Raw genomic sequence first — 144,179 nt, forward strand, 5'->3', positions numbered from 1 at the left:
CCTTGACATTTTGGCACCTCTGTTTTGAATTCCAGCATGCGGTTTGACATGTTTGTATTAATAACATTGTGATCTCGGAGGGCCATAGCCCCGGGCTGCTTCAACAAGACTACTAAAGGAAGGCATTTCAAAAGGAATTCTAGAGCAGCCTAGGGACTCGTCAAAATCAGCCCTGATACTTTTGCCCTGATAAAAATCCATTCCACACAAACGCGTGAACAGAGGGGGGATGGTGGTTAGTGATCTGTGCCTGTGTGTGTGCGTGTGTCCGTGCATGTGTGTGGGGTTTTTCCGCAGAATCCCTGATGTTTCCCAGATTGATCAGTCATTCTGTATGCATGTCGAAGACAGCTTGGTGGTGCAGATGATTCCTAGATACACTGTTCACTGTTGGTGTCACTGTTTGCCACTAAATGTTCCGGAACAATAACATTGTAATATCCCTTCTAACTATGTAGAACATCTTGTGCCTGCCCCTTCATTTAAATACAACATCTCATAAAACCCAAACCATTATTCTAAACCAAGTTCTTGTAGTCATTCTTTTTTTTTAGTGGATGCCTTAGCTTTTACTGGCAGAAAATACAGTTTGGGTGAGAAGTTGGTGCTCTGAAATAATTGGATCTGAAAAAATGGAACAGTTCAATTAATAACATCTAATTAGTATTAGACAAAATGAAACAACACATGCAGAGAGAGAGAGAGATGGAGAGAAAGAGAGACAGAGAGAGAGAGAGAGAGAGGGGGCAGAAAGAGAGAGAGGGGGCAGAAAGAGAGATAGAGAGAGAGAGAGAGAGAAAGAGAGAGGGGGGGGCAGAAAGAGAGACAGAGAGAGAGAGTGGGGCAGAAATAAAGACAGAGAGAGAGAGAGGGGGGGGGCAGAAAGAAAGACAGAGAGAGAGAGAGAGAGAGAGAGTGGGGCAGAAAAAAAGACAGAGAGAGAGAGAGAGAGAGAGAGAGAGAGAGAGAGAGAGAGAGGGGCAGAAAGAAAGACAGAGAGAGAGAGAGAGAGAGAGAGTGGGGCAGAAAGAAAGACAGAGAGAGAGAGAGGGAGAGAGAGAGGGGCAGAAAGAAAGACAGAGAGAGAGAGAGAGGGGGGCAGAAAGAAAGACAGAGAGAGAGAGGGGTGGGCAGAGAGAGAGAGAGAGAGAGAGAGAGGGGCAGAGAGAGAGAGAGACAGAGAGAAAGAGAGACAGAGAGACAGAGAGAGGGAGAGAGAGAGACAGAAAGAGAAACAGAGAGAGGGAGAGAGAGAGAGTGGGACAGAAAGAGAGACAGAGAGGGGGAGAAATGGAGAGAGAGAGAGTGGGCAGAAAGAGAGACAGAGAGAGGGAGAAAGGGAGACAGAGAGAAGTGCAATCAAACACTATCTTATTATCACCGCCCTGCAGTGGAGTCATGTATGTATTGATGTCATGTAATCAATCAGATCTAGTCAGTGTTCCAGCAGACACTATTGGTGTGAGGTTTAAAGCATCAGCACTAGATGGAATATGACTCTTCCGTTGTCTGTTGACAGGACACAGCACGTCAAGTAATACAAATGATTAAAACAATTAACTAACAAATACAGGCTGACACAGCCAAGCGCAGACACGTACAAAAGCCTTGCTTGACTGGACAATAACTTCACAGCTCCTAAAGGTCAAACAGGCTCCAATAATGTTGGAGTTTTCTGACAGGTGTGGAAGGGATCCACAGTGAAAATGCTCTTCTCAGACTGAACCCTATTTATCCTATCATTTATTTTCTCTTTTTATTTCCTCTCCTTCAAATTTCCTTGACTTCCTTGAAGTTACTTTTTTCAAATAACAACAAGTGCTGCACATTAAAAATAATTCAGTTCAATTCAAAGATTCCGCAATGAAGTTCAGGTCTTTCTTTCTTCATCTCATGCTGCTCTCTGCCTGACCGCTCTCTCAAAGCCGACAACTCTGGGAAATTCAGAGATGGTCATGAATGTTTCCACTGCTCGCTCTTCTGTGTGCTCTCCAGTGTTGCACAAAGCAGCGCCCCCCCCCCCCCCCCCCCCCACCTGATTGTCTCGTGGTTAACTTGTCTGTACTCTGCAGTATCACTGAGGTCACCGTGCCTCTGCCCAGGGAGGAGTTGTTAATGTGTGTGTGTGTGTGTTAATGACTGCTATTTCTATGAAGGCTTCCCTCATGTGATAAAATCCAGACAGTGTTATTGCACAATAATATTTCAAAAACATCCATCCATGATACAGTGGGTATAAAATCAGGGGATTGATTGTCATTTCACTTCCACAACAACAACAACAGAAAATATAGGAGGAAAAAATTCTAGAAAAATCCCAATATAAAAATACATTTTGGCAATGTATTACTTAATTACCTCCACAACAATAAGAGTTTGTACTGTATACCGATAAATATTTCCACTTCACCTCCTTGTCTTTGAATCGACACACTGCACGTCTCAACCTTTAACCTGCGCTGGATACATTTGTGTCAGATCTGCCCACTACAGTCAGTCACACAGTCTTGTATATTGAGAACATAGATTGGATTAATTGAATATCCAGTGTCCTCCAGTCAGAGCCACCAGAGTGTAGATAATTCCCTTATCCACATCAATGCGGGGCCCTCTGCTGGGCTCAGTCAAGGGCCCCAGACCTGCTGTTCGCTGGCAGGGATCTGCCACAATCAATTACACCAGGCCTGGTTAATGGGCCTCCCTGATTTCCTGCCCCCTCTCTCACTCTGGACTATTAGGAGGAGAAGTACAAACTGGAAGAGGGGTAGACAATGACCCTTCAAAGAGAAACATTATATATATATGTGGATGTTTCTTGTGTTGATGTGCTGAAGTCATACAGTATGCTGTGGCTTTGTGTTGGTCCAAGTTGTTTATGTGGGTTATATGAGCCTGTGAGTGAGTGAGTGTGTGTGTGTGTGTGTGTGTGTGTGTGTGTGTGTGTGTGTGTGTGTGTGTGTGTGTGTGTGTGTGCGTGTGTGTGTGTGTGTGTGTGTGTGTGTGTGTGTGTATCAGGGGGCTAGGGTTGATTCGGCTGATTAGGGGTATGTGTATAATGCCTGAGTGCGTTCCTTCACAGTAACCACATAGCTGTGCTGCCGACTCAGTAGGATGCTTCCTTTCATCCTGTCCGCTCCCTCGCTCTCTCTCTGCCTAGGGACCAGGCAGGTCCAGCCTGACGCCATTTCAGACACACACACACACGCACACACACACACACACACACACACACACATTCATGCGCAAACACAAACAGACACAAACAGACACACACGCATACATACACATTCACAAATGAACACAAACAGACACACACACACACACACACACACACACGCACACACACACACGCACACACACACACACATTCATGCACAAACACAAACAGTCACAAACAGACACACACGCATACATACACATTCACAAACGAACACACACACACACGCACACACACACACACACATTCATGCACAAACACAAACAGTCACAAACACACACACACGCATACATACACATTCACAAACGAACACAAACAGACACATACACACACACACACACGTTTTAAAAATGATATTGAAATAATGTATGAATCAGTTAATTTTGTACCATATTTGAAACAGAAAATGCCAGTGGTTAATGTATTACTAATGCCACAACACTCACATGTGTATTTTTATTAAGAGGATATTTATATTGTCATTATGAAATGAGTGAAATGTACTTTTTCTAATATTTCTCTCTTTGTCAATTGGGTGTTATATATTTTTATGATCTATTTCCTAGACTTGAAGCATGGACTGGTTTTATTATTATCCTGCTGACAAGACTCAAGAGGAAATGAAATAGGAAAGTTAGATCATTGTGAAACTAAATAAAGGTTATTTAAATAAAGGTTAAATAAAATACAACTATTAAAATACATTTTTATTATCAGATAAGTAAATATTAAATGTGTATACTAAAAGAGTTACCTATAGCCGATGTACAGGTACATGACCAACACAACGTCTCTGGATGAATTCCATCCTCATCAATTAAATGTTATCGGTTACATTAAATATTGATTACATTAAATATTCCTTCAGGAAATCACAGCTAATAGAAACAACTGTAGGATTACATGTTTGATATGATAAATAAAATGTTAATAAAAGCTGATTTCCTTTTTAAGAGCTCAATGGAGGCTAAACAATGTAGTTCTATTATTCACATCTGTGTCACAATGGATTGAGTCAAACATGTTGTACCATGCCAAGCTGAGTGAGGGAGAAAACACAATCATCTGACATCAACCAAACAGTAGTTTAACTGTTGTCTCCTCAGACCGCTAACCTCTGAAACACAATCATCTGACATCAACCAAACAGTAGTTTAACTGTTGTCTCCTCAGACCACTAACCTCTGAAACACAATCATCTGACATCAACCAAACAGTAGTTTAACTGTTGTCTCCTCAGACCGCTAACCTCTGAAACACAATCATCTGACATCAACCAAACAGTAGTTTAACTGTTGTCTCCTCAGACCACTAACCTCTGAAACACAATCATCTGACATCAACCAAGCAGTAGTTTAACTGTTGTCTCCTCAGACCGCTAACCTCTGAAACACAATCATCTGACATCAACCAAACAGTAGTTTAACTGTTGTCTCCTCAGACCACTAACCTCTGAAACACAATCATCTGACATCAACCAAGCAGTAGTTTAACTGTTGTCTCCTCAGACCGCTAACCTCTGAAACACAATCATCTGACATCAACCAAACAGTAGTTTAACTGTTGTCTCCTCAGACCACTAACCTCTGAAACACAATCATCTGACATCAACCAAACAGTAGTTTAACTGTTGTCTCCTCAGACCGCTAACCTCTGAAACACAATCATCTGACATCAACCAAACAGTAGTTTAACTGTTGTCTCCTCAGACCGCTAACCTCTGAAACACAATCATCTGACATCAACCAAACAGTAGTTTAACTGTTGTCTCCTCAGACCGCTAACCTCTGAAACACAATCATCTGACATCAACCAAACAGTAGTTTAACTGTTGTCTCCTCAGACCGCTAACCTCTGAAACACAATCATCTGACATCAACCAAACAGTAGTTTAACTGTTGTCTCCTCAGACCGCTAACCTCTGAAACACAACCATCTGACATCAACCAAACAGTAGTTTAACTGTTGTCTCCTCAGACCGCTAACCTCTGAAACACAATCATCTGACATCAACCAAACAGTAGTTTAACTGTTGTCTCCTCAGACCACTAACCTCTGAAACACAATCATCTGACATCAACCAAACAGTAGTTTAACTGTTGTCTCCTCAGACCACTAACCTCTGAAACACAATCATCTGACATCAACCAAACAGTAGTTTAACTGTTGTCTCCTCAGACCGCTAACCTCTGAAACACAATCATCTGACATCAACCAAACAGTAGTTTAACTGTTGTCTCCTCAGACCACTAACCTCTGAAACACAATCATCTGACATCAACCAAATAGTAGTTTAACTGTTGTCTCCTCAGACCGCTAACCTCTGAAACACAATCATCTGACATCAACCAAACAGTAGTTTAACTGTTGTCTCCTCAGACCGCTAACCTCTGAAACACAATCATCTGACATCAACCAAACAGTAGTTTAACTGTTGTCTCCTCAGACCGCTAACCTCTGAAACACAATCATCTGACATCAACCAAACAGTAGTTTAACTGTTGTCTCCTCAGACCACTAACCTCTGAAACACAATCATCTGACATCAACCAAGCAGTAGTTTAACTGTTGTCTCCTCAGACCGCTAACCTCTGAAACACAATCATCTGACATCAACCAAACAGTAGTTTAACTGTTGTCTCCTCAGACCGCTAACCTCTGAAACACAACCATCTGACATCAACCAAACAGTAGTTTAACTGTTGTCTCCTCAGACCGCTAACCTCTGAAACACAACCATCTGACATCAACCAAACAGTAGTTTAACTGTTGTCTCCTCAGACCACTAACCTCTGAAACACAATCATCTGACATCAACCAAACAGTAGTTTAACTGTTGTCTCCTCAGACCGCTAACCTCTGAAACACAGTTTATTGTCGTTGTATTTTAGATGCTTTAACACTTTATTCACACAATAAGGAAATCGGAGAGGGAGTCAGGCAAGAGGGAGAAACAGTTGGAAGGAGAGACACGGGGATGAACCCTGGTCTCCAGTGGGGAGTTGTATTTGTGACATGTGCAGGGGAGTGGTACCACTGCAGCAGGGCTCTGGTCTATCTGAAACACTACTACAGTAGATATCATGAGTAGTGTTCACTCTCTCCATCATCTTCTACTTTCTCCAGTCTTCTTCCTTCATTGATACAGAAAATTGCATCTTTCGATCTTTCATATTCTTTCTCAATACAACAACACATCAGTCACTTTAAAGTTCTGAAGAGCGACATCTCTAGCCGACATGTTACCATCTTCTGGTATAAGATGATGCTGTGTTTTGTTGTGTGTTGTAAAAGCCAGGATTTAAGTGCCTTTGCAGAGGCTCCAATTCAACTGGGTGTTTGACACTCTACCATGGCCTCTCCTGCTTCTCCGTCTCTCAGATTTAAAAACATGTCGCTGCGACCCCTGATCTCCACTTCCACTCTCCACCAGGAAGCCCCATACATGCCTGAACAATTAACTCCCCCACAGCCATCAATTCAGCCCAAAGGAAAGAAAAGACAGAAAGGAACAAGTCACCTGGGTTCAGGAGAAAGAGAAGAAGAAGGGGGGGAAATGAGGAGAAAGGTTTTTGTGGAGAAAAACAGCTTTTTATCAGTCCACCCGTGTAACTGTCACAGCGACTGACAGCGAGACACTTAGGAAGGCCTCCTTTCATTCAGTCAGCCGGTCGGCCCCGCCGAATGGTTCAACAAACAATCCCAAGGTGCCTTGGGGTTGTGTTTACCTTTCAAAATCAGGGTCGCAAAAGGTTTGTTCACATAAAAGCGATGATGAACTGAAGTGGCATGTCTGTTTGGTTTCCCTGACTCCCCTGCAGTAGCACAGTGTATATTGATCTCCGTCACGCATCACTAAGTGGTCAGTAGGACTCTGTCGGCTGAACGAAGGACTCTCGCTCACTGTTAGAAGCTGCCCTGCAGGTGTCCAAAGCACTGCCTCAGATCCCCATGGAGACACAATTAGCTGCTTGGCCGACCTTTATTTGTGATGCTGCTAAACTTTTCCCAAACACCAAACCATTCCTTCAAGTGACTCCAACTATACCTGTTGTTGCCTGGGGACTGGACTATACTGTAGTGTTGAACCTGTGGTGTAAAAAGCAATATGAAATAAACTTTTTCATAGGAAAAAAGATTGTAGATCAGCAGCTTCCTGTGTTCCAGGAAAAACTACTGCCGCTAGCATAGAGTCATTATGGTGGATGGGTAGAGTATTACAATACATGACATTACATCAGAACACTGTCAAGTCGGCCAGCACCAACTCACTGAGAAACACGCACAAACACAGACACACACTTCATTGAAGGCCTTATCGACAGGAGAGAGAGAGAGAGAGAGAGAGAGAGAGAGAGAGAGAGAGAGAGAGAGCTATTGTCCATTGTATGGTCATTTTTACCCTTGATTATTGTTGTTACTGATTGTCCCATTGACAATCTTGATTTTTATCATTTTAATTATGTTAATATTGTAAATGAATCCCTTAATCTCCAAAGTACGCTTTGGCAATGTGTACATTGTTACGAATTAGTTATTAAATAGAGAGAGAGAGGCGGCGTGTGAGAGATTTCTCAGTTGTTTTCCTCTCCTTTGATCTGAGGACAGTGATATTGTAGGAAATCCCCAAGGTCAGTTATCGCACTGGAGAGACTCACTGATAGCCAGCACTGAGGACTCCTCCTATCTCTCTTTTTCCTCTCCTCCTCTCAGCCCTCCACCCCCTTCTCCTGTCCTTCTCTCATCCCTCCATCCTCCTCTCCTGTCCTTCTCTCAGCCCTCCACCCCCTTCTCCTGTCCTCTTCTCATCCCTCCACCCCTTCTCCTGTCCTTCTCTCATCTCTTCATCCTCCTCTCCTGTCCTTCTCTCAGCCCTCCACCCCCTTCTCCTGTCCTTCTCTCAGCCCTCAATCCCCCACTCCTCTTCTATCCTCGCATCCTTCCATCCCCTTCTCCTGTCTTTCTCTCAGCCCTCCATCCCCCACTCCTCTTCTATCCTCTCAGCCCTCCACCCCCTCTCCTCTCCTCTACCTCTCATCCCTCCACTTTCTTTTCTCTCCTCCTCTCATCCCTCCACCCCCTACTCCTGTCCTCCTCTCATCCCTCCACCCCCTCTCCTCTCCTCCTCTCATTCCTTAACTCCCTCTCTTCTTCTCTCTTTCTCAGCCCTCCATCCCCCACTCCTCTTCTATCCTCTCATCCCTCCACCCCTCTCCTCTCCTCCTCCTCTTATCTCTCCACTCCCTCTCCTCTCCTCCTCCTCTCACCCCTGCACTCCCTCTTCTTTTCTCCTCCTCTTATCTCTCCACTCCCTCTTCTCTCCTCCTCTCATCCGTCCATCCCCCTGTCCTCCTCCTCTCTTTGAGTCTGAGGTTGAGTGGTGAGCCCTGCCTGCCAATTAGTGCCAATCAGGCCAGCGGTGTGATGAGGTGTGCAGGCAGGCAGGCAGGAAGGTTCTGGGACTGGGACCACCTGGCCACAGCCCACATCTGGCCTCTCCTTCACACACCTGTCAGGGCCAGGCCCACGGTGCTGCTGTACAGGCAGGGCAAGTGTGTGGAGCCTATACTCAGCTGGCATGGGTTATTAAAGGTGTGTGTCTAAAAGGAGTGTGTGTGTAAGTGTGTGTGCGTGTCTGTGAGTGTGTGCATGTGAGTGTGAAGCTTCCGGCACTACCACAGCAGCGTCTCTCCGCAGCCCCTCTCTCACACCCTGAGACTCTCTGCTGCTCAAACCAGCGTTTTAGGACTCAAGATCTCGCCAGAAATTGTGGCTGATCTGCCTCGCTAAATAATGCATCAATGCAGGGTTTTTTGTTATGTAAAAAAATGGCTTTTAGCTGCGCTTGCGGGACAGTAATGCCACCTGACAATCGCTCCCCGCAGTCTTGGCAGTGGCCCGGAGTGAAGCAGCCCCGGCTCCTTGTGATTGACAAGGACAAAAAAGAAGACAAATCCCATTCATGTTGTTGAATTGTCAACCGCAGCCGTGGGATTTGAAAAAGACACCGCATGAAACCGTGACTTTGACTAGAAGAGGTAAAGAACTTAAACATGACAAGTGTGATTAAAATATCCCCAGAAAGTCACATAGGGCGTCGAGGTAAGAGAGAGACGATCTCCATAAGACATTCCATTATTGATGAGGACTGGGACAGAGGAGCTGGGAGTTTTTCAAGGCCAAACGTATTTGTGTAGCAGCAGCAGCTTACACAGCTTGTTAAAGATGGGTGTTTAGTCACAGGTATTTTGGCATGGTCGACATCACTACTCAGAAAAAGACCAGGTTCTGTTTGACTGAGGGAAAAAAAGGCCATAAGACACTGTTCTGGACTGGTTACACACCACCATAGTTGCTGGAATCGTGCTGGAAAGGACAGTGTCCGGGCCAATACAGTATGGTATAGTGTGAAAAGGGTATACATTTACTCAATCCAGTCTTCTGTCCATTTGTCATCAGTATACAACAGTAGCATGACCCTCTATGACTGGAGAAAAGTGTCTCTACCACACTGTTAGTTTACAATGCACATTAATTGGATATATTTGATCTAGTTCTGGTGGTTGACACCAGTGGTTTCTGGAGAACTGGATATGCTAAATGAATCCTGAAGCAAGTCCATCTCATTCTTGCATATAACTCATTCATTCCAGCCAATCACTGAATCTGAAACCTGAAATGTCACTACTTTAATTTATCTGTCTCCTGTCCTCATATTTAGCCTCACATTGAACATGACCATCAAATCCCCAAACTGATCCACCAGAAATAACTGGTTCTGTACAATATCTGCATGGGTGGATGGTTCCGTACTTGACCCTGTATGAGGGCAACCGTTAAGTGGAGGATGTGTGCATCAAACCCACAGATACCTGCTCCCACACACACCCTCTAACGGTGCTAGTATCTGGGTCATGTTCTGGGGCCATATCAGATGAAATCGAATTATCCAAGCTATGATTCAGGTTCAACCTGAGTAGTTGAAAAGTAACAGTGACACACTGTTCCATGATGCTTTGCAAAGCCACCTTTTTACATGAGGAGCCAGAACACAAAACCCATACAGCTTTTTGACCTGTAGACGTTGTCATATCCTGTACTGTATGACACATTGATTCAGCAGCAATGTTGTTTTTCTGTGGACCCATCACAGCCTCCAACACACCAGGCCTCCACTGAGCGTGTCACTCATCACAGCCTCCAACACACCAGGCCTCCACTGAGCGTGTCACTCATCACACAGGTCAGACTCTCCAGGCCTTCACTGAGCGTGTCACTCATCACACAGGTCAGACTCTCCAGGCCTCCACTGAGTGTCACTCATCACACGGGTCAGACTCTCCAGGCCTCCACTGAGCGTGACACTCATCACACAGGTCAGACTCTCCAGGCCTCCACTGAGCGTGTCACTCATCACACAGGTCAGACTCTCCAGGCCTCCACTGAGCGTGTCACTCATCACACAGGTCAGACTCTCCAGGCCTCCACTGAGCGTGTCACTCATCACACGGGTCAGACTCTCCAGGCCTTCACTGAGCGTGTCACTCATCACACAGGTCAGACTCTCCAGGCCTCCACTGAGCGTGTCACTCATCACACGGGTCAGACTCTCCAGGCCTCCACTGAGCGTGTCACTCATCACACGGGTCAGACTCTCCAGGCCTCCACTGAGCGTGTCACTCATCACACAGGTCAGACTCTCCAGGCCTTCACTGAGCGTGCCACTCATCACACAGGTCAGACTCTCCAGGCCTCCACTGAGCGTGTCACTCATCACACAGGTCAGACTCTCCAGGCCTCCACTGAGCGTGTCACTCATCACACAGGTCAGACTCTCCAGGCCTCCACTGAGCATGTCACTCATCACACAGGTCAGACTCTCCAGGCCTCCACTGAGCGTGTCACTCATCACACGGGTCAGACTCTCCAGGCCTCCACTGAGCGTGTCACTCATCACACAGGTCAGACTCTCCAGGCCTCTACTGAGCGTGTCACTCATCACACAGGTCAGACTCTCCAGGCCTCCACTGAGCGTGTCACTCATCACACGGGTCAGACTCTCCAGGCCTCCACTGAGCGTGTCACTCATCACACAGGTCAGACTCTCCAGGCCTTACTCTTCCATATGGGTCCAATTTACCCCGGCTCGTCTGTTCTAGAAAGTTCCATGGCGTTCCTGAGGTCTGAGCCAGGGAGGCCAAGGGACAAGGAAACGTTCAAGGCTCTTTCCGATAAGTCTGTAGAGAAACGACAGCCATGCTCTCTCTGTGAGTCTGGTTCTATCTGTTTCTCTCTCTCTCTATCTCTCTCTCTCTCTCTCTCTCTCTCTCTCTCTCTCTCTCTCACGGTCAGTATTGTGCAGAGAAAAGCTCACTCGGACAGCGCATTCTTTCTTTCCACCAATCCCCACGCTGTGTTTCTCCCAGGTTCACAAAGTAATCAGAAACACATTTAACATCTGTGTGGCTTTACAGGTTGAAGTAGCATAGAATCCATATCCCTTCACAGTACCTGCTCCTTACTTTAGCGGTCTGAGATTCCAGCTGAGGAGGCCGACATTGAAATGGGAGAAATTCTTCTTCTCTTTCTGCCAATTTCTTTCAGCCAATACAGTATAACAGATGTCAATTACAAAACTAGATTAAGAGAGGTCTCTGTGATTTTATACATTTGTAACTTTTCATTGGTTTTAACGGAGGCCAGATGAGGTCTCCCTGGCGAAAGTAGACTCCAAAGCCATGACATTATTCAATAAGAATATAGACAGTAAAAGGCTAAAAGGTAAACAGGTTCACAATTAAATTGTTGGGACCACATGTAGAATGTGTGACTTTCTTTCACTGTATATAAAAATATAGACAGAAATAAACATTTATTTATAAGTCAATTGTTCGGATTTGTCACGTTCTGACCTTAGTTATTTTATTATGTCTTTGTTTTAGTATGGTCAGGGCATGAGTTGGGTGGGTTGTCTATGTTCCTTTTTCTATGTTTTGGGATTTCTGTGTTTGGCCTGGTATGGTTCTCAATCAGAGGCAGCTGTTTATCGTTGTCCCTGATTGAGAACCATATTTAGGTAGCCTGGTTTCATATTTAGGTAGCCTGGTTTCATATTTAGGCAGCCTGGTTTCATATTTAGGCAGCCTGGTTTCATATTTAGGTAGCCTGGTTTCATATTTAGGTAGCCTGGTTTCATATTTAGGCAGCCTGGTTTCATATTTAGGTAGCCTGGTTTCATATTTAGGCAGCCTGGTTTCATATTTAGGCAGCCTGGTTTCATATTTAGGCAGCCTGGTTTCATATTTAGGTAGCCTCGTTTCATATTTAGGCAGCCTGGTTTCATATTTAGGCAGCCTGGTTTCATATTTAGGTAGCCTCGTTTCATATTTAGGCAGCCTGGTTTCATATTTAGGCAGCCTGGTTTCATATTTAGGCAGCCTGGTTTCATATTTAGGCAGCCTGGTTTCATATTTAGGTAGCCTGGTTTAGGTAGCCTGGTTTCATATTTAGGCAGCCTGGTTTCATATTTAGGCAGCCTGGTTTCATATTTAGGCAGCCTGGTTTCATATTTAGGCAGCCTGGTTTCATATTTAGGCAGCCTGGTTTCATATTTAGGCAGCCTGGTTTCATATTTAGGTAGCCTCGTTTCATATTTAGGTAGCCTGGTTTCATATTTAGGCAGCCTGGTTTCATATTTAGGCAGCCTGGTTTCATATTTAGGCAGCCTGGTTTCATATTTAGGCAGCCTGGTTTCACTTTGAGTGGTGGGTGATTATTTTCCGTGTTTCCGTTTCATTTGTTTCACTTTGTTATTTAGTATTTGTATAGTGTTCAGTTTGTCTTATTAAAATGGACACTTACCACGCTGAAAATTGCTCCTCATCAGAGGAAGACGACGAACATTACAGAAACACCCACCACCAAAGGACCAAGCAGCGTGGTAAAGGGCAGCAGCAGCAGCAGCGATCTCAGGACTCCTGGACATGGGAGAAGATCCTGGACGGTAAAGGACCCTGGGCACAGGCTGGGGAGTATCGCCGCCCAAAGGAGAGCTGGAGGCAGCGAAAGCTGAGAGGCGGCGGTATGAGGAGGCAGCACGCCAGCGCGGCTGGAAGCCCGAGAGGCAGCCCCAAAAATGTCTTGGGGGGAGGGCACACGGGGAGTGTGCCTAAGGCAGGTAGGAGACCTGCGCCAACTTCCCATGCTTACCGTGGAGCGAGAGGGACCGGGCAGGCACCGTGTTATGCCGTGAGGCGCACGGTGTCCCCAGTGCGCAGGCATAGCCCGGTGCGATACATAGCAGCGCCTCGTATCGGCCGGGCTAGAGTGGGCATCGAGCCAGGTGCCATGAAGCCGGCTCAGCGCATCTGGTCTCCAGTGCGTCTCCTCGGGCCGGGGTACATGGCACCAGCCTTACACATGGTGTCCCCGGTTCGCCAGCACAGCCCAGTGCGGGCTATTCCACCTCGCCGCACTGGCCTGGCTACGGGGAGCATTCAACCAGGTAAGGTTGGGCAGGCTCGGTGCTCAAGAGCTCCAGTGCGCCTGCACGGTCCGGTCTATCAGGTGCCCCCTCCACGCACCAGCCCTCCGGTGGCAGCCCCCCGCACCAGGCTGTCTCTCTGTCTCCTTCCTACAGGTGTTCCCGCTTGCTCAGCGCTGTCAGAGTCTCCCGTCTGTCCTGAGCTGCCAGAGTCTCCCGCCTGTCCTGAGCTGCCAGAGTCTCCCGTCTGTCCTGAGCTGCCAGAGTCTCCCGTCTGTCCTGAGCTGCCAGAGTCTCCCGTCTGTCCTGAGCTGCCAGAGTCTCCCGTCTGTCCTGAGCTGCCAGAGTCTGTGTGTTTGTTACCGTGTGTGTTTGTTACCGTTTCGTTTGTTTCACTTTGTTATTTTGTATTTGTTGTAGTGTTCAGTTTGTCTTATTAAAATGGGCGAATACCACGCTGCAAATTGGTCCGACCTCTCCTACTCCTCATCAGAGGAAGACGACGAACGTTCCAGGATTAAAGAAAGAGTTAACAGCAATAATTCCTAATGTGTGGCACTGGCACAATCCTTTATTCTAATGTAGCTTAAAGTCACAGTCTGTAAGAATTCCAGTCATTACAGTTAATGAAATATACCATATTCTTTATATTTTTTAAGAATATGGTGAATAATACATAACGTTGTTTATATGTTTGTTGGTAACGGAGATTGTTTTGATGTCTATGATGTCATCCTGTGTTTATTTGTATGTGACTGTCCTTCGGATATTCTACTGTCTTCGTGAAGCAAAACAAATTGCCCAGTGGAACGATAAAGATCTACTCTGCCAGGCGTTAGAGAACGTCTAAATCCCTGTCCACAAAATGAGATGTTCCCATTCTCCCTCTGCGCTGTGAGAACATGACACCTCCCCTGTCCACACACACAAACACACAAACACAAACACACACACACAGACACACACATAGAGAAACACACCATGTCTGCTGCAGCCGTGCTCAGTGGACTGCGAACGCAGGGTGAGCGGATGTGAAACGTATCACTGACCCAGTCACACACACTGCGGGCCGGGGCACGGAGGACAGACACCACACCAGATGCCGAGTGGTGCCCAGGGCATCAGAGGCATCCCTATGAGGGGAAAAGGCCCATCGAGCCAGCACAGGGAAATAAGCACCTGTCATGTGCCAAGTGGAGTGTTAAGTGCACAAATTGTGGAGGCGTGGGGGATGTTTCCGCGGGGGTGACAGCTCGGGGTTCTGGGTGCCATGTCAGGGTCTGGCAGATCATGTGGAGCCTTTTCCACCGTTCCTCCCCCATCCTCTCCACCATCTCTCCCCCATCCTCTCCACCATCTCTCCCCCATCCACTCCACCATCTCTCCCCCATCCACTCCACCATCTCTCCCCCATCCTCTCCATCATCTCTCCCCCATCCTCTCCACCATCTCTCCCCCATCCTCTCCACCATCTCTCCCCCATCCTCTCCATCATCTCTCCCCCATCCTCTCCACCATCTCTCCCCCATCCTCTCCATCATCTCTCCCCCATCCTCTCCATCATCTCTCCCCCATCCTCTCCATCATCTCTCCCCCATCCTCTCCACCATCTCTCCCCCATCCACTCCACCATCTCTCCCCCATCCTCTCCACCATCTCTCCCCCATCCTCTCCATCATCTCTCCCCCATCCGCTCCATCATCTCTCCCCCATCCTCTCCATCATCTCTCCCCCATCCTCTCCACCATCTCTCCCCGATCCACTCCACCATCTCTCCCCCATCCTCTCCATCATCTCTCCCCCATCCTCTCCACCATCTCTCCCCCATCCTCTCCACCATCTCTCCCCGATCCACTCCACCATCTCTCCCCCATCCTCTCCATCATCTCTCCCCCATCCTCTCCACCATCTCTCCCCGATCCACTCCACCATCTCTCCCCCATCCACTCCACCATCTCTCCCCCATCCTCTCCACCATCTCTCCCCCATCCTCTCCACCATCTCTCCCCGATCCACTCCACCATCTCTCCCCCATCCTCTCCACCATCTCTCCCCCATCCTCTCCACCATCTCTCCCCGATCCACTCCACCATCTCTCCCCCATCCTCTCCACCATCTCTCCCCCATCCTCTCCACCATCTCTCCCCCAGCCCTGCCGCTGCTGAGGGGCACAACGGCAACAGTTATTAACTGGCTGTCTGCCTCAGTTATCTACATTAATCCTGGCTGGGCATCATTGGAGTGGCGATGTGGGGGGTGTCATCGCTGAGGGGCGTGGCAAAACAATCTCCGCTGAGCGTTTAGATCGTTTATTCCCGAGAGCCGGGTGTCAGCCACAAGCCAAATTGCCAGCCACGTTTGTGTCGCCGCCACGGTCATCCTCTCACCTCACCCGGACTCGCCTCAACCTCTCCCCTCAGGTTGGCGAGGGACGCAGGCCATTGTAGGTGCTCAACCCGTGTGTCACATGGCCTTTTCACAGAGTAACATTAATGCCACATGAAGGGCTGACGCCGAGCGGTGTGAAACTGTGAAATGTATTATAAATTGACCGAGCCGGCGGTGGTTGTACAGTACGGATGTGAAGAACTGTGAGCGCTGGTCACAGGCATTGTTATGACTCTGGCTGTTTAGTATCATGGGAGTTGACAGGGCAGTACTGGTGGCCATGGAGGGGCAGAGTTGTTTGTGTTTTGTGAACAACAGCCACAGAGCTGCCAGAGAGAAAAACCATGAACTAAAACAGACCCAGTATGAAAGATGGTGTCTAACTATGTCCCAATGTTACATGTTTAAATGATATCTATTCTCTGCTCTTCCAATATAAGGGTTTACCATTGACATGTGACACTTACTTTGTCTTTGTTGTATTTTACTCATGTGCTTTTATTGTGTTGAAATTCATCTCCAATTGGAATTACAAATTGGTGTGTACTTACCGTAACCTAAGATGTTGTTTCCCAATTTCTATTTCTATCTTCCAATATAAGGGTTTACCATTGACATGTGACACTTACTTTGTCTTTGTTGTATTTTACTCATGTGCTTTTATTGTGTTGAAATTCATCTCCAATTGGAATTACAAATTGGTGTGTACTTACCGTAACCTAAGATGTTGTTTCCCAACAGTTCAACTCAGAGCAGTGAATAGCTGCTTCTTGTTGTTTTCTTTCAGGGACGATCTTAAACAGCGCCTCTGTAACATTCCTCCCTATTGGCCGGTGCTCTTTAGGGTTCTACAGTGTTGTTATCAGCAGCAGAGGTAGCACTTGAGATGAAACATCTGTAGGAGGGAGATGTGAACCAGGCGCCAGAGTGTCCCTGTGACGAGGGTGGAATCATCCCTCTAGGATTCTACTGCCACCCTCAGGATACAGGCCCACCAGGCACATACCAGTACACACTGACAGCATGAACTGCTTATCCACTTGGTTCTTGCATTGTTACTTTGCATTGAGTTTTTTTTCTCCCCTAGTTTTATTGAAAGGGATAAACAGAAATGAGGTGGGACTGGGGGACAGATAGAAGGAACATAGTGTGAATTTTCTCATTGCTTTTTTACACCATAATTCTACACCATAAACTGATTAGTTATTTAATCACTGAAGTTCACAGTATGTATGAGATCAGCCCTCAGCCCTTTCTGCTGGAACACCTGCTGACATCTGGTGTAGGGTGAAGTTGCCCCTTACATTTTCCCCACTTATGGTTAGGGTAAGGGCTGGGGGAGGGGAAGCTGATCCTAGATCTGTACCTAGGGGAAACTTCACCCCAGAGCCAGACATCTTAAAACACTTGATAGCTGAATGATTTGGAGTCACATAGTGAATTTGTAAGATGGAGTAATGAACACACTCATTCTAAAATAATATTAGTAATGATAAAATAATAATAATAAAATAGTAATGATTTTTATAGCCTACAATACAGCATATATAACACATCAACAAGCACTTATATTTGAATAAATAGGGTATACCATCTACATAGAGTGTTATCTGTCATACAGTATCTTTATCATATAGCATCATAAATGAAATACAAACTCCCAAAAAATCACAAGAACCATTTTTAAAAAGACTAAAGCCACACACTAAAAAGTAAGCTTATTCTGAATGCTTTATTAGACTCTGTTTGAAAAAATAATCAAATGTGATGAGAATATATTATAAAGCTAACAGTTAATGTAGCTCCCATACCATAATTATAGCAGTATCATGGTCATAAACACAGTACCAGTCAAAAGTTTGGACACACCTACTCATTCAAGGGTTTTTCTTTATTTGTACTATTTTCTGCATTGTGCTCTAGAATAATAGTGAGGACATCAAAACTATGAAATAACGTATATGGAATCATGTAGAATCCAACAAAGTGTTAAATAAATCAAAATATAGTTGAGATTCTTCAAAGTAGGCACCCTTTGCCTTGATGACAGCTTTGCACACTCTTGGCATTCTCTTAACCAGCTTCACCTGGAATGCTTTTTCAACATTCTTGAAGGAGTTCCCACACACGCTGAATACTTGTTGGCTGCTTTTCCTTCACTCTGCGGTCCAACTCATCCCAAACATTCACATTGTGGAGGCCAGGTCATCTGATGCAGCACTACATCACTCTCCGTCTTGGTCAAATAGCCCTTACACAGCCTGGAGGTGTGTTGGGTCATTGCCAACCAGATGGGATGGCGATCGCTGCAGAATGCTGTGGTAGCCATGCTGGAAATGTGTGCCTTGAATTCTAAATAAATCACTGACAGTGCCACCAGCAAAACACCCCCACACCATCACACCTCCATGCTTCACAGTGGGAACCACACATGTGGAGATCATCCGTTCACCTACTCTGCGTCTCACAAAGACACGGCGGTTGGAACCAAAAATTGCAAATATGGACTCATCAGACCAAAGGACAGATTTCCACCGGTCTAATGTCCATTGCTCATGTTTCTTGGCCAAAGCAGGTCTCTTCTTATTGGTGTCCTTTAGTAGTGGTTTCTTTGCAGCAATTTGACCATGAAGGCCTGATTCACGCAGTCTCCTCTGAACAGTCAATGTTGAGATGTGTCTGTTACTTGAACTATGTGAAGCATTTATTTGGGCTGCAATCTGAGGCTGGTAGCTCTAATTAACTTATCCTCTGCAGCAGAGGTAACTCTGGGTCTTCCTTTCATGTGGGGTCCTCATGAGAGCCAGTTTCATCATGTAGCTTGATGGTTTTTGTGACTGCACTTGAAGAAACTTAAAATGTTCCGTATCTTGCCATTTTCCAGATTGACTGACCTTCATGTCTTAAAGTAATGATGGACTGTCATTTCTCTTTGCTTATTTGAGCTGTTCTTCCCATAATATGGAATTGGTCTTTTACCAAATAGGGCTATCTTCTGTATTCACCCCTACCTTGTCACAGCACAACTGATTGGCTCAAATGCACCTGTTCATTGAAATGCATTCCAGGTAACTATCTCATGAAGCCGGTTGAGAGAATGCCAAGAGTGTGTAAAGCTGTCATCAAGGCAAAGGGTGGCTACTTTGAAGAATATCAAATATATTTTGATTTGTTTAACACTTTTTTGGTTACTACATGATTCCATATATGTTATTTCATAGTTTTGATGTCCACTATTGTTCTACAATGTAGAAAATAGTCAAATAAAAAAAACTTGATTGAGTAGGTGTCTCCAAACTTTTGACTGGTACTGTAGTTCGCAACCAGCATTACTTCTATGTTTGCAGGTATACTGTAACCTTAAACATCAGGGGATCTCGGCTTTAGAGAGACAGAGAAGTCATCGTGTGTGCGAAAATCCTTTTCTCAGCCTCATCTATCGACCACCTCTGCTCTTCTGGGTATACCTGCAGACCAATTTCTATTCCAATTCCTAATACAAAACATGATGAACAACTTAATGTGTATGTTCGCTTCATATGAAATGAATGGGAGTGTAAAAACTGCTCTTAGTCTGTCCCCCTTGTGGTGAATAGGAGCTGTGTCTGTGAGGCTTGAGATCTCTTGTTCTAAGACTATGGCGCCTCCTTGTGGTACATATTGTGTACAATGAACACAGTTTATAACAGTTTATAATTTAGAACTCAACAGAAGCAAATCAATCAATCACAATTGAATTATACCAAGTATCAGGTTTGTTTTTCTTGAGACAACTGTTGCCCTAGAGGACCAATGTTGGAGGAAACAACATCAAACACTTGTAAAAGTGACTTCCTAATCACATATTATATATTGTATATTTTATATAAGTATAAAGCTTGATTCCTTAGTTGCTACATACATTTTGTAGCATAAATTTTGTACATACATTTTGTACATACATTTTGTACATAAATTTTGACTTGTAAATGAATTATATAAATCCATTGATTCTTGAAGAATATAATTTCTAAATGCCTCATGAGCTTAGTTCATCTGTTGTGCCACATCAGGACCCAAAATATAAGTTATACGTTTTATTCCAATGTTTGTTAACAATATAAATGTAAACAAACACTGTACAGCCTCAAAACATGGTACAAATATAATTTTGATATACTGGATGGTCAGTCCTTGTATACACAGCTCAGTCTATGAAATTGAGAGTGGTTACATTTCTCCAGGCCCATGCCTCAGCTTTTTACCAAAACAGAGGTGGGACAGCACTAAGTTATTGTTTCAACTGCGGATTCTAGCTGTAGCACTTTCCTGCATTCAAATGACCTAGTGGTCTCATGGGTGGAATGGCATCAATATTTCTCATAATGTCATCATTAACAATTTATTTTTTTTTAAACACAGAAAATCTGGTGTTTCTATGTCAAACGGTTTTGTTATATTTCAGTATTCTGTGATGTATTTAAAGTGTAATATTGGGATGCAAACTCCAAATTCAATAAATTTCAAATCTATATCTGACATGGTACAGGTGTCTTCTTTTTTTGATCCCATAACCATGTGTGTGAGGTATATACTTTGTTTCAAAGTAGATTTAGATTTTTTAAGACTACCAATAAACACTCTCTGTGACCCTGATTTAGCCCACTGCAGTAAAAGGTTAAGTAATTATGCCAGAGAGGCTATAGAACAAATCTGGGCATAACACATACATTGAGATTTTTCCCCAGTATAGTATATTATAGTATAGTAGTATAATAAACTATTGTATAGACAGTATAGTATAGTATAGACTGTATAGTATAGTATATACCGTTATAGTATAGTAGAATAGTAAAGTACAGTATAGACTGTATAGTTTAGTAGTATAGTCAAGTATAGCATAGACTGTATATTATAGTACTATAGTTTAATTTAGTATAGTATAGTATAGACCCCTCAAACTCAACTCTGCACCTGGAAGCCAGTCCCACTGCGGTTTTATTTCATTGTTCCCCTCTAATCAGGGACTGATTTAGACCTGGGACACCAGGTGGGTGATTCCCCTCTAATCAGGGACTGATTTAGACCTGGGACACCAGGTGGGTGATTCCCCTCTAATCAGGGACTGATTTAGACCTGGGACACCAGGTGGGTGCAATTAATTATCAGGTAGAACAGAACCAGCAGGCTCTAGACCTCGTAGGGTCAGAGTTGAGTACCTCTGGTATGGACGGTATAGTATAGTATAGACAGTATAGTTTAGTATAAGTATAGACTGTATAGTATAGTAGTATAGTATAGTAGTATAATATAGACAATATAGTATAGTATAGTATAGTAGTAAAGTATAGGCAGTATAGTAGTATATTATAGTAGTGTAGTAGTATAGTAAAGTGTAGTACAATCATTAGGGTTGTTGTACTGGCAGTTATGTTGCTAGCCACACATTCTGGCTTGAGTTTTTTTCTGAAAGTTAATATTAAGTACAGTGTAGATCCACTGTCATCCCCATTCAAATACATTATTTGTACTTTCTGCATGCTCTGGTTTGGTGAACACACTCTTGACAGTCCTTGGATGTATGTGTCAGGACCCATGTGAATCAGCAAACAGCATGTAGACATTAGGCACCAAACAGAAGAAAACAGACTAAAACAGGGAGGGACTACCTAAACTTGTCCAATAACAAAAACTTGTTTTTGTTTACTGTTGCAAAATGTTTTGCTATGGTACACCCTAATGAATACAGCCCAGGGTATGCCGCTAGGAGAGCTAATAGAAGACAATGCATTTTTTAATGAGTGTAAATACTCTGTGGGCTTCCAGGAAGCACTGCTGGGTAACTCATAACCTAACTGCCTACAATCTGCTATGTCATTATTCTGTACAGATATAGGCCTTGTAGAAGGTTCCTGGGTAAAGTGTTGCCAATGTAGCATAGTTTGAATGAATGTAGAACATGTATAATGAAAGGCTTTATACCCTGAAGCAGAACCATGTATTTATCTAAATTCACGGCTCTGGCCTGATGTAGCTATAGAATGGACACAACAAACCAGCTGACCAGTGACCGTAACTTGCTGCACATTCTGTTCCATTACAGCAGGGGGCAGCAAAGTCTTTCAGAACATATTTCATAATTAGGCCTAGACATTGTAATGGGGCCCGAATAAAACAACATAAATAACAAACATAAGTATGGCCAAAATACAATGTTTTTGTTGCACCTGCAGTTTGAGTTGGTGATATAGGCCTTTTCCTTCTGTAGCCTTACCAATAGCATGGAATTCCTTGGCAGAAAGTATGTAGTGAATCATGAAACTATACAATACCAGATAAATTATTTGTCAATCAATACTTATGAAAATCAACGACATCACGACTCACAAATAGGGTACTCTCGCTTTCTCTTTCCGTCGTATGCTGTTTTTAAGCGTGGGCTTCCACCGCTCGATCAAATTTACATAAACTTAGCGCTTTCCACCAATCAGGATTGAGAACGCACGACATGTCTGCGATACAGAAACCCGCTCCTCCAACGCAAGCAGCGGCAACATTGTAGCGGAGAAACGCCAGCGGACGGGAAGCAACGAGGGGAGCGCCACGGAATAGACCCCGTTATATTGTTGTGATTGCCCCATCTAGATCGTATTCTGCCAGATCTCTCTGAAAAGTGAATCGGTACACCATTGAGGATGTCGGTGGCAGGGCTGAAGAAGCAATTTCACAAAGCCAGTCAGGTGAGCAGGATACGCCCCGTTATATCACAATAAGTGGTAATGTTTCATCATAACGTTATGATTTTAATGAACCTATCTAAACATGACATTGATCTATCTGTTATACAAACAACGACAATATAATAAAGCAATATTTCTGGCTTGACGTCATGGTCTATTAGTTCCAATCCACTCTCGCTTTCATAATCAAGCTCACAAGTAGCGAGTCGACATCATTGTTGTGTTGTGTATTTTCTGGCCCCGTGCCTCCAGTGTTGTCAGGAATGTGCACGTATGGTCGGGAGCGAGCGATCTACTTGAGCCTAGAGAGAGAGAAACATGTAGGCGACCTGCAACTAGTAGCAAGTGCAGCAGGTCCTTTTTCCAAATTTGGGATTGTTTTGCTTGCCAGCGCGATTTTATCATTCATTTGCCAGATGGTGCTTTTCTCTGAATAGGGTTCCTGACTGATATGCATTTGCTCGCAGGCTTAACAAAGACTCCAACATACAATGGAGAACATAGCAGTACCACAAGCTGTCCACCTCCTTTTGGTCAAGTTATCAACGGGCTCTCAGCTAGCCTGTCAGCCACCTGCTTTTGGTCAAGTTATCAACGGGCTCCCAGCTAGCCTGTCAGCCACCTGCTTTTGGTCAAGTTCTCAACGGTCTCCCAGCTACCCTGTCAGCCACCTGTCAGCCACCTTTCATGGTAGCACCCAATGTGCATGTAGCCTCAGTTGTGTGTGAATGAGGATATCTTGCTATCTTGTTTCAGAAGTGTTGCTCCCTTCCCTATTTATATTATACAATTGGTCTGTCTGTCCATCTGTCTGCCTGTAAAGTCTGTCTGCCTGCCTGTAAAGTACAGTTGAAGTCAGAAGTTTACATACACTTAGGTTGGAGTCATTAAAACTCGTTTTTCAACCACTCCATACATTTCTTGTTAACAAACTATAGTTTTAGCAAGTCGTTTAGGACATCTACTTTGTGCATGACACAAGTAATTTTTCCAACAATTGTTTACAGACAGATTATTTCACTTACAATTCACTGTATCACAATTCCAGTGGGTCAGAAATTTACATACACTAAGTTGTCTGTGCCTTTAAACAGCTTGGAAAATTCCAGAAAATGATGGCATGGCTTAGAAGCTTCTGATAGGCTAACTGACATCATTTGAGTCAATTGGAGGTGTACCTGTGGATGTATTTCAAGGCCTACCTTCAAACTCAGTGCATCTTTGCTTGACATCATGGGAAAATCAAAAGAAATCAGCCAAGACCTCAGAAAAAACATTGTAGACCTTCACAAGTGTGGTTCATCCTTGGGAGCAATTTCCAAATGCCTGAAGGTACCACGTTCATCTGTACAAACAATAGCACGCAAGTATAAACACCATGGGACCAGGCAGCCGCCATACCGCTCAGGAAGGAGACGCGTCTCCTAGAGATAAAAGTACTTTGTTGCGAAAAGTGCAAATCAATCCCAGAACAACAGTAAAGGACCTTGTGAAGATGCTGGAGGAAACAGGTACAACATTATCTATATCCACAGTAAAACAAGTCCTATATCGACATAACCTGAAAGGTCGCTCAGGAAGGAAGAAGCCACTGCTCCAAAACTGCAATAAGAAACCCAGACTATGGTTTGCAACTGCACATGGGGACGAAGATCGTACTTTTTGGAGAAATGTCCTCTGGTCTGATGAAACAAAAATAGAACTGTTTGGCCATAATGACCATTATTATGTTTGGTGGAAAAAGGCGGACGCTTGCAAGCCGAAGAACATCATCCCAACCGTGAAGCACGGGGGTGGCAGCATCATGTTGTTGGGGTGCTTTGCTGCAGGAGGGACTGGTGCACTTCACAAACTAGATGGCATCTTGAGGAAGGAAAGTTATGTGGATATATTGAAGCAACATCTGAAGATATCAGTCAGGAAGTTAAAGCTTGGGTCATCCAACTGGACAATGACCCCAAGCATACTTTCAAAGTTGTGGCAAAATGGTTTAAGGACAACAAGGTATTGGCCATCACAAAGCCCTGACCTCAATCCTATAGAAAATTTGTGAGCAGAACTGAAAAAGCGTGTGCGAGCAAGGAGGCCTGACTCAGTTACACCAGCTCTGTCTGGAGGAATGGGCCAAAATTCACCCAACTTATTGTGGGAAGCTTGTGGAAGGTTACCCGAAACGTTTTAACTATTTAAAGGCAATGCTACCAAATACTAATTGATTGTATGTAAACTTCTGACCCACTGGAAATGTGATGAAAGAAATAAAAGCTGAAATAAATAATTCTCTACTATTATTCTGACATTTCACATTCTTAAAATAAAGTGGTGATCCTAACTGACCTAAAACAGGGCATTTTTACTCTGATTAAATGTCAGGAATTGTGAAAAACTGAGTTTAAATGTATTTGGCTAAGGTGTATGTAAACTTCCGGCTTCAACTGTATGTCTGCCTGTCTGTCTGTCAGAATCTTTTCCCACTTGTGTTCAGGAAACCCCTTGTTGTGTTCGAAGTCACGTTCTGATGCCATGCTGTGTAGGCTAAAATATATATTTTCGCATTTGGAGATAGTTAACTTGTTACCAGACAACCTAGATAGCGTGCACACTGAATAGACAGCACACATCGCAAAGAAAATGGGTCAGTCTCTAGGCACACAACCTATTTATTCCCATATAGTAGACCAACTAGTGTAGTTTTGGTCCAAGCAAGTACAAACATGTCACACTGGTTGTATAATCAGTCTATTAACATTCTCATTAAGAATTCAATTACCTTTTCTAATACGTACATTGTTTCCCATCTTCCACCACAATTACTCAGCACGAAAAGACAGCATGACGCTGGAATGTGCCATATCAGAACAATGGCTCATGAATAGACCGTGTGTGTGTGTACGTGTGTGTGGATTCACATTACCATGCTCTGAGAATGGATCGTGTTCATCACGGAAGAACATTGTCATTCAGTTGTTGCTTGGGACCATCAGGTTGAATATATGCATTATTATCTGATTATGCAGCTGGGTAAAAGTTATTAATAATGATTCATTCAGTGGTAAATGTCAACATATTTCCAATAATCTGAACATTGTAACTGTATTTTCTGTCTGTCTGTCCGTCCGTCTGTCTGGTTGTCTGGTTTTACTGCCTCAGCAGATCATGTTTTTATCTGGTTCCTGTCTGGTAATGTACCACCAAAGATATTAAACTCATTCCTGTTATTCGGTTCAATCGGCGTGATTTCCACTGTTATTCACCTAAAGGGAAGTGGAATGGAATATTGGCCTTAGATGAACAAACAGGCGTGTGTGTGTGTGTGTGTTCCCAGTCACACCCAGTAGTGTTTATGAAGCTACCTCTACTTGATCACATCAAAGTGTGATCCATTCTGACACTGTGACAACAGTGTGGTTGTGTCCCAGTGGCACCATATTCCCTATATAGTGCAATACTTTTGACAAGGGCCCATAGGGGTCAATATCAGTATACTATATAGGGAGTAGGGTGCCTTTTGGGATGCAACCTGTGACTGACAGCAAACACAATACTGTAGTCTTCTCTCCTCTCCCCTCCCTATATCTCCCCGGTGATAATTGGATCTGTTATGTGCGGTGGTGGTCACTTAACCTTCCACTACTCTGTTTACGGTGTGAAGTCCTCTCATTACTCCTTCAGAGTGAAAGATGAAGCCATTGTCTGAGAGAAGGTTTATGGGCCCCGTTCTTTATCTTGTACATTTTTGATGTATCTGGGTGGAGTAAACTTACTGACCTGAGTCAGGCTCTAACAGGCTGTAAAATAAGGTAGTCATTTAAAAATAAATACATGTATTCTTATCCCAAACAATTATAGTTAAGTACATTGCTCAAGGGCACATCAACAGATTTTTCACCTAGTCAGCTCGGGAATTGAACCAGCAACCTTTCAGTTACTGGGCCAACCCTCTTAACCGCTAGGCTACCTTCCACCCAACATCACACACCAACCATTATATACAGTATGTAACACAGTAGCGTGTCCCCTCCAATGGTGGATGCCAAGGCCTCTTGGCCAGGTCAGTTTACCTAGGTAGGAAGAAACCTTGAGAGGAACCAGAGTCATAAGTAGAAGGCCTTCCTCCTCTAGTTAGACACAATGGTCTGCATGGGTAGAAGTTCAAAGTACATATGCAGTATTAAACCATCAACGCCAGACGGTTCTCTTTCAAGGTAAAAGACAATACCTGTTCCACTCTGTACATACAGTAGTCCCTGTCAGTCAGAAATACTGTGTGTTATCAGGGGACCGTGTTTAGCCTGTCTGCGTGTGTGTTTATCAATGGAGGTCAAGGTGCATGCTGCTTCATCTTGGTGTGTGTGTGAGTGCAGTTGTGTGTGGTGTATACAAGGTGTGTGTGTGTGTGTGAGTGCGATGTTATCACTGGGTTTAAATGTGTTTTTTTAATGCTGTGTTTCAGCACGTTAGCTGGTGAACATGAAATCCATTACAGTAGCTAAAGGAAGCTATTGTGTAATGACGGTATTGGATGCGGCTAACACCCCCGTAAAAAACATATGAATCATTCATTTTAAAAAGGACTCAGCCAAACTGTGTGGCAGGTTTTCAGCTCATTAACATGTTGGCAGTTTATCAGCTGTCTATTGTGAGTTCCATTGGGAAATCCAGCAGCCATTCTTTTTGTGTAAATAGGGCTCTGGGGTTAAGTTTCCTCTAGGTACAGATCTAGGATCAGTTTACCCTCCCCAATCCTAACCTTAACCATTAGTGGGGAAAATGATAAACTGACCCACGATCGTCACTACGTGTGGCTGTTATAACTGTTATAAGGAGCCATGAGCTGAATTTAGCAAGTCATGTAATCCACTGTGGTGTGACAGGTGACATTCTAAAGTCTAAGGTCACAATGTTTCATATCCTATGTTGTGTAGCTGAAATTGGCTTGTGTGTGTGTGCGTGTGTGTGCATGCGTGTGTGTGTGTGTAAGGGTCTTTTGGAAACCAGACTGCTTCCTTCTTCCATTGAGTGTCTCTATCAAACAATGTCCATTTCCACTGTTTTTGACAACATTATCTAGCCCAACATTCTACACACAATAGTGTCATTATGTGTCATCCTGCCTGCACACCAATATCCTTATGGGACAATAAAGATTGACTGAAGATATATGAACACACACAAAAAAAAACATTTTTGTTGTTGTATTCTGAGTTCCGACACACAGGCCGTAAAAGCTTCTGTTCAATGCCAAGCCCAGCACAGTGACAGGGCTGTCCTGTCTTCTGTCAGAAATCTCATTAAGGCCTAAGGAATGGAATTCATTTCCCCACTGACATGTAGGAGTGCTTGTGTAATCTAGCTGTCCCAGGAGATGTCTCTGAATGTCCTAACGAAGCTCCTACCACTCTCTCTCTCCAGTCTCCACTATCACTTATTATGCTGCACTCCCTCTTCACGGTCATCCTCAGAGACAGACAGGCAGGCAGGACAGATTGAAAGAGAGACAGACAGACAGGCAGGCAGGACAGATTGAAAGAGAGACAGACAGACAGGCCGGCAGGACAGATTGAAAGAGAGACAGACAGACAGGCAGGCAGGACAGATTGAAAGAGAGACAGACAGACAGGCAGAAGCAGGACAGATTGAAAGAGAGACAGACAGACAGGCAGGCAGGACAGATTGAAAGAGAGACAAACAGACAGGCAGGCAGGACAGATTGAAAGAGAGACAGACAGACAGGCAGAAGCAGGACAGATTGAAAGAGAGACAGACAGACAGGCAGAAGCAGGACAGATTGAAAGAGAGACAGACAGACAGGCAGGCAGGACATATTGAAAGAGAGACAGACAGACAGGCAGGCAGGACATATTGAAAGACAGACAGAGAGACAGGCAGGCAGAAGCAGGACAGATTGAAAGAGAGACAGACAGACAGGCAGAAGCAGGATGTCCATTGAGCTTTGACCAGCCATCTCCAGTGGACCCTGACCAGTTGTTCCGTCACTTTATCTTGTTGTGTTGTGAGGCCTTGTACAGAGGAGCCAGCAAAGTGCACAGCACACACACACTTCCTGCAAACCAGTGGATTGGATTTAGGCATTCATTAAATATCTGCCTAAGAACATTTGCTAATCAGCTGTAGCTTAATAAAATAATAATAATACAAGTAATAATGTTTGGTCTCCACACCTTGTTCCTGGATTTTCAACCTGCAGAATCCATTTTATTTGAGTAAACTAAACACGTCGATCCAGAGCATCACAAACCTGCTCAGTGGGTGACATGTCTGGTGTGTATGCAGGCCATGGAAGAACTGGGAAAAGGGAAGGGGTCTGAATACTTTCCGAATGCACTATATACAGTGCCTTAGGAAAATATTCAGACCCCTTGACGTTTTCCTCATTTTGTTACGTTACAGCCTTATTCTAAAATAGATTAAATAAAACAAATGTCCTCAGCAATCTACACACAATATCCCAAAATGACAAAACAAAAACAAGTTTTTAGAAATGTTTGCATCTCTGCAGCACTCCACCAATCAGGCCTTTATGGTAGAGTGGCAAGACAGAAGGCTGTAACGGCTGTTGGAAGGAGTGGAGGATCAAGGTGCAGCGTGGTATGTGTTCATCTTTATTATTGGAACTGAACACTGATTAACAAAAAAAACAACGAAGAGAACGAACGAAACCGAAACAGTTCTGTCTGGTGCAGAAAGACACAAAACAGAAAACAACTACCCACAAAAGACAGGTAGGAAAAGGCTACCTAAGTATGGTTCTCAATCAGAGACAACGATAGACAGCTGCCTCTGATTGAGAACCACACCCGGCCAAACACACAGAAATAGAAAACATAGAACACAAAACATAGAATGCCCACCCCAACTCACTCCCTGACCAAACCATAATAGAGACATAAAAAGGATCTCTAAGGTCAGGGCGTAACAAAGGCACATGACAGCCCGCTTGAAATTTGCCAAAAGGCACCTAAAGGACTCTCAGACCATGAGAAACAAGATTCTCTGGCCTGATGAAACCAAGATTGAACACTTTGGTCTGAATGCCAAGTGTCACGTCTGGAGGAAACCTGGCACCATCCCTAAGGTGAATCATGGTGGTGGCATCATCATGCTGTGGGGATGTTTTTCAGCGGCAGGGACTGGGAGACTAGTCAGGATCGAGGGAAAGATTAATGGAGCAAAGTGCAGAGAGATCCTTGATGAAAATCTGCTCCAGAGCGCTCAGGACCTCAAACTGGGACGAAGGTTCACCTTCCAACAGGGCAATGACCCTAAGCACATTCTGACAAGTCTCTGAATGTCCTTGAGTGGCTCAGCAAGAGCCCGGACATGAACTTGATCGAACATCTTTGGAGAGACCTGAAAATAGCTGTGCAGCTACGCACCCCCTCCAACATGACAGAGCTTGAGAGGATCTGCTGAGGAGAACGGGAGAAAATTCAGTTGTGCAAAGCTTGTAGCGTCGTAACCAAGAAGTCTCTGATGTAATCGCTGCCTAAGGTGCTTCAACAAAGTACTGAGTGAAGGGTCTGAATACTTATGTAAATGTCATATTTCAGTTTTGAATTATTTTTTATAAATTAGCAAACATATCTAAACTTGTTTTTGCTCTGTCATTATGGGGTATTGTGTGTAATCAATTTCAGAATAAGGCTGTAACGTAACAAAATGTGGAAAACGTCAAGGGGTCTGAATACTCTCTGAAGGCACTGTATATAATATATATTATGATTCTAATTCTATTTTTAATTCACACCTGCACTGTTGGAGCTCAGAACTGAAGTGTTTTACAGTAACTACATCTGAGACCCTGTGCATGTGACTAGATAAACATCTGATCTGCTGAATGTGTGTCAGTGTGTCAGCTACATAATGTACTCAGACCTACTGGGTCTGCAATGTAATTCATGATTATTGATAAGCTTGGTGTTGGTGCTTATCATCGGTCAAGAGGGGCTTTAGATTTTCAACCAGGTCATCAGTAAGGGTGTGTGTGTGTGTGTGTGTGTGTGTGTGTGTGTGTGTGTGTGTGTGTGTGTGTGTGTGTGTGTGTGTGTGTGAGTGTGTGTGAGTGTGTGTGAGTGTGTGTGTGTGTGTGTGTGTGTGTGTTCCCAGGGCAGTGGTTGACCTTTTCAGGACCTTGTGGCACGACACCAATTCTATTTTTTAAGATAGAATTGTAAGATTTTTCCATATATGCTGCGTTTTCCTTCCTGATTTTGTAACCCTGAATCTGATTCACTCGTAGTTTAAACCCATCACACTTCACCCTGGTCCTAGTCAACTCACTTTCAAAGCACTAACAAGTTGGTTACAGCCAGCTGCTGTAGTATTCATTTTTCAATGTTCGTATTCATACCTTATTTCTCTCTCTCTCCCCCTACAGAACGGTAGCTCTCTCTCTCTTTCTCTCTACAGAACGGTAGCTCTCTCTCTCTCTCTCTCTCTCTCTCTCCCCCTACAGAACAGTAGCTCTCTCTCTCTCTCTCTCTCCCCCTACAGAACGGTAGCTCTCTCTCTCTCCCTCCAACAATAATATTAGCTATTTCTGTCAAAAGAACATTCTCTCTCTCTCTCTCTCTCTCTCTCTCTACAGAACGGTAGCTCTCTCTCTCTCTCTCTCTCTCTCTCTCTCTCTCTACAGAACGGTAGCTCTCTCTCTCTCTCTCTCTCTCTCTCTCCCTCCAACAATAATATTAGCTATTTCTCTCAAAAGAACATTCTCTCTCTCTCTCTCTCTCTCTGCAAAATAATTCTCTCTGTTAAATAAGCACCATCATTCCTCTTGACAGGCCCTTAAAATATTCATGCCTGAGATGTTTTGTTTATAATGGGTTCTGACCTTTCGCTGGTGTGGAGTGTGTCTATGGTGATCTATGATGTTCACCATGTCCTGGCCTTAGTGATACAGTGGCAAATGAAAGTCTATACACCCCTTACACAATCTTCACATTTTCCTGCCTTAAAATGAAATAAAACATGTATTACATTTGATTTATTTCCTACAGATGTACACAACTTACTCCACATATTCAGAGATAAGGCTTGAATATTGCAGTCCAGCGATGGTTTCCCCAAAAATGTACTGAGCTTGTGTAATTTTGACAAAAACAATGGATAACTGTTGCCCTAAGAGTTGTGCAAAGTTGATAGAATCTTATTTAAAATGATCAAAGGCTGTAATGGCTGCCAAAGTTGCTTCCATCAAGTATTAACTCTGGGGTGTGAAGACATCTTAGTTTATTTTATTCATTTGGAACATTTTCTATAATTTGTCTTTCACTATGACAATGTGGAGGAGGATGTGTAGATAGGTAGGGGAAAAAAATCCCTGAAATGTATTCCCTTCTCATTTTAAGGCAGCAAAATGTGAAGACTGTGCAAGGGGTGTGTAAACTTTCAATAGCAGCCGTATATCATAGTGTTCTGGCCAGTTGTTGCTGTTCCATCTCTCCCCTTCCAAAGTCCTGCTGAATTCCCACTGTAATCTCTCCTGGGGGAGATTCAGGAAACAGGGGAAATACTGAAAGCAGCTGTTTTTTTCAAAGGAAATGTAGTAGCTTATCAGTGTTCAGTTGTCTCAGTAAGTATCAGTAGCAGTATCAATGGGAAATGACAGGGTGAACTCTCGGAACTGATGAGTGTGATTGTTTTGAAAACAGTGCTGTAGGCCTATACTGTTACTGCACTGTACTGTTGGGTATCGATTCTTACATTGGTATCGATGTAGACTTGTTTGGTCAACACAAACACTCCAACATAATCCAACATAATCAATGAAACTCTCCCAAGGAAAAACATACATCTTCTTCTCCAGATGAAACAGGAACACAAAAGGATTATCTTTAAACTACAACAAAAGTCACAGGATTGTCACCGTCTTAGTGGTTCTTCCTGGATAGCTCCTCTCTCTCGGTGGCCATCTTCCAGAGATAGTTTTCCCCTTCCCCCTCTACTGGTTACATTCTCTCTCTTATAGGGGAAGGAGAATATGTCATTAGTACCGTCAGCTGTGCTTAATTGCCTCTGGTTACCTTGTCTCCCATGCCTTGTTGGGCTACTATCCGTGAGCCCAGCCTGCCCTCTGGTGGTCCTTCCACACTAACTAATCCAATAACAACATGCTAGAAACTTTAGCAAGGCTTATTTCGGCCTGTATTCCTCATGCTATTGAAGATTGTTACCTACAATAAGCTACAGACGGAATTCGATCCAACGCAGATTAAAGGCCTGCGCACAACGATACGCAAAGGGCCTTTCCCTGACGTCTGAGGAGATCACATTCGCTGTAAAAGCCACGATTGCTGAGTCAGGGAGAAATGGCCTTTATAAAGGGAACAGCATAGCACAGGTTGTTAATGTGTGATTGTTTGAATCCCGACCTAAATATCTCTCTTTAGTTTCTCAACTGTTGTCATGATAGCAGGGAGCAGTTTCAGTATGGTTTCCTGCACACTTGTTTAACTGTTGTTGATTCATTGTCGGTTAGTTGTTTGTTTACACAAATCAATGTAAAGGTGTGTTGGCTGTGTGTTATCACAGCCCAGGGAATTGTCCTGTTATATCCCTGTGGAAGGGATATTGTTGCCACAGCATTCTTTTCAAAGAACAGGAAACTGCAGAGTAACACTCGCAGAGTAACACTCGGTCGGTCTCCCATTGTCACTCGGTCTCCCATTGTCAAGATATTAAAGAAAAGCACAATAGGAAAAAAGACGTTATTGGCCGTACCTTCTAAAACATTTGACGTTTTTCCTCAGTTTCCCTTCACGAGCAATATTGGGTCCATATTCATGATTCTTCTCAGAGTAAGAGTGCTGATCTAGGATCAGGTCCCCCGTCCATATAAATCTTATTCATTATGATTTAAAAGGCACATCAGTTCCTAGACCAGCACTCTTTCTTGAGAAGCTGCATTATTACGTGCCCAGAACTTTCCCAAATGCTCAAAGAAGAGCCAACTGTGTCTAACTGAATTCACTTTTGAGTAGAATGGAATAGAACAAAATAGAAGTGGTTGCACCGTCCAAAACCTTTGAAGAACTTCGTCATCAGTTTCACTTCACGCAGTTCAGAATGTTCCCAAATGTTCAACGTAGAGCCCAACAGCAACTAACTAACTTCACTCCCGAAGTCTCCGAAGTCACTCTTCCTTGATTAGATTTGGAAGTCCAAGGCTCTGGCCCCCAGTGGTAATTTTAGCTAATTGCTGGGGGATAATTACACCTCCAATGTACATCAGGTTACGTCAATCTGGATTAAGAGCTGCCATGGTTTTGACCTGTAATCTGGTGCGGTGACTCAATGGTGAATTAGGAGCACTGCTCTTTATCTCAACATTTTTCTCTCTCTCTCTTTCTCTCTCTGTCTCTCTCTCTCTCTCTCTTTCTCTCTCTGTCTCTCTCTCTCTCTCTCTCTGTGTCTCTCTCTCTCTCTGTCTCTCTCTCTCTCTTTGTCTCTCTGTCTCTCTCTCTCTCTGTCTCTCTCTCTCTCTCTCTCTCTCTGTCTGTCTCTCTCTCTCTCTCTCTCTTTCTCTCTCTGTCTCTATCTCTCTCTGTCTCTCTCTCTGTCTCTCTCTCTCTCTCTCTCTCTTTCTCTCTCTGTCTCTCTCTCTCTCTCTCTCTCTCTCTGTCTCTCTCTCTGTCTCTCTCTCAATTCAATTCAATTCAATTCAAGGGCTTTATTGGCATGGGAAACGTGTTAACATTGCCAAAGCAAGTGAGGTAGATAATATATAAAGTGAATATATAAAATGAAATAAACAATACAAATTAACAGTAAACATTACACATACAGAAGTTTCAAAACAATAAAGACATTACAAATGTCATATTATATATATATACAGTGTTTTAACAATGTACAAATGGTTAAAGGACACAAGATAAAATAAATAAGCATAAATATGGGTTGTATTTACAATGGTGTTTGTTCTTCACAGGTTGCCCTTTTATCGTGGCAACAGGTCACAAATCTTGCTGCTGTGATGACACACTGTGGAATTTCACCCAGTAGATATGGGAGTTTATCAAAATTGGATTTGTTTTCGAATTCTTTGTGGATCTGTGTAATCTGAGGGAAATATGTCTCTCTAATATGGTCATACATTGGGCAGGAGGTTAGGAAGTGCAGCTCAGTTTCCACCTCATTTTGTGGGTTCTCTCTCCCTCTCTGTCTCGCTCTCTCTCTGTCTCGCTCTCTCTCTGTCTCCCCCTCCCCCCCCCCACACACACAGCTAATCTCTTTATCTCAGCATTTTTTTCTCTCTTTCTCTCTTATAGCAGCAGGCCAATGGCCCCCAACACTGGCTATGCTAAGATATCTTAATTTAGTTTGATTCTATGTTGTTTCAAAAGGTCCATCCAATTGGGAATGGACATCAATTCAACATCTATTCCATGTTGGTTTAAAGTAATTTTGTTGAAATGACGTGGGAACAATGTTGAATCAACCAGTGTGTGCCCAGTGGGATGTCAATATTCATGCAGGTGAAACTCTAGTCATTGAAGTGGTTGCAATTTCCTATTTGACACATTGCTCTGTGGCCTAGCTGTGTTACATTTCTCCACAGTACATTTCATTCACATCTCTCTGTGATTCACCTCCTCCGTTGTCCTAGAAATGTTTGGCAACCGTATTGGGCTAATATCCTCCGTCAGAGATGGCTAATTTTACCCGGTGGCCTAGATGGGGTGTTGAGCGTTCCGTGGCAGACTGGTTGTAGTAGAGGCACAGTGTTGAAGGGAAAGAAAAGGGACAGATTTGAGGCAGCCAGCCCAGGGGACAGACCAACTAATGGGGGAAAGCCATGTGGGCTCCCCCCTGGAGTGATATGACTGGCTGGTATTAGGTAAGTAGGTGGGTAGGTGGTGTGCTGGTGTAATGGAAATGGTTTGGAACCATGCTTGCATGATATGTATCCTTGTCTGAGACCTGTAGATTTGCGTTGGACCGAATGTCCAATTTTGTGGAGTGTTTCATTCCTCTGCACCTGTGATGCTTTGTCAGGTGTGTCGATGGCTATCCTACTCTCATTTGACTATCACTATTTATTTATTTGTATTTTTTATTTATTTAACCTTTATTTAACTAGGCAAGTCAGTTAAGAACAAATTCTTATTTACAATGACGGCCTACCAAAAGGCAAAAGGCCTCCTGCGGGGACAGGGGCTGGGAATAAAAATATAAATATAGAACAAAACACACATCACGACAAGAGAGACACCACAACACTCATAAAGAGACCTAAGACAACAACATAGCATGGCAGTAACACCTGACAACACAGCATGGCAGCAACACCACATGACAACAACATAGTAGCAGCACAACAGGCAGCAGCACAGCATGGTAGCAGCACAAAACATGGTACAGACATTGGGCACAGACAACAGCACAAAGGCAAGAAGGTAGAGACAATAATACATCACACGAAGCAGCCACAACTGTCGGTAAGTGTCCATGATGGAGTCTTTGAATGAAGAGATGGAGATAACTGTCCGGTTTGAGTGTTTTTTGCAGATCGTTCCAGCCACTGGCTGCAGCGAACTGAAAAGAGGAGCGACAAAGGGATGTGTGTGCTTTGGGGACCTTGAACAGAATGTGACGGGGGAGAATAGGTGTTGTATGTGGAGGATGAGGGCTGCAGTAGTTATCTCAGATAAGGGGGAGTCAGGCGTAAGTTTTTTTTTATAAATAAGCATCAACCAGTGGGTCTTGCAACAGGTACATAGAGATGACCAGTTTACAGAGGAGTATAGAGTGCAGTGATGTGTCCTATAAGGAGCATTGATGTCAAATCTGATTGCCGAATGGTAAAGAACATCTAGCCGCTCGAGAGCACCCTTACCTGCCGATCTCCGTAGTCTAGCATGGGTAGGATGGTCATCTGAATCAGGGTTAGTTTGGCATCTGGGGAGAAAGAGGAGTGATTACGATAGAGGAAACCAAGTCTAGATTTAACTTTAGCCTGCAGCTTTGAAATGTGCTGACAGAAAGACAATGTGCCGTCTAGCCATACTCCCAAGTACTTGTATGAGGTGCCTACCTCAAGCTCTAAACCCTCAGAGGTAGTAATCACACCTGTGGGGAGAGGGGCATTCTTCTTAACAAACCACATTACCTTTGTTTTGGAGGTGTTCAGAACAAGGTTAAGGGCAGAGAAAGCTTGTTGGATACTAAGAAAGCTTTGTTGTAGAGCGTTTAACACAAAATCCGGGGAGGGGCCAGCTGAGTAAAAGACTGTATCATCTACATATAAATGGATGAGAGCTTCCTACTACCGGAGCTATATTGTTGATGTAAATTGAGAAGACTGTGGGACCTAGGATCGAGCCTTGGTGTACTCCCTTGGTGACAGGCAGTGGCTGAAACAGCAGATGTTCTGACTTTATACACTGCGCTCTTTGAGAGAGGTAGTTAGTAAACCAGGCCAAAGACCCCTCAGAGACACCAATACCCCTTAGCTGGTCCACAAGAATGGAATGATCTACCGTATCAAAGCTTTGGCCAAGTCAATAAAAATAGCAGCACAACATTACTTAGTGTCACGATCGTCGTATGGAGTAGACCAAAGCGCAGCGTGGTTAGAATACATTCTTCTTTATTGCAGGAAGAACACGTAAACAAAACGATAAGACGAACGTGACTGCTAACGTGCAACATAACATAGACAATAACCCATGAAATACCCAAAGAAGATGGCTGCCTAAATATGGTTCCCAATCAGAGACAACGATAAACACCTGCCTCTAATTGAGAACCAATCTAGGCAACCATAGACCTACATAAACACCTAGATGGTAAACAACCCCATAAATCTACAAAACCCCTAGACAGTACAAAAAAAAACCTAGATGAGACAAAAACACACATACCACCCTCGTCACACCCTGACCTAACCAAAATATATAAAGAAAACAAAGAATAGTCAGGTCAGGGCGTGACACTTAGAATCATTTAACACCTTTAAGGTTGCAGTGACACATCCATAATCTGAGCAGAAACCAGATTGCATACCAGAGAGAATACTATAGACATCAAGAAAGCCAGTCAGTTGATTATTGACACGTTTTTCCAACACTTTTTATAAACAGGATAAAATAGAAATTGGCCTATAACAGTTAGGATCAGCTTGATCTCCCCCTTTAAATAAAGGGTGCACTGTGGCTGCCCTCCAAGCAATGGGAACCTCCCCCGAGAGGAGAGACAGGTTAAAAGGTCAGAGATAGGCTTGGCGAAGATAGGGGCTGCAACCTTAAAGAAGAAAGGATCTAAACCATCTGACCCAGATGTTTTTTTGGGGTCAAGTTTAAGGAGCTCCTTTAGCACCTCAGACTCAGTGACCGACTGCAGGGAGAAACTTTGTAGTGCGGGAACGAGCTTCTAAACTAATAATGGATCACAGTCATAGAGCTTTTATTTACACATTGTACTATATGTCAAAGGATGTGAGATACTCTATGGCAAGGTAACATTCTGTACCCTGTCCACCACCAATACTGTAGCGGGCCTAACTGAAAGCATGTTTGAAAAGTAGGCTAGCTAACCCTACTTCGACAGCACTGTTGATCTAGCAGTTTTGCTGACTGCAGCGCTGTGTGTTTTGTGTCCCAAATATCTACACAGTGCACTATATAGGGAATAGGGTGCCATTTGGTTCGAACTATGGTGTCTCCACTAAGCACACAGAGTCACTTCTGTTTCCTGTCTACCCCCCTGCTACTGTACATTGTTGTGTTGATTTGCTGGCCCATTGGTTTCATAAGGTTAGTGGGTGGTACTGTGTGAATACTGGCCCATTGGTTGCATAAGGTTAGTGGGTGGTACTGTGTGAATACAGACTACGGCACTGTCATTGACGGTGTTGTCATAATGGTTAGTGATGACAAATACACCCTGCCAGTGTATTGTGACTAATATGTGTGGAAATTGGAACAGTATTCAAAATGTCAGGGTTGATGTGAAGTCCATTCGTTTGATGACGGGAATCTTCCTCCTCAAAATGTCAGGGTTGATGTGAAGTCCATTCGTTTGATGACGGGAATCTTCCTCCTCAAAATGTCAGGGTTGATGTGAAGTCCATTCGTTTGATGACGGGAATCTTCCTCCTCAAAATGTCAGGGTTGATGTGAAGTCCATTCGTTTGATGACGGGAATCTTCCTCCTCAAAATGTCAGGGTTGATGTGAAGTCCATTCGTTTGATGACGGGAATCTTCCTCCTCAAAATGTCAGGGTTGATGTGAAGTCCATTCGTTTGATGACGGGAATCTTCCTCCTCAAAATGTCAGGGTTGATGTGAAGTCCATTCGTTTGATGACGGGAATCTTCCTCCTCAAAATGTCAGGGTTGATGTGAAGTCCATTCGTTTGATGACGGGAATCTTCCTCCTCAAAATGTCAGGGTTGATGTGAAGTCCATTCGTTTGATGACGAGAATCTTCCTCCTCAAAATGTCAGGGTTGATGTGAAGTCCATTCGTTTGATGACGGGAATCTTCCTCCTCAAAATGTCAGGGTTGATGTGAAGTCCATTCGTTTGATGACGGGAATCTTCCTCCTCAAAATGTCAGGGTTGATGTGAAGTCCATTCGTTTGATGACGGGAATCTTCCTCCTCAAAATGTCAGGGTTGATGTGAAGTCCATTCGTTTGATGACGGGAATCTTCCTCCTCAAAATGTCAGGGTTGATGTGAAGTCCATTCGTTTGATGACGGGAATCTTCCTCCTCAAAATGTCAGGGTTGATGTGAAGTCCATTCGTTTGATGACGGGAATCTTCCTCCTCAAAATGTCAGGGTTGATGTGAAGTCCATTCGTTTGATGACGGGAATCTTCCTCCTCAAAATGTCAGGGTTGATGTGAAGTCCATTCGTTTGATGACGGGAATCTTCCTCCTCAAAATGTCAGGGTTGATGTGAAGTCCATTCGTTTGATGACGGGAATCTTCCTCCTCAAAATGTCAGGGTTGATGTGAAGTCCATTCGTTTGATGACGGGAATCTTCCTCCTCAAAATGTCAGGGTTGATGTGAAGTCCATTTGTTTGATGACGGGAATCTTCCTCCTCAAAATGTCAGGGTTGATGTGAAGTCCATTCGTTTGATGACGGGAATCTTCCTCCTCAAAATGTCAGGGTTGATGTGAAGTCCATTCGTTTGATGACGGGAATCTTCCTCCTCAAAATGTCAGGGTTGATGTGAAGTCCATTCGTTTGATGACGGGAATCTTCCTCCTCAAAATGTCAGGGTTGATGTGAAGTCCATTCGTTTGATGACGGGAATCTTCCTCCTCAAAATGTCAGGGTTGATGTGAAGTCCATTCGTTTGATGACGGGAATCTTCCTCCTCAAAATGTCAGGGTTGATGTGAAGTCCATTCGTTTGATGACGGGAATCTTCCTCCTCAAAATGTCAGGGTTGATGTGAAGTCCATTCGTTTGATGACGGGAATCTTCCTCCTCAAAATGTCAGGGTTGATGTGAAGTCCATTCGTTTGATGACGAGAATCTTCCTCCTCAAAATGTCAGGGTTGATGTGAAGTCCATTCGTTTGATGACGGGAATCTTCCTCCTCAAAATGTCAGGGTTGATGTGAAGTCCATTCGTTTGATGACGGGAATCTTCCTCCTCAAAATGTCAGGGTTGATGTGAAGTCCATTCGTTTGATGACGGGAATCTTCCTCCTCAAAATGTCAGGGTTGATGTGAAGTCCATTCGTTTGATGACGGGAATCTTCCTCCTCAAAATGTCAGGGTTGATGTGAAGTCCATTCGTTTGATGACGGGAATCTTCCTCCTCAAAATGTCAGGGTTGATGTGAAGTCCATTCGTTTGATGACGGGAATCTTCCTCCTCAAAATGTCAGGGTTGATGTGAAGTCCATTCGTTTGATGACGGGAATCTTCCTCCTCAAAATGTCAAGGTTGATGTGAAGTCCATTCGTTTGATGACGGGAATCTTCCTCCTCAAAATGTCAGGGTTGATGTGAAGTCCATTCGTTTGATGACGGGAATCTTCCTCCTCAAAATGTCAGGGTTGATGTGAAGTCCATTCGTTTGATGACGGGAATCTTCCTCCTCAAAATGTCAGGGTTGATGTGAAGTCCATTCGTTTGATGACGGGAATCTTCCTCCTCAAAATGTCAGGGTTGATGTGAAGTCCATTCGTTTGATGACGGGAATCTTCCTCCTCAAATTGAATCATCAGTAGAGAACTAACTTTAATAGCCAGCTAGTAAATGCGATTGTTCTGCACTACATCACTAGATGTGTTCAGTGAGATTTAAGAGGAATGATATCAGTGATGATTGACCTCTGTATGACCTGCTTCCACAGAGACCTGATCCAGGATGACTGGAACTAACAAACCAACAAAGGCACACACAACTTGGGTCAGCATGATAACTTAACATGGTGGTGATACAATGAAAGTTTCTTGGTGTTACAGACTAATTGTGGAGGGATTCTCTGTCTGAAAGGAGTCTAGAACTGAATCTCCAGATTCCTAAAGAAGAAGCCTATCTCAGATTTCTAACATTGTATAGGTGAGGAGGGAGTCCCCGCCTAGCTCTGTTGACCGATGCCTAAAAGAGTTTGGCTTCTATCAGTTTCAGTGGATCGTTTTTGTGCCAAAGGGCTTGGATGTTGCTTTGGGGGCCTATTCACCCTGTTCTATGCTGCTGCTGTGGTTGGCCCTACTGTACAGTAGCTTCTGCTATTCTGGGAGCTTAGCAGCAGCTGGTGTGTCTATGGCCATGCTTCCTCTGTCTCCGTCTCCGCTGATGTTACGCTGTCATCAACCCCCAGTGCTCGAGGGTGAAGTTTCCCCTAGCTACTGATCTAGGATCAGCTTCCCCTCCCCCAATCCTCACATTAACCATTAGTGGGGGAAATGCAAAACTGACCCAAGCTCAGCGTCTAGGGGTAACTTCTCCCTACACCCATCGACCCCCAGCTGACACAGCTATGACACAGTATTCATTTTGCCTAGGGGATAACACACTACCCAAGCCTGAGCGTGAACTGTGAGACAAATAGATTTTTTGCAGTTGATTGCTGAGTGGGCTGATTGCACAATGTTTCGGTTGGTTTCACTTAACAAGGAAACTGTGACTAAGTTTGCACTACAGCCGTGATAGGCCTACGGTGTTTCATCATCAACCAATCTGGGTGAGTTTCCTGAAAACCTTGTTTGGTGGGCAATGTATATGTGTGAATGAACAAAATGTGTGAAATGAAGCACTTTGTTGTTCTACAGGAGATGTGGGTAGTCTGGGTCGTCAAAGTAAATTGAGAACCATATTAGCTACAAGGCTTTCAGGAAACTGTCAACTGAATGATAAACACACAGCTGTCTGTTGACCTTTAGGCCAAGACTCCACTTTGACAACTTTGACTTAGCTTGTGAGCTGTTCTTGAAAGAAAAGCCTTTCTCCCACAGATTTCTTCTGCAGTGTGGTAGATAAACTCATTCAGATGACTCGGTCAAGGCTTGCATGCACACAAACACTTGTACACACACGAACACTTGTACACACTTGTACACACAAACACATATACACACACATTCGCTTTCAAGAACTGAACCAGTCAGTGGTTGTTATTGTTCCTGTAATGAATGGCCGTAGTCATTTCAGCTGACAACCCCCAGGCTTGTAGAACACAGAGTGTTTCCTGAGTGGAAACCTGGTAAAATCACAGTTCAGCCATGTACTGCATAAATACTACAGCCACAGTGTCACAGTTCAGCCCTGTACTGCATAAATACTACAGCCAGTACCACAGTTCAGCCCTGTACTGCATAAATACTACAGCCAGAGTGTCACAGTTCAGCCCTGTACTGCATAAATACTACAGCCACAGTGTCACAGTTCAGCCCTGTACTGCATAAATGCTACAGCCACAGTGCCACAGTTCAGCCCTGTACTGCATAAATACTACAGCCACAGTGTCACAGTTCAGCCCTGTACTGCATAAATACTACAGCCAGTACCACAGTTCAGCCCTGTACTGCATAAATACTACAGCCAGAGTGTCACAGTTCAGCCCTGTACTGCATAAATACTACAGCCACAGTGTCACAGTTCAGCCCTGTACTGCATAAATACTACAGCCAGTACCACAGTTCAGCCCTGTACTGCATAAATACTACAGCCAGAGTGTCACAGTTCAGCCCTGTACTGCATAAATACTACAGCCACAGTGTCACAGTTCAGCCCTGTACTGCATAAATACTACAGCCAGTATCACAGTCCAGCCCTGTACTGCATAAATACTACAGCCACAGTGTCACAGTTCAGCCCTGTACTGCATAAATACTACAGCCAGTATCACAGTTCAGCCCTGTACTGCATAAATACTACAGCCACAGTGTCACAGTTCAGCCCTGTACTGCATAAATACTACAGCCAGTATCACAGTTCAGCCCTGTACTGCATAAATACTACAGCCACAGTGTCACAGTTCAGCCCTGTACTGCATAAATACTACAGCCACAGTGTCACAGTTCAGCCCTGTACTGCATAAAGACTACAGCCAGTACCACAGTTCAGCCCTGTACTGCATAAATACTACAGCCACAGTGTCACAGTTCAGCCCTGTACTGCATAAATACTACAGCCACAGTGTCACAGTTCAGCCCTGTACTGCATAAATACTACAGCCAGTACCACAGTTCAGCCCTGTACTGCATAAATACTACAGCCAGAGTGTCACAGTTCAGCCCTGTACTGCATAAATACTACAGCCAGAGTGTCACAGTTCAGCCCTGTACTGCATAAATACTACAGCCACAGTGCCACAGTTCAGCCCTGTACTGCATAAATACTACAGCCACAGTGTCACAGTTCAGCCCTGTACTGCATAAATACTACAGCCAGTACCACAGTTCAGCCCTGTACTGCATAAATACTACAGCCAGAGTGTCACAGTTCAGCCCTGTACTGCATAAATACTACAGCCACAGTGTCACAGTTCAGCCCTGTACTGCATAAATACTACAGCCAGTATCACAGTCCAGCCCTGTACTGCATAAATACTACAGCCACAGTGTCACAGTTCAGCCCTGTACTGCATAAATACTACAGCCAGTATCACAGTTCAGCCCTGTACTGCATAAATACTACAGCCACAGTGTCACAGTTCAGCCCTGTACTGCATAAATACTACAGCCAGTATCACAGTTCAGCCCTGTACTGCATAAATACTACAGCCACAGTGTCACAGTTCAGCCCTGTACTGCATAAATACTACAGCCACAGTGTCACAGTTCAGCCCTGTACTGCATAAAGACTACAGCCAGTACCACAGTTCAGCCCTGTACTGCATAAATACTACAGCCACAGTGTCACAGTTCAGCCCTGTACTGCATAAATACTACAGCCACAGTGTCACAGTTCAGCCCTGTACTGCATAAATACTACAGCCAGTACCACAGTTCAGCCCTGTACTGCATAAATACTACAGCCAGAGTGTCACAGTTCAGCCCTGTACTGCATAAATACTACAGCCACAGTGTCACAGTTCAGCCCTGTACTGCATAAATACTACAGCCACAGTGCCACAGTTCAGCCCTGTACTGCATAAATACTACAGCCACAGTGTCACAGTTCAGCCCTGTACTGCATAAATACTACAGCCACAGTGTCACAGTTCAGCCCTGTACTGCATAAATACTACAGCCAGAGTGTCACAGTTCAGCCCTGTACTGCATAAATACTACAGCCAGCATCACAGTTCAGCCCTGTACTGCATAAATACTACAGCCACAGTGTCACAGTTCAGCCCTGTACTGCATAAATACTACAGCCAGTATCACAGTTCAGCCCTGTACTGCATAAATACTACAGCCACAGTGTCATAGGTCAGCCCTGTACTGCATAAATACTACAGCCACAGTGTCACAGTTTAGCCCTGTACTGCATAAATACTACAGCCACAGTGTCACAGTTCAGCCCTGTACTGCATAAATACTACAGCCAGTATCACAGTTCAGCCCTGTACTGCATAAATACTACAGCCACAGTGTGACAGTTCAGCCCTGTACTGCATAAATACTACAGCCACAGTGTCACAGTTTAGCCCTGTACTGCATAAATACTACAGCCACAGTGTCACAGTTCAGCCCTGTACTGCATAAATACTACAGCCAGTATCACAGTTCAGCCCTGTACTGCATAAATACTACAGCCACAGTGTCACAGGTCAGCCCTGTACTGCATAAATACTACAGCCACAGTGTCACAGTTCAGCCCTGTACTGCATAAATACTACAGCCACAGTGTCACAGTTCAGCCCTGTACTGCATAAATACTACAGCCAGTATCACAGTTCAGCCCTGTACTGCATAAATACTACAGCCACAGTGTCATAGGTCAGCCCTGTACTGCATAAATACTACAGCCACAGTGTCACAGTTTAGCCCTGTACTGCATAAATACTACAGCCACAGTGTCACAGTTCAGCCATGTACTGCATAAATACTACAGCCAGTATCACAGTTCAGCCCTGTACTGCATAAATACTACAGCCACAGTGTGACAGTTCAGCCCTGTACTGCATAAATACTACAGCCACAGTGTCACAGTTTAGCCCTGTACTGCATAAATACTACAGCCACAGTGTCACAGTTCAGCCCTGTACTGCATAAATACTACAGCCAGTATCACAGTTCAGCCCTGTACTGCATAAATACTACAGCCACAGTGTCACAGGTCAGCCCTGTACTGCATAAATACTACAGCCACAGTGTCACAGTTTAGCCCTGTACTGCATAAATACTACAGCCACAGTGTCACAGTTCAGCCCTGTACTGCATAAATACTACAGCCAGTATCACAGTTCAGCCCGGTACTGCATAAATACTACAGCCACAGTGTCACAGTTCAGCACTGTACTGCATAAATACTACAGCCACAGTGTCACAGTTCAGCCCTGTACTGCATAAATACTACAGCCACAGTGTCACAGTTCAGCCCTGTACTGCATAAAGACTACAGCCACAGTGTCACAGTTCAGCCCTGTACTGCATAAATACTACAGCCACAGTGTCACAGTTCAGCCCTGTACTGCATAAATACTACAGCCACAGTGTGACAGTTCAGCCCTGTACTGCATAAATACTACAGCCACAGTGTCACAGTTCAGCCCTGTACTGCATAAATACTACAGCCAGCATCACAGTTCAGCCCTGTACTGCATAAATACTACAGCCACAGTGTCACAGTTCAGCCCTGTACTGCATAAATACTACAGCCACAGTATCACAGTTCAGCCCTGTACTGCATAAATACTACAGCCAGCATCACAGTTCAGCCCTGTACTGCATAAATACTACAGCCACAGTGTCACAGTTCAGCACTGTACTGCATAAATACTACAGCCACAGTGTCACAGTTCAGCCCTGTACTGCATAAATACTACAGCCACAGTAGCACAGTTCAGCCCTGTACTGCATAAATACTACAGCCACAGTGTGACAGTTCAGCCCTGTACTGCATAAATACTACAGCCACAGTGTCACAGTTTAGCCCTGTACTGCATAAATACTACAGCCACAGTGTCACAGTTCAGCCCTGTACTGCATAAATACTACAGCCAGTATCACAGTTCAGCCCTGTACTGCATAAATACTACAGCCACAGTGTCACAGGTCAGCCCTGTACTGCATAAATACTACAGCCACAGTGTCACAGTTCAGCCCTGTACTGCATAAATACTACAGCCACAGTGTCACAGTTCAGCCCTGTACTGCATAAATACTACAGCCAGTATCACAGTTCAGCCCTGTACTGCATAAATACTACAGCCACAGTGTGACAGTTCAGCCCTGTACTGCATAAATACTACAGCCACAGTGTCACAGTTTAGCCCTGTACTGCATAAATACTACAGCCACAGTGTCACAGTTCAGCCCTGTACTGCATAAATACTACAGCCAGTATCACAGTTCAGCCCTGTACTGCATAAATACTACAGCCACAGTGTCACAGGTCAGCCCTGTACTGCATAAATACTACAGCCACAGTGTCACAGTTTAGCCCTGTACTGCATAAATACTACAGCCACAGTGTCACAGTTCAGCCCTGTACTGCATAAATACTACAGCCAGTATCACAGTTCAGCCCGGTACTGCATAAATACTACAGCCACAGTGTCACAGTTCAGCACTGTACTGCATAAATACTACAGCCACAGTGTCACAGTTCAGCCCTGTACTGCATAAATACTACAGCCACAGTGTCACAGTTCAGCCCTGTACTGCATAAATACTACAGCCACAGTGTGACAGTTCAGCCCTGTACTGCATAAATACTACAGCCACAGTGTCACAGTTTAGCCCTGTACTGCATAAATACTACAGCCACAGTGTCACAGTTCAGCCCTGTACTGCATAAATACTACAGCCAGTATCACAGTTCAGCCCTGTACTGCATAAATACTACAGCCACAGTGTCACAGGTCAGCCCTGTACTGCATAAATACTACAGCCACAGTGTCACAGTTTAGCCCTGTACTGCATAAATACTACAGCCACAGTGTCACAGTTCAGCCCTGTACTGCATAAATACTACAGCCAGTATCACAGTTCAGCCCGGTACTGCATAAATACTACAGCCACAGTGTCACAGTTCAGCACTGTACTGCATAAATACTACAGCCACAGTGTCACAGTTCAGCCCTGTACTGCATAAATACTACAGCCACAGTGTCACAGTTCAGCCCTGTACTGCATAAAGACTACAGCCACAGTGTCACAGTTCAGCCCTGTACTGCATAAATACTACAGCCACAGTGTCACAGTTCAGCCCTGTACTGCATAAATACTACAGCCACAGTGTGACAGTTCAGCCCTGTACTGCATAAATACTACAGCCACAGTGTCACAGTTCAGCCCTGTACTGCATAAATACTACAGCCAGCATCACAGTTCAGCCCTGTACTGCATAAATACTACAGCCACAGTGTCACAGTTCAGCCCTGTACTGCATAAATACTACAGCCACAGTATCACAGTTCAGCCCTGTACTGCATAAATACTACAGCCAGCATCACAGTTCAGCCCTGTACTGCATAAATACTACAGCCAGTATCACAGTTCAGCCCTGTACTGCATAAATACTACAGCCACAGTGTCACAGTTCAGCCCTGTACTGCATAAATACTACAGCCACAGTATCACAGTTCAGCCCTGTACTGCATAAATACTACAGCCAGTATCACAGTCCAGCCCTGTACTGCATAAATACTACAGCCACGGTGTCACAGTTCAGCCCTGTACTGCATAAATGCTACAGCCACAGTGTCACAGTTCAGCCCTGTACTGCATAAATGCTACAGCCAGTATCACAGTCCAGCCCTGTACTGCATAAATACTACAGCCACGGTGTCACAGTTCAGCCCTGTACTGCATAAATGCTACAGCCACGGTGTCACAGTTCAGCCCTGTACTGCATAAATGCTACAGCCACGGTGTCACAGTTCAGCCCTGTACTGCATAAATGCTACAGCCACAGTGTCACAGTTCAGCCCTGTACTGCATAAATACTACAGCCACGGTGTCACAGTTCAGCCCTGTACTGCATAAATGCTACAGCCACAGTGTCACAGTTCAGCCCTGAATACTGACTCACAGCCACCAACTTCTGCACCCAAGAAAAGGACACAAGCTGGTGTGAATCAGTGGTTACCTTCCAAATGTCACCCTATTCCCTATTTAGTGCTCTACATTTGACCAGGGCCCAATAGGGTCTGGTTAAAAGCAGTGCGTCCTATATAGGGAATAGGTTGCCATTCGGGATACACACAGTCTCTGATGTCCAGAGCCTGACAAATTCAACTGGGATATTGTCAGGTGTTATCGATGGCAGATAGTTTTGTGAACTCTGAGGATCAGTTCAGTAACTCTGGCCATGAAGAGCTACGATTGTGCTGGCTTTTGTTCCAGCCATGCATTAACACACCTGATTCAACAAATCAAGACATTGATTTGGAGGCCAGTTCTGCCATATGTCTCTGGTTAGTGTCAAATCACTGAATCAGGAGGAGCCTGTCTGTCTGTCTGTCCATCTGTCTTATCTGTTATTAGCCAGTGCTGTGGCGTCGTGCCTGTGCCTTGTAGGACACATTAGCACCATTATATTTAGCCACCTGATAACAGAGTGGCATGCTGCTTTTTGTCCTCGCTAATTTGTGTGACATCACTCGTCATTCGCAGTGTTAGTGTGAAACCAGTCTACTTTTAGGAAAAAGAAACACCAAGTTCAAGGTTTATTTCCCTGTATTTGTTTCAGATAATGTTAGTGCTCTGAAGTGAAACTCAAAAAATGGTATGTGAGGATGAGGAGAGTGCACTTCTCTGGTAAAAGAGCATTTCACTGCTGGTTGATGTTCACACTTTTAGCTAGCGTACAGTCCTACACTGGAGCAGTTAGCTAGTGGAGGTTCTTCTGTAGCACTTGTTATAGTGAGACCTGGGTTCAAATAATATTTGAAATCATTCCAAATACTTTAGCTGTTCTTTATTGAGCTTGCCTGGTGCGATGGAACCAATTGAAAAGTCCCAAAAGTGCAAACCTCTCCCACCTGGCTTCACTAAAAGTTTTACTATTTCAAATAGCATTTGAACCCAGGTCTGCAGAAATAGGATGTCTGAGAAGCAAGGCTACACGCCAGACAGTACCTCTTAGCACCTTTTTTTCTATCTAGAATATTATAGGGTTCTTCGGCTGTTCCATAGGAGAACCCATTGAAGAACCCTTTTTGTTCCAGGTAGAACCCTTTTGGGTTCCATGTAGAACCCATTCTACAGAGGGAACCAAAAAGGGAGAAAGACATAAAGAGAAGAGTAGGGGTTCTCCTATGGGGACAGCCGAAGAACCCTTTTTTCTAAGAGTGTGACGATGTAGTAATTTCCTTCCCATTGTGTGGTGAGGAGTAAAGGCTATCACAATTTCCTCAGTCATGTAGATGTACAGAGAAAGGCATCTAGTGGTCTGTGTCGTCCAGCAGCTAGAGCCTCTGATCCCGGCACACATACTGTATGTCAGAGTCGGCATGGGTTAGAATCTTAAGACAAAATACATTCTACACTTCTAGGTTCCCCAGCATCACCCCACATGTTATGACATGCTGGTTTTGGAATTGAAACAGGGTCCCCCATCAGTGTGGTGTACATAGTATTTGTTTATATTTTACTGTGTAAGGTACAGAGCAGTGGAGGCTGCTGAGTGGAGGACTGCTCAAAATAATGTCTGGGATGGAGTGAATGGAATGGTATCCAAAAAGTGTGTTTGATACCATTCCATTAACTCAATTCCAACCATTATTTTGAGCCGTCCTCCCCTCAGAAACCTCCACTTTTACTGAGTGCTTTATGTGTATGGTGTTATCTTCGGTACAGACATTTGTAGGCTGCTTAACTTACCCTGTCCCATGGCTTAACTTACCCTGTCCCATGGCTTAACTTACCCTGTCCCATGGCTTAACTTACCCTGTCCCATGGCTTAACTCACCCTGTCCCATGGCTTAACTTACCCTGTCCCATGGCTTAACTTACCCTGTCCCATGGCTTAACTTACCCTGTCCCATGGCTTAACCTACCCTGTCCCATGGCTTAACCTACCCTGTCCCATGGCTTAACTTACCCTGTCCGATGGCTTAACTTACCCTGTCCCATGGCTTAACTTACCCTGTCTCATGGCTTAACTTACCCTGTCCCATGGCTTAACCTACCCTGTCCCATGGCTTAACTTACCCTGTCTCATGGCTTAACCTACCCTGTCCCATGGCTTAACCTACCCTGTCCCATGGCTTAACTTACCCTGTCCCATGGCTTAACTTACCCTGTCTCATGGCTTAACTTACCATGTCCCATGGCTTAACTTACCCTGTCCCATGGCTTAACCTACCCTGTCCCGTGGCTTAACTTACCCTGTCCCATGGCTTAACTTACCCTGTCCCATGGCTTAACTTACCCTGTCCCATGGCTTAACTTACCCTGTCCCATGGCTTAACTTACCCTGTCCCATGGCTTAACTTACCCTGTCCCATGGCTTAACTTACCCTGTCCCATGGCTTAACTTACCCTGTCCCATGGCTTAATTTACCCCATACCCGGGGTCATTTTTGTGAAGTGACCCGTTTTTTTGGACAAGCTATGTTTTCAAAACTAATGTTTACATGAATTCTGATTATATCCAGAAATACAGTATGTGTATATATCTTAGTTATATCTTAGTTATATATCTTGACGGAGTGATGCTGAATGTAATTTTTTTTTACTTACCCCACTCTCCCCTAAATGTCTGTGTCTTTTCCATAAAACCTCCATTACACAGTTCTTCTCCATAAAACCCATGTTACATCGAAGTTCCATTATCTGCTGTTCTAGGTGCTGTGTTCCACCTCCAGAGGTCAGGGGTCAGGTATATAGTGTCCTGGGTGGAAGTTGTCCTCAGGCTACAGTACTTACCCTCCTCACATCTATATCAGAGTCTGGTCTTCCTAAAAAGGAGAGATGTAGAGCGAGTGTGGGAAGGTTTTTCCAGCTCTGTTGCCTCTCAACCTAAAATAATTTGGCATGGTAGTACATTCACATGCTCCAACACATATCACCTCTATTGGATAGTGGCAAACGTAGAATTATTGGTTAGTGGCAAACGTAGAATTATTGGTTAGTGGCAAAAGTAGAATTATTGGTTAGTGGCAAACGTAGAATTATTGGTTAGTGGCAACCGTAGAATTATTAGTTAGTGGCAAACGTAGAATTATTGGTTAGTGGCAAACTTAGACGTTGTCCTTTCCTCAGCCTACTAACCCTCCCTCCCTGCATGGCTGAGTTACAATTACACCTAAGTGTTAGGATTCACCCATTAGTGTCTTAGCAGAACAGAGTCAGGGGGATATTTCTGCAGGGATGCATACTGGTGTCCTTTAGCAGCGCCTGGGTTTTTAGCTCTCTGACTGGTCTTCAAGGAGCTCAAAGTTCTGTACTTCTCTCTGACTGGTCTTCAAGGAGCTCAATGTTCTGGACTTCTCTCTGACTGGTCTTCAAGGAGCTCAATGTTCTGGACTTCTCTCTGACTGGTCTTCAAGGAGCTCAAAGTTCTGGGCTTCTCTTTGACCGGTCTTCAAGGAGCTCAAAGTTCTGGACTTCTCTCTGACTGGTCTTCAAGGAGCTCAAATTTCTGGACTTCTCTCTGACCGGTCTTCAAGGAGCTCAAAGTTCTGGACTTCTCTCTGACCGATCTTCAAGGAGCTCAAAGTTCTGGACTTCTCTCTGACTGGTCTTCAAGGAGCTCAAAGTTCTGGACTTCTCTCTGACGGGTCTTCAAGGAGCTCAAAGTTCTGTACTTCTCTCTGACTGGTCTTCAAGGAGCTCAAAGTTCTGGACTTCTCTCTCACTGGTCTTCAAGGAGCTCAATGTTCTGGACTTCTCTCTGACCGGTCTTCAAGGAGCTCAAAGTTCTGGACTTCTCTCTGACCTTCGTGGCTCAGCTGTTAGCCTACTTTTTAAGGAATTAGCCTACTGTACTGTACTAAATTTTAATATTCTTATCACTGCCAAAAGAATGGTCTCTGCTTCAGAACTTAACTCCTTAGATTGACACTCAAGCTAACACATTTTGATTCCCACAACGTTACAGGGAAGTTGTTTTTCAAATAACCAAAGGAGAACCTTTAGGCAATGCTATGGGAACGTTTAGTGTTAGCTGGGACAGTCTTTGAAAACAAATGAGCCTGCCTGGTAGTGTCCCTGTCTGTTTGTGCTTTATTCCTCTCAGTGTGTTGTCATTCCCTGATTAATGACGTTTAATATGGGACCTATTTAGTAGGTTGTCATGCCAAAGGTGTGCTGTATGACTGGACGATGATTAAAGAGTTGGCTAAATTATGTACAGTAGGAGACTACGCTAAAACCAAATGGTGAAACAGTTTCCTCTGGAGTTTGTAATCGGCTATCTCATTACAGTATTATTGTGTTGTTTGTGCTTCCATAGCATGTATCTGCTACCAACCAACACATCTTTCTTTATAGAGTCATAAATGGCACCACTTGAGCATGTTTTATGTAAATGGTTTCAGTAAAACACAGCCCATTAAGAATGACCATCTCCCGATTCAATTTGTGAGCCATCAGACAAGGTAGATGTAGATCACAGGAGGTTGGTGGCACCTTAATTTGGGAGGACGGGCTCGTGGTAATGGCTGGAGCAGAATAAGTGGAATGGTATCAACTACTATGTGTTTGATGCCATTCCTTTTGTTCAGTTCTAGACATTATTATGAGCCTCCTCCCCTCAGCAGCCTCTTGTGATGTAGATTCAGACTGATACACTCTGACCTGCTGCAGGGGGGGAGTAAGAAAGAGAAGTTGTGATTGCCTCTGTAGATGTCATCTCTCCGAAGGGCCCACTATCACACTGTTGACATGAATGAGGGAGGTAATGAATGGAGAGGAGGGAGGGAAAGATACAAGGTAAAAGAGAGAAAGAGGGAGTGAAGAGGAGAGGTAGTGGATACAATGAAGAGGCAGAGAGAGAGATAGATATCGAAGAGAGCAAAGGAGAGAGAGGGAGAAAGACATAAAGAGAAGAGGAGAGGTAGAGGATACATGAAATGGAGAAAGAGCCAGAGAGAGAGATGAAACCTAATAGCCTGGTGATTATTACCTCTCTCTCTCCCAGACCTCTGAGCGTCACCAGAGTGCCACTGTGCTGTGCAATTCCATGAGGAGTTTACCAGTGTCATCACACACACACACACACACACACACACACACACACACACACACACACACACACACACACACACACACACACACACACACACTGCCATTACTCCCCCAGTATCCCTGATCTGATTTCTTTCTCACACACTAATCAATCTAATGAGTGTTACTGCATGATAAATGTGTCTGTCTGTGTCAGTGAGAGCACATCAACAACAAGAAAAGTGATGACACTAATACTATCTCTCTGTCTTTCCTCTTGCTTCCCCTCCCTACCCCTCCATCCCCTCCCTACCCCTACCTCCATCCCCCCTCTCTCTCTCTCTCTCTCTCTCTCTCTCTCTCTCTCTCTTTCCATTCCCTCTCTCTCTTTATCCCCACCCCTCTCTCTCTCTCTCTCTCTCTCTCTCTCTCTCTCTCTCTCTCTCTCTCTCTTTCTCTCCCCACCTCTTTCTCTCCATCCCCTCTCCCTCTCTTTCCCTCTCTCTCTCTCCCCACCTATCTTTCTCTCTCTCCATCCCCTTTACCTCTTTTATCTCTCTTTCTCTCCCACTCTCTCTCTCCCTCCATCCTCCCCCTCTCTCTCTCTCCCTCCATCCTCTCTCTCTCTCCCCCCTCTCTCTCTCTCTTTCCCTACCACTCTCTCTCTCTCTCTCTCTCCCCCCCCCCTCTCTCTCTCTCTCTGTCTTTCCCCACCACTCTCTCTCCCTCCCCTCCATCTCTATAGTTGCTGAGTGAAAAGATAAGTGGTGCTGAAGGGACAAAGCTGGATGAAGACTTCATGGAGATGGAGAGGGTAAGGATGACAGAGACGGCGCTATTAGCAACGCAAAACATCCTTGTAGTATACACAATGGCTGGCTCTGGGCTGTAGTGTCCCCTAGGTATCTAGGATCAGATTCCCCTCCACCTATCCTGAACTTAACCATTAGTAGGGAAAATGCTAAACTGAACTAAGATCAGTGTCTAAGAGAAACTTCACTCTACTCCCAATGGTTGCGTCCCAAATAGCAACCTATTCCCTATGTAGTTCACTTTTGTTGACCTGAGCCCTATTGGCCTTTTTTCAAAGGTAATGCACTTTATAGGAAATAGGGTGCCATTTATGACAGAGACAGTAACTCCCAGACCTCAGGATGAATGCACTACTGCTCTTTTACTGTCCACAATGGTGTTCTTCTGTGGTCCCGGGTATTCACAGGGGTTCAGGCTTTTGTTCAAGCCCAGCACTGGGGACAGACTTCAGTTCAACGTCTAGTGTTGATTTACATTTGGTTAAGTTGTCAGCTGACGTGAAATCAACGTAATTTTATTTTTTTTTATATACAGTGGATGTCGGAAGTTTACATACACTTAGGTTGGAGTCATTAAAACTCGTTTTTCAACCACTCCATAAATGTCTTGTTAACAAACTATAGTTTTGGCAAGTCAGTTAAGACATCTACTTTGTGCATGACAGAAGTCATTTTTCCAACAATTGTTTACAGACAGATTATTTCACTTATAATTCACTGTATCACAATTCCAGTAGGTCAGAAGTTTACATACACTAAGTTGACTGTGCCTTTAAACAGCTTTGAAAATTCCAGAAAATGATGTCATGGCTTTAGAAGCTTCTGATAGGCTAATTGACATAATTTGAGTCAATTGGAGGTGTACCTGTGGATGTATTTCAAGGCCTACCTTCAAACTCAGTGCATCTTTGCTTGACATCATGGGAAAATCAAAAGAAATCAGCCAAGACCTCAGAAAAAACATTGTAGACCTCCACAAGTCTGGTTTATCCTTGGGAGCAATTTCCAAATGCAATAGTACGCAAGTATAAACACCATGGGACCAGGCAGCCGCCATACCGCTCAGGAAGGAGATGCGTTCTGTCTCCTAGAGATGAACGTACTTTGTTGTGAAAAGTGCAAATCAATCCCAGAACAACAGTAAAGGACCTTGTGAAGATGCTGGAGGAAACAGGTACAAAAGTATCTATATCCACAGTAAAACAAGTCCTATATCGACATAACCTGAAAGGCCGCTCAGCAAGGAGACTGCTGAGCCACTGCTCCAAAACTGCCATAAAAAAAGCCAGACTACGGTTTGCAACTGCACTTGAGGCCAAAGATCGTACTTTTTGGAAAAATGTCCTCTGGTCTGATAAAACAACAATAGAACTGTTTGGCCAAAATGACCATCATTATGTTTGGAGGAAAAAGGGGGAGACTTGTAAGCTGAAGAACACCATCCCAACAGTGAAGCATGGTGGTGGCAGCATCATGATGTTGGGGTGCTTTGCTGCAGGAGGGACTGGTGCACTTCACAAACTAGATGGCATCACGAGAAAGGAAAGTTATGTGGATATATTGAAGCAACATCTCAAGATATCAGTCAGGAAGTTAAAGTTTTGTCACAAATGGATCTTCCAAATGGACAATGACCCGAAGCATACTTCCAAAATTGTGGCAAAATGGCTTAAGGACAACAAAGTCATGGTATTGGAGTGGCCATCACAAAGCTCTGAGCTTAATCCTATAGAACATTTGTGGGCAGAACTGAAAAAGCGTGTGCGAGCAAGGAGGCCTACAAACCTGACACAGTTACTAATTGGCTGTATGTAAACTTCTGACCCACTGGGAATGTGATGAAATAAATTAAAGCTGAAATAAATCATTCTCTCTACTATTATTCTGACATTCCACATTCTTAAAATAAAGTGGGGATCCTAACTGACATAAAACAGGGAATTTCTACTAGGATTAAATGTCAGGAATTGTGAAAAACTGAGTTTAAATGTACTTGGCTAAGGTGTATGTACATTTCCGACTTCAACTGTACATTCACCATGTCATTGGATTTGGGATAAAAGGTGGGTGAAAAAAAGGCAAAATGCCCTTACGTTGATGATTTGGGGTAAAATGACGTGGAAACAACCTTGATTCAACCAGTAATTGCCCAGTGGAAACACACCTGAATGAACCTATCATTGAGTGTTTAAGTGGTTGAGTCAGGTTCCTGCAGGGGGTGCAGGCTTTTGTTCCAGCTCAATACAAAAAAACCTGATTCAACTTCTCAACTCACCATCAAGTGTTTGAGTTGTTGGATCGGCTGTGTTGGTACTGGGCTGAAACACAGACCTACAATAGGCTGGAAGGGTCTCCAGTAGAGGTCGACCTCTAGTCTCCAGGACCAAGGTGGAAGAACAGTTGTCTTCTTGTAACCAATACGTGCTGAAATAAAGACCCTCTCTATTGAGCTAACATGATCATCTTGTTTCTAGAAAATCGATGTCACCAACAAATCAGTGTTGGACCTCTTGACCAAAACAACAGAATACCTACAACCTAACCCAGGTGAGACAACACTTTACAGAATATTGACTAATGTTCAGAGTTGGTGAAGATGATATCTTTGAAGTTGGTGAAATAATGCAGAAGTTAAAGAACTTTACTATGTAGGTGAATGGTTATGATGGATGGAAGGGGTGGATGGATGGATGGATGGAAGTGATGAATGAATGGATGGATGGATGAAGGGGTGGATGGATGGATGGATCAGGTGGATGGATGGATGGAAGGATGGAAGGAAGGGGTGGATGGATGGATGGATGGAAGGGTTGGATGGATGGAATGGGTGGATGGATGGATGGATGGATGGAAGGGGTGGATGGATGGATGGAGGGAAGGGGTGGTTGGATGGATGGAAGGGGTGGATGGATGGATGGATGGAAGGGGTGGCTGGATGGATGGATGGATGGATGGGGTGGACAGATGGATGGATGGATGAAGGGATGATGGATGGATGGATAGATGGATGGATGGGGTGGATGGATGGATGGATAAAGGGATGGATGGATGGATGGATGGAGGGGGTGAATGGATGGATGGAAGAGGTGGATGGATGGATGGATGGATGGATGGATGGAAGGAAGGGGTGGATGGATGGATGGATGGAAGAGGTGGATGGATGGATGGATGGAAGGGGTGGATAGATGGATGGAAGGGTTGGATGGATGGAAGCGGTGGATGGATGGAAGGGGTGGATGGATGGATGGATGGGTAGATGGATGGGTGGATGGGTAGATGGATGGATGGATGGATGGGTGGATGGATGGATGGATGGAAGAGGTGGTTGGATGGATGGAAGGGGTGATGGATGGATGGATGGGTAGATGGATGGATGGATGGGTAGATGGATGGGTGGATGGAAGGGGTGGATGGATGGATGGATAGATGGATGAAAGCAAGTCAGCAGTGTGATGCAGGGTGGTATGCTGCTGGTGACAAATAAAACAAACACAAATAAAAAGTGATCCCTCCATGTGTTTTGCTGTAGCTTCCAGAGCCAAGTTGGGGATGTTAAACACAGTGTCGAAGATGAGAGGCCAGGTGAAGACCACAGGATACCCACAGACCGAGGGCCTACTGGGGGACTGTATGATGCGCTATGGACATGATCTGGGAGACCAGTCCTCCTTCGGTATGAATCACACACACACACGTTCAGCACACATACATGCACACACACACACACGCTGTGCTATGTGAGGGCTGTGAGGAGCACGAGAGGAAGCCTTTGAAAAGCTTTTCATCCTAACCTGACCTGTGCACACGCCCACCAACCCACCCACGCTCGCTCGCTCGCCACACACACACACACACACACACACACACACACACACACACACACACACACACACACACACACACATACACCCTGTGTGCAGCCAGCTAGTCTGTACTGTGTTTCCGCCTGTGAAAACCTGTGGCTTTGTTGAGCTGCTTCCCGTCTCAACTCTGACACCTGGTGGCTACAAAACGTACTTACTGTGAACATGGGTTTTGATAATATCATTAGTATAGGCCCAGTTTCCCAGACACAAATGAAGGGTAGTTCTAGACTAAAGCCCATGTTCCCATCTTAGTGAAAGATGAAGGCCAGGACTCAATGGAAGGTGTGCTATAGAGCAGTACACTTGGCAGCAGACAATGCGCCTTTTAAAATACATTCGGTGATCACATTCATAATAAATGCTGCGAATGTTGGTTCAAGCATGAATAACCTTCAACAGTGTGCTGCTCTGTGAATGAATCCCAGCCTAGACTTCATCTGTGTCTTGAAAACCAGACCTTAATATTCAATATAAACTTCAAACAGGTGTTACATTATCCAGTTATCAACTATCTAGAAACCAAATCATTATTTCTCAGGGATCTCGATTTTAACTTTGCAATTCCATTGAATAATGCACACTGATATGGAATTCTATATATAATTACTATCTAGTTAATTAATTGATCCTGCATCACCTTCTTGCTGTAAGTTGTTAGCGACACATGAATTCAGTGAAAGTGGCCCATGCGGGAATCAAACCCTCAACCCTGGTGTTTGCTAGCACCTTACTCTCAAACCCACTCACTGTCACAACCACCATGTTTCTGTTTCACATGTTTCGCTTGTATCTGACAGCAGGGTCGTATTATGTTAAACCGTAGAAAAAGGTTTTGCAACAGAAAATGAAAACAAGTGTTTCTTATTGGACAAGTTCGGGTAGGTCCCTCCCAGTTTTGGCCTGTTTTCTTCTGTTTGGTACCTTGTGAATACGAGCCAGGTGTTTTTTGTCTGCAGGCGGTGCGTTGGTGGACATCGGTGAGGCCATGAGGCAGATGGCCGACGTGAAAGACTCTCTGGACATCAGTGTCAAACAAAACTTTATTGACCCACTCCAGAACTTACAGGACAAAGACCTCAAGGAGATCACGGTCAGTGGTATATTACATCTCAGTGTCTATTAGCTTTCAGAACTCCATGTGTGCATCACAAATGGCACCCTATTCCCTTTATAGTGCACTACTTTTGACCAGGGCCCATATGGGATGTGCATAAAAGTTGTATACTTGCAATTTTGTGAAGTTGTATTTTGCAATGTTTAATTTGTATTAGTTATTTTAAATGTTTCATGAAGGTTTTGAGGAGGGCCGTTGTCAATTCCTCCTGGGAAGAGCCTCTGTACTGCCCCATATTTACCCTTGTCAATCATCTCTCCTGATTGTCTTGTGTGCAGCATCACCTGAAGAAGCTGGAGGGGAGGCGGTTGGACTTTGACTATAAGAAGAAGCGTCAGGGGAAGGTGCCTGACGAGGAGATCCGTCAGGCGGTTGAGAAGTTTGAGGAGAGCAAAGAGCTGGCCGAGAGGAGCATGTTCAACTTCCTGGAGAACGATGTGAGTGAATAGTAGAGGCATACGCTACCTGTTGTAACGGTTCTCGCTCTCTCGTTCTCTCTCTCTGAAAAAGAGTGCCACCATGTGGTGGTCTGCAATAGAGGTGCCAGTTTCCATTATAGGTGAACTGTCCAAGCGCCCCGGTTAGAGGATGGAGATGACCAGTAGGAGGCAGGGATACAATTCACACATTTCCATACACCAGACAGACACACACACACACACACACACACACACACCCACACACACACACACACACACACACACACACACACACACACACACACACACACACACACACACACACACACACAGCAAAGAGGAAGAGGAATAGAATCTCTGAAAGTGGTTTTGTGGTCAGTGACGCACAAACACACAATTGGGAAGTCCAGGGTTGTAGGAAGGGTCCAGGGTGAGTTGTATTGAGGTGGCAGGTAGCCTAGTGGTTTGAGCGTTGGGCCAGTAACCAAAAGGTTGCAGTATCGAATCCCTGAGCTGACAAGGTAAAAATCTGTTGTTCTGCCCCTGAACAAGGCTGTTAACCCATTGTTCCCTAGTAGGCCGTTCTTAACTGACTTGCCTAGTTAAATAAAGGTAAATATATATATATATATATATATATATATATAAACATTAAGGTGGTGCAGAGTTCTTGTCCTTGTAGGAAGGGGTGAGTTGTGTTGAGGTGGTGCAGAGTTCTTGTCCTTGTAGGAAGGGCCCAGTGGTGAGTTGTGTTGAGGTGGTGTAGAGTTCTTGTCCTTGTAGGAAGGGCCGAGTGTTGAGTTGTGTTGAGGTGGTGCAGAGTTCTTGTCCTTGTAGGAAGGGGTGAGTTGAGGTGGTGCAGAGTTCTTGTCCTTGTAGGAAGGGCCCAGTGGTGAGGTGGTGCAGAGTTCTTGTCCTTGTAGGAAGGGGTGAGTTGTGTTGAGGTGGTGCAGAGTTCTTGTCCTTGTAGGAAGGGCCCAGTGGTCAGTTGTGTTGAGGTGGTACAGAGTTCTTGTCCTTGTAGGAAGGGATGAGTTGTGTTGAGGTGGTGCAGAGTTCTTGTCCTTGTAGGAAGGGCCCAGTGGTCAGTTGTGTTGAGGTGGTACAGAGTTCTTGTCCTTGTAGGAAGGGGTGAGTTGTGTTGAGGTGGTGCAGAGTTCTTGTCCTTGTAGGAAGGGCCAAGTGGTGAGTTGTGTTGAGGTGGTGCAGAGTTCTTGTCCTTGTAGGAAGGGCCCAGTGGTCAGTTGTGTTGGGGTGGTACAGAGTTCTTGTCCTTGTAGGAAGGGGTGAGTTGTGTTGAGGTGGTGCAGAGTTCTTGTCCTTGTAGGAAGGGGTGAGTTGTGTTGAGGTGGTGCAGAGTTCTTGTCCTTTTATGAAGGGCCCAGTGGTCAGTTGTGTTGAGGTGGTACAGAGTTCTTGTCCTTGTAGGAAGGGGTAAGTTGTGTTGAGGTGGTGCAGAGTTCTTGTCCTTGTAGGAAGGGGTGAGTTGTGTTGAGGTGGTGCAGAGTTCTTGTCCTTTTATGAAGGGCCCAGTGGTCAGTTGTGTTGAGGTGGTACAGAGTTCTTGTCCTTGTAGGAAGGGGTGAGTTGTGTTGAGGTGGTGCAGAGTTCTTGTCCTTGTAGGAAGGGGTGAGTTGTGTTGAGGTGGTGCAGAGTTCTTGTCCTTGTAGGAAGGGCCCAGTGGTCAGTTGTGTTGAGGTGGTACAGAGTTCTTGTCCTTGTAGGAAGGGGTGAGTTGTGTTGAGGTGGTGCAGAGTTCTTGTCCTTGTAGGAAGGGCCAAGTGGTGAGTTGTGTTGAGGTGGTGCAGAGTTCTTGTCCTTGTAGGAAGGGCCCAGTGGTCAGTTGTGTTGAGGTGGTACAGAGTTCTTGTCCTTGTAGGAAGGGGTGAGTTGTGTTGAGGTGGTGCAGAGTTCTTGTCCTTGTAGGAAGGGGTGAGTTGTGTTGAGGTGGTGCAGAGTTCTTGTCCTTTTAGGAAGGGCCCAGTGGTGAGTTGTGTTGAGGTGGTGCAGAGTTCTTGTCCTTGTAGGAAGGGCCCAGTGGTCAGTTGTGTTGAGGTGGTACAGAGTTCTTGTCCTTGTAGGAAGGGGTGAGTTGTGTTGAGGTGGTGCAGAGTTCTTGTCCTTTTAGGAAGGGCCCAGTGGTGAGTTGTGTTGAGGTGGTGCAGAGTTCTTGTCCTTGTAGGAAGGGGTGAGTTGTGTTGAGGTGGTGCAGAGTTCTTGTCCTTTTAGGAAGGGCCCAGTGGTGAGTTGTGTTGAGGTGGTGCAGAGTTCTTCTGACCTGTTGTCTCTCTGCACCCCCTGTGTCCAACTAAAGAACAGGCTTGAATAGGTCTGTTACCTCACCAGATAGGACCTGTGATTGGCTGACCAGGTCAGCTGACTGTGTTCCCTGGCAACCTGGTCCCTAACAGGCCTGAGGCTGAGATGGGGGATGGTAGCCTCTGCTGCAGCTGAAAAGTCACAGAGTTTATCTCTATGTCCTAACCAGAGAGAGGGTTCAGTGAGGGTTTCATGATTAAAGTTATAGGGTTTTGTAAACACGTTCTCTCTGTTTGTGACACTCGCTGGAGCTCTGAGGCCTAAACACCCTGCTAGAAGAATCAATCAAGCAGTGTGGTGCCAAGACAGCTTCTCCCTCAATGTCAGCAAGACAAATGAGCTGGTCATGGACTACAGGAAACAGAGAGCCGAGCAAGCCCCCATTCACATCGACGGTGCTGTAGTGGAGCAGGTTGAGAGATTCAAGTTCCTCGGTGTCCTCATCACTAAGTATCTATCATGGTCCAAACACACCTCCTCAGGAGGCTGAAAATATTAGGCGTGGGCCCTCAGATCCTCCAAACGTTTTACAGCTGCACCATTGAGAGTACCTTGACTGGCTGCATCACCACTTGGTATGGCAACAGCTTCGCATCCAACCGCAAGGTACCACAGAGGATAGTGCGGACGGCCCAGTACATCACTGGCGCCGTGGTCCCTGCCATCCAGGACCTCTATACCAGGCGGTGTCAGAGGAAGGCCCAACATTTTTTCAAAGACTCCAGCCACCCAAGTCATATGCTGTTCTCTCTGTTACTGCATGTCAAGTGGTACCGATGCACCAAGTCTGGAACCAACAGGACTCTGAACAGCGTCTACCCTCAAGCCGTAAGACTGATAAATAGTTAGTTAAATAGTTACCAGGACTCTAAACAGCTTCTACCCCCAAGCCGTAAGACTGATAAATAGTTAGTTAAATAGTTCACCAAATTGCGTTGACCCTTTTGGCACTAACTTTTTTGACTCATCACATACGCTGCTGCTACTGTTTATTATCTGTCCCTTTATCCTAGTTATATGTACCTATCTACCTCAATACCTATTACCCCTGCACATTAACTCAGTACTGGTACCTCTTGTATATAGCCAAGTTATTACCTCATACCCCTGTACATCAACCTAGTACTGGTACCTTTTGTACATAGCCAAGTTATTACCTCATACCCCTGCACATCAACTCAGCACTGGTACCTTTTGTATATAGCCAAGTTATTACCTCATACCCCTGCACATCAACTCAGTACTGGTACCTTTTGTATATAGCCAAGTTATTACCTCATACCCCTGCACATCAACTCAGCACTGGTACCTTTTGTATATAGCCAAGTTATTACCTCATACCCCTGCACATCAACCTAGTACTGGTACCCCTTGTATATGGCAAAGTTATTACCTCATACCCCTGCACATCAACTCAGTACTGGTACCTCTTGTATATAGCCAAGTTATTACCTCATACCCCTGCACATCAACTCAGTACTGGTATATTTTGTATATAGCCAAGTTATTACCTCATACCCCTGCACATCAACTCAGTACTGGTACCTCTTGTATATAGCCAAGTTATTACCTCATACCCCTGCACATCAACTCAGTACTGGTACCTCTTGTATATAGCCAAGTTATTACCTCATACCCCTGCACATCAACTCAGTACTGGTACCTCTTGTATATAGCCAAGTTATTACCTCATACCCCTGCACATCAACTCAGTACTGGTATATTTTGTATATAGCCAAGTTATTACCTCATACCCCTGCACAACAACTCAGCACTGGTACCCCTTGTATATGGCCAAGTTATTACCTCATACCCCTGCACATCAACTCAGTACTGGTACCTCTTGTATATAGCCAAGTTATTACCTCATACCCCTGCACATCAACTCAGTACTGGTACCTCTTGTATATAGCCAAGTTATTACCTCATACCCCTGCACAACAACTCAGTACTGGTATATTTTGTATATAGCCAAGTTATTACCTCATACCCCTGCACATCAACTCAGTACTGGTACCTCTTGTACGTAGCCAAGTTATTACCTCATATCCCTGCACATCAACTCAGTACTGGTACCTCTTGTATATAGCCAAGTTATTACCTCATACCCCTGCACAACAACTCAGTACTGGTATATTTTGTATATAGCCAAGTTATTACCTCATACCCCTGCACATCAACTCAGTACTGGTACCTCTTGTATATAGCCAAGTTATTACCTCATACCCCTGCACATCAACTCAGTACTGGTACCTTTTGTACATAGCCAAGTTATTACCTCATATCCCTGCACATCAACTCAGTACTGGTACCTCTTGTATATAGCCAAGTTATTACCTCATACCCCTGCACAACAACTCAGTACTGGTATATTTTGTATATAGCCAAGTTATTACCTCATACCCCTGCACATCAACTCAGTACTGGTACCTCTTGTATATAGCCAAGTTATTACCTCATACCCCTGCACATCAACCTAGTACTGGTACCTTTTGTACATAGCCAAGTTATTACCTCATACCCCTGCACATCAACTCAGCACTGGTACCTTTTGTATATAGCCAAGTTATTACCTCATACCCCTGCACATCAACTCAGTACTGGTACCTTTTGTATATAGCCAAGTTATTACCTCATACCCCTGCACATCAACTCAGCACTGGTACCTTTTGTATATAGCCAAGTTATTACCTCATACCCCTGCACATCAACCTAGTACTGGTACCCCTTGTATATGGCCAAGTTATTACCTCATACCCCTGCACATCAACTCAGTACTGGTATATTTTGTATATAGCCAAGTTATTACCTCATACCCCTGCACATCAACTCAGTACTGGTACCTCTTGTATATAGCCAAGTTATTACCTCATACCCCTGCACATCAACTCAGTACTGGTATATTTTGTATATAGCCAAGTTATTACCTCATACCCCTGCACAACAACTCAGCACTGGTACCCCTTGTATATGGCCAAGTTATTACCTCATACCCCTGCACATCAACTCAGTACTGGTACCTCTTGTATATAGCCAAGTTATTACCTCATACCCCTGCACATCAACTCAGTACTGGTACCTCTTGTATATAGCCAAGTTATTACCTCATACCCCTGCACAACAACTCAGTACTGGTATATTTTGTATATAGCCAAGTTATTACCTCATACCCCTGCACATCAACTCAGTACTGGTACCTCTTGTACGTAGCCAAGTTATTACCTCATATCCCTGCACATCAACTCAGTACTGGTACCTCTTGTATATAGCCAAGTTATTACCTCATACCCCTGCACAACAACTCAGTACTGGTATATTTTGTATATAGCCAAGTTATTACCTCATACCCCTGCACATCAACTCAGTACTGGTACCTCTTGTATATAGCCAAGTTATTACCTCATACCCCTGCACATCAACTCAGTACTGGTACCTCTTGTACGTAGCCAAGTTATTACCTCATATCCCTGCACATCAACTCAGTACTGGTACCTCTTGTATATAGCCAAGTTATTACCTCATACCCCTGCACAACAACTCAGTACTGGTATATTTTGTATATAGCCAAGTTATTACCTCATACCCCTGCACATCAACTCAGTACTGGTACCTCTTGTATATAGCCAAGTTATTACCTCATACCCCTGCACATCAACTCAGTACTGGTACCTCTTGTATATAGCCAAGTTATTACCTCATACCCCTGCACATCAACTCAGTACTGGTACCTCTTGTATATAGCCAAGTTATTACCTCATACCCCTGCACAACAACTCAGTACTGGTATATTTTGTATATAGCCAAGTTATTACCTCATACCCCTGCACATCAACTCAGTACTGGTACCTCTTGTATATAGCCAAGTTATTACCTCATACCCCTGCACATCAACTCAGCACTGGTACCTTTTGTATATAGCCAAGTTATTACCTCATACCCCTGCACATCAACTCAGTACTGGTACCTCTTGTATATAGCCAAGTTATTACCTCATACCCCTGCACATCAACTCAGCACTGGTACCTTTTGTATATAGCCAAGTTATTACCTCATACCCCTGCACATCAACTCAGTACTGGTACCTTTTGTATATAGCCAAGTTATTACCTCATACCCCTGCACATCAACTCAGTACTGGTACCTCTTGTATATAGCCAAGTTATTACCTCATACCCCTGCACATCAACTCAGTACTGGTACCTCTTGTATATAGCCAAGTTATTACCTCATACCCCTGCACATCAACTCAGTACTGGTACCTCTTGTATATAAGTAAGTTATCATCAACTCAGTACTGGTAGCTTTTGTATATAAGTTACAAGTTATAGTTACTCATTATGTATCTATTATTACTTTTATTATTACGTGTTTTACTTTTCTATTATTTCTCTATTTTCTTTCCCATCAGAAAGCATTTCACTGTTAGTCCACACCTTTTGGTTACGAAGCATGAACAAATACAACAGGATTTGAATCAGTCAATCAGTTGTATATCCCGTATTGACAACAACAGTTGTCACAAAGTGCAGCACTTTACAGTACAATCGCAATGTCAATCTTACCAAGAAATAGTTCACTACATGTTCTTCATACAAGATAAAGTGCTTGATAAGATGGATGATATTCTTGTGTTGTGTGTTTGGTAGGTGGAGCAGGTGAGTCAGCTGTCAGCGTTGGTTGAAGCTGCGTTAGACTACCACCGTCAGTCCTTGGAGATCCTAGAAGACCTCAACACCCAACTACAAAACAGGCAACTAACTAACTACAGCTACCACACTCCACAGTCCCTAAACAGCCTGCCTCCTCGTCTCCTTCCCTTATTCTGCACTGATGTGAAAGAGCTGGACACGTGAAAGCAACTCCCTAGTGAGCATCCGCCATTTTGCTTTCACCTTTTCAGTTTTCAATTCAGTAATTCTGATTCAAGTTGAAATTCACTGCCTGAATTAAAAAAATCATCCTCAGTTCACATTCTAATTGCACTAAATTGAAAACCAAATTGAAGGAAAACCAACCAATTGAAGGAAAACCAACCAGTTGAAGGAAACAGGACAAGGACAGGAGGAAACCACTTTAGACTATGCAGCCAGTAATGTACATATGTTGTTGGGCCACAGTGGATAACATCATAATGCCTCTCACAGGGTATCCTCAGCCAGTAATGTACACATGTTGTTGGGCCACAGTGGATAACATCATAATGCCTCTCACAGGGTATCCTCAGCCAGTAATGTACACATGTTGTTGGGCCACAGTGGATAACATCATAATGCCTCTCACAGGGTATCCTCAGCCAGTAATGTACACATGTTGTTGGGCCACAGTGGATAACATCATAATGCCTCTCAAAGGGTATCCTCAGCCAGTAATGTACACATGTTGTTGGGCCACAGTGGATAACATCATAATGCCTCTCACAGGGTATCCTCAGCCAGTAATGTACACATGTTGTTGGGCCACAGTGGATAACATCATAATGCCTCTCACAGGGTATCCTCAGCCAGTAATGTACACATGTTGTTGGGCCACAGTGGATAACATCATAATGCCTCTCACAGGGTATCCTCAGCCAGTAATGTACACATGTTGTTGGGCCACAGTGGATAACATCATAATGCCTCCCACAGGATATCCTCAGCCAGTAATGTACACATGTTGTTGGGCCACAGTGGATAACATCATAATGCCTCTCACAGGATATCCTCAGCCAGTAATGTACACATGTTGTTGGGCCACAGTGGATAACATCATAATGCCTCCCACAGGATATCCTCAGCCAGCAGTCGACCGAAGAGAGAATTTAAACCAAAGTCCATCATGAGCAGCATTGAGACCATAGACAACACTCAACACAATGGATCATATAGCTCCTCACTCAAGTCCTCAGGTACTGTACTGTACTGTGTGTGTGTGTGTGTCTGTGTGTGTCTGTGTGTGTGTGTGTGTGTGTGTGTGTGTGTGTGTGTGTGTGTGTGTGTGTGTGTGTGTGTGTGTGTGTGTGTGTGTGTGTGTGTGTGTGTATCAATTCTGCTCATATTTGTTTTGATCAGCCCCATCAGTTTGTCCATGTTATCCTTTCACCCATTGTTATTTTTCCCAAGTCATAAGTCATGTTATATGTGTCTGTGGTTCTTTGCAGACATCCAGATCAACCACACAGTAAATGGAAATGGGAAAAGTAGGTATACTTGGAATGATCACATCAAACAGGTGTCGCACCCATACATAGTCTTAAAAATGACTTATTCTGCCTCTCTGGAGATAATCTGAGACAAATCAAAACTCCTGTGAAGTCATGATCATTTTTAGCCAAATAATAACTTGCAAGTTCTCTGGCTCCATCAATGTGACTTTAAAAAAGCAGTTTTCTGCCCTCATGTGGTTAGAGGGTGTAACAACCTCCATGAAAATTACTCCGGGTTAAACCATTAGTGGGAGAAATGCAAAACTGCCTCAGGATCAGCGTCTAAGGTCAACTTCACCCTACACCGCTAAGAGCAGTTACAAATAGCACACTGAAAAGATCACATCTGTAATAGGTTTAACATATTAAGATAAAAGCTGTTATCCCCTCAGATTAAAGTTTGGCAGTCAGTTTATTTTTGTGATGTCCAATTGGTAGTTACAGTCTTGTCTTATCGCTGCAACTCCTGTACGGACTCGGGAGAGGTGAAGGTCGAGAGCCATGCGTCCTCCGAAACACGACCCCGCCAAGCCTCACTGCTTCTTGACACACTGCTCGCTTAACCCGGAAGCCAGCCGCACCAACGTGTCGGAGGAAACACTGTACAGCTGGCGACCGAAGTCAGCGTGCATACACCTGGCCCGCCACGAGCCGCTAGAGCGCGATGGGACAATTACATCCCGTCCGGCCAAACCCTCCCCTGACCCGGACGACGCTGGGCCAATTGTGCGCCGCCTCATGGGTCTCCCGGTCATGGCCAGCTGCAACACAGCCTAGGATCAAACCCGGGTCTGTAGTGACGCCTCTAGCACTGAGATGCAGTGCGCCACTCGGGAGGCATCAGTCAATGTATTATTCATTCATCAGATATTGGTTGCTGTTTCAACCATGGCAGGAGTCATCATGTCATGAGTAGGGTAGGGTCGCAAAAGTCACGTATATTTCAACAACAAAAACATAGTGTTGGAAGATTCCTGGAATCAGGATTGAAAAAGCAGTACAACCGGGGGTCATCCTTTGAGGATTGCTGGAAAACCTGGGAATTTTAGGAAAGTTACAGGCATTGTGTTTGTTGGTGCTTGTCTCATCTTCCATCTCCATGTTTCTCCATCCATCTCCCACCCAGCTGATCCCTTCACCACCTTTCCTCTGTCCTGGCCAGAGAGTCCCACTTTCAACGGCCACCGTGAGTAACACACACACACACACACACACACACACACACACACACACACACACACACACACACACACACACACACACACACACACACACATGCGCACCCTCATACCCTCATACCTTGGTCCAACAACAACCCAGTCTACTGAAACTGTCCTCTACTCCTCCATACTGTCATGCACATACTCCATACACATGGTTAGCAGATGTTAATGCGAGTGTAGCGAAATGCTTGTGCTTCTAGTTCCGACAATGCAGTAATAACCAACAAGTAATCTAACTAACAATTCCAAAACTACTGTCTTATACACAGTGTAAGGGGATAAAGAATATGTACATAAAGATATATGGATGAGTGATGGTACAGAGCAGCATAGGCAAGATACAGTAGATGGTATCGAGTACAGTATATACATATGAGATGAGTATGTAAACAAAGTGGCATAGTTAAAGTGGCTAGTGATACATGTATTACATAAGGATGCAGTAGATGATATAGAGTACAGTATATACGTATACATATGAGATGAATAATGTAGGGTATGTAAACATTATATTAGGTAGCATTGTTTAAAGTGGCTAGTGATATATTTTACATCATTTCCCATCAATTCCCATTATTAAAGTGGCTGGAGTTGAGTCAGTGTGTTGGCAGCAGCCACTCAATGTTAGTGGTGGCTGTTTAACAGTCTGATGGCCTTGAGATAGAAGCTGTTTTTCAGTCTCTCGGTCCCAGCTTTGATGCACCTGTACTGACCTCGCCTTCTGGATGATAGCGGGGTGAACAGGCAGTGGCTCGGGTGGTTGTTGTCCTTGATGATCTTTATGGCCTTCCTGTAACATCAGGTGGTGTAGGTGTCCTGGAGGGCAGGTAGTTTGCCCCCGGTGATGCGTTGTGCAGACCTCACTACCCTCTGGAGAGCCTTACGGTTGTGGGTGGAGCAGTTGCCGTACCAGGCGGTGATACAGCCCGCCAGGATGCTCTCGATTGTGCATCTGTAGAAGTTTGTGAGTGCTTTTGGTGACAAGCCAAATTTCTTCAGCCTCCTGAGGTTGAAGAGGCGCTGCTGCGCCTTCTTCACGATGCTGTCTGTGTGAGTGGACCAATTCAGTTCGTCTGTGATGTGTATGCCGAGGAACTTAAAACTTACTACCCTCTCCACTACTGTTCCATCGATGTGGATAGGGGGGTGTTCCACTATCACACCACTGTCTGTTTGTCTTAATGTGTTGGATTTGTTTTGCTGCACCAACCCACATCAGATCCTTATCAGAGGAAGTGGGAACAGGGAACAGAAGACGATACATGCTGATGTTTGACAGTTCTCTATTTTTACCCCCTCTCCTCTTACCCCATCCCCCTCTCATTCCCTCTCCCCCTTCACCTCTTCTCCTCCCTCCCTCACCCCTTATCCTCCCTCTCCCCCCACCCCTTCTCCTCCCTCCCTCCAGAATCGGAGGTGCTGGACCAGCCATGTGCCAGGTCCCTGTATGACTTTGAGCCAGAGAACGATGGTGAGCTGGGCTTTAAGGAGGGTGACATCATCATCCTCACCAACCAGATAGATGACAACTGGTACGAAGGCATGATAAACGGAGACTCTGGCTTTTTCCCAATCAACTATGTGGAGGTTATCGTACCCCTGCCCCAGTGAGACAGGAACGGACAGGACACCACCCAATCAGGGACTAATCTCCAGAGCCCAACCTCCTCACAGCCTCCCCTGGTCCCTACACCCTATGCACCTGTGGAGATCTGAGAGGATGTTGTTATTTTGATCTGAGAGGTATTTCCATATAGATTGCACCGGTTGAATCCACTCAGATCTCCACAGGGGCATAGGGCTCAGGGTCTTGGTGTCGATTTGGGATTATACACAGTGTCCATTTCATCAGACTTCAATCCCCACCCTCAAGCCTCCTGTCATCAACCCCCAGCCTCCAGTCCCTACCCTTACATCCTCAGCCTTAGAAACACAGTACTCAATCCCAAATCGACCCTATACCCTAGACACTTTTGTAGATCTGAAAAGATTGGACAGGTATAAGGAAGGAAGTGGACATTCTAAGCAGTCTATCAGAAGGCAGAGTGAAGCTAATCTGATCTTGTTAATACCAATCCTTTAAGATCAATAGGAGTGTGTAGGGGTTAGAGGGGATATGGGTTTATTTGGGATTTCAGCACAACTCTCAGCACAACAACTCCTAGCACAACAACTCCTAGCACAAACCTATGTCTAATTTATTGTCAAAACTACATGTAATCCCTAGTCTCAGACAACAACACTCCAATACCCCAGCACCCACACAGCCCCTAACCCAAACCACAAACTCCATGAAATCGTCATATGAAATTGATCACAACACACTTCATCAAAGTCCTCCTCAGATGACCACGCCTTGCTTTTCGCCACAGACATTCAATAAGTGTACTACTTTTCTCTTTGTCTTTTACAATATTTATTTTCTACATTGTTCTTTTCATGGTTTGTGGAATGTGAAAATCAGGGTTCCTCCCCCAAACTGTGTTCCATTTGGAGCAGCTACAGTTGATGCCATCAGACAAGACAACTAAAATAATCACCTGAAAATCGCTGTGTAACAGGTGTGGACTAACTGAAGAAAAGTCATTCCAGGTTATCAAAGATGATGCTTTTCTCATGATCTGCCACCATGAGAAAACTAAATGGAGTCTCCTGGAAAAATCCACATTGCTACTGTGCATCTCCGTTTGGTTAGGGTTTTCAAGTGTTGATGTTGAGTTAGGAGTGGTCTTTTTGTTCCTTTTCTCTGCTGTTATCTGTAGGACCATGCCTGACCATGTTACCCGACCAAGACAAACTCTAGTCCCTAGTTCTAGGTTATTATAGGCTTTAACATGTGCCCAGAGTTGTTCCTGTTGTCCGTCTGCCTGCCTGTCTGCCTGTTGTGCTCTTAAGTGTTATCCCAAACACATATTTTTAAACTGTAAGGAACTGATTTTACAACTCTGAATGTCCCTCTCTCTCTCTGTGTTTACATGGTCTGGTCTTACTGTGACGTAAAGACTCCTCTAAGGACTGTACCACTGTTCTGTGTCAGACGGGGGTGAATGCCTTGACCCACTTGGACCGTTTAAGTGCTTTTTAAAATGTTGTCTGTATTGCACTGAAGCTTTAGACCTGAACGTGCACCTCCGGACATGCACATACTGTATGTTTTCTAGTTTCTCCTCAAGCACTGCACTTTCTATGTCCTTCACCATGAGAGTACAGTACCGTCTGATGGTGAATAAATAGATTGATATGGACCACGATATGTACTGTATGTGATGAAACAGTTTGTCTGCCATGTAACGTCAGACCACCATTGTAGATGATGAAGTCTCAAAATGATACACATTAAAGGCATACTTTGTCACTTTTCTTTCCCCTGTGGTAGTGCCACAAAGTACTTACACACTCGAAACCAAACACACAAACAAAACTAACACTGTTTGATTCACATCAGTCAGGCTCTTCTTTGTCTTTGTACTCTCAAGCCTTCAAAACAAACAGGTGTTATCTAAGGCCTCACAGGTGACCAGAAATAGAAGCAATGAAGTGTGCCTTTAATGAGATATGCCTGTCTAGTATCATGTCTGAAGTCCGATAACCCTGGGCTTATTTAGGAAGTGCAGCATTGCTCTGACCTGACCTTCTAATTGACACGTCTCTTTAGCCTGATAGTTGGTTTTTAACTGCCAATAGCCTCTCTCTCTCTGCTGAGAATGGAATTTACCAGAGCCCTATAATAAGTATTATGTACTGTGTATATATAGCTCTGGATGTTATAGGTTCACCATTCAACAGAATGGATAACTCCAGAATGATTGAACAACAATACCATAACTGAATCATCACCATGGATGGTCATTTGTTTTCCTTTTTCATTTAGAAAAACACTATTTAAAAATCCACTGTAGTGTGTGGACATTCCCTTTACCCAAAAGTCTGGATGGGGTTTTTCTACCAAAATACACTTAAACATTCTTAAGCATCATCTTTCTCTAAGTAGAACCATGTTCTGGACCAACTACATGAACTAGACAACAGGGGAAATGTAGAACCATGTTCTGGACCAACTACACAAACTAGACAACAGGGGAAATGTAGGACCATGTTCTGGACCAACTACACAAACTAGACAACAGGGGAAATGTAGGACCATGTTCTGGACCAACTACACAAACTAGACAACAGGGGAAATGTAGAACCATGTTCTGGACCAACTACACAAACTAGACAACAGGGGAAATGTAGGACCATGTTCTGGACCAACTACATGAACTAAACAACAGGGGAAATGTAGAACCATGTTCTGGACCAACTACACAAACTAGACAACTGTCCAAAGGTGTCTAAAGGTAATACACACTGTTTTCATATTGCTAGTGAATATGGAAAAGCCCTGTTTGCATGATTTAAAAAGAAAGACTGTAGCCATGGATTTGATTGTGAGAGAGAAAACAGATTGTTGTAGGAGGCAGCATAAGAAATGGAAAAACCTTCACTGTGGAAGAAGATAGTTCTGAAGCCCAACCCTTCTGTTCTGTAATGGCCTGCTGCTTTCTAAAGGTGTCTGTCTGATGGTTGACAGTGTGTGTCTGTCCCATTTGGGACAAAGCCACTGTGTGATGACTGAGATGACACTTCCCCAACACTACAGCTGGACTATATGTCCATGTCCACTGTTACTGTTCTCTTTGCTCTACTTAAGCAGCTCTGAAACCACTCTGTTCAGTGTCCCTTCACCCCAAACTTAGTCGATGGAAACTGGCTGTACATACTTCATCACCTCCTTTTTGGATTTGATTTATTTTCTGGAACATAATCTATATAAAATGTGTTTTATTGATGTTGTAAATGACTATATTCATACGTACTGTATATTGCGTAAATAAATGAAAAGCAATTACTGAGCCATCTTTGTTGTTGTTTTAAAATAGTTGAATAACTTTTAACACGTTTGTCTTTTCAGTATTTATTTGTTCCTACCATACACAGCACAGGTCCAGTATGGATGAGTCTCTATACACTCCCCTTAGCAGGTTGGGCTCAGTTCCATTCCAACGACCAACCCAGTGAATGAAAAACATTTTAAAATCCTCATAAGTATTGAAAGTGATGGACAATTAATTCCTTTCCTTTATAGACTTGAGTGGAAATGAAATTGACTTCAGCCCTTCAATTGCTTCTATTGAAATATACAATAGAATAAATAGCCCTCACAATTGAGGGCTCAGAGCCCTGCTACGAAATAACATTTTCCACATATAGGACAATTGACACGCATAGAACTGACCTTGGTACAGTACAACATTGGTGGAAAATGTACATTTTCATCCTTTTAGTGGATTTCAGGTTTTAAGACTCACCAAGTATATCATGTCTATAGACCAGTGATTCCCAAATGGCAGGAGAGGGCTGAAATCTTTTGGGTTGTGGCTGGAACGACTTGTTCTATTCTAGCTTTAGTCAAAAATGTTGAGTCAGTCAAAATGTGTCTCTATTCCTAAAGGTTTTTGTGCGTCATAAATGCTTGAGAACCACAGTTGTAAACAGCACAGTGCTGAGGGAAGCTTGGTCAAATGTTCGCTCATATCCACACCTCAGACACTCAGGTACTCTGGTGTATTTTCTCTATTTTCTTGGGAAACAACATTACCAGTGATGAGTACCACAGTACATCTGTATGGACTTGCAAATACAGCGTACTGTAACATAAGTCATTCCCTAGTAGTTGTCATGGAATAATGCCAGAGAACTATACAGTTTCAATTCTTTCCTTCATATCCAGACCTCCGTACTGCGAAGCTTGGATTTCCAGCCCTTCCCTTTGCTCTTCAGAAGCTGTGTCTCTCCTCTCTGGAGATCCTGGTTGTTGGGAAGCTGCAGCTCTGTCTCTATACCAGCATCAGGCTCCTTATTAAATGGGGAACAGTTCCCAGCACAGGTCCAGTCAGGCCGGTGGACGACTACCAGATCCAAGTTCGGTAGCAACGTCGTACTGGTGACACCCCTAAGGCCCAGAGACGACATCAGCGAGGGGCTGTCGGGAGAGAAAGTCTCAAAGGTTTCCTGCCCCCCTTTCTCTACCCCATAATTCCCCCATGATCCTCCCTCCCTGAGCCTCACTGAGTGTCTGATCTTCTTCCATCCCAGATGATGAAGCTCCAGAAGGTTGAGGAGGATGCAGAAGAGCCCCACGCAGAACATGAAGAGGAGGAAGATGGTTTTCTCTGTGGGCCGTGACACGTAGCAGTCCACGGGCTGCGTGCAGGGTGGGGCCTTGCACAAAAAGTGGACGGGCACTCGGAAGCCGAAGAGGAACCACTGGGCCATGACAAAGCCCACCTCCAGCAGCGCCCGGAAACACACATGGAACACATAGTACTTGGAGAGGACGCCTCCAGTTCCTCCTCCACCTCCAGGACCCCCCGGTGCATCGTAGTGGCTATTTCTGTAGACGCGAGCCCTGGCCTGGGTTAGAGACGTGGCGGTGGTGGCTGTAGTGGTGGCAGCTCCCTTTAGGAGGCTCTGACTCTGGGCAGTGATTCCCTCCAAGACATTGGCCAAGCTGTGACCTAAGTGCCGGTGTGAACGGATGGAGCAGCTATCCGAGTCACAGCTCCGGTTGAATGCCTCTCGACCTCCATCCTTCCCCCCGTCTCGAGGCAAGTCCCTTGGGTTAACCCCCTGGCCCTGCCCGCTGTGTCCCTGCGGCAGCTTCGACAGATTATGCCACGTATATATGATAAAACAGAGAGACGGAGTCGAGACGCTGATGATGTGGAAGACCCAGAAGCGCGGCTGTGAGATGGGCGCGAAGGCATCATAGCAGACTGTGGCGCAGCCCGGCTGCAGGGTGTTGCACACAAACATCTCCTGCTCATCGGCGTACACGTCCTCAGTCGCCACGGCAATGATGAGGAGGCGAAAGATCACCATGACGGTGAGCCAGAGGCGTCCAATCATGGTGGAGTGCTGGTGGACGGCGTCCAGGAGACGTTTGAGGAGTGTCCACTCCGTCATAATGGCCGCCTTCCTCTCAGAAAGTCAAGAGGATTCTAATACAGTGGAACAGTGGAACCCTAGCGGTCTAGGAACACAGCGGTCTAGGAGCACAGAGGTCTAGGAGCACAGAGGTCTAGGAACACAGCGGTCTAGGAGCACAGAGGTCTAGGAACACAGCGGTCTAGGAGCACAGAGGTCTAGGAACACAGCGGTCTAGGAACACAGCGGTCTAGGAGCACAGAGGTCTAGGAGCACAGAGGTCTAGGAACACAGCGGTCTAGGAGCACAGCGGTCTAGGAACACAGCGGTCTAGGAGCACAGAGGTCTAGGAACACAGCTGTCTAGGAACACAGCGGTCTAGGAACACAGCGGTCTCATCCACACCTCCATGCTCTTCCTTGGTTTTAGATCAGATATAGCACTGGATCCACTCTTCTTCTGGATGTACTGACATACAGCACTCTGACCGCTGGCGTCTCGGGAAAGAAGGAGAGCTGCCTGGTGTAGCCTACAGCGGCATGTAAAGCGCTTTGCACACTGAAAAGCGTTATGTAAATCCAATCAATTATAGTGTAGGCAGATCCAGTTCTCCTCTCCGCCAGTCCTGGATGTACAGGAAATAGGTGCTGTAGATCCACTGTAGCCCTGGATAGCTTGCCTGGAACACACAGTGGTCAAAGAAGGACAACACCTCCCTTCATCCAGCCTCCTGTGTTGTAGATGTAATAAAGCCCTGGATGGTTTTTCCCTGTCTGTTCTGAAATACACCGCTCTGACTTGCAGCTCCAACACTCCTCTGGACCCACTCCAACCCTGGCTGTCTTAGGAGGAAATACCTGAGGACCGTCACTCTGAGCTGGGGCTACAGCCCTGGACCCACTCCAACCCTGGCTGTCTTAGGAGGAAATACCTGAGGACCGTCACTCTGAGCTGGGGCTACAGCCCTGGACCCACTCCAGTCTTGGACCCATTCTAACCTTGATTGTGCTAGCATACAGACTTTATCCCCCTGCCCTAAAATATACAGCAATACACTGATCTCCTCTAGCACTGGATGCCCTGCAGTAGAGCCCTCCCCTCACGCCAGCCGTCCTGTAGTACAAGACTCTTAGGATATCCACTGGTTGTAGATGCACTGGAGTCCCGGCTCCTCTGTAAATAGACAGGCAGCCACTCTCCTGTCTCCTGTCTTTGAACCAGAGAAGTGGAGTCATCTCGGCAAGTGAGCCATCCCATCCTGGCACTTCTTCAAAGATAAGGAATGATTCTAAACACACACACACATACACAAATGAATGGACACACACACAAAAACAGTCTCACACACACATTCATAGATGGACACAAAGGCACACATGTATTTTCACACACACACACACACACACACACACACACACACACACACACACACACACACACACACACACACACACACACACACACACACACACACACACACACACACACGCACACACACACACACACACACACACACACACACACACACACACACACACTAGCCAGCTGGACAAACGGCCATTTGACACCACTCCCATGGCATGCCCTCTCCCTCTCTCTCTTGTCTTCAGGGTTCCGTTTTAAACCCTCTTCTAAGAGACTCTCCCTACTACTTTAGAGAGCTGACTGATAATGCTGGCTGATGTACATTCTTTATAGATTACTCTGCGGCCTGAAGACATGGCAATGAGCTTGTCCATGAATGAACATCAATGTATAAATGTTACCCTGATACAGAATCCAAACAGAGGAATTTTTCGTTATCAAAGATTGAAAAGTTTGAAAGTATTTTTACACTTTTGACTTGAAGAAGGTGCTAACTCGATTTCTTGGAGCCTTGAGTACTGTTGGTTTATTTAGTTGAATACGCAAATTGTTTATTATATTTGTGTATTCATGTTTGCGATATCAACTTTATTTAAATAGATGATGAATGACTATAAAATGTTTTTCTGTCTCTTAGCAAATGTAACTATTTTTAACCCTTAGCTTACAAGATAGAAGCTTGTACAGAAACACACTTTCAATGGGAAATGAATGTTGCTTTAGCATTACAAAATTCTGGGAACTTTCCACAAATTCACTGGAGTATTTCCGCTTACTCTCATCCTTATTCCAAGAGTCTTCCAACCAGAATTTCTAGAATAGTTAGGAATTTTGGAAAAGTGACTGGAATTGTGCAACCTTAGCTCGCTTACATTCTACCAAAATATAAAGATTTAGGGTAAAACAACAGACAATAAAGTGAATGATATTTTATCTTCTTGTTATCTTGTTGTTGTGGCTGCTCCTCTCTGATCACTAGCCAATCCTGTTATCAGTGCTTTAAAAAAGACCCTTGAAACGTCTGCCACCATCAAATGACAGAGACCCCACAGATAAAACAGTCCCTGAACCGTTGGCTTACTTCAAACAGCCCTGTCTAGCCATGTCTGTCTGTCTGTCTGTCTGTCTGTCTGTCTGTCTGTCTGTCTGTCTGTCTGTCTGTCTGTCTAGCCATGAATGACTGGGTCTGTCTGTCTGGGTCTCAGCTCTCTCTGTCTGTTAGTCTGTCTGTCTGGGTCTCAGCTCTCTCTGTCTGTTAGTCTGTCTGTCTGGGTCTCAGCTCTCTCTGTCTGTTAGTCTGCCTGTCTGGGTCTCAGCTCTCTCTGTCTGTTAGTCTGTCTGTCTGGGTCTCAGCTCTCTCTATCTGTTAGTCTGTCTGTCTGGGTTCTCAGCTCTCTCTGTCTGTTAGTCTGCCTGTCTGGGTCTCAGCTCTCTCTGTCTGTTAGTCTGTCTGTCTGTCTGTCTGTCTGTCTGTCTGTCTGTCTGTCTGTCTGTCTGTCTGTCTGTCTGTCTGTCTGTCTGTCTGTCTAGCCATGAATGACTGGGTCTGTCTGTCTGGGTCTCAGCTCTCTCTGTCTGTTAGTCTGTCTGTCTGGGTCTCAGCTCTCTCTATCTGTTAGTCTGTCTGTCTGGGTCTCAGCTCTCTCTGTCTGTTAGTCTGTCTGTCTGGGTCTCAGCTCTCTCTGTCTGTTAGTCTGTCTGTCTGGGTCTCAGCTCTCTCTGTCTGTTAGTCTGTCTGTCTGGGTCTGAGCTCTCTCTGTCTGTTAGTCTGTCTGTCTGGGTCTCAGCTCTCTCTGTCTGTTAGTCTGTCTGTCTGGGTCTCAGCTCTCTCTGTCTGTTAGTCTGTCTGTCTGGGTCTCAGCTCTCTCTGTCTGTTAGTCTGTCTGTCTGGGTCTCAGCTCTCTCTGTCTGTTAGTCTGTCTGTCTGGGTCTCAGCTCTCTCTGTCTGTTAGTCTGTCTGTCTGGGTCTCAGCTCTCTCTGTCTGTTAGTCTGTCTGTCTGGGTCTCAGCTCTCTCTGTCTGTTAGTCTGGGTCTCAGCTCTCTCTGTCTGTTAGTCTGTCTGTCTGGGTCTCAGCTCTCTCTATCTGTTAGTCTGTCTGTCTGGGTCTCAGCTCTCTCTGTCTGTTAGTCTGTCTGTCTGGGTCTCAGCTCTCTCTGTCTGTTAGTCTGTCTGTCTGGGTCTCAGCTCTCTCTGTCTGTTAGTCTGTCTGTCTGGGTCTCAGCTCTCTCTGTCTGTTAGTCTGTCTGTCTTGGTCTCAGCTCTCTCTGTCTGTTAGTCTGTCTGTCTGGGTCTCAGCTCTCTCTGTCTGTTAGTCTGCCTGTCTGGGTCTCAGCTCTCTCTGTCTGTTAGTCTGCCTGTCTGCCTGTCGATCGATCAATGGGTCTGTCTGTCCTTGTGCCAGCACTCTGTCACACAATGTTAGTCTAACAGAATAAAAATGACCTGAATAGAGTGGGTCGCACACAATCAACAGAACACACTCCTGTGTGTGTGCAAAATGACAAATATTAAAAAAACATTTAAAAAACAACATTTAAACCATTTTCATTTCTAATGTGTCAATGTCTCTCATGTTTGGTACTGCTTATTCACGAGAGGAGGGATCCATTGGATTTAACCCTCTGTGTGTACTCTGTGGAGTGACTGTGGAGTGGCCCCTCAAGTCGTCCGCTTGGGGGATTACAGGGGCTCCATCCCTAGACAAAGGAAGTGAACCCAGGGGCCAGGCAGAGAGAGAGAGAGAGACAAACAGACAGACAGAGGTAGTCGGAGAGAGAGAAGGCAAGAAGGGCCTTCTATGCCATCAAAAGGAACATAGAATTCGACATACCAATAAGGATCTGGCAAAAAATACTTGAATCAGATATAAAACCCATTGCCCTTTATGGTTGTGAGGTCTGGGGTCCAATCACCAATCAAGAATTCACAAAATGGGACAAACACCAAATTTCTAAAATATCCTCAGTGTACAACGTAAAACACCAAATAATGTATGCAGAGCAGAATTAGGCTGATACCTGCTAATTATAAAAATCCAGAAAAGAGACGTTAAATTCTAAAACCACCTAAAAAGGAAGCGATTCCCAAAACTTCCACAACAAATCCATCACCTACAGAGAGATGAACATGGAGAAGAGTCCCCTAAGCAAGCTGGTCCTGGGGCTCTGTTCACAAACACAAACATACCCCACAGAGCCCCAGATCAGCAACACAATTAGACCCAACCAAATCATGAGAAATAAACAGATAATTACTTGACACATTGGAAAGAACTAACAAAAAAACAGAGCAAACTAGAATGCTATTTGGCCCTAAACAGAGAGTACACAGTGGCAGAATACACTGTGACTGACCCAAACTTAAAGAAAGCTTTGACTATGTAGAGACTGAGTGAACATAGCCTTGCTATTGAGAAAGGCCGCCATAGGCAGACCTGACTCTCAAGGGAAAACAGGTTATGTGCACACTGCCCACAGGTGGAAACTTGCACTTCCTAGCCTCCTGCCCAATGTATGACCATATTAGAGACACATATTTCCCTCAGATTACACAGATACACAAAGAATTTGAAAACAAGCCCCATTTTGATAAACTCCCATATCTACTGGGTGAAATACCACAGTGTGCCATGCGGAATTGTTTTCGTTTGAACTGTCAGTGAATTTGGGTTTCGTTTTATTAGCTCATGTTTTACAGGTGTTTTTTCCCTGAACTGTGTCTGAGTCGGGTTTTCGTGGCTATTACTGTAGTCCGGTGTCCTGTTGTTTTTTGAGCTAGTTAAATAAAACGCCCTTTTCTTTGGAACTGGTTTCTCCTGCGCCTGACTCCACACCCACATCTCCTTGGGGAGATCTCACACTTTGACTATGTACAGACTCAGTGAGCATAGCCTTGCTATTGAGAAAGGCCGCCATAGGCAGACCTGACTCTCAAGGGAAGACAGGCTATGTGCACACTGCCCACAAAATGAGGTGGAAACTGAATTGCACTTCCTAACCTCCTGCCCAATGTATGACCATATTAGAGACACACATTTCCCTCAAATTACAGAAACCCACAAAGAATTTGAAAACAAGCCCAATTTTGACAAACTCCCATATAATTTGGGTGAAATACCAGTGTGCCATCACAGCAGCAATATTTGTGACCTGTTGCCACAAGAAAAGGTCAACCAGTGAAGAACAAACCCATATTTATGTTTATTAATTTTCCCTTTTGTACTTTAACTATTTGCACATAATATGACATTTGAAATGTCTTTATTATTTTGTAACTTTTATGAGTGTAATGTTTACTGTACATTTGATATTGTTTATGTAACTTTTGTTTATTATCTATTTCACTTGCTTTGACAATGTAAACATATGTTTACCATGCCAATAAAGCCCTTAAATTGAAATTGAATTGAAAGAGAGAGTGGGGACGAGACACAACTCCATCTCATCCTAAACCCCTGCCCCCAACTTCACCCTAGCCCCGTCTTGACAGACCCCCCTTCTAAAAATAGGAAGTCCTTTTTCCAAGGCGATGTGACGTTGGGAATCATTTGTGGTGTTTCTATTCTGGGAGGTAATCTGTTGCGTCTGGGGTTATGTGTGCTACTGCTGCAGGAGTGTCAGAGGAATTATCCATCCTCTCCGGTTGTTCATGACAGAATGCCCAAGGATGTCCGGAACTCTGTACCTCTGGGCTTTGTCAAGAGGCAGCCAGTGAATGAATGGCAGACAGGATTAGGAGAGGGGAGGGGGTGGAGGAGAGAGGAGGAGAGCATGTGAGACAGAGAGAGAGAGAGAGAGAGAGAGAGAGAGAGAGAGAGAGAGAGAGAGAGAGAGAGAGAAACTCACAGAGACCAGCTTTGCCAGTCCAAGAGTAAGTCTCTCTCCACTCCAACAAGTCCTCTTCAGAGTGCTCCAGCAATACTTTCATCTGAGCTTAGTGTGAACGTATAATGAGAATAGAAGCCATATAGATATGAATGGAAAGGCCTCTTTTACTGGCCTTGCCTGCTCGCTACTAATCTCTAATCTTGCAGACAGTGGCAAATGCTTTCTCACGTTCTCTCAGTTTATAGGCTACAAAATCTTCCTCCCTGACACTTTTCATTAAAAATATTGCAACAGTTTCTCTCCCCCTATTGTGAATGATGTCAAAATGTTCTTGACACAATTGTTTCGACACCAACTCCTTCCCATAACATGTACAATAACAGGTTAAACCAACACTGGCTTTTAAACTCTGAATCACTGCTTGCACAAAACCCGAGGGAAAAACAACCCTGACTATTTATCTATTTATCAAGTCAAACTCAGTTTGGTGATAGAGGCAGAAAGTGACGTCACAAGGCAGGATCAAAGAACCAGTTATCTTCCCTAAATATTCAACAATAAAAAAACGTCCTATAATCCCAGTTCACAGAAAAAGACTAGAAACTATAATGGTATGATTTACTGGATGTATCTCCCACCCAAATTAATTTGCTTCCTTCCTAATAAAATAGAAAATCCCCAAGTACATATCAACGTTTATCGAAGTCAGCTGGCTTACTTATAGGATCCTGCTTTGTGATGCACCCCTCTGATGTCATTCTGTTGCCTACCTAAGTACTTCTTCCATCCTGCCCTCGTCGCCTCATTGAGTAGGCTCTCAGACACAGACAACTGGAGGGTCTGAGCTGTGGGCTCTGTGGGAGACGTATTAAACACTTTACAGTCTGCTGCCTCCATTGACAGTCATGACAGAGTGTCAGACCTATTGAATTCTATAGTCAAGGCTTAGTTGATCTGCTATGAGGAATGTGGTTAAAAGATCTCCATCCTACTTCCAATTTCCTCTGGCCGAATAGATGGTCACAGCAAGTGTGCTCTCTAAAGTGCAGAAACAAAAACACTCACTCTCACACACACACACACACACACACACACACACACACACACACACACACACACACACACACACACACACACACACACACACACACACCACTGAAATATAACAAAACTACTGCATCATTATACGTAGAATACAAAAATGAAGTATAACAAAAGTTCTCTTCCCTCATCCAAAGAATTCACGTGTACTTCCCTGTCAAATGAATAATATCAACCAAAATAAAAGAGTACACCAAAACCCTTGCCTCAGCCACCACCTTCGCTCCTCCATGGAAGGTTTATTCTGGGAGCATTACCATATGGACCGAGACGCGGGCTCAATGAGTGAAAGGGCCTTGGTTGAGGCTGTCTGTAACAGGATTATGGGGATATTATGGTGAGTAGGAGTGGCTCCCGGTGTAACTGGCTGTGATGTGAATAGGATTTCTGTGTGTCTGGTCTGATCAGGGCCGAGGCTGGGGGAGGGCTACTCTCCTCTCCCCTCCTCTACTCCAGATAATCCTTTACTGTTCTCTTCTCACCCCCTGGCCGACCGGTCGACCTTCAGGATACTTCATCTGCAGCCACACACACACACGCTGCTACTGCTGCGACTGAGTTTCTCACTCTCTCTGTCTCACACACACAGACACTCACACAGAAAGGGATATAGAGAAGAGAGAGAGACAGAGAAATAGCAAGCAGCCCTTGAGAGTAGGGCTTCACACTTTTTATTGAGGCCTGGTGACATGAAGAACTCTACTGGGATGGTAAGATCACTTGTTTACGTCTCTCACTGTCTCTCTCTCTCTCTCCCCTCTCTCTCTCTCTCTCTCTCTCTCTCTCTCTCTCTCTCGCTCTCGCTCTCTCTCTCTCTCTCTCTCTCTCCCTCTCTCTCTCTCTCTCTCTCTCTCTCTCTCTCTCTCTCTCTCCCTCTCTCTCTCTCTCCCTCTCACTCTCTCTCTCTCTCTCTCTCTCCCTCTCTCTCTCTCTCCCATTTTGGCATGTCCCACATCAAGATTTGAACCCACTTTATTTAACCTCTTGACCTGGGAAAACATGATTTATTATGAAGTTCAACACGTGCTCTTCATTACAGAATGTTACAATGAGGTGAAATGAAAAGATTGACAGAATGACATGACCCTAAAGGCAGTCCACTCATAGAAGGATGACCCATGTGTGTTTGATGTTATCTTGGCTGTGCCTACAGTAGCAGCTTAGGTATCGGTGTATTGGCGCTAGTGTTTTGGTGATTCAGTGAAATTGTTTGTGATACTGAACATGTGGGCTATACTGTCTCTGCAAGAAGGCTTTGGTAGTGAAAGAAGTACTCAACTTTAGAAAAAATACTAAATTAATTGAAATTAGAAATATTTAGTCAATTCAATTGAACATTAGTTGTATGTTTTGTATGAATCATTGCATTATTAGGCTTAAAGCTAGAATCTGCAGTTAATACAATAACAAAACAGAAACCCCGCCTTTGTTTTGGTAAAAAACTGAGGGATAGGGCTGGAGAAATGTAACCACTCTCAAATTCAAAGACAGAGCTATGGATGCAAAGACTGACCATTTATGGTATTAAAATGACAGTTTTAACCATGTTTTAACGCTATACAGTGTGTGTTTACATTTACGTTGTTGACAAACATTGGAGTAAAACAAGCTTATATTTTGGGTTCTGATGGGTTGCAACAGTTGAACTAAGCTCATGAAGCATTTATAAGTGTTTATAAGTCCAAAAATTGATGTAGCACCTAAAGATTCTTGCTTCAATAGGTATTACAGTTTGAATGGTGTCAACATGTTTCCCTACCATCAGGCATTATGTGCAGTTCAGATATAATAACAAATTCATCTTCATATCTGACATGGTAGTAACTAGATTCCATTAACAGTGTCTCTTATACAGAAAGACGTCTAATCAAATAAGGGACCTAGAGAGGATGTGTTATTTCAGTTGTGATTCATCTCTCTTCTCACAGCCGCTGTAGCCTGCAGAGTGCCCTCAGTGACTAGGATTGACTATACTGAACATAGATAGACCTTCCATAATAGTCTTATCTATTAGTGTAAATGGCTAGAGGTCATTGGTAGTGGCTGTGTCAAAGCTACTTACTGTATATGGGAGTGTATTCCTGACATAATTCAATTCAAATTGGGACTTGATTTTGTCATAATCAACCTCACAGTCAAATAGTTGGATGGTCAAACTCCTGGATTTAGCCACATGGCTTCATTGTTTTGAACTGATTCTCCTGCCAACAAATACCATTGCAAGATATATGATCACAGTGTACACTGATATTATATGATGCTAATATATTATTGTCCAAATGTGTAGCAGAACCCCACACCAGTCTGATTGAATGGCCCCCTCTGTAGCAGCCATGGCCCCAGAGCAGCTCCTGGGCCCGCAGGTATGCAGTCCTGTAGGGGAAATGAAGGTCGTGCCTGAGGAGGAACGAGGGGAGGAGTCTGACCCCTGTCCTCAGGAAGTGATGGACTGCTATGGCCACTCCCCCTCAATGACTCACAGCCCCAGCACCGACAGGTGGGTCAGGAAACAAACAGACACACAACACACAGAACACACACACACACACACACACACACACACACACACACACACACACACACACACACACACACACACACACACACACACACACACACACACACACACACACACACACAGAAACACCCACAAAGGGAGGCAAGGGAGAGAGAGTGAAACACAGTGAGGAAGAGAGAGGATAAGAACACATGGTACAAGAAGGAGGGGGGTTAGAGAAGTTGTATGTGAGGTTATTCATAGAAGAATCATTTAATAAGGGGATTTAAATGATGTACAATAACATTCATTGACTCTCTCTTACGTCCTCCTTGTCTGGGTCCCAAATGTCTCCTTATTCCCTATATAGTGCACTACTTTAGACCAGAGCCCTGTGGTGTCAAATAAAGGGAATAGTGTGCCATTAGGGACTCATCCCTGGACTCTCCGTTTTGCCCTGTGTTGACTTTGTCTCTCTGTTGTCCTGCAGTCTTAGCAGTGAGGAGCCCTTCTGTCGTATCTGCCACGAGGGAGGGGGTGTCGGGGAGCTGCTCTCCCCTTGTGAGTGTTCAGGGACGCTGGCCATGGTCCACCGAGGCTGCCTGGAACACTGGCTCACTGCCTCCAACAGCAGCCGCTGTGAACTCTGCCACCACCAGTACGCCCTGGAGAGACTGCCCAAGCCACTCACTGAGGTAGGGGAGAAAGAGTAGGGTGAAGTTACCCCTAGACGCTTATCTTGGGTCAGTTTATCATTTCCCCCCACTATTGGTTAAGGTTAGGATTAAGGGAGGGGACGCTGATTCTAGATCTGTCCTTCATGGAAATTTTACTGTGGTGTTAGGTGAGACGGAGACATACGCACTCACATGCATTAAGGCATAGACACATGCAAGCAAACACACACGCTCAAGCACACATACACTAACAAACGCACACTCATAAGCAACCACACACATTTCCGGGAGAAAGGGTGCACACACCAGAGGAGGCTGGTTGGGGGGAGCTATAGTAGGACGGGCTCATTGTAATTAATGGTTGAACTGCAATTAATCAAACAGAGTCAAACAAAATAGATGTCATAAAAAACACCATAAAACTACAGTAAAATAGTCATCACACACAGTGCATTTGGAAAGTATTCAGACAGCTTTCCTTTTCTACATTCATTTTGTTACGTTACAGCCTTATTCAGAAATGTATTGAATTATATTTTTTCCTTATTCATCTACACACAATACCCCATAATGACAAAGCGAAAACAGTGCAAATGTATATATCTTTTTAAATACCTTATTTACATAAGTATTCAGACACTTTGCTATGAGACTCGAAATTGAGCTCAGGTGCATCCTGTTTCCACTGATCATCCTTGAGATGTTTCTACAACTTGGAGTCCACCTGTGGTAAATTCAATTGATTGGACATGATTAGGAAAGGCACACACCTGTCTATGTAAGGTCCCACAGTTGACAGTGCATGTCAGAACAAAAACCAAGCCATGAGGTCGAAGGAATTGTCCGTAGAGCTCCAAGACAGGATTGTGTTGTGGCACAGATCTGGGAAAGGGCACCAAAACATTTCTGCAGCGTTGAAGGTCCCCAAGAACACAGTGAACATCATTCTTAAATAGAATAAGTTTGGAACCACCAAGACTCTTCTTAAAGCTGGCCGCCCTGCCAAACTGAGCAATCAGGAAGAAGGGCCTTGGTCAGGGAGGTGACCAAAAACCCGATTGTCACTCTGACAGAGCTCCTCTGTGGAGATGGGAGAACCTTCCAGAACGACAACCATCTCTGCAGCACTCCACCAATCAGGCCTTTATGGAGAGTGGCCAGACGGAAGCCACTCCTCAGTAAAAGACACATGACAGCCCGCTTGGAGTTTGCCAAAAGGCACCTAAAGGACTCAGAACATAAGGAACAAGTTTCTATGGTCTGATGAAACCAAGATTCAAGTCTTTGGCCTGAATACCAAGTGTCACGTCTGGAGGAAACATGGCACCATCTCTACAGTGAAGCATGGTGGTGGCAGCATCATGCTGTGGGGATGTTTTTCAGAGGCAGGGACTGGGAGAATTATCAGGATCGAGGGAAAGCTGAACAGAGCAAAGTACAGAAAGAACCTTGATGAAAACCTGTTCCAGAGAGCTCAGGACCTCAGAAGGGGGCGAAGGTTCACCTTCCAACAGGACAACAACCCTAAGCACACAGTCAAGACAAAGCAGGAGTAGCTTCGGGACAAGTCTCTGAATGTCCTTGAGTGGTCCAGCCAGAGCCCGGACTTGAACCCGATCAAACATCTCTGCAGAGACCTGAAAATGGCTGTGCAGCGACGCTGCCAAAGGTGCTTCAACAAAGTAATGAGTAAAGGGTCAGAATATTTATGTAAATGTGATATTTTCAGTTTGTTTATTTTATTAATATTAACTTTGCTAAAAATTTGAAAAAACATTTTCTTCTTATGGGGTATACTGTGAAGATTGATGAGGGGGAAAAAACAATTGAATACGTTTTAGAATAAGACTGTAAAGTAACAATGTGGGAAAAGTACTTTCCGTATGCACTGTACATCAACTATATTATGCAGTCTCAATTTATCAGGATTGAGGTCACTTTCAATTCACTTCCTGAATTGACTCAATTGAAATGGAATTTACCCCAACCCACCTGTCACTTAATTTCAAACCCATTAAGGAATATACAAACTGCTGTCTCAGAACTGCTGTCTCAGAGATAGTCTTCATAGAAGAGAAGAAAACAAACATTATTCAGGTTGCAGATAGATATATATAATGTGTAGAACTGCAACGATTCCCTATACTACAGTCCACATAACCCTATCAATTCTATTCAATACATTTCTATCTGGCCATTGTGTAACAATTCACCCTCCTGAACAGAGCCCCTAGCTGGATTCACATTTGAGTGTGTGATGTCACTGACTGCTTTTACCAGTAAAGCCACTTAGCCTGAGAAACAGATTAGATGGTGTTTCCTGTCACTAGCTGTAGCTGAGCTGCAGCTGCTCCATAGAGTTTGATAGATGGTTCACTTGCCCAAACACTGTTTTAGCATGGGCACAGTGATATCAAGGGCTTTCATCATTGTGAAGTAGTCAACTGGGTGGGACTTGCAATGGCTTAAGGAAGGATCCCAGAATTTCATCCAGGTCAGCAGAAGGGGTCAGCCAATGAAATATATTCCTGAGAAAACATTCCGTAATGGCAGGCGACAGTGAATAACCAACCTTGGCTTTAGCCTATACTTCCAGATTATACACACTCCAGCACAGTAAGTGGTGCTATGCACCTTTTCCGTTTATTTAGAAACTGGCAATTCCCTCTCAGAAGTAGAAAAAGAGGGGATTGTCTACTTTAAATGGAGACAGCATTGCCCTCAATGGCACTGCCCATGCTGAAACAGAAGCAGCCATTGCAAAGATATGAGCTTTGTAATGCATCTCTATGAGATTCCTCAGGACAGGATAGGACATTACGTCGTCTTGTATTAATGGTCTCCTCCCAGCCTATCGCATGTGTGTTGGCCACTGGCACCGGGTAATCTGTTAAGAACCATGTGTTGTATGGAGGGAGCTAATGTACGAGACACACACACACACACACACACACAGAGTAGGAGACAAAACAACAGCTGATCTGACAGATGAATGGAGATACAGCCTGGTCCGTCACCACAGCGTACAATATTCAGTGGTTAACATTTTAAAGTCTCAAATTCTAAAGTGAAATGTGATTTTCGATACTCATCCAAAAGCCAAAAGCCAACACCATCTAGTGTAGATACTGTATTGTACATAACAGTGATTTAGATGGTTCTGTTGTCTGGTCTACCCACTCTAACTTTATGTTCCCTGGCCTCCTCTCTGTGTCAGTGAACGACACATATGAAGTCATGCGGTGCTTAATGTCATTTTGAATTGAACTGATATTACCGTCATTCTATCCATTCTAATTACAGTACATCCCCCACCTCCCCCGTCCCCTCTCTCCCTCCCTCCCTTCCTCAGTGGCTGGGCTCACCAGCCATGCAGCACCAGAGACGGACGCTCTGCGGTGACATCATCTGCTTCCTGTTCATCACGCCGCTGGCTAGCCTATCAGGATGGCTGTGTGTGCAGGGTGCCATGGACCTGTATTTCAGTAACAGTATGGAGGCTGTTGGACTCATGGTGCTCACCCTGGCTCTCTTCACCATCTACTGCTTCTGGACTGTGGTGAGTTGTTGGGGCTGTTGTGGGTTGGGGTTACATTGGGATTGTGTATAGCAGTGGAGGCTGGTGGGAGGAGCTATAGGAGGACAGGCTGGAATGGAATAAACGGAACGGTATCAAACACACAGAAACCATGTTTGACTCCGTTCCATTTCTTCCATTCCAGCCATTACAATGAGCCTGTCCTCCTATAGCTCCTTCCACCAGCCTCCACTGGTATATAGTGTAATGGTGGAACAAAGTAAATAGAATTACTAAGAAAGTTAGAGGTAGTTTCACCAATGCTAACTAGCGTTAGCGCAATGACAAAGTCTATGGGAAAAGCTAGCTAATTGTGCTAAAGCTAGCTGATCCCATAGACTTCCATTCATTACTATCTGTCAGAGATGATAGTGTAAACCAAAGCCAGCTGTTATTGGGCAGTTTCCCATTTAAAACCTTTTTAATGTGTACGTGGACGTTCCCTCTCTCAAGTGAGAATCTTTGAGCATGCTTACCTATGTGAGCTCACGTGGAAAGAATGCTTAAGCCCACTTACACAGACAGGAAGCAATGATTAACTGACTTTTTGCGACGTCTTCATTATCCACCATCTTTGCTGTCCGTTTTCTTCAGTTTGGTGCCTAATCAACATGGCCCTGGTTGGGGAAGTAAACAAACACAGCTTGCATAAGTGAAGTCACCTGTGTTTAAATTAAAGGGGAAGTTGATCCATGGTTCTGTTTTTTTAGAACAGCCACTACAAACTTCCCTGACTTAAAGAGAAATGTCACAGTTTTCCCTTGTCATACTCATCATCTCCAGCACCACCCCAACATCAACATGTGTGAAAATGGTGCGTTTCTATGTTTTGTAGTAAAAAAGATATAGGAAGATAAACGTTTCCAATGACATCTATGTGCATCATGTGATTTTAACCAATTATGAGTAGGCATTGCCTACCAATTGGTTGATGTCATTGGAAACACTTATCTTCATCTATCTTTATTAATACAAAACATAGAAATGCTCTGTTTTCACATATGTTGATGTTGGGGTAGTGCTGGAGTGAACATGAAGTTGAATATTTAAAAAACGTCCCTTTAAGCCACTGTCTGGTAAAAATCAACTGCTCTCTTCCACCACCAGGTGTCGCTGCGCTATCACATCCACCTGTTCAGGACGTGGAAACAGACAGACCAGAGAGTTAGGCTACAGATCCCCCGACCAGCACGAACCATGCACACACACCACACACTGAGCCTCAGCTTCCTTAGCAAGGACACCAGAAAGGAGACTGTGGTATAGATGGAGTGGAACTGGGTACAGTGTCCACGATACTTTGGCAAGAAGACAGTGATGTAGCCAGAATGGGACGGGGTCTAGTGTCACATTTCTAGTGTCACATTTAACAGGTCCCCAGTGTCCGGTCTGGAGCGTGAAGTCACAAGCTCTGCTGGTTGGCTACTGCACAGCAACCTAGTGGTGCCAAAAGCCCTGGTCTGCCCAAAAAAGCCTATGTCAACCATCGCTAGAAAGGCCAAACATATATATTTTTACACCCGTTTTGGACTCCAAAAGTTCAATCCCGATGGTGAATTATTTAAAAGTTCGCTACAAATCGAGAAATTGTAATAAATAGTGATCCATTCTGACTGCTACATTTGTCATCACACAGAATCAGGTGCTGACACAGACAAATCAGGGACCATAAAGCTACGAGCAGGCTCTCTCAGGCAGGATGAAAACGACTACATTGACCATGATCCTTCGCTAGTTACTGCCACTTTCACCATGATCCTTAGTGATTCTTTGGCGCCATTCAGCAATATGGTCCGCTTCAAATTGAAATAATTCCATGCGCCATCGGGAGCTTTCATAGGAACACGTGGATGACGTCAGCGCTATCACCATCTACTGGTTTTAATGTCTATGGTTTCCTGGGCAAGGATACTTTGGTGTAGCTGGAGTAGGACTGGTCCCAGTATCCACTGTACGCTCAGCAAGGAGTCAATGACATGAGCAAGGAGACTGTGGTGTAGCTGGATTGAAACCAGGCCAGATCTCACTAAGGATACAGTGGTGTTGCTGTAATGGGACTGGGCCCAGTCCTCATGCTGCTTCAACAAGGATACAAGGTTCTATTAGAATAAGGCCCCGTCTCTACAATTTTTAACAAAGACTTGGATCAAGGAGACAGCAATGAAAATGTTCTACCAAGGAACCTTCAGAGGACCAAACCTTCCTCTGCGGAGAATACTTTTTATATATTTATAGACACCAGCCTTTGAGACTTACTCAGTTGAACATAACTATTTTCTAAAGACTGTTTTGTAAAAGAGTGATGAGATTAATGACAATGAAATTGATGTCCCACTCCCAATTGATGTTGGGCCCAGAGTTTTTTCCAAACCTGTTCCCAGACTATGAAAAAAAAAAAACTCTTGGACTCTAAGAATGACTAGTTATCGTTCACTAAACACGCTTTGTTACACCTGCAAATAACCACCTTAGTTAGACCTGCAAACATCTTTAAAGGACATTTCACTCAAAAGGTTTGTTAGATATTTGTAGCTATATTCCTCAATGATGAACACTGTCTAATTTCCTGGTTTCCTGCTTCGAAACAACCAATGTTGTGGGATGTGGCTACGTTTTTACATCAGACTACTTTAAGGTTTGAAAACGTCTGACAAACTTTGACTTGAAAGTGTAATGTCCCTTTAAGTGACATTTGAAAACAATCTTTCCTGAGGACCACAGTCAGAAATGTTGCTTTGACGATCTGTGGTGTTTATACAAATCTTTAGTTCCACTTTATACTGAGTTTGTCACTACAAACACTGTGGCTAATTACTGTTGTAATATCACTACTAGAGTAACTTCAGCATTACTACAGAGGTATATTTTATGTAAAGGGTTATCCATAGTCCTTCCAGGCACAGGCTATATCAAACCACACCAACAATAAACCAAACACTGACATTAGTTAAGGAAAAATCTTTATTGAAATCATAAGTATTTTGGTGCATAAGGACAAGCCAACATTGAGTTTCTTCGGACGTCAATTGGACGTTCAGAGGATGTTACAGTTAGTTGTTTTTATAAATAGAAAGAAAATAAAGTTTCAGAAATAAAATAAGAAACAATATTGCAAAGCCACCAAAGTACCTGTCAAACACAGGAAAAGCATCCTGTCCACATACTTCAGGATGAACATGAAACATGTCCACATTATATGATGGATATATTCAGTGTATAACTCCTCTCTCAATGGTAAAAAGTGCTGCAGGTTGAAGGGTAAAAACACCAGAAAACATTCATCTTACAGTTAGTTATAGTACTAACATACTGTAATACCATACGAGTGGAACAATCTGTCATTTTCCCAAACAGGATTTTAAACAGTCAGGAGACACATACTGTATGACAAATGAAACATATTTTCTTAAAAACTTTGACAATTGAATGATGTGGCATTAAAGACAGTAAGGGGCACATGAATGTCACTCGCAGCAAGCGGGAGGAGAGACGTGTTGGGAACCAGAGTAGCAGGACAAACGCCATGTCGCTGCTTAAAGAATACAAGCCTGGTCCCAGATCTGTCTGTGCTGTTTAGACAAATGACCATAGGAGTTGACTAGACAGCACTAACAGATCTGCAATTTTAAAGGGCTACCCACTATTTTTCCAGGTACAGGCAACTATACAATCAGCCAAACTCTTGCATTAGTTTAGGAAAAAATCTGCATTGAAATCACACACATTTGTGTAGCAGTGCTCCCAAATCACCATCAAGCTCCCACAGGGCACATAAATAATACCATTGGTGACATGGCCAGTGTCAAATGACACCCACTTCCCTGTGCAGTGCCCACGCTGTGGTTCATGGCAAAGTAACGCACTATGTAGGGGATAGGATGTCATTGTAGCCTTTCCAGTGGTATTCCTGGGAATTCCCGGGTCGGATGCAGCGTTCTCAGGTCAGAATTGTGAAAGGAGGAAGGTGGAGTTACATAACAGAGCAACTCTCGTTTGTTCTCCCCGGAGCCTGGAAAACATACAACACAGTGTCAGTGAAGAGATACACACGCTCAGCCTCTTGACACATGCCTCGTGCAAACACTCAAACATACAATTAGTACAGCAATGATCACTCACACAAACAATTAGACTCATAATGTGTGCGTTGGCCAGCACACAGCAAGCATGGTTCATGCAGGAGTGAGGAACACACAGCAAGCTGAGCAAGCTGTGTCATCACAAGGGAGGAACAGCAGCCATTTGCAATGAGGTGTAGCAGGCCACTTCATTTTGGATGCACCCTAGGCCGTACTTAAGCCCACAGGCTCTGTTCAAAACTAGTGCTTTAAGAACCATTTTGATATTAAAAGAACATTTTGAAATGATTATGGATTATGTATTAGAAATGTGTATGGTGCCATTCAGTCATTGGAATAGGCTGATAGACGCCAAGCAGAGAGTTTCCAACCATGTCATTTTGTTTGGCTTCTGATCATTTTAGTGCCATTTTTTAAGATAATTTTGCCATCATCATCATCAGCAGCTTTGTTCAAAATACCTGGAATGTCTTCATTACCCAATCCTGAAACTGTGTGAAAGAGCCAGACCTTGTGTGTAGTACATTTGTGAAGATCATTGCAATCAGGAACTCACACGTATTGATTGGATTTCTGGATGAATGGGAAATGAGTTGGAACCTCCAGTACCTGCATTTGTGTCTAAAAGAAATGGCTATTTAAGAATGTTGGACCCCACAAAAGCCATAACAAGTGTCCTATATAGGGAATAGAATGCCATATGGGACTTACTATGGCACCCTACAGGTTAGGTTATGGAGCATTAAGAGCTGTAGTAGGGATTAGACAAACAGGGGCTTCGACCCAAATGGCACCCTCATCTTTATAGTGCACTATATAGGGAATAGGGGGCGATTTGAGACACATCCAGGGAGTCAACAGCCACGCTGTAGGCAGTCACCTCACCTCCATCTGTCTGTGTCATGAGACAGGCTGTTCACAACACCAGACAGCACTTCCTTTTCCTTCTCTTGGGCTTTTCCATCAAGGGGAATGGAGATCAAAAACACAGTACTGATCAGTTTCCCCTGGGTACAGGCCTGGGTACAGCATTTACCTGTCTGCTGAGGAGCAGCGTGTTTACAGGTTTTCTGAGGGAGGGAGGTAGGTAGGTAGGTAGGTAGGTATGTATGCATGCGTAGACAGATCAGTGTGGATTTACACATCCCTTGAGCTGTGTGTGTTTACCTGTCTCCTGAGGTAGTGAACATCACTCCCTTCCATAAACTCTTCATCAACCTCCACATCAGAGTCTTCCTCTCCTCTCTCCTGCACACGCAGCTCTGCGATCTCCTAGTGTTGATAGACAATGAATATCAAACATCCGCTCACAGCTGATCTGATTGGAGTAGGGTGAGGTTTCCCCCTAGACGCTGATTTTGAGTCAGTTTTCCACTTCCACCACTAACGGTTAAGATTTGAACTGGTGGAGGGGAAGCTGATCCTAGATCTAAACCTAGAGAAAACTTCACTCTGCTGCAAATTCCTTACACTAATGGTTGCATTCCAGTTCATCTATTTGCAGGGTGCTTAAATCATTGTTACACTTGTATAAATCGTGAGACACAAAACACTTCTCCTGGTCTTGTGAGATATCAAGCATCTCAGAGTAGGAGTGCTGATCTAGGATCAGGTCCCCCCTGTCCATGTCATCTTATTCATTGTGATGTAAAAGGCTGAGAGGTTTGATACATATAGCCCCAGATCCATCTACGCAGCACAGCTGAAATGCAACAGACATCTCTGCGAGCTTAGGAGCTTAAAGATCTTTGCAAGATGGCTATTAGAGAAGTGATAGATAGAAATCAAATTAACTATAGTCACCCGTGTACAAGGATATGAATGAAATTAACTTGATTTCCCCTGGTGCACAAAAATATAGAAATGTATTAAGTAGATTGGGCCAGTAGACTGGGTCGTGGTGGCCAGTAAGTATGGGTCACCTCTTCATCTGGGTTCAGTAGGGTGACAATCACGTTGTTGACCGGACCCCAGTTCCTCTGGTTCTTCATGACCAGGTCACCTGGAGAGGCCTCTACGCCTGCCTCCGAACCCCAGATCTGACACACACAATCACAGTCCCACACGGTCAGCTGGCAACAATGCATGTTTTAAATGTTATTTCAGTTTTGGAGATGAGGACCATTGTATATGGAGGTCTGATTAGTTTCCCCCAATACGTACATGCGCATATGTGTGTATTAGGTGCATGCGTGTACTCACAGTGAGGGTGTTGCCCCCAGCCAGTATGTAGGAAGGGGGGATCTGGAAGAACAGTTCAGGAGAGTCCAGGTGACTTCTCCTCACCACCCAGCCCCCTAGTGGCTGCTCCTGGAACAGCAAAAAAAAACAGCCAGGTCTTATTCATTAGGCACGTCCAATAAGGACTGCTTGTTCTGTTACAAAACATTTACAACGGTGAGCCCGAATGAATACAACCCAGTTGAAATTCAGATTGGGGACAGCGGCACGTTCAGCTGGGCGTACTGGAGCAAAATGTTTTGCAATGGAAAACAATGGTCTCTTTTCTAAATTGGACAAGTTCAAGTAGCACTTCCGGTTTAAAAACGCTTCGCCCTACTGAACACAACCCAGATCTTTCACACAGTTTCAGAGACTGGAATCCTTGTCAGGATACATTTGCATTGCAATAACACAAAACACAGGTTCGTAAACACAAAACACTGGACTTAAAGAGACTCAATGACACCCTATCCCTCATCTAGTACTCTACTGGTTAACCAGTGGCCTGGGTGACTTTAGAGACTACTTGTTAACCAGTGCCCTGGGTGACTTTAGAGACTACTTGTTAACCAGTGCCCTGGGTGACTTTAGAGACTACTTGTTAACCAGTGGCCTGGGTGACTTTAGAGACTACTTGTTAACCAGTGGCCTGGGTGACTTTAGACTCAAAGTAGTACACTAAGGAGAGACGTAGAGCTTCAGATTCACTCAACACTTGATTGGTTGAAGCCAGGCGGTAGGTACTTCAAGATTGAATCCTTATTAATGGTCAAACTGCCTTGTCCTTTTGTGATATTACAACAAAGAAATTACAAACACTTATTTCCATCTCTGACATCATCGCACTGCACGATAGAAGAACACAATATGTACTGCATTTCATAACCATGCTGCACGATAGAAGAGCACAATATGTACTGCATTTCATAACCATGCTGCACGATAGTAGAGCACAATATGTACTGCATTTCATAACCATGCTGCACGATAGAAGAACACAATATGTACTGCATTTCATAACCATGCTGCACGATAGTAGAGCACAATATGTACTGCATTTCATAACCATGCTGCACGATAGAAGAACACAATATGTACTGCATTTCATAACCATGCTGCACGATAGTAGAGCACAATATGTACTGCATTTCATAACCATGCTGCACGATAGTAGAACACAATATGTACTGCATTTCATAACCATGCTGCACGATAGTAGAGCACAATATGTACTGCATTTCATAACCATGCTGCACGATAGTAGAACACAATATGTACTGCATTTCATAACCATGCTGCACGATAGTAGAGCACAATATGTACTGCATTTCATAACCATGCTGCACGATAGAAGAACACAATATGTACTGCATTTCATAACCATGCTGCACGATAGAAGAACACAATATGTACTGCATTTCATAACCATGCTGCACGATAGAAGAACACAATATGTACTGCATTTCATAACCATGCTGCACGATAGAAGAACACAATATGTACTGCATTTCATAACCATGCTGCACGATAGAAGAACACAATATGTACTGCATTTCATAACCATGCTGCACGATAGAAGAACACAATATGTACTGCATTTCATAACCATGCTGCACGATAGAAGAACACAATATGTACTGCATTTCATAACCATGCTGCACGATAGTAGAGCACAATATGTACTGCATTTCATAACCATGCTGCACGATAGTAGAGCACAATATGTACTGCATTTCATAATCATGCTGCACGATAGTAGAGCACAATATGTACTGCATTTCATAATCATGCTGCACGACGCTCCTCAGCTCAGCAACAACAATAACAATGCTGGTGGGGCAGCCAGTGGCACCATTTCCCCCTACTGCGGATTCCATCTTTAATTGGTCAGAGTGGGTGGTAAGTTCACAGACTCTCCTAATTGGTCAGAGTGGGTGGTAAGTTCACAGACTCTCCTAATTGGTCAGAGTGGGTGGTAAGTTTACAGACTCTCCTAATTGGTCAGAGTGGGTGGTAAGTTCACAGACTCTCCTAATTGGTCAGAGTGGGTGGTAAGTTCACAGACTCTCCTAATTGGTCAGAGTGGGTGGTAAGTTCACACTCCTAATTGGTCAGAGTGGGTGGTAAGTTCACAGACTCTCCTAATTGGTCAGAGTGGGTGGTAAGTTCACAGACTCTCCTACTTGGTCAGAGCAAGGCAGTAGGTAGGTACCTTCTCAGAGTTGTTCTTCAGTGTGACGTAGTTCCCCTTCAGGTCTATCTCCGACACCATCATGTGACTGTGGGCCTTGGCGTGCTGCGAGACCTTGTAGGCTGGCGAGGACCCCGTGCCACCTTCATTCTTGCGTTTCTTCCCGCGGACAACTCGGCGGGTGCCGTGTGCCTGCGTGCGTGCCATGGCCCCATGCTGGGAGGGGCTCGGGGAGAGGTGGAGTCTGGAAACACAGAACAACGTCAGGGAGATGTTTGGGAAACCCTGGTTTCTCTGTTTTATCTACTGTGCTCCATCTTTGCTGCCATCTAGTGACTTGTTTTATGTATGACTCCCTTGTTCTCACTAACTGTACCCTCCCCTATTCAAGACCACGACTACTTTGTCTTTTCTAATACTTCTAACCTTAACATGCATTTTGGATAATATATCTACATCACAATTTTGAATATATATATTTCCTACTGCCGTGTGGCTCAGATGGTAGCGCATGGCACATGCAACACCAGGGTTGTGGGTTCGATTCCCACAGAGGACCAGTATGAACAAATATGAAAATGTAAGCACTCACTACTGTAAGTCACTCTGGATAAGAGCTCTGCTAAATTAATAAAATGGAAATACCGTTTACCATGTGTCCACCAATGACTATTCTGTAACCACTTCCTCTTCAAATTCAAATTAACTAATTACATGAAGAGTGTCTTGGTCCTCTTAGTTTTTTATGTTTGGTGAAAGGACCTTGTGTGTGTGTGTGCCAGACCTGGGTTGAAATTAAGGTTGCCCCAAAGATTTGAATAATTCAGAATAGATTTGCTTTACTCAGAGTTGATTTACTAGAATTCACCATTTCAAAACGTATTTAAACCAGGTCTGAGGTGTACGTACCTCTGCTCCTCTCCCTCCAGCATCTTGCGGTAGGCGTTGATCTCCATGTCCAGGGCCAGCTTGACATCCAGCAGCTGCTCGTAGTCCTCCAGCTGGCTCTGCATCTGGGCCCGCATGGCCGACATCTCCTCGTCCTTGTGGCTCAGTCGCTGCTGCCACACCTCGCGCTCCCGGTCCAGGGTCCTCTCCAGCTCCCGCACACGCCCCTCTAAGGCCCCGTTCTGAGGGGAGGAGACAGTGAGGGTTGTGAGAAAGTCATCCACACAGACAACTTTCAGACTCCCTGACACCAGTCAACATACAATCATGGCCAAAAGTTTAAAGAACGACACCATTATTAATTTACAAAGTTTGCTGCTTCAGTGTCTTTAGATATTTCTGTCAGATGTTACTATGGAATAATGAAATGCTTGTAATTATATTTCAGAAGGGTCAAAGGCTTTTATTGACAATTACATTAAGTTGATGCAAAGAGTCAATATTTGCAGTGTTGACCCTTCTCTTTCAAGACCTCTGCAATCAGCCCTGGCATGCTGTCAATTAACTTGTGGGCAACATCCTGACTGTTGGCAGCCCATTCTTGCATAATCAATGCCTGGAGTTTGTCAGAATGTATGGGTTTTTGTTTGTCCACCCGCCTCTTGAGGATTGACCACAAGTTTTCAATGGGATTAATGTCTGGGCAGTTTCCTGGCCATGGACCCAAAATATCGATGTTTGTTCCCCGAGCCACTTAGTTATCACTTTTGCCTTATGGCAAGGTGCTCCTTCATGCTGGAAAAGGCATTGTTCGTCACCAAACTGTTCCTGGATGGTTGGGAGAAGTTTCTCTCGGAGGATGTGTTGGTAGCAATCTTTATTCATGCCTGTGTTCTTCGGCAAAATTGTGAGTGAGCCAACTCCCTTGGCTGAGAAGCAACCCCACACATGAACGGTCTCAGGATGCTTTACTGTTGGCATGACACAGGACTGATGGTAGCGCTCACCTTGTCTTCTCCGGACAAGCTTTTTTACGGATGCCCCAAATAATCGGAATGGGGATTCATCAGAGAAAATGACTTTACCCCAGTCCTCAGCAGTCCAATCCCTGTACCTTTTGCAGAATATCAGTCTGTCCCTGATGTTTTTCCTGGAGAGAAGTGGCTTCTTTGCTGCCCTTCTTGACACCAGGCCATCCTCCAAGTATTCGCCTCACTGTGCGTGCAGATGCACTCACACCTGCCTGCTGCCATTCAAGCTCTGTACTGGTGGTGCCCCGATCCCGCAACTGAATCAACTTTAGGAGACGGTCCTGGTGCTTGAGGACTTTCTTAGGTGCCCTGAAGCCTTCTTCACAACAATTCAACCGCTCTCCTTGAAGTTCTTGAAGATCCGATAAATGGTCAATTTAGGTGCAATCTTACTGGCAGCAATATCCTTGCATGTGAAGCCCTTTTTGTGCAAAGCAATGATGACGACACGTGTTTCCTTGCAGGTAACCATGGTTGACAGAGGAAGAATAATGATTCCAAGCACCACCCTCATTTTGAAGCTTCCAGTCTGTTATTCAAAGTCAATCAGCATGACAGAGTGATCTCCAACCTTGTCCTCGTCAACACTCACACCTGTGTTAACGAGAGAATCACTGACATGATGTTAGCTGGTCCTTTTGTGGCAGGGCTGAAATGCAGTGGAAATGTTTTTGGGGGATTCAGTTCATTTGCATGGCAATGCGGGACTTTGCAATTCATCTGATCACTCTTCATAACATTCTGGAGTATACGCAAATTGCCGTCATACAAACTGAGGCAGCAGATTTTGTGAAAATTAATATTTGTGTCATTCTCAAAACTTTTGGCCACGACTGTACATAGTGATCTCTAGTCTGTTGTTTTTCAGTCTGAAACCAGTCAAATGTTCCTATACTATAATAAAGCCCTAGCAGCAGCCTGGTAGGTACCGGTTTCTGGAATGTCACTCAGACACACCGCCGGGGTGAAGTGTTCCCTAGCTACAGATCTAGGATCAGCTTCACTTCCCCAATCTTAAGCATAACCATAGTGGGGGAAATGCAAAACTGACCCAAGATCAGCATCTATGGGTAACCTTAGCCCTACACACATACAGCAAGTACCTGTTTTTGGAAGTGATTGAGTTGTGAGGAGAGGGTCTCGATGCGGAGCTTGGTGGCAGACAGCTCCTCTCTGGTGGACGAGGCAAAGTCACTACTCTTCAGCGCCGTCTGATGGGCGTTCTCCAGCTGTCAAAACACACACCCATGTTACATACACACCAAAGGAAAAGCAATGTGTTAATGTCATATGTTTTGACATGAGACTGAGCTACATTATATGTTTACCATAAGCCACAAATTTGAAGAAAAAAGAAGAAAAAAAACATTTGGATTTACAGCATTGTTTCTAAATAACTTCATCATATGAGTGGAGGTACCTAACATACCAGAGTCAACTGCATACATGTTGAATACTTGAGGTGAACTTGATTTGACCAGTACATATGGTGGACTGGGTTTGCACTTTTGGGACAAGTCGGTTGGTTCCATTTTACAGAGCAAGCCAAATAAGGTGTACCTCAAGTGTTTGCTATTGGCTACAATATGAGGACACTTCTACCGAACACGGGCTGGACCGGTGAGAATACCTTGATCAGCTGGACAAAGCTCTCCCTAATCTGCACTGGCACCTTTCTCACTCCTCTTTTCCCTTCCGTCATCATGCACTCCTGCTCTAACAGTGTGCACGACACACACAGCGACTCCCTGACACACAGCTCTCTCTGAGAGAAACACACAGTTATACACCAGCAACACACACACAGCGACTCCCTGACACACAGCTCTCTCTGAGAGAAACACAAACAGTTATACACCAGCAACACACACAGTGCCAGTCAAAAGTTTGGACACCTATTCATTCAAGGGTTTTTCTTTATTTTTGACTGTTTTCTACATTGTAGAATAACAGTAAAGACATCAAAATAATGAAACACATATGGAAGCATTTAGTAACCAAAGAAAAGTGTTAAATCAAAATGTATTTGATATTCTTCAAAGTAGCCACCCGATGGCTTGATGACAGCTTTGCACACTCTTGGCATTCTCTCAACCAGCTTTTTTTTTTTTTAACTAGGCAAGTCAGTTAAGAACAAATTCTTATTAACAATGACAGTCTACTTGTAAAGCCCCCCGGCCAGACCCTTCCCTAACCCAGACAACGCTGGGCCAATTGTGCACCGCCCTATGGGTCTCCCGATTACGGCTGGTTGTGATACAGCCCGGGATCGAACCCAGGTCTGTAGTGATTCCTCTAGCACAACGATGTAATGCTTTAGACTGCTGCGCCACTCAGGACCAGCTTCATGAGGTAGTCACCAGGAATGCATTTCAATTAACAGGTGTGCCTTGTTAAAAGTTCAAAAGTGGAATTTATTTCCTTCTTCATGCGTTTGAGCCAATCAGTTGTGTTGTGACAAGATAGGGTTGGTATACAGAAGATAGACCTATTTGGTAAGACCATATTATGGCAAGAACAGCTCAAATAACCAAAGAGAAATGTCCATCATTACTTTAAGACATCAGTCAATGAGGAAAATTGAAAGAACTTTGAAAGTTTCTTCAAGTGCAGTCGCAAGAGCCATCAAGCGCTTTGATGAAACTGGCTTTCATGGGGACCGCCACAGGAATGGAAGACCCAGAGATACCTCTGCTGCAGAGGATGTCCATTAGAGTTACCAGCCTCAAATTACAGTCCAATGCTTCACAGAGTTCAAGAAACAGACACATCTCAACATCAACTGTTCAGAGGAGACTGCATGAATCAGGCCTTCAAGGTCAAATTGCTGCAAAGAAACCACTACTAAAGGACACCAACAATAAGAAGAGACTTGCTCGGGCCAAGAAACAGGAGCAATGGACATTAGACCGGTGGAAATCTGTCCTTTGGTCTGAGGAGTCCAAATTTGAGATTTTGGGTTCCAACCGCCGCAGAGTAGGTGAGCTGATGATTTCTGCATGTGTGGTTCCTACCGTAAAGCATGGAGGAGGAGGTGTGATGGTGCTTTTGTGGTGACACTGCAATTTATTTAGAATTCAAGGCACACTTAACCAGCATGGCTATTACAGCATTCTGCAGTGATATGCCATCCCATCTGGTTTGCGCTCAGTGGGACTATCATTTGTTTTTCAACAGGACAATGACCCAACACACCTCCAGACTGTGTAAGAGCTATTTGACCAAGAAGGAGAGATGGTGTGCTGCATCAGGTGACCTGGCCTCCACAATTCCCCAATCAAATTGAGATGGTTTGGGATGAGTTGGACTGCAGAGTGAAGGAAAAGTAGCCAACAAGTGCTCAGTATGTGGGAACTCCTTCAAGACTGTTGGAAAAGTATTCCAGGTGAAGCTGGTTGAGAGAATGCCAAGAGTGTGCAAATCTGTCATCAAGCAAAAGGGTGGCTACTTTGAAAAATATCAAATATATTTTGATTTGTTTAACACTTTTCTGGTTTCTACATAACTCCATGTGTGTTATTTCATAGTGTTGATGTCTTCACTATTATCCTACAATGTAGAAAATAGTACAAATAAAGAGAAACTTTTGACTGGTACTGTACATACACACAAACCTCAACATAATCCAAAATACACTGTGTCTGTAAAATGTACATAGGTTCAGAACTTTGTTAAACATCACAGCATAGTTGAAAAACATATGGCTTATAGAAATCAAAACTGAATGGTCTTCAGATAGATGGGATGAGTTGAGGATTGCTGGGTGAGACTAAAACGATCTGCCCTTGAGCAAAGCACTTAACCCAAAAACAATACGCTGGAAGTAGAAGCCTAGCTGTTGTTGTCCATTAGTTTACTCCAGTTAGGGGAGGTGGGGCTAGGGGAAAGTATATATTTAAAAGAGAAAAAGAGACAGGGAGGCAGAGAGGGAGGGAGAGTGAGAGAGAGTGTACCTTGGCATTGAAATTCTTCTCCAGATCCTCTTTATACTGCTGGATTTGTCCGTCGTGCTCCTGCCGCAGCTGCTGCATGGCCTCGGCCAACTTACTCTCAAATTCTTTCTGTCTCCCAGAATCCACCTCCACCAGGCGACTCTCATGTCTGCTCCGGATCTCCCTGACCTCCTACACACACACACGCGTGCGTGCGCACACACACACAGACATGAACAGACACACACGTCTACCGCAGGAAGACGACATGGGTCACATTCCATTCGAACCCCTAGTCCTCTCCCAGACCCTATTCCCCCCACCACTACCCCTTCTACTCAACATGGACGAAACGACATGGGCCACATTCCATTCTAACCCCTAGTCCTCTCCCAGACCCTATTCCTCCCACCACCACCCCTTCTACTCAACATGGAGGAAACGACATGGGCCACATTCCATTTCAATCCCCAGCTCTTAACCATTTCTTCTCACCCTCCTACCCCTAGCCACTTCATTAACCCCTTCCCTCCTGCATGCTGTGGATACCCCACACCTCCTAGAAAGACAGGCAGAGACAACATTGAGTTTGATATCTTACTATTATTAGTATTTGTAAATAGTTACCCACTTCAACAACCAATCAATCTGACTTCTGTGTCGCTTCTGTGGTTATAGTGGGCCACATGTGAGGTCTTTCTTATGCAGCAGATACTGCAGTGTGTGTGTCCGGTTTCAAGTGTGTGTGTGTCCGGTTTCAAGTGTGTGTGTGTGTCCGGTTTCAAGCGTGTGTGTGTGTGTGCGTCCGGTTTCAAGTGTGTGTGCGTCCGGTTTCGTGTGTGTGTGTGTGTGCGTGTGTCCGGTTTCAAGTGTGTCCGGTTTCAAGTGTGTGTGTCCGGTTTCAAGTGTGTGTGTGTGTGTGTGTGTCCGGTTTCAAGTGTGTGTGTCCGGTTTCAAGTGTGTGTGTGTGTGTGTGTGTGTGTGTGTGTGTGTGTGCGTCCGGTTTCAAGTGTGTGTGTGTGTGTGCGTCCAGTTTCGTGTGTGTGTGTGTCCGGTTTCAAGTGTGTGTGTGTGTGTGTGTGTCCGGTTTCAAGTGTGTGTGTCCGGTTTCAAGTGTGTGTGTGTGTGTGTGTGTGTGTGTGTGTGTGTGTCCGGTTTCAAGTGTGTGTGTCCGGTTTCAAGTGTGTGTGTGTGTGTCCGGTTTCAAGTGTGTGTGTGTGTGTGTGTCCAGTTTCAAGTGTGTGTGTGTCCGGTTTCAAGTGTGTGTGTGTGTGTCCGGTTTCAAGTGTGTGTGTGTGTGTCTGGTTTCAAGTGTGTGTGTGTGTGTGTTACCTGTTCGCCAATGTGTCTCTGGAACTCCAGCTGTTCCCGTAGCGTCTGCACCTGGTTCTCCAGGTCCACCCTCCTCAACATCTCAGAGTTCAGCTGGGTCTTAGTCTCCGCCAGCGCACACTCCAACTGAGACAAGGAGTCAAAGAGATCACCTTTTGCATTCGAGGACTTAACATTTAGCCAAAACGAAGCAACTCCCCTCATAAATTACATAACAGCCCATAAGCGTCTTCTCAGTAGATGCTCGCAAGCCACCCTACACTAGTACCAGCTTAAACCTATGGCTAACCAAACTAGTTAGCTTTAGACGATTTAAAAAAAAATATAACATGAGAATCAAAAGGTTGAATCAGCGCATCTCTAGGCAGAATATAATTTTTTTTTGTCTGATGCTGTTTAATGCCTTTTGCGTTGTCAACCACTCCTTCTCAGAGCTGCGTTCACAGCCGACACAGAACCTGATGCATAACACTGTCAAAATGCTGCAAAAACATCTGTATGTGGTGTTGGTTTAATTGTATTTAACTTTAAACAAAACATTAAATTAACCTCACTAGAAGGCCTATAGATGGCAGTCTAGTCCTTACATTGGCCACCTGGGCCTGTAGGTCAGTGACGTCATCCGCCTGTCTTCTGTTATCTGCCAGTTGATTGGCCAGCTCTGCATCTTTAGAGTTGAGGACCGCCTCCAAGTTCCTCCACTGACCCATGGCCATGTTACACTCTGCTTCCTTCTTCTGGTTCCTGGTAGGATGAAAAAGAGAGGACAGGTGGTTACTATGGTTCCTGGAAGGAGGATAGATGAGAGAAGACAGGTGGTTACCATGGTTCCTGGAAGGAGGAGAGCAGAGAGAAGACAGGTGGTTACTATGGTTCCTAGAAGGAGGAGAGATGAGAGAAGACAGGTGGTTACCATGGTTTCTGGAAGGACGAGGGCAGAGAGAAGACAGGTGGTTACTATGGTTTCTGGAAGGAGGAGAGCAGAGAGAAGACAGGTGGTTACTCTGGTTCCAGGAAGGAGGCAAAAGTGATAGAAAGAAGTGAGAGGTCAAGGAGGTTAGTATGATTCCTGGAAGGAGTGAAGAGATGACAAGAGATGAGAAGATATGGCTTCCATTGTTCCTAGTGGGAGGAAAAAGAGATCACATTTAAATTTGAGTAATTTAGCAGAGGCTCTTATCCAGAGTGACTTACAGGAGCATTTTGGGTTAAGTGCTTTGCTCAAGGGCAGATCGACAAATTTTTCATTTAGTCAGCTCAGGATACGAACTGGCAACCTTTCATGACTACAACATTCAGGTTAGCCAACTATGGTGTTACAGGGACTACCTGTTAGTGGGACTAGGTCCCCATCTAGTGGCCTTCATGTGTATTGCACCTAGAGTATGTGACTTTGCATTGTTGTCTATCCATCCTAGCGTTCTGTTCTGAACATGACTGAAGTTAAAGTGCAAATGAATGCAAGAACCAACTTCTCTGGTTGAAATGTGGCATTAGTCAAACATGTATTCCAGTGTCAAAATTGACAAAAAAGTGTAAGTATGATAATTTTGGGCATAAAATCTGTATTATTCCAAAACAAAGTAGTGGGATATTTGTCTAACGAGTTCGTCACGACTTATTTGGGGTTGGGTTTTGATTTCGATCATGCCCACTATAAAGGGATTGTAGCGCCTATGGCGAATTGTCATGCACCGAGAAACAGCTGTGTAGATTGCCCTCTGTCTAATCATACTGAAGAACACATACAGTTAGAGACCTGCACCACATTGCCAAATGATGGAGTTGGTTTTGCATGGCGCCAGGGACCGATGCCCCGGGTGGGTGGAGATTTCACATTAAGAACCAATGAGCAAACTCTGCCTACCTGGGGGCACCGGGCCAAGCAAAATGAACTTGACCATTATTATGTTGAAAGAAAACTTGGCCCAGAAGCCCTTTATGAGGTGGCCACTTGCTGAGGTGTTTGATAGGGATCACTATAGTCTGCCTAGTGGTTGACTTGGACTGAAATAGGTGCCGGTAGCCTACTCCTATAGGTGCAGGTACTGTTTATATTTAGGTGCAGGAACTCCATAATACTTTGGAGCTAATATTCTATTTGAGGTGCAGGAACTCAAGCAGTTGACCTCTTGCCCAAGTCAAGCAGTCTGAGAATTGACTGGAGATGATGTGTGCACTTGTATCCCAACTGCCACTTGTCAATATTCCAACATTCTGAACCCAGTAGTGAGCATCTTGTATCCCAACTCCCACTTGTCAATCAGCTCGGGGGTTTGAACTTGCAACCTTCCGGTTACTAGTCCAACGCTCTAACCACTAGGCTACCCTGCCGCCCCAGGGTAGCCTTGTATCCTGCCATGACTTGCTTTGTTATTTATTTTTCCTTTATTTAACTAGGCAAGTCAGTTAAGAACAGATTCTTATTATCAATGACGGCCTAGGAACAGTGGGTTAACTGCCTTGTTCAGGGGCAGAACAAAATGTGTTTTTATACCTTGTCAGCTCGGGGATTCGATCTTGCAACCTTTTGGTTACTAGTCTACCTGCCGCTTTACATGATTCACTATGAAACAGTGCCAGAAAGACGCATACTAATAGAGAGAAAGTTGAAAAAAAACATAACGGCACCGAGGCACACACGTCACACCCACCAGTGATTAAATAGGCTGATTTATCTAACGTGGCTTTCCTGCTCAATGTGCCTGCTAGCTAGCTTCATTGACAAACACAGATGGAACTTAGCCTGCTAGTGATTTTGAGCGCTGATAAACAGCGTGTAGCTTATGCTTTATTTACAATTGTTTGTCAGCTTGCTGATTAAGGTTGGAACGAATCAGTCCTGTGCAGCTGTTGTTTCTTCATGTTCTGTATGATGTCATGTTTCGTGTGGACCCCAGGAAGAGTAGCTGCTGCTTTTGCAACAGTGAAATGGGGATCCTAATAAAATACCAAATAAACAGCTCCGTGTGTGCAGCAGCAGACGGGATATTCATCTGCATTGCAATGCTAGTTGTCATGCACATTTTTGAACTTGAGAAATACTGCACCAAACACCTAGCTAGGATGTAAAATTGCACAACAAAAATGTCCTCTGCAAAAACGTCAAAATTAATTACAGATTTCTTGATTCATCTTAGATCAATTGTGACTATTTTGGGGAGGTGGTAAGCTAGTGGCTCTGTTGTTGCTACGGTGTGTCAAAAGCGACAAATGAAAAAGAGAGAAAATATTTCAGAGAAAAACAGCTCCCTTGGACCTTTTAAGAATAAAAAGATTTCAGTCTTGTGGGCGTGGTTCGATGTGGGTGTGTTATCAAACCACACCCCCAAGACTGAAATCTTTTTTTTTTTTTTAAGAAAAATTAAAAGGTCCACGGGTGCCATTTTTACCTCAATATCAAATCATTTCTGGGTAACAATTAAGTACCTTACTGTGAACATTTTATTTGAAAACAGTAAAAAAATATATATATATTATATATATATTTAAAATAGCTTCTTAGCAAAGAGTAATTTCTCAAGCAAGAATTTTGCTAGGACTGTCAGAGTGGTCTGAATGGGGAGGGGAAAACTGACAACTATCTGTTATTGGCAGAGAGGCTTGGAACTCTTTCTGATTGGTCTATTAACTAATTCACAGCATGGCGATGTAACCACGGACAAAACCCTCATCCCACCAAAACAGGCCGACATTTCAGGTGGTCTTTCAAACAGCTTTTACACTAAAAGTACATTATCATTTTCACAAATTCACAGTATTAGTCCAACCTCAGTGTGAAAATGTATATAAAACTCAGGAAAATCATATTTGACTGCACTAGGCCTTTCAATGAGCAACAGAAAAACAAAAGGAATCACTGAGTTCAGTCGCCCTTTAAATCTTAGCTCCGACTCTTTGCCATTATTACTACACAAACACCTGGTGGGAGGAAAAGAGATGACAGAAGACAGGTGGTTGCTATGGTTACTTGTAGGGTAAGATAGAGATGACAGAAGTCTGATGGTTACTATGGTTCCTGTTAGGATAGAATAGAGATGACAGAAGTCTGATGGTTACTATGGTTCCTGTTAGGATAGAATAGAGATGACAGAAGTCTGGTGGTTACTATGGTTCCTGTTAGGATAGAATAGAGATGACAGAAGACAGGTGGTTGCTATGGTTACTTGTAGGGTAAGATAGAGATGACAGAAGTCTGATGGTTACTATGGTTCCTGTTAGGATAGAATAGAGATGACAGAAGTCTGGTGGTTACTATGGTTCCTGTTAGGATAGAATAGAGATGACAGAAGTCTGATGGTTACTATGGTTCCTGTTAGGATAGAATAGAGATGACAGAAGACAGGTGGTTGCTATGGTTACTTGTAGGGTAAGATAGAGATGACAGAAGTCTGATGGTTACTATGGTTCCTGTTAGGATAGAATAGAGATGACAGAAGTCTGGTGGTTACTATGGTTCCTGTTAGGATAGAATAGAGATGACAGAAGTCTGGTGGTTACTATGGTTCCTGTTAGGATAGAATAGAGATGACAGAAGTCTGGTGGTTACTATGGTTCCTGTTAGGATAGAATAGAGATGACAGAAGTCTGATGGTTACTATGATTCCTGTTAGGATAGAATAGAGATGACAGAAGTCTGATGGTTACTATGGTTCCTGTTAGGATAGAATAGAGATGACAGAAGTCTGATGGTTACTATGGTTCCTGTTAGGATAGAATAGAGATGACAGAAGTCTGATGGTTACTATGGTTCCTGTTAGGATAGAATAGAGATGACAGAAGTCTTGATGGTTACTATGGTTCCTGTTAGGATAGAATAGAGATGACAGAAGTCTGATGGTTACTATGGTTCCTGTTAGGATAGAATAGAGATGACAGAAGACAGGTGGTTACTATGGTTCCTGTTAGGATAGAATAGAGATGACAGAAGTCTGATGGTTACTATGGTTCCTGTTAGGATAGAATAGAGATGACAGAAGTCTGATGGTTACTATGGTTCCTGTTAGGATAGAATAGAGATGACAGAAGTCTGATGGTTACTATGGTTCCTGTTAGGATAGAATAGAAATGACAGAAGTCTGATGGTTACTATGATTCCTGTTAGGATAGAATAGAGATGACAGAAGTCTGATGGTTACTATGGTTCCTGTTAGGATAGAATAGAGATGACAGAAGTCTGATGGTTACTATGGTTCCTGTTAGGATAGAATAGAGATGACAGAAGTCTGATGGTTACTATGGTTCCTGTTAGGATAGAATAGAGATGACAGAAGTCTGATGGTTACTATGGTTCCTGTTAGGATAGAATAGAGATGACAGAAGTCAAGTGCTTATATGCTTCACTTCCTGAAGGGAGTGATTTTAGAGATCGTTTTTTATTCTGGGTATAATTCAATTGTTACTTTAATTGTGGATGTTAATACACGGCATATGGTTCTATTGATATTAGGCTACTATTATGATATTAGGTTACTATTATGATATTGTGGTTATTCAAACAAGAGATAGCAGAAGGATAATAATAACAGGAGGATATTCTCATGCTTCTTATTAGGAAAGATGACAAACCAAATCTATCTGAGGTCTCTTCCTCAAAAGGTAATCATTACTATCTGTAGATCATTCAAACAATATGATCATAAATGGGGAACCCCATAATCCAAGAGTGTCTAAGGGGAGTTGGGATATGCCAAAACACTAACAATTCACAAGTGTATAATACACAGTTATACATGGGTGAAATAGGACAAATAAGCACCCACCTAATTAGTATGATTTAAATTGAGAATTTGCGATTGTTTAATTAATGATAAAGGCTACACATTGATTTTTGAAGAATTTAACTTAGAAATGCATCATTAGCTTAGTTCAACTTTCGTACCCTATCCCAAAATATAAAACTTTTTACTGCAACAATTTAGGCCTAATTGCAAACTAACAATTTATGCTATTTTTATTTTTAAAAACTATGGATCTCAACACTCAATGACAACAGCGCGAATACACAGTACAAACATAGATTGGTTTGTAGGTTATTATATCTAACGTTACCTGGCTTGTAGGTTGCTATGCTCTTCAGAAAGATGACCCATCTCTATCTGCAGCCGGGCCCTGTCGTTAGCCAGCACGTCCAAGCTCTTCCTCGCGTCGGCCAACTCGGTCTCGTACAGCCGCCGAACGTTGGCCGTCTCCCGGGTCGTGGACTCCTCTTTCTCCTCCAGGAGAAGCAGCATTGAGGACTTGTCATTCTCCAGCTGGCGGACCCGCTCTATGTAGGCGGCCAGGCGGTCGTTCAGGTGGCTAAGCTCCTCTTTCTCCTGGCTTCGGGAGAGCCGCGTTGGACTGGTGCTGGACGGGCCGGCGCCGCTTCGTCGGGAGGAGCGAGTTGAGCGACTGGTTGAGGTAACTGAAGCCATGGCGCGTTCTCATGTGACTGCATGCGCTGGGTTTGGGATGAGTTTGCACCAATAATTTATGTATACAACTAGATGACTTTTAGGGGGCGCTGTGTTGAAGCCGCCGTGCCTCCATCTTGGCACTCCCCCAACGTTGTAAAAATTTAGGAAGCTATAGATATGCATGTATTAATGTCTACATTCGTTTTTGCCACATTCATTATATTACATACACCTTAATGCATACGTTTACATTACTAATATGTGAGCTAAACATACAAATAAAACATGACAAAAAAATATATAAACATTACAAGTAAAACAAGTATACTTTTTAGAGATAGCTAATGTTACTGTCCCCAACATTACAAAATAAGTACTTAAATACATGTCATTTTGTCCTTGAAACAATTAATTGAAATAGTGTAGAATTCCATTCATTCCTGTGGAGGACTGCTCCTACTGGGTGTGCTCTCAATGGCCAATAGATAGAATTGCATTCCAGGATGTTATACATTATTGGTTTGCACTGAGTTCTTCTTTTTTCTTCTTCTTCTTCTTCTTCTTCTTCTTCTTCTTCTTCTTTGGTATAATGGTGGTCCGCAAACAAACGTTTGAGGTGAATGCTGACACCTACTGTGCTGGAGGTGGTGGCGCAGAGGAATGGAGAATAAATGAATAATCAGTGTATGTTATAAATAAATGGAGGGCATCCGTAGAAGAACGTGGAATAGGCAGGTACGTGTAAAGCCTATCAATGACAAAAGAAATGTGCATTACACTTATTAGAGATTTCACATGACATTCCTACACAATTAAACGTTCTAAGAGTGTGGAGGTGCCATTACTAGAAACAATACTGTAGTCATCTGATTGTTCATTTTAAGGCCATTGGCCCATTTGAATTAATTGTTTGTTTGCTCTGATTAGTTGCAGGAGTGGCTCTGGAAAATGCACCAATTCAGTTCGATTAAATGAAGGCTGGACGTTCTGGAACAGACTCATATGTATGTTTGCTCCATTTGGTGGGTGTGGCTTGATGCAAAGAGTGATGCATTTTGAACCCACAACCCAACCCCTCCTAGTTGTTCAACTGGTCATTCAGAACAGCACCATTTCCGTTTAATTGAACGTTGCAGTATGTTTTTTCGTACTGGACGCAGCCCTAACCTCCTGTAGCAGCAAACCTACTTTCATTAAGGGGATTCGATTAATCTGGCCGGGCGCCCGGGATGGCGTGTTGTGTATCGAGTGAAAGTTGATTGCATTAGTTTTGGAACCGAGCTGACTCCTGGGCGTGAGCCAGGCGCCCAGTTCAAATCCCACGGTCATCTAAAAAAGTGACATAATTATGAGTAGGATTCTGTGTTTTCACATGCAAAAGTGATTCGTTTTGATAAAAATGCTTTACGTGCCTTCCCAATGAAAACTAGTTTGAAAATTCAAACGTATATTTTACGGAAAAAATATGTTGTATGTCTCTGGAAGATGCATCATGCTGCCTTCATTTTGACATCATGGCCGATCGGCGCAGATTACTGCTCCATTTGAGAAAGGCGCTCCTCCTTCACCGCTTTTTCCCGTTCAAGTCATGGGCCATAGACCGATGCCCCACGGCTCAGCATAATCAAATCCGACGATTCACAGCTGACAGGGCTTCTATTCAGTCTCTGTGTTCTGTTAATGTGTTAATTGTAAGTAGGCCTATCCTGAATAACTTGTGTTTGGTAATTGTGCGGACATGGAGACAACCAGCAAAGGTATTTATTGTGTAATTGTACAAAAGCGTAATTATTTAGACGCCACTGTCGGATGCTTGTAACCAACTATTATTCATTATACTGACAACATAGTCGAGTGACCACTCTAACGCATGTCCTCAAAGATGGAAGGCAGGCAAGATCAGGTGGGACCATTCTAGCCAATGAGAGGGCAGATATGTGTGTGAACAACGGGCACAACTCTAATATAAAATGTTTTTTTCAAAGTTGCCGAAATTCCACATGTGTCCACTTATATCAGTGCATTCGTAACAACCTAAACATAACGAAACTTTTATTCGATCAAAGAAGCCTCATGTAGCAAATTAGCAATTGCATTTTTTGCTGACCAAATTCGACCCTCTCATTGACCTCCTTTGTGGACAGATTTTGGGCGGAGTAAACCCTTCCTCTTTCTCTCTGTTGTGACATATGCAAAAATCTGAATAGAACATTGTAACATCCACAGGTTTTATGATAGGGCAGGATCAGTGGAGACCACACCTGGATGCTGGTAATGGAATCACACAACACAGGATTATCACAAAATATATATTTTATTACAAAGATGTTTAAAATAGTACACAAGCTGTAGGGGCTGGCGGGCTTAGAATGGCAGGTTCAGTGTTTTTAATACAAAAGGCTGATATAATAATTTCAGTGTAACATTCAATATTCAATTCTTCAGTAATGTAGCTCAGGCACAGCAAATGTCAAGATATCAAGTTCAGCAGAGCAAACTTCACACAACACGTCTTGTAAGGTAGGGGCCTATTTCCAAAAGGGTCTCAATGTTGTAAACACTGAAAGTGCTTCATGCAATAAATAATCAAGCACTTGTACAATATAAATACATGAAATCTGATTACTGTCATTTGTCACTGGTTAGATAAGAATGCTGGTAAGCTGCCTCTGTGTCCCAAACTCTCCTGACTCCTAGCTCTAATGCGTCCCTCCAACTCTCAAACTCACTTGACTCAACATGCTGGCTCTCAAGGTCCCTCCAAATGCCTTCTACAAGAAGATGGTGGGGATCTTTGCGGATCACGGTTACCCTGAGAAGAACTGAGAAGTTCAGACGTAAATTGGGGAACATGCTAAGAACCTACAAACAGGCCAAAGAACGTTGCCGGGAGACAGGCCAAGGGAGAACCACTTGCCTGTGTTTTGAGGTTAATGTCTCTCTGGTGCATAGGGTTATGATTAACACAATATGATCTTCAGGATTTCTTATTCCCCTCAGGTAATGAATGATATACAGTTTATAAATCATTCACTATTTATTCTAACAAAAGTTGAAACAAAAAAACATATTTTGGTGTTCACACGTGTATTTGTTTGATTTACAAAGTCTGCACAGGACCAAGAAAAACATCTAAACTGAAATTGAGATGGTTGGCTCTATTCTTATGCATTTCACTGTTCCTGTGCATATTGACAATAACACTTGAACTCAGAGGAGAAGGTGGTTCGAGACCTCAATGCTGGAGGGAGTGGCTGCCATGCAGCACATTCTTCAGTCAGAAAGAAAGGGTTAAACTGTTGAAAAAGGAAAAGAAATGATGCTTGACATTCCTTCTTGTCTGTCTTCACTATCCCAGCTGTTGTCCCATTATGTCTATTTGGAGTGTTTATCTCCTTTATGGTGTAACCATTGAACACCTCTAACAGCAGACATGCAGATGGTAAACTTGTTTCTAAAATGCTGCTTTCACTTTGTGCAAAGTATAACCCTTTATACAGCCTGAGTGTGATGTTTCTTTGTCAAGACAGGCAGTCTGGATATGGAATCTTTATCCGATTTGAATCAGGCAAAGGATGACAGGAGGTAGTTTGTTGAACCGAGGTTCCCAGACGGATTTGGGCATGAAACGATGCCTGTTAGACAGATCAGTTTCGTCATCTTCAAAAAATGCAGCCAGTTTCAATTGTCTGGTAGGAACTTATCTCTGTGCGTAGTTGTGTCTTGCAGCCCCATGTAATGCCCAGCGTTGGAATAACTGACAAACCTCGTGGTAAAGTAATCTGAGCCAATGTCAGCTAGAAGTGACTGGATAGGGCCCCTTGGCACCCAGATTGATGCTCTGGGGAACACTTGAGCCGCCGTGTTGAACAAAAGGAGAACACTCTTGTTGTGGGACTGAGTCGTGCCCTTGTCCTTGACCAAAGGACAGGATCTCCTTCCTCACCGAGGGAAACATCCTTCCTTGTGGTCCCTCCCAACTTCCTGCCAGTAGGAAAGGAAGTCACTGGAAGCCCCCAAATGCGTCTGATGTCGTCCACCTGGATGCCCATGCCGAATGCCACTGTGTCCACCACACACCTGATGTGGCCATTGCCTGAAGTGAAGTCTGACAGAATGTGCTCTTAGGTCTCTGGGTCTGTCTGGCTGTGAAACATCTCCACCATTCTTGTGTCTATGCACTGAGTTTCTCTAGGCATAAGGTTCCAGTGCTTCCCGAAGGCAGAAGTAAACTTCTGTGACCAGTTTAATGGTCCTGCAGCCATCAAAGACAAGTAATATTGGTACTGATTTGTTAATAATTCATTCCTACATGCCTTTTTTTTACATGAAGGAATTGCCAATTGCATCATTTATAGTTACGACAGTGGATATACTGTACTGCATGCTGCATAACACAACATTTCAGTGCCTCAAAAAGGGTGTAGGTTCCCCTGGACTCAACAAATCTGCAGTACACTATGACCTTGGTTTCTTCTCTGCCACTTTCTCTCAATTTATCCACCAGCCATGGCCCCTCAACTACGATGTTGATGCTATGGACGGACAGTTACATTTTGGGTCAGTCTTGGATCTGATGATACACAAGCCCAGTTGTATAGTTACTGTAGCATCCGCATCATGGAACATGTGACAATGAAACATGCAATATTTTCACACTCATGGGCTGGACAAAAGCACTGTATAAGCTATAACTAATAAAGGAGGAAGTAGCCACAATCACAGACTAGGAAGAACAGTCATCATCTCAACGGAGCTCATGGAGCGGTCCATGCCCTCAATGGACTCCGCCATCTTCTAGTGAGCATCAGGACGGGTGCTGAAATTATACTTCTTACAGAAGGGATTTTGAGGTACTCCTCTCGAAAGGATGTGAACCCCTGTTAATCAGACAGACAGACCAGTGGAAGAGGATTTAGGAATTTCAGATGAAATTTGGCAGAGTATGCTTCAGGGATACATTCTTCTTCTTCATATGTCTGAGACATGCTATAATACAATTTAAAATAGTCCTTCGGCTGCATTGGTCAAAGGCAAGATGATCCAAGTTTAGACCAGAAATGGTCTAAACTTGTGACCTATGTATTAAAGCAGGCTCCTGCTGCCTTATTTCACATGCTTCGGACATACATGAAATGTATTGATTTCTGTAAGTCCATTTCTGAGATGTTTTCCAAGGTCCTGGAAACCTTCTGCCTTTGTTGCAGTGGAGACTCCTCAGAAGAGGAAGGGGAGGACCATCCTCCACAGTTCATTACATAAAAATATATTTAAAAAGTCATTCTTTTTAGATAAGACTATACTAAATATTTATTCACGTCACCAAATAATTCATTAAAAACACTGTTTCAATGAAGGTCTACAGAATCCTCAGCAGCACTCTGTAGGGTAACACCATGGTAGCAGACCGCTAGCTTCTGTCCTCTGGGTACATTGACTTCAATACAAAAGCTAGTAGGCTCATGGTTCTCACCCCGTTCTATAGACTTACACAGTAGTTATGACAACTTCCCGGAGGAGGTCCTCCAAACCAGTCAGAGCTCTTGCAGAATAAACTGACATGTTGTCGACCATATCAAAGGATCACAGAATTAATCTAGTACTGAAAGCAAAAACTACAGCTAGCTATCACTGCAGTGCACAAAATGTGTTGAGTAGTTGACTCAAAGAGAAAGACTATATTTGAACAGTTTTGAAAAAGATTGTACACTGTACTGCACCGGGGTGTAACGGCTAAACTGTACACTGTACTGCACCGGGGTGTAACGGCTAAACTGTACACTGTACTGCACCAGGGTGTCACGGCTAAACTGTACACTGTACTGCACCGGGGTGTAACGGCTAAACTGTACACTGTACTGCACCAGGGTGTCACGGCTAAACTGTACACTGTACTGCACCGGGGTGTAACGGCTAAACTGTACACTGTACTGCACCAGGGTGTCACGGCTAAACTGTACACTGTACTGCACCGGGGTGTAACGGCTAAACTGTACACTGTACTGCACCAGGGTGTAACGGCTAAACTGTACACTGTACTGCACCGGGGTGTAACGGCTAAACTGTACACTGTACTGCACCGGGGTGTCACGGCTAAACTGTACACTGTACTGCACCGGGGTGTAACGGCTAAACTGTACACTGTACTGCACCGGGGTGTAACGGCTAAACTGTACACTGTACTGCACCGGGGTGTCACGGCTAAACTGTACACTGTACTGCACCGGGGTGTAACGGCTAAACTGTACACTGTACTGCACCAGGGTGTCACGGCTAAACTGTACACTGTACTGCACCGGGGTGTAACGGCTAAACTGTACACTGTACTGCACCAGGGTGTCACGGCTAAACTGTACACTGTATTGCACCGGGGTGTAATGGCTAAACTGTACACTGTACTGCACCAGGGTGTCACGGCTAAACTGTACACTGTACTGCACCGGGGTGTAACGGCTAAACTGTACACTGTACTGCACCAGGGTGTCACGGCTAAACTGTACACTGTATTGCACCGGGGTGTAATGGCTAAACTGTACACTGTACTGCACCAGGGTGTCACGGCTAAACTGTACACTGTACTGCACCGGGGTGTAACGGCTAAACTGTACACTGTACTGCACCAGGGTGTCACGGCTAAACTGTACACTGTACTGCACCGGGGTGTAACGGCTAAACTGTACACTGTACTGCACCGGGGTGTCACGGCTAAACTGTACACTGTACTGCACCGGGGTGTCACGGCTAAACTGTACACTGTACTGCACCGGGGTGTAACGGCTAAACTGTACACTGTACTGCACCGGGGTGTAACGGCTAAACTGTACACTGTACTGCACCGGGGTGTAACAGCTAAACTGTACACTGTACTGCACCAGGGTGTCACGGCTAAACTGTACACTGTACTGCACCGGGGTGTAACAGCTAAACTGTACACTGTACTGTACCGGGGTGTAACGGCTAAACTGTACACTGTACTGCACCGGGGTGTAACAGCTAAACTGTACACTGTACTGCACCGGGGTGTAACGGCTAAACTGTACACTGTACTGCACCAGGGTGTCACGGCTAAACTATACACTGTACTGCACCGGGGTGTAACAGCTAAACTGTACACTGTACTGCACCGGGGTGTAACGGCTAAACTGTACACTGTACTGCACCAGGGTGTCACGGCTAAACTATACACTGTACTGCACCGGGGTGTAACAGCTAAACTGCTTGCTGCTGACTGTACACTGTACTGCATGATTGTAGTGGAGCTACGTTGACTATGACATGGCATGGATGTAGGGTGTGTGTAGCGGTTAGCGGGAGTTTTTTTTGCCTGGTCACAGACAGCTGATGTAAAGTCCACAAGGGAAGGGAAAAAGTGCGAGGAGAGCATGTAGATAGATGCGAGAAGGAATTATATATACAGTGGGGCAAAAAAGTATTTAGTCAGCCACCAATTGTGCAAGTTCTCCCACTTAAAAAGATGAGAGAGGCCTGTAATTTTCATCATAGGTACACTTCAACTATGACAGACAAAATGAGAAAAAAAATCCAGAAAACCACATTGTAGGATTTTTAATTAATTTACTTGCAAATTATGGTGGAAAATAAGTATTTGGTCACCCACAAACAAGCAAAATGTCGGGCTCTCACAGACCTGTAACTTCTTCTTTAAGAGGCTCCACAGTCCTCCACTCGTTACCTGTATTAATGGCACCTGTTTGAACTTGTTATCAGTATAAAAGACACCTGTCCACAACCTCAAACAGTCACACTCCAAACTCCACTATGGCCAAGACCAAAGAGCTGTCAAAGGACACCAGAAACAAAATTGTAGACCTGCACCAGGCTGGGAAGACTGAGTCTGCAATAGGTAAGCAGCTTGGTTTGAAGAAATCAACTGTGGGAGCAATTATTAGGAAATGGAAGACATACAAGACCACTGATAATCTCCCTCGATCTGGTGCTCCACGCAAGATCTCACCCCGTGGGGTCAAAATGATCACAAGAACGGTGAGCAAAAATCCCAGAACCACACGGGGGGACCTAGTGAATGACCTGCAGAGACCTGGGACCAAAGTAACAAAGCCTATCATCAGTACCACGCTACGCCGCCAGGGACTCAAATCCTGCAGTGCCAGACGTGTCCCCCTGCTTAAGCCAGTACATGTCCAGGCACGTCTGAAGTTTGCTAGAGAGCATTTGGATGATCCAGAAGAAGATTGGGAGAATGTCATATGGTTAAATGAAACCAAAATATAACTTTTTTGGTAAAAACTCAACTCGTCGTGTTTGGAGGACAAAGAATGCTTAGTTGCATCCAAAGAACACCATACCTAATGTGAAGCATGGGGTTGGAAACATCATGCTTTGGGGCTGTTTTTCTGCAAAGGGACCAGGACGACTGATCCGTGTAAAGGAAAGAATGAATGGGGCCATGTATCGTGAGATTTTGAGTGAAAACCTCCTTCCATCAGCAAGGGCATTGAAGATGAAACGTGGCTGGGTCTTTCAGCATGACGATGATCCCAAACACACTGCCCGGGCAACGAAGGAGTGGCTTCGTAAGAAGCATTTCAAGGTCCTGGAGTGGCCTAGCCAGTTTCCAGATCTCAACCCCATAGAAAATCTTTGGAGGGAGTTGAAAGTCCGTGTTGCCCAGCAACAGCCCCAAAACATCACTGCTCTAGAGGAGATCTGCATGGAGGAATGGGCCAAAATACCAGCAATAGTGTGTGAAAACCTTGTGAAGACTTAGAGAAAACGTTTGACCTCTGTCATTGCCAACAAAGGGTATATAACAAAGTATTGAGATAAACTTTTGTTATTGACCAAATACTTATTTTCCACCATTAATTTGCAAATAAATTCATTAAAATTCCTACAATGTGATTTTCTGGATTTTTTTTCTCATTTTGTCTGTCATAGTTGAAGTGTACCTATGATGAAAATTACAGGCCTCTCTCATCTTTTTAAGTGGGAGAACTTGCACAATTGGTGGCTGACTAAATACTTTTTTGCCCCACTGTATACAATGAACTGTTTGTATGTGGCTGCTATGAAAGTGGACTTTGTTTGCGTGTAATCAGGGTATTCATTGCGCCAATTATTTTGAAAAACGATTCTTAAACGGAAGCAAACAGGATGAAACCGGATAAACATATCTGAATTTGTCCAATAGAAACTCTCGTTTGCAACTGTTAGACTAATGCTTACACCCTAGATCAGCTAGATGCAGGCAAGAGTGTGAAAGCCAGTATTGAATGTGTCGCTGTCTGTCACCTAGATTACTCAAAATACTATCGACCTGTTAACTTTGATTCAGGCTAGGTTGTAGCAACCTCATGATGCTTATGGGGAAGATAACAGTATCATGTAGTCGCCTGAACCTATCGATGTTACATTGAACTGGGTGAATGGAATATGAATAACAGTCATCCAATATGTTGTAATAGAAATAAGGCCTTGTTCATAAAAAAGGTATAACCTCCCTCATCTTTAACTGCACCAATGGGCCACTGCTTTGATGTATTATTGGGAGTGGCACCACAGGATTCCCCTCTGGACAGGTATATCTTTTTATATTTCACCTTTATTTAACTAGGCAAGTCAGTTAAGAACAAATTCTTATTTACAATGACGGCCTTGGAACAGTGGGTTAACTGCCTGTTCAGAAGCAGAATGACAGATTTGTACCTTGTCAGCTCGTGGATTTGACCTTGCAACCTTCCGGTTACTAGTCCAACGCTCTAACCACTGTCAGCCATTGGATAAAGGAAGTCATGGTCATCTCAAGCTAGAGAAAAGGCACTATTCCTTAAAATGATCTGCAATTCAATTGTATGGTATCTGGCAACTTTTCTTATCTTTTGTAGAAAACATGGACCTAGCCAATTTCACAACTGCATAAACTAACTCAAATTAGAATTTATATCACTATTTTTACTTTTATAGTATCTGTGTTTTTCATTATTTGATTATGTCACTTCCATTCTGTCATGGCTGTTTAATAAAAGTCTGGTATTCGGGTGGTGCTCTGTAGGAGCATGAGGGTTGGGGTGAGTTTGATGTGGTAACTTTGTGGCGCAGCTAATCATATACCGAGCACAACATAACGATTCTAAACAATATTAGTTGGTCGTTGTAATAATGGACAAGAGATCGGTGAAATGTGTTTGATCATTACATACTGTGTGCCCACTATGTGTCTGGCCTCGAGCTCCAAACACTGCTGAACATCTTACACCACGGTACTCAATAAACAATGACATAGTACCTATGCATTCATTATCATTTCTATGAGATTGTGACAGGATGAGAACAGTCACAGTCCCACTTGACAATAATTTGACAGTGGGAAAAATCTGGGTAATTTGGTTAATCAAACAGCAGAGGGAGACAAATCTCCAGAAAATAGCCCTGCAGCAATCGAGTGTAAAGGAGAAAGTGTGTTTCAGATTGTCCCCCTGCACCGGCTGTGATCTTAGTAGAATGACTCGCACAAAAACTAGAAAAGCATACCACAAAAACTGTGGCAAGCCCAATACAGTATAGGAACAGAGGGTCTGTAATGTCCTAGTTCAGTCAAAAGCCCCCAATTCTGCCTCTGCCTTTTTTCCTGACCTCTCAATTACTGGCAAGCTGACTACCTCCTGACTGTGATGCCTATGGTCAATACTAAAGGGGAACCTGTACTGTACTGTACCCAGGCATTCAATTGGGTTGCGCAGGGGGTGGAATCATCCATTCATCCATCCACCTACCAACCCATTTGATCCATCTGTCTGTCCATCCATCCATCCCCCTATCTATCCTAGCTGTGAGTTTACAGGTAAGCACGCCACAGTTACAAAGACAATAGGATCATTGGTTGAAAGTCAAGTGAGTTTGTAGTTCATCCATGTCCAAAGCCCTCTCTCTCATCTCTCCCTCCCATCTCACTGCCCTCACTCGTCTCACTCTCTCATCTCTCCCTCCCATCTCACTGCCCTAACTCATCTCACTCTCTCATCTCTCCCTCCCATCTCACTGCCCTCACTCATCTCTCCCTCCCATCTCACTGCCCTAACTCATCTCTCCCTCCCCCTCTCACTGCCCTCACTCGTCTCACTCTCATCTCTCCCTCCCCCTCTCACTGCCCTCACTCGTCTCACTCGCTCATCTCTCCCTCCCCCTCTCACTGCCCTCACTCGTCTCACTCGCTCATCTCTCCCTCCCCCTCTCAATGCCCTCACTCGTCTCACACTCTCATCTCTCCCTCCCCCTCTCAATGCCCTCACTCGCTCATCTCTCACTCCCCCGCTCACTGCCCTCACTCGCTCATCTCTCCCTCCCCCTCTCACTGCCCTCACTCGTCTCACTCTCTCATCTCTCCCTCCCCCTCTCACTGCCCTCACTCGTCTCCCTCTCTCATCTCTCCCTCCCCCGCTCAATGCCCTCACTCGTCTCACTCTCTCATCTCTCCCTCCCCCTCTCACTGCCCTCACTTGTCTCACTCTCTCATCTCTCCCTCCCCCTCTCAATGCCCTCACTCGCCTCACTCTCATCTCTCCCTCCCCCTCTCACTGCCCTCACTCGCTCATCTCTCCCTCCCACTCTCACTGCCCTCACTCGTCTCACTCGCTCATCTCTCCCTCCCCCTCTCACTGCCCTCACTCGTCTCACTCTCTCATCTCTCACTGCCCTCACTCGTCTCACTCTCTCATCTCTCCCTCTCACTGCCCTCACTCGCCTCACTCTCTCATCTCTCCCTCCCCTCTCACTGCCCTCACTCGTCTCACTCTCATCTCTCCCTCCCCCTCTCACTGCCCTCACTCGTCTCACTCTCTCATCTCTCCCTCCCCCTCTCACTGCCCTCACTAGTCTCACTCTCTCATCTCTCCCTCCCCTCACACTGCCCTCACTCGTCTCACTCGCTCATCTCTCCCTCTCAATGACCTCACTAGTCTCACTCTCTCATCTCTCCCTCCCCTCTCACTGCCCTCACTCGTCTCACTCGCTCATCTCTCCCTCCCCCTCTCACTGCCCTCACTCGTTTCACTCTCATCTCTCCCTCCCCCTCTCACTGCCCTCACTCGTCTCATCTCTCCCTCCCATCTCACTGCCCTCACTCGTCTCACTCTCTCATCTCTCCCTCCCCCTCTCACTGCCCTCACTCGTCTCATTCTCTCATCTCTCCCTCCCCCTCTCACTGCCCTATCTCCCCCTGTATCTCCCCCTGTATCTCCCCCTGTATCTCCCCTATGCTTTGCCAACATCTATTCCTCACCTCATAATAAAGGAGAACCTCCCCAGCATGTTGTAATAGCCACTTTGATCTGCCACACCACAGAGCATGGTGAGTGATAGCTGTAATACACCACTTCTCTACAGTGCCTGTATTAGGGCCAGGCGAGTGAGCAGCGGTGACAGCAACAGCATAATATGAGTCCAAAATGGCACCCTATTCGCTACTACTTTTAGCCAAGGCTCATAGGGCTCTGGTCAAACGTGGTGTTCTATATAGGAGATAGGGTGTCATTTTAGATGTAGACAAAACTGTGCTGGAGTTTGCCTATCTGGGTTGATTAAAGGCCCAAAATCACAGTGTGACAGTGGCACACAAGTTTATTAGGGAGGTCTTGAAACGTTGTATTAGTTTCAGAATGAAAATGTGGCTGGGGTACGCAAGAAAAAAGACCTATGGAACTAGTTACAGTTCATACTGTTGGAAACTGGTGTACTGATAATATTGCCATTATCTTCATTCTATACTGTTTCCCCCTTGTAATAAATGAGATGATGATGACTGCATGATGATTGTTTATGATGATGATGATGAAAATCATGAGTATGATGATCATGATGATTATTAGGATACTGATCTGAATCATGATGATGGTGAGGAGGATGATTGTTGTTATTATAGTTATTATTAATGTGACGAAGATGAATATTATGATCATCATGATGATGATAACGATGTTGAAATCTACTGAATAAACGTGAAGCTCGAACAAATCAACATAATCACGTACCCCTATTCTCCTGTAGCCGATTCTCAAATCCATATTGGCGATGGGACGAGGGCGGCAATCAGCTGCGCAGCGCTCTAACTTTGTCCGGTCATTATTTGAGCTCCATATCGCTACTTCCCAGTCGCGCTACATTTAGAGCGAGAGAAAGAGGGAGAGAATTCAGACTTTTATTGTGACTCCGTAGTAGGCCACAGCACAACGGAATATTTAGTTGTGTGCGAATAAGTTGTGTATCGATTTGATACATCATATTTGACTGCGAGTTTTGGTTGCGGTTCTGAAATCGGGGAGTGTCGCGCCGGGTGGAAATCAGGTTTGAGGAATCAGTGGGATATGTTGATCTGTACATGAGCGCAGCGCATTCTTCCGAAAGAAGGTAACATTATATATCTGTGCCATCGTACTGTCATTCTGTCCAAATGTCTGAAATATTTGGTGCCTGTGAATTGTCTCTATCGCGCCACAGAATCAGTTTAACCAAGTGCAAGTTGATTATTTCAGCCTAAATATTGTTGTTGTTCTGGCATTTTATGTTTACAGAACACCGTTTACATGTAGAAATGCGCCGCGTCATCTTTTTGACACGGTAGACATTTTCTGTTGTCAATATCGTTATTATTTTAAATACGTTTTATAGACACGTGAACTACCTGCTATACTGCCGTAGACATCGCTGAACTGTGCCATTAGATCTACCCTTACCCTGCGGGAGCATCCTTCACTGTCTAGAATGAACTTTCGAGAAAGCGGGAGCCTATCTGACAAGTAGAATGAATTTGCTAGATATCATTAATTGGCCAACGCTATTTCCAGCGAGGGAAGTGCTTCTCCTAGGATTCCATCCATGTAGCGGTTGTGCTGTTACATGTGTCAGTTATCCAACATATTTTCAGTACATCGTTATAATCACATTCATGCAATATTGAACCCTGATACCCAAAGAAACTACCTACCTAGTGTCATTCATAGTAGTTTACAGACGCACAGATGCCAATATCTCTATTTTTTTTATAGGCTATACATTCAATCTCAATCTGATTCCTTCTATTTAGGCTAATTTATACAATTTAACTTTATCATCGGTGACAGCTGATCGCCTATTCCTGTATTTTCACACATGTTTTTGCAACATCACTGTATTGTGTAAGTATTAGACTGGCCATAATAATATTTTGATTTGATGGGAAGAGCGGTGCACCTTCTGGGTTTTTGCTTTTCTCTCCCCTGTCTTGACACTGACTGAAACATGTGCTCCCTATCCCAGGCTGCACCTCACCAACACATAACAGCACGTTTAATCGCGGAGCTAAGATGAAACCACTCCTGTTCCTGCTCTGGGAGACTGGGCTAGCTCTCTCTCTGCTCTACTCGACTGCACAGGTACTGTACCATTCACATGGTGGCATTTAAATAAAAGTTTGATTCAATTTGATATGGCACAGTGTTTCCGAAATTGTGGGTAGGGCCCGCTAATTGGATGATGAGGCCACCCACTGTGGAGTCGTAAAACGTAATGTAAAGTGTGAGCAAACCTTCACTTATGTGATATTTTATTTGAAGGTTGCTTGCTCAACCCTGAAAAAGGCCCTGGGTTCCAGAACGTTGGTTCTGTTAAAAATGATTGGGAGTGATGAAGGGTGCATCTCAGTTGTATTTCCTTAATTCTTTGAGTCTGATGTTCTCACCTCCTTCTCAAAGCATGTTGGAGGAGAAGGTCTGAGGGGAGAACCTCCCCACTGGGCACAGATGTCAGTTCAACGTCTAGTTCTGATTTACATTTGGTTGAGTTGTCAACTAACGTGAATTCAATGTTCAAATTCACTCAGTGTATTTAGGTTAAAAGTTGGGTGAAAAAATGATGAAATTCCCTTCATTCATGATTTTTTACAAATCCAATCAGTTTGATTCAACGTCATCACATTGCAATTTTGGGTTGAAATGATGTAGAAACAACATTGATTCAACCAGTTCTTGCCCAGTGGGTCAGATCTTCTCCAATGTGTTTTGAAAAGGAGACAAGGATGTGAGAAATCAAGCAAAGACCAGATTCACCCGTAGAGTGGCTCACTTTCTTTGTTTTTTCAAATTGATGGTCAGTATATAGTCTGCACCTTGTCAACTATGTGGGGGTGTGCCTCTCTTCCAAATGACACTCCGTTCCCTATGTAGTTTACACTACTAAGTAGTGCACAATATAGTTTACACTACTAAGTAGTGCACTATATAGGGAAAACGGTACCGTTTGGGACACACAGATGGTCACATCTCGAAGCTCTTGTTCCTGGCTATTTCAGCCTATACAGGTGTGTGGCTATTGTACAGTGCCTTGCGAAAGTATTCGGCCCCCTTGAACTTTGCGACCTTTTGCCACATTTCAGGCTTCAAACATAAAGATATAAAACTGTATTTTTTTGTGAAGAATCAACAACAAGTGGGACACAATCATGAAGTGGAACGACATTTATTGGATATTTCAAACTTTTTTAACAAATGAACAGCAGTTTTCAGTTCTTTCCACAGATTCTCGATTGGATTCAGGTCTGGACTTTGACTTGGCCATTCTAACACCTGGATATGTTTATTTTTGAACCATTCCATTGTAGATTTTGCTTTATGTTTTGGATCATTGTCTTGTTGGAAGACAAATCTCCGTCCCAGTCTCAGGTCTTTTGCAGACTCCATCAGGTTTTCTTCCAGAATGGTCCTGTATTTGGCTCCATCCATCTTCCCATCAATTTTAACCATCTTCCCTGTCCCTGCTGAAGAAAAGCAGGCCCAAACCATGATGCTTCCACCACCATGTTTGACAGTGGGGATGGTGTGTTCAGCTGTGTTGCTTTTACGCCAAACATAACGTTTTGCATTGTTGCCAAAAAGTTCAATTTTGGTTTCATCTGACCAGAGCACCTTCTTCCACATGTTTGGTGTGTCTCCCAGGTGGCTTGTGGCAAACTTTAAACGACACTTTTTATGGATATCTTTAAGAAATAGCTTTCTTCTTGCCACTCTTCCATAAAGGCCAGATTTGTGCAATATACGACTGATTGTTGTCCTATGGACAGAGTCTCCCACCTCAGCTGTAGATCTCTGCAGTTCATCCAGAGTGATCATGGGCCTCTTGGCTGCATCTCTGATCAGTCTTCTCCTTGTATGAGCTGAAAGTTTAGAGGGACGGCCAGGTCTTGGTAGATTTGCAGTGGTCTGATACTCCTTCCATTTCAATATTATCGCTTGCACAGTGCTCCTTGGGATGTTTAAAGCTTGGGAAATCTTTTTGTATCCAAATCCGGCTTTAAACTTCTTCACAACAGTATCTCGGACCTGCCTGGTGTGTTCCTTGTTCTTCATGATGCTCTCTGCGCTTTTAACGGATTTCTGAGACTATCACAGTGCAGGTGCATTTATACGGAGACTTGATTACACACAGGTGGATTGTATTTATCATCATTAGTCATTTAGGTCAACATTGGATCATTCAGAGATCCTCACTGAACTTCTGGAGAGAGTTTGCTGCACTGAAAGTAAAGGGGCTGAATAATTTTGCACGCCCAATATTTCAGTTTTTGATTTGTTAAAAAAGTTTGAAATATCCAATAAATGTCGTTCCACTTCCTGATTTTGTCCCACTTGTTGTTGATTCTTCACAAAAAAATACAGTTTTATATCTTTATGTTTGAAGCCTGAAATGTGGCAAAAGGTCGCAAAGTTCAAGGGGGCCGAATACTTTCGCAAGGCACTGTAGATGTGTGTAGTACATATTATTGTAGATGTGTGTAGTACATATTATTGTAGATGTGTGTAGTACATATTATTATAGATGTGTATAGTACATATTATTGTAGATGTGTGTAGTACATATTATTGTAGATGTGTGTAGTACATTGCTATGGGACAGTTTGAGGATGTTCGTCTGCCTGGCTATGTGTCTATTTGGAGCCAGCTGAATTGAATGTCACCTCTCTTTATGAGGATCAACCCTCTAAAGCCCTAAGGTTGATATATATATATATATATATTTATTTATAGTGATTATAGTAGTGTGTTGTAGTGGTGTCTAATACACACACATAAACAGACACACACACACACACACACACACACACACACACACACACACACACACACACACACACACACACACACACACACACGCTGCTGAGGGCCAGGTGATAACAGAGATCTGTTGGGCTCTGCCACTGAGTGGTGAGGCCTTTTTTTAGGATAAGGGATGCATCCCAAATGGGACACTGGTCAAAAGTAGTGCACTTTATAAAATAGGGTACCATTTGGCACGCAGACAAGGCTTGCTAGTTAACATGTAGTAAGCTAGTGTCTGAAAACAGATGGAGCACACTGAAACCTGAATCTGCCAGTTGACTGTGATGTTGGACATGCTGCTTTAGGCTTCTACAGGAGACCAACATAGAGTTGGAAGTCTGTTTTATGATTTGTTTGTATAACATGCTGGTATTTGTATTTACATGTTGTCTGTATGGAGTAAAGGGAATTACCCATAGAGATTAGAATAACTTTGATTCTCCTCTCCTCTCTAGTGCTGATTCAGTTTTCCCAATAGCCCAATGTAGGGCCCCTTTACAGCACTTGTAATTGTCTGGCTTCTGAAAGACGTGTCTGTCTTATAGGTCCAGTCCTGCATTTAATTTCTGTCTGTATGTGAGTGTAACACGTGGAGCCGTTGCGTGGGTAGTAAGTCAGAACAATGAAAGCCACCAGTGTCGTGAGGACAGGCGTGTCTGCTAAGGCTCTCTCCTAGTTCCCAGCCCTCTCACTCATCTGCTCATACAATTAGACCCTGAATCTGGCGCCTAACCTCTTAGGGACCATGGCCCTGACACACACCTGCACGCATGGACACACACAGACACACACATGGATGCAATAGACAACAAGGAATCCACAGAGTCCGACCAATTGGATCCTGGTATAAGTGTGCAGCGCCCATCATTGTTGGCTCAATAACCCCTATTTTTTATTTAACATTGTTATCAGGAAATATTCCAAACGTATGTAAATCAGCTCTTGTGCTGCCCCTCCAGAAGGACGGGGATAGTAGTGATCTTAATAATCATCACCCCATTTCAAGGCTTCCTTTTCTAGATAAGATTATTGAATCCTTGGTAAATGTACAACTTTGCTCTTTTTTGTCTGAGAAATGAATTTTGAATGTAAACCTCACAGGGTTCAGGCCTGGACAGAGCACTATTACAGCAACCACTCTAGTAGTTAATGATCTTGTCAATGCTTTACACACTACAATGAAATGTGCTGCTTTGTTTGTGGACCCGTCAAACACTTTTGATACTGTTGATCAGGCTATTTTATATGTTTTCCTCAATAGGCCTGAGCTCTGTCTCCTGTTCATGGTTTCAGGATTATCTTAGTGACAGAACTCAGGATGTTGTGATTGATGGGGTTAAGTCTGAATTTCTTGAAGTATGTAAAGGTGTTCCACAGGGGTTGATTTTGGGTCCTGCTCTCTTCACTATTTACTGTATATACACACCATTGGTCAGTCTGTTAAAAATGGTGAACTTCATCTATATGCAGATGATAGTATTATGTCTACTACTGCCCGACTTGATCTGACTGTTGATCTGACTGTTGATCTGAATGTTGATCTGACTGTTGATCTGGCTGTGTCTAAACTACAGTCAGCTTTTAGAGCTATGCAGGAGAATCCCTTAATGATTTAAAACTTGAAAACTAAATACATACTGTTTTGAAACTCTCTCAGAATGTTTCAGATGACCTACATGTTCACTCTTTAGATTTTTCTCCAATCAAACGTGTTCCCGCATATAAATACTTATGTCTTTGAAGTTTTAAAAACATAGATGAACTGGTTAAGAAGCTAAGATTTAAAGTTGTCTTTTTCTACGGAAACAGATGGTGCCTTTCTCTAAGCAGTAGGAAGCAGATCATTCAGTCAACCTTTTTATCTGTTCTTGTTTATGCAGCTGCTACTACACTTAAACCTTTGGATATCATCTACCGTAGTACCCTTTGTTTTGTTACAGGGGAAGGTTTTAATACTCATCACTGTATCATCCTGTATCAAAAGGTTGGCTGGACTTGGCTCAAGACCCGTAGGTCTCTACATTACTCCCTTTTTGTTTACAAGGCCCAACTTCATAAACTTCCATCTTATCTAACTTTGCTTTTGAAGTATAGACACCTGAGTTGCCTAATCCATTCATGTGATTGGTTAACTGTTGAGGTTCCTAGGGTCTCCACAGAGCGAGGTAAATCTGCTTTTAGTGCTAATGCACCGTATTGCTGGAACAAAATTCAAAATACTTTTAATCTTGATGTTCTGGTGCCGTTCTGATTGGGGACTTATTGTGGAGGAATGCCTTTTTTTTCTGGGTGATTTGTGATGTTTTAGGTCTCAATATGTTGTCCCTAAAGGTTAAATAAAAAATAATAATATGGATAGATACATATGTACGCATGACTGCTCTCACACACACACACACACACACACACGGATGCATACTCACATAGGCAGGCACATGCACTCAGGTAGGCTTTCCCTCTCTCTCCTTCTCTCTTTCCCCCTCTCTCTCTTCTCTCTTTCTCTCACACACAGCTGCCAGGGGTCTTTCACCGGCCACACCTGTGGCTTAGCCTCCCTCTGTGACCAGTGGAACAGAGGCTCACACAGGCCCTGTGTGTGTGTGTGTGTGTGGGAGAGAGAGAGACTGAGAGTGAGAGGGCGTGAGAGAGAGTGAGAGGGCGTGAGAGAGAGAGAGAGAGAGAGAGAGAGAGAGAGAGAGAGAGAGAGAGAGAGAGAGAGAGAGAGAGAGAGAGAGAGAGAGAGAGAGAGAGAGAGAGAGAGAGAGAGAGAGAGAGAGAGAGAGAGAGAGAGAGAGAGAGAGAGAGAGAGAGAGAGAGAGAGAGAGAGAGAGAGAGAGAGAGAGAGAGAGAGAGAGAGAGAGAGAGAGAGAGAGAGAGTCAGTCTCCTAGGGAACAGATGGAGGGGAACACATTATATCAGCTGAGTGCTTTAGCAGATAGCATGTCCAGGTTTATTTGTAATTCTGTTGAGTTCATGTCTCCATAATATATCAGTTGTCCATTCCCCCACTTTATCTCACACACACACACACACACACACTCCAACTGTGCCTCTCTTAGCTGCATATCGCCCCAGTAATGAGTTAACTGTATAAAACGACGTGCTAAACTCCTTAAAGTCTCTTAAAAGTGCTGATTTCACCACATTTGTGATCACGTGTCGCTGTAAATACTGCTGCTGACAGGAGCAAGGGACACAGCTTGCTCAGTCAGAGCACCGGCCTCCAGAATGCTGCAGTGATTTGTGAGTTAGACCTCAAAACACTCCTCTTTCTCCCCTAAACGCTGTTTTCCCGGACTCAGAGTAGCCCTTTCCTGCAGTCAATGACCAAAAGCGCCCTCTTTGGCCTCATGGGTGGAATGTTATTACTTTTTCATCATTTCATAATTATTGACGATACTTTTTTTAACGACATCTGGTGTGTCAATGTCAAACAGTTTTGTTATATTTCAGTCTTCTGTGATCTATATAAAGTGTAATATTGGGATGTTATACATTTCAACTCTATATCTGACATGGTACATTTTATTTTTATTTTTTATTAGTCCATAACCATGTGTGTGAGGTGTATACTTTTGTTTCAAAGTAGATTTGCTTAACACTACAAATAATCTCTCTGTGTGGCCCTGATTTAGCCCACTGCAGTAATTGAAGAAGGCATCTATTTATCCTTCAACAGTTTAACTCATTTAAACTTTTTTCTTTAAAAAAAAAATAAAAAAACAGACTAATTACGGATGGTCTGTTGCCGGTCAACGTATGAGCCCCATACCGTCTTGGGCTCAGTGTTAGTCTGCATTTTTTACGGAATTCGTGACTGATACAAAATCTCTGAATCTCTGTGTGGCCCGCTGTAATCTACTCCTGACCTGTACTATAATGTAAACTCAATGAAGAATGTCCACTGAAAGTGTTTTTCTGTTGAAGCGTGAGGGAAAGATTAAACTTGGTGGTGGAATGTTTTGGGCATTGGACAGTAGAGTCAGCCAGCCAGCCAGCCAGATAGCCAGTCAGTCAGGTCAAATGAGGATTAGTAGGGTGGAGGGTTATGGGGGCTGTAGTTAGGGAAGGGTGGGGAGTTATGGGGGCTGTAGTTAGTAGGTCCATGCTTGGCTGGGTGTCTGCCTGGATTATGACAAGCAGATGTGGGATTAGACTCACGCTTGATTGGCTTTTATTGTTGCCGTGGTTTTCTAGAGGTGCTGTAAGACTTAGAGCTCTGCTTTCCTCCTCTTCAATTTCTCTCTTTCTCTTGATCTCTCTCTCGATCTCTCTCTCCTTCTTTCAGTGTCACTCTTTCTCTCTGTCTCTATCTCTCTATCCCCCTTTCTCTCTCTCTGTAACCTCTTTCCTGTCTCTGTCTGTCTTTCCTGTATCTCTCCCTTCCCCTCTTTCTCCCTGTCTCTATCTCCCCTTTCTCGCTCTCTGTAATCTCTTTCCTGTCTCTGTCTTTGTCTTTCCTGTATCTCTCTCTCTCTCCCTCCCCCTCTTTCTCTCTCTCTGCCTCAGACTCCAGAGGTTACTGAGTACAAAAGTTCACTACTGGTATTGCGCTGTTAGTCAGGCATCCATTTTGACAGATTTAGCTCAGGTCAACAGGTCAAAACTTTGTTGTTGTGTTCATTGGCAACAGAAAATAGTGAGAAGACTGTGTGTGTGTGTGTGGTGTGTGTGTGTGTATATAGACTCAGGAATAGAAGAATAGACAGTAGAGGTCGACCGATTAATCGGAATGGCCGATTAATTAGGGCCGATTAATTAGGGCCGATTTCAAGTTTTCATAACAATCGGAGATCGGTATTTTTGGACGCAGATTTTGCACATTACATTTTTTAATTTTTTTTTTTACATCTTTATTTTACCTTTATTTAACCTTTATTTAACTAGGCAAGTCAGTTAAGAACACATTCTTATTTTCAATGACGGCCTAGGAACGGTGGGTTAACTGCCTTGTTCAGGGGCAGAACGACAGATTTTTACCTTGTCAGCTCGGGGATTCGATCTTGCAACCTTACGGTTAACTAGTCCAACGCTCTAACCACCTGCCTCACGAGTAAGAAGCCAAGGTAAGTTGCTAGCTAGCATTAAACTTAATCAATCATAATCACTAGTTATAACTACACATGGTTGATGGTATTACTAGTTTATTTAGCGTGTCCTGCATTGCATATAATCGATGCAGTGCGCATTCGCAAAAAAGGAGTGTCGTTGCTCCAACATGTACCTAACCATAAACATCAATGCCTTTCTTAAAATCAATACACAAGTATATATTTTTAAACCTGCATATTTAGCTAAAAGAAATCCAGGTTAGCAGGCAATATTAACCAGGTGAAATTGTGTCACTTCTCTTGCGTTCATTGCATGCAGAGTCAGAGTATATGCAACAGTTTGGGCCGACTGGCTCATTGCAAACTAATTTGGCAGAATTTTACGTACTTATGACATAACATTGAAGGTTGTGCAATGTAACAGCAATATTTAGACTGATGGATGCCACCCGTTAGATAAGATATGGAACAGTTCCGTATTTCACTGAAATAATAAATGTTTTCTTTTCGAGATGATAGTTTCCGGATTTGACCATATTAATGACCTAAAGCTCGTATTTCTGTGTGTTATTATGTTATAATTAAGTCTATGATTTGATAGAGCAGTCTGACTGAGCGATGGTAGGCAGCAGCAGGCTCGTAAGCATTCATTCAAACAGCACTTTTGTGCGTTTTGCCAGCAGCTCTTCTCCGTGCTTCAAGCTGTGTATGACTTCAAGCCTATCAACTCCCGAGATGAGGCTGGTGTAACCGATGTGAAATGGCTAGCTAGTTAGCGAGGTGTGCACTAATAGCGTTTCAAACGTCACTTGCTCTGAGTCTTGGAGTAGTTGTTCCCCTTGCTCTGCATGGGTAACGCTGCTTCGTGGGTGGCTGTTGTCAATGTGTTCCTGTTTCGAGCCCAGGTAGCGGCGAGGAGAGGGATGGAAGCTATACTGTTACACTGGCAATACTAAAGTGCCTATAAGAACATCCAATAGTCAAAGGTATATGAAATACAAATCGTATAGAGAGAAATGGTCCTATAATTCCTATAATAACTACAACCTAAAACTTCTTATTTGGGAATATTGAAAACTCATGTTAAAAGGAACCACCAGCTTTCATATGTTCTCATGTTCTGAGCAAGGAACTTAAACGGTAGCTTTCTTACATGACACATATTGCACTTTTACTTTCTACACTTTTCTACACTTTTACTTTCTACACATTGTTTTTGCATTATTTGAACCAAATTGAATGTTTCATTATTTATTTGAGGCTAAATTGATTTTATTCACTTGAATAAGAGTTCATTCAGTATTGTTGTAATTGTCATTATTACAAATAAATTAAAAAAATCGTCCGATTAATTGGTATCGGCTTGTTTTGGTCATCCAATAATCGGTATCAGTATCGGCGTTGAAAAATCATAAGCGGTCGACCTCTAATAGACAGGCACATGGCTGTTATCTCCCTCTGACGATGGTGTTGGGGTAACAGCTACGTAATCACAGGGTGTTCTTCTTGGAGCCTTCCTGACATCAACACCTTCTCTCTGTAGTGGAGGGAGACTCAAAACACTCAGAGGGTATTAGCACTGCTAACGCGTTTTCTCCAAAGACTACTTTCTGGTGAGCAGGTTGTCGCACCACAGAGATTTTCATTGCAATCCAGTGAAGGATACACAGTATGTGTGCTAGAGACTGTAGCTGCCCTGTAGGCAGAGGAGGGTGGGGTGGGAGTGGTGTTCCCATGGCTCCTGTTTGGATACAGAGGGGTTAAGGGGGCACACAGTAACCACATTGTGTTTGAACAGCTGTCTGTTACAAACAACAGACTGAGTGATGACAGGAAGTCACCTGGGAGGTCAACAGGAAGAGGAAGTGGTCAGGGGTAGATTTGATGTCACTCTATACTGTGATAAAGGCACAAAGGAGAAATGGCTTTCACAATAAAACCATGGAAATCCCTGAGGGAGATGGTCTCTGTGTGTGTTATAGAGGGAATAGTATGTTAACTTGTTATTATCCATTAATGCAGGTTTTCACAGCAGTCCCAGCGTGAATCTCCCTATATCAACCCCTCCCTCCCTCTCTTTCTCTCACCATGTCAACCCCTCCCTCCCTCCCTCCCTCCCTCCCTCCCTCCCTCCCTCCCTCCCTCCCTCCCTCTTTTTCTCTCAACATGTCAACCTCTCCATCCCTCCATCCCTCCCACTTTTTCTCTCAACATGTCAACCTCTCCCTCCCACTTTTTCTCTCAACATGTCAACCTCTCCCTTCCTCTCTACCTCTTTTCCTCTCAACATGGGAGGAAACTCACTGATGAGGAGATTTAGCAGTTCACAGACACATCACGTGTGCTGTTAGCTGACTCTGTTGTGACTCTTCTCTTGGTTTGGGTGGATTCTACCATGGGTTCATGGTATTGCACTGGGGCCATAAGACCTACTCTTTATAGTAGGGGTACACTTGGTGTAGTGGGTGTGTTTGGGTGTAGTGTGTTGTTGATTCACCACAAGTGTGTGTGTGTTAGTCTACAGTGTATTTGTGTGTTACTGTGCAAGCTTGGAGTGTGTTGTCAATCTTGTGCTGAGGCCCCTAACACCACAATTCAGTGTTAGCGTGTTGTCAATCTTCTACAGGGGCCCCTATAACCCTTGGGGTTACCCTTTTGAGGCCCTTGGATGCTATCCATCTTTGATTCTGCCATGCAAACTACCCTGGCAGCCACAGGCACCAGTCCTTCACAAATTGGACTCCATTAGATCCTTGCAAGCGATAGCATTAGCGCTAGCGTCGTCGCTAGCCAGTCTCTCAGTGTCAATCATTAGCATGGATTTCACAGCTCTGTTCAAAGGGGAAACCCAAAACCCTGGCGCAGGATGATAATACTAAGTGCAATCTGGAGTACAATCTGGAGTAATGTAATTTTGACCATGTGGCTGGGCTAGTGACGGCGGCTAGCCTAGCGTGTCTTAGCGTGTTTTGTGTTATCGCCGTTGTCCTTGTTTATTCACAGTTTGGCTCCTGTTTATTTTTCGGTAGTGGATTCATTACGTCTCGGAATGTCGTTATCAAGACGAGTCTTGCTGGTGAATTTCCTTTCTGTGGTTTATTATTGATATTACTCCAGCCCCGGCTGACACTCTCTCACAGCTGTATGTGTGCCTGCGTGTGTGCATGTGTGTATGTGCGTGCATGTGTACGTACGTGTGTGTGTTTCAGCCATCCATTTAGCAAAACTCTTTCCCGGCCAGGAACAAAATCATTTTCACGTGTGGGTGTAATTAAAGGGACAGTGAGTCAATTCTCCTGTTTTTTTATGATATTTCCACACGTGAAAATTATGACAATGCACTTTTAGTGTAAGAGCTTTAAAAAGAAAAACACCTGGAATTTTAGCCTGTTCAGAGGGGAGGGAATTTTTGACCCACAGCATGACATCACAATCACACCTGATTATTCTGATTATTTGCATATGTGTCCTCCTACATTAAAGGGGTAAGCGGGGTAGCCTGTTAAACTCCGAGTGGTTGTTTTGGATGATGTACAGTACACCTGTGGTACCCACTCTGTTCATTTCAGTCAGTAAATAGAAAGTGACATATCATTTAAAAGCTACAGCACTTGTCTTTTTGGAAATGAAACCCAAACCTTACTACTGGCAATGTCATAAGAATGCCCCCCCCCCCCTTCATATTCATAGAGTATGCAATTTAGGTCAAGTCACGAAAAGTGCAAAAATGTTGCATGCATGGAAAATGCCATTTGGGGTGCCATGTGGGACACAGATTGCTTTTACATCTTGTGGTGGAACAGCTAACACACCAGCTGCCTGTGGGCCCTGGTCAAATGTAGTGCCCTATATAGGGAATAGAGTGACATCTGGGACTCAGCAAAGAACTATGAACTCTGGAGGATAGAAAACTAATATTCCCTAATAAAAGACACATAGTGAAGGGATGCGAGGCAGAGGTAGTGGTTCTCACATACTGTTTGTAGGGCTTGTGTATGGATCAGTGGGTGAGGAGGTGTAGCTGTTCAAAGCAGATTAGCTAACTCTCTCTCTGTCTGTTTATTGAAATATCTGCCCATGTCTGTTTCTCAACCTCTGATCTGTGGACAGTTTATGTCCCAGGGATGGTACTCATTGGTCCCTCAGATGGTAGACTGACAATCTCTATACTTGTTACAGTGAGGGAAAAAGGTATTTGATCCCTTGCTGATTTTGTACGTTTTCCCACTGACAAAGAAATGATCAGTCTATAATTTTAATGGTAGGTTAATTTGAACAGTGAGAGACAGAATAACAACAAAAAAATCCAGAAAAACGCATGTTAAAAATGTTATACATTTATTTGCATTTTAATGAGGGAAATTAGTATTTGACCCCCTCTCAATCAGAAAGATTTCTGTCTCCCAGGTGTCTTTTATACAGGTAACAAGCTGAGATTAGGAGTGCTCCTAATCTCAGCTCGTTTCCTGTATAAAAGACATTTGTCCACAGAAGCGAACAATTAATCAGATTCCAAACTCTCCACCATGGCCAAGACAAAGAGCTCTCCAAGGATGTCAGGGACAAGATTGTAGACCTACACAAGGCTGGAATGGGCTACAAGACCATCGCCAAGCAGCTTGGTGAGAAGGTGACAACAGTTGGTGCGATTATTTGCAAATGGAAGAAACACAAAATAACTGTCAATCTCCCTCGGCCTGGGGCTCCATGCAAGATCTCACCTCATGGAGTTGCAATGATCATGAGAACGGTGAGGAATCAGCCCAAAACTACATGGGGGGGATCTTGTCAATGATCTCAAGGCACTGGTACCATAGTCACCAAGAAAACAATTGGTAACACACTACGCCGTGAAGGACTGACATCCTACAGCGCCCGCAAGGTCCCCCGGCTCAAGAAAGCACATATACATGCCCGTCTGAAGTTTGCCAATGAACATCTGAATGATTCTGAGGACAACTGGGTGAAAGTGTTGTGGTCAGATGAGACCAAAATTGAGCTCTTTGGCATCAACTCAACTCGTCGTGTTTGGAGGAGGAGGAATGCTGCCTATGACTCCAAGAACACCATCCCCACTGTCAAACATGGAGGTGGAAACATTATGCTTTGGGGGTGTTTTTCTGCTAAGGGGACAGGACAACTTCACCGCATCAAAGGGATGATGGACGGGGCCATGTACAGTCAAATCTTGGGTGAGAACCTCCTTCCCTCATCCAGGGCATTGAAAATGGGTCGTGGATGGGTTTTCCAGCACGACAATGACCCAAAACACACGGCCAAGGCAACAAAGGAGTGGCTCAAGAAGAAGTACATTAAGGTCATGGAGTGGCCTAGCCAGACTCAAGACCTTAATCCCATAGAAAATCTGTGGAGGGAGCTTAAGGTTCGAGTTGCCAAACGTCAGCCTCGAAACCTAAATGACTTGGAGAAGATCTGCAAATACTTATTTCCCTCATTAAAATGCAAATCAATTTATAACATTTTTGACATGCGTTTTTCTGGATTTTTTTGTTATTCTGTCTCTCACTGTTCAAATACACCTACCATTAAAATTATAGACTGATCATTTCTTTGTCAGTGGGCAACCATACAAAATCAGCAGGGGATCAAATACTTTTTTCCCTCACTGTATGTAAATGCCTCCTCCAAGAAGAAAATACCCTTGCAGGTAGGGTTGTACATTCTGGGGAATATTCAGAGGTGGAAACTTTCCCTGGGAATTTACAGAAATTAATGTTAATACCATTTAAATGTTGTTGTTTTTTGCATTGGATATATTTACCATATCATATAGAGACCGACACATAAACCTTTTACCTTATCATAAGTAGACATCATTTCAAATGATTAAATCCTTACAATAGAAATAAAAACAACAATTTTGTTATGAATTGAACTTTACATGAGTTGACTCTTCACATTGGTGATTTCACTGAACAACAAAAGAAAGGGAATATTGAATGAACCCCAATGATCCATCGCATCTCCCAAAAATGTTTTCAACATACATCTGTAAAATGATGAACTACAACTTTGGTTGTCTTCCTCAGGCTTCCTTGTCTTCTCCCTGGACCTCCTCAATGTCCACCTCTTGAACATCAGACTCTGAGTCCTCATCTTCACTGTCACTTTCCAACCTTGTTGAGGATGGCTCGTTGTCAGGCTCAAAAAGCCTCAAATTTGCCTGGATGGACACCAATTTTTCAACCCTTGTATTGGTCAGCCTGTTGCGTGCTTTGGTTTGTGTGTTCCCAAACAAGGACCAGTTGCGCTCTGAGGCAGCTGATGTTGGTGGGATTTGGATGATGATGGAGGCAACACGGGAAAAGAGCCTCAGATCCACAAAGTCCCTTCCACCAGGTGGCTGATGACTGCCGTCAGCTCATCTGCAATGTAGAGACTGGTATGTCTGTTGTCCCTTGTGTCTGTGCTCTTGTAGAATACTGGTTGAGGGGTGGAGATGATGTAGTTAATTATTCCTTGCCCACGAACATTCAACATTCAACCTCTCATCAGAGATTATTGCAATACAGTCCGCTTTCTCTATGATTTGCTTGACCTTCACTTGAACTCTGTTGAACTCTGCATCCTGCAAATGTGTAGATAAAGCATGTCTGGTTGGAGGGGTGTATGCTGGGCAAAGAACATTCAGAAATATCTTCCAATACACATTTCCTGTGAGCATCAGAGGTGAACCAGTTGCATATACAGATCGAGCAAGATATTCATCAGCATTTCTCTGACTATGTTCCTCCACTGAGTCAAAAAAACTTCTGATTCCAGGAGGACCATGAGCTGTTGTTATCGATAAGGTGTCTGATTCATCATTTTCACCTTGAATAGAAGTAGAGGGACTTTTGTCAGAGGTTGCTTGTTGTGAGCGCTGAGGGAACTTTATGCACTTGGCTAGATGATTCTGCATCTTTGTTGCATTCTTCACATATTATTTGCCACAGTATTTGCAATTATACACAGCTTTTCCTTCTACATTAGCTGCAGTGAAATGTCTCCACACATCAGATAGTGCCCATGGCATTTTCCTGTGAAGATTAGAAAAAATAAAATAAAATACAATTCCATGTACAGATAAATAGTTAAGCAGATAGATTTAACAACTTTCTTTATAAGATAAATGTTTTAAAATGAAACATGTATGGAAACAGCTGAATTAACACTCATCAGTTAGCAGGCTCAAGCAAGTTAAAATCCACATGGTAGCAAAAACTAACTAGCAGAAATTGTTAACAAGTTAGAAATGATTTAAACACACTTTGCTGTAGGCTACTATTTACTGGTTAACAAAAAATCATGTCATATAAAATATATTCACGCCACCCAGTACTGTATTCAATATATTCACCCCACCCAGTACTGTAATCAATATATTCACCCCACCCAGTACTGTAATCAATATATTCACCCCACCCAGTACTGTAATCAATATATTCACCCCACCCAGTACTGTAATCAATATATTCACCCCACCCAGTACTGTAATCAATATATTCACCCCACCCAGTACTGTAATCAATATATTCACCCCACCCAGTACTGTAATCAATATATTTACCCCACCCAGTACTGTAATCAATATATTCACCCCACCCAGTACTGTAATCAATATATTCACCCACCCAGTACTGTAATCAATATATTCACCCCACCCAGTACTGTAATCAATATATTCACCCACCCAGTACTGTAATCAATATATTTACCCCACCCAGTACTGTAATCAATATATTCACCCCACCCAGTACTGTAATCAATATATTCACCCCACCCAGTACTGTAATCAATATATTCACCCCACCCAGTACTGTAATCAATATATTTACCCCACCCAGTACTGTAATCAATATATTTACCCCACCCAGTACTGTAATCAATATATTCACCCCACCCAGTACTGTAATCAATATATTCACCCCACCCAGTACTGTAATCAATATATTCACCCCACCCAGTACTGTAATCAATATATTCACCCCATCCAGTACTGTAATCAATATATTCACCCCACCCAGTACTGTAATCAATATATTCACCCCACCCAGTACTGTAATCAATATATTTACCCCACCCAGTACTGTAATCAATATATTCACCCCACCCAGTACTGTAATCAATATATTCACCCCACCCAGTACTGTAATCAATATATTCACCCCACCCAGTACTGTAATCAATATATTCACCCCACCCAGTACTGTAATCAATATATTCACCCCACCCAGTACTGTAATCAATATATTTACCCCACCCAGTACTGTAATCAATATATTTACCCCACCCAGTACTGTAATCAATATATTCACCCCACCCAGTACTGTAATCAATATATTCACCCCACCCAGTACTGTAATCAATATATTCACCCCACCCAGTACTGTAATCAATATATTCACCCCACCCAGTACTGTAATCAATATATTCACCCCACCCAGTACTGTAATCAATATATTCACCCCACCCAGTACTGTAATCAATATATTTACCCCACCCAGTACTGTAATCAATATATTCACCCCACCCAGTACTGTAATCAATATATTCACCCCACCCAGTACTGTAATCAATATATTCACCCCACCCAGTACTGTAATCAATATATTCACCCCACCCAGTACTGTAATCAATATATTCACCCCACCCAGTACTGTAATCAGAACTTACCAGAAAGCATGTAGTCCTTGGCTCAGACTGTGAAGTAGTGTGGTTTCAATAGCATCTCATTAGTGTGCAAGATTTTGAGAATTAGCTGTACATGTCATGGAAGAGTGTACTGCACATGTGATGGAAGAATGCACTGTGCATGCAGAGGGTTGTAATTCCATTGAATTGAGGATAGTTTAACCAAAATATGCCATAAGTCCTAGAATTGCCTTGTGTATCCCACAAAAAAGGATCACTGTTATAAGCAATATTTTGGGGAAAATTTCCAGAAAATGTCCTAACATTTCCCGGAAAGTTTCCAACCCTTTGCAACCCTACTTGCAGGTCTCTGCTATAGAAGAGTTATTACAGCACATCTAGTATGGTACCAAACTAGGCTGCTCTGCTCTGCCTGCTCCCTCATCTTCTCTCTAATGCAGGTTCAATGTCAGCAGCCCTGGTATTTGAGCCAAAGCTGAAGAGTGAAAAGATCACTTTCTGTCCTCACACCTCAGGCACCAGTCACCTCTTCACCCCACAGCTGAACCTCTACTGAGGACTGCTCTATGGCCAACCCTGTGGCCTGCATGGGCCAATGTGTGCGTGTGTGTGTGGTGTGTGTGGTGTGTATGTGAGATGTGTGTGTGTGTGTGTGAGGTGTGTGTGGTGTGTATGTGAGGAGCAAGTCACAGGCTTGTGTGAAAGACTCTTTCATTCACATGGACAGTGTGTCCATTCAGTCTCCTCTCAGCTGCAAACACACTGGCTCCATTTCCACTCTGGGTTCTCTGCCAATCAGCTGGTTGGAATCTGTTTCTCT

General features: G+C 44.0%; 4 protein-coding genes and 1 pseudogene across 9 annotated transcripts in view; 3 read left to right on the top strand and 2 right to left on the bottom strand.

Moving 5' to 3' along the window:
* Window positions 1-22,482: 22,482 nt before the first annotated feature.
* sh3gl3a (SH3-domain GRB2-like 3a) lies at window positions 22,483-74,354 on the top strand. 4 transcript variants are annotated; one of them, XR_016496902.1, is made up of 11 exons: window positions 22,483-22,807; window positions 54,268-54,336; window positions 56,809-56,881; window positions 57,864-58,007; window positions 59,157-59,290; window positions 59,593-59,751; window positions 66,699-66,918; window positions 67,818-67,939; window positions 68,192-68,230; window positions 69,363-69,422; window positions 70,868-71,470. XR_016496902.1 is itself a non-coding variant. In XM_090239124.1 (11 exons), the coding sequence occupies exons 1-11, from the start codon at window positions 22,763-22,765 to the stop codon at window positions 71,068-71,070; spliced, it is 1,152 nt and encodes a 383-aa protein (XP_090095250.1). In that variant the 5' UTR covers window positions 22,483-22,762; the 3' UTR covers window positions 71,071-74,354. The 4 variants fall into 4 exon arrangements, 2 of the variants coding, with proteins under 2 accessions (XP_090095250.1, XP_090095251.1); XM_090239124.1 differs by having other exon boundaries at window positions 66,699-66,802; window positions 70,868-74,354; XR_016496903.1 differs by lacking the exons at window positions 68,192-68,230; window positions 69,363-69,422 and having other exon boundaries at window positions 70,868-71,124.
* A 511-nt stretch (window positions 74,355-74,865) lies between these two features.
* On the bottom strand, window positions 74,866-77,805 carry LOC110506861 (gap junction delta-2 protein pseudogene; annotated as a pseudogene). The gene has a single exon (XR_016496904.1). The product of XR_016496904.1 is annotated as a gap junction delta-2 protein pseudogene (transcript).
* A 6,383-nt stretch (window positions 77,806-84,188) lies between these two features.
* On the top strand, window positions 84,189-93,419 carry LOC110506164 (E3 ubiquitin-protein ligase MARCHF3). Its single transcript, XM_090239129.1, has 5 exons — window positions 84,189-84,432; window positions 86,010-86,219; window positions 86,710-86,914; window positions 90,249-90,455; window positions 91,581-93,419. Exons 2-5 carry the CDS (start codon window positions 86,035-86,037, stop codon window positions 91,737-91,739), a joined length of 756 nt encoding a protein of 251 aa, XP_090095255.1. The 5' UTR covers window positions 84,189-84,432; window positions 86,010-86,034; the 3' UTR covers window positions 91,740-93,419.
* On the bottom strand, window positions 93,417-112,686 carry LOC110506862 (lamin-B3). 2 transcript variants are annotated; one of them, XM_090239128.1, is made up of 12 exons: window positions 112,201-112,686; window positions 106,737-106,893; window positions 106,150-106,275; window positions 104,839-105,009; window positions 101,989-102,114; window positions 99,876-100,096; window positions 98,988-99,210; window positions 96,755-96,862; window positions 96,475-96,591; window positions 95,720-95,824; window positions 95,438-95,507; window positions 93,417-94,482 (listed from the first exon to the last, which is right to left on the bottom strand). In XM_090239128.1, the coding sequence occupies exons 1-11, from the start codon at window positions 112,563-112,565 to the stop codon at window positions 95,469-95,471; spliced, it is 1,758 nt and encodes a 585-aa protein (XP_090095254.1). In that variant the 5' UTR covers window positions 112,566-112,686; the 3' UTR covers window positions 93,417-94,482; window positions 95,438-95,468. The 2 variants fall into 2 exon arrangements, with proteins under 2 accessions (XP_090095254.1, XP_090095253.1); XM_090239127.1 differs by lacking the exon at window positions 95,438-95,507.
* Window positions 112,687-125,568: 12,882 nt separating this feature from the next.
* The window catches only part of LOC110506865 (ADAMTS-like protein 3), a 224,875-nt gene continuing 206,264 nt past the window's right edge, over window positions 125,569-144,179 (top strand). Inside the window, exons 1-2 of the mRNA XM_090239130.1 lie at window positions 125,569-125,930; window positions 126,819-126,934. Coding sequence (XP_090095256.1) covers window positions 126,866-126,934 — 69 coding nt within the window. The 5' untranslated portion in view covers window positions 125,569-125,930; window positions 126,819-126,865. The remainder of the gene's footprint in view (window positions 125,931-126,818; window positions 126,935-144,179) is intronic.

The sequence above is a fragment of the Oncorhynchus mykiss genome, chromosome 6 (assembly GCF_057628025.1).
Source record: "Oncorhynchus mykiss isolate SJ-2025 chromosome 6, ASM5762802v1, whole genome shotgun sequence".
NCBI lineage: Eukaryota > Metazoa > Chordata > Actinopteri > Salmoniformes > Salmonidae > Oncorhynchus > Oncorhynchus mykiss.

What these genes read in the sequence shown, in the direction of transcription:
- sh3gl3a (XM_090239124.1), top strand. Translation starts at nt 22,763, where the DNA reads ATGTCGGTGGCAGGGCTGAAGAAGCAATTTCACAAAGCCAGTCAG. An exon ending in AATTTCACAAAGCCAGTCAG is followed by an intron (nt 22,808 to 54,267) that starts GTGAGCAGGATA and finishes CCATCTCTATAG; the next exon opens with TTGCTGAGTGAAAAGATAAG. An exon ending in AAGACCTCAAGGAGATCACG is followed by an intron (nt 59,291 to 59,592) that starts GTCAGTGGTATA and finishes TCTTGTGTGCAG; the next exon opens with CATCACCTGAAGAAGCTGGA.
- LOC110506164 (XM_090239129.1), top strand. Translation starts at nt 86,035, where the DNA reads ATGGCCCCCTCTGTAGCAGCCATGGCCCCAGAGCAGCTCCTGGGCCCG. An exon ending in CACAGCCCCAGCACCGACAG is followed by an intron (nt 86,220 to 86,709) that starts GTGGGTCAGGAA and finishes GTTGTCCTGCAG; the next exon opens with TCTTAGCAGTGAGGAGCCCT. An exon ending in TGCCCAAGCCACTCACTGAG is followed by an intron (nt 86,915 to 90,248) that starts GTAGGGGAGAAA and finishes TCCCTTCCTCAG; the next exon opens with TGGCTGGGCTCACCAGCCAT.
- LOC110506862 (XM_090239127.1), bottom strand. Translation starts at nt 112,565, where the DNA reads ATGGCTTCAGTTACCTCAACCAGTCGCTCAACTCGCTCCTCCCGACGA. An exon ending in CATAGCAACCTACAAGCCAG is followed by an intron (nt 106,894 to 112,200) that starts GTAACGTTAGAT and finishes TCATCCTACCAG; the next exon opens with GAACCAGAAGAAGGAAGCAG. An exon ending in TACTGAACCCAGATGAAGAG is followed by an intron (nt 95,825 to 96,474) that starts GTGACCCATACT and finishes TATCAACACTAG; the next exon opens with GAGATCGCAGAGCTGCGTGT.